Source organism: Triturus cristatus, chromosome 7 (assembly GCF_964204655.1).
Source record: "Triturus cristatus chromosome 7, aTriCri1.1, whole genome shotgun sequence".
In the NCBI taxonomy this organism is placed as follows: domain Eukaryota; kingdom Metazoa; phylum Chordata; class Amphibia; order Caudata; family Salamandridae; genus Triturus; species Triturus cristatus.
Genome location: NC_140590.1, coordinates 904,434,182 through 904,578,360, shown reverse-complemented (window position 1 = coordinate 904,578,360; position 144,179 = coordinate 904,434,182).

Sequence of the window (144,179 nt, the reverse complement as noted above, 5' to 3'; positions counted from 1 at the left end):
GCATCAACAAGAACCTCTCCCCACAACTGGACTCCAATTATAGGCCACCTTAGGTCATGGGCCATACCACTGCATGCTGGCCCATAGACAGGGATAATCCCAAACTCTCCCACAGCCCAAACCTACTAGAATCCATACTTTACAATCCTCCTAAAAATACCCCCCCCCCAAAAAAAAAACTGACACCCTTTCAAACTAGTTCCAGACCTCAGGACTGGCTGTACTTTACAGATTCATTAGACCATAAAGTCTTGTTACTTGATGGATACCTTTGGATAGGCCCGAAGATGATATTGAGGAAGCTGTCTGCCATTAAATAGTCACTTGGCCTGGGCATGAAATTTCGCTCAGGGAGTTTGCGGAATGTTTCCCACTCCGCACTCCGCATAGTGCGCAGAGTTCTGAAAAACGAGCTGAGTTTTTTCCTTGCTTGCGCTTGCCAATGTTAAGTTGGTAAGCACAAGTGAGGAAAATCGTACTCTAGACAACCTCTCAGCGAAATATCCTAACTATTGTGGTTGCGGATGGGCACAAAAGCTCACATAGGGAAACATTCTGTTTGCGTTCAGGAAGCTGCCGCTTGAGTAGAGCATATGCTCCAGCAGTAGAAAGAAGCTGCGCCCTATTGCCATGCACATGGTGCCATTTGCACTGATTTTCCAGTGTGGGGCAAACATCCGACACTGAAAATCAGCGCAAACTGCTCCACCTAATGCACTCTGCCGCTTGTGGAACTCCACATAGCGTGGCAGAGTTTTTTGGTCACTTTCGCAAGCTCTACCCAGGCGTAATACTGACAACAGCTGATCAATCTCACTTTCAAGTCTTCTTTCAGCCAGTGCCGGTATCTGCTCACCTAAAACAACCACCTTAGATAGGGCCATCACATCGATGGCTACCAGGAGTCGGGAACCCAAGCTGCACTACCAGGCCCAGGTTCTCTGCTGATGCTGTAGAGCTCTCAGACACATATGGAGAAGGGTTATCCTACAAACTTCTTAAATATAGAAACATTCTGGGTAACTCTCTCACGGCCTCGACAGGCCTTGACCATGGTGGCATGGACCTAGACAAATTTCCAAGGCTCTGGCCTTAAAAGAAGTCCAAACTTACTCCCTGCTTTGTGATACCAGACCTTTACCCAGTCTCCAACTCTCAGGTAGACAGTTTTGGCTCACCAGTCTCGGCTCATTGCATCATTTTGCTGCTTCCGCTGGTAAGGCACAGATTCCTCATCCATGGGCTCTGGAGACCACATAGGATGATAGAAGGCTATGGGGCATATTTTCAATATTTTGGCATAGGACAGCGCCACAAGCCTTCTAGCTGTGCTGCCCTATGGCATAAGAAAAGGGCAGGAATGTGCTGTATCTACAAGACATGGAACATACCTGTCATCTCAGCCAGTGCCGGCACACAAAATGCAGCCGAGCACTCACGAAGGCACCCTTGCACCATGGTGCAAGGGTGTCTCTGTTGTTGGCGATATTGTTTTTGTGGACAAAGGGACACCTTCATGCACAAAAACAATCAAAGGAGGTACTTTTCTTGTTCTATGTGTGCTGCAGAATGCAGCACACCGGGAAAGAGAAAGTAATGAGGAGAAATGTAAACATTACTCCTCGTTATGCGTGCTTTGGATAGGCATTAATTTTGGCGCTGCCCCAGATTTAGGCTATGTCAAAAACCATGGGTGTTGCTTGGGAATTCTCATAGCAAAACCCATGGAACCCCCTTCCATGCAGAGTAAGGCATTGCCTTACTCCACATATGCAAGGCCATGAAAAGCCACGCAGGGTGGCTTTGCATGGACTTGTAAATATGAACCACCACACTGCACCTCTGGAGAATCACAAAAGTCACGCTCCGGCGGCGTAAAAGTGATGTAGGGGCATTGTAGACATGCCCCATGTCTTCTACTGGTACCCCCATGCACAAATGACTTGGAGTCTGTCCAGTGGAAGCATATAGAGGCTACAGATACTCCCTCAGGAAAGAGTGCAATGCCGATTCCAGACGATAATGTTAAGTACGAGCAATTCGAATTACCTTTGAAATAGTCCTCAGGAAATTTTCAATTTCCCATTTGCTTGGGGCCAGTGGATTGTGACCCTCAAATGTCTGACTACTAGGAAGCACAGGTTCTCTGCGGTTTCATGACCCTGAAATGGTGAATCATTGTCGAGACACAGCTCTTGCACTAGGCCATGAATTGCTAGGATCTTTTCCAGCTCAGATTTCTCTTTGTTGGCGGCGCTGCTAGCTACCAGTTCAAATTTAGGATGCTTTGAGAAATCATCTATGACTACTAGCATATATCACCAATCTGAAAGACTTCTACAATATGTATTGGCCCTCATCCATTGTCATTGGGGTCTGTCGTGCGTGACCACAGAAGCAGATGGATTGGCTGCTTCCACCGATTGGCAGATCATACTTTCTACCTCTTCATCTAGCAGAGGAAACCACACCTTGTTGTGCAAAAGACATTTGCTTCACCTCATCCCCTGGGGATTGCATTGGGCCAGTTGGATGACTTGAATTCTTAAACTCTGTAGAATGGCCAACCAGTGCCTAACTGGAAACACTCATCTTGTGCAGGGGCACTTATGGTGTCCTCCAGAGTTACTAGAAGAGGTCTGTACCTTTCAATGACTATCCTTACATTTTTCTAAGTCTAATGTTCCTCACTAAATCCCTGAGAGTTGTGGCTCGAGATGGCAGAAACAGATAATTGGTTAGAGTTTGAGCTATCAGTTTGCACACTATGTCAAAGGTGTATTCTTTCAGCTGTAATGTTCATTTGACAATGTGAGGGGGGGTTTGAGGCTGACCATTTAAACAGTTGAATCAAAGGTTTGTTATGAGCGGGCACTATGAAAGGATGGCCATACATATCGAGATGAAAATGTCGGCATCCCCAGTCCACATGAATAGCCTACCTTTCAATCTACAAATAGTCCTGCACCATCAGGATGAAGGCCCTGCTTGCATATGCTACCAGAACTCTCTACCCCCACTTTTGTAGCTGAGACAGTACTGCACCTAACCCAGCTGGTAAACTCACACTTGGCCCTGAGAAGAGTTAGACCACTGCCTTGGGGTCTCTGCAGAACATATCTCAACCTTGTATAATGTACCACCAGCATGAATGCATGTATCAACACTGACAGACCTTCTGTGAGTATGTTCTGAAAAACCTCGCCTGGACTGACTACCCTAAAGTTCAACCACTTATAGGGGCATAGTCTCACAACTGTTGAAAAAGTAGTGATGTTTCTCTTTTCAGGGATCAAAAAACCTTGTGTGTAGCCAGAAACCATAAGTCTTTCTACATTCTGGGAGAGATGGAATGCCACATGCTGATGTTTAGATGCTATTAGTTGGATTCTGGGGTCATTTGAAGTCAAACTTGTTTCACTTGAAGACATCTGATACCCCAGAACAGACTATGGAACTTCTCAAGGAGCCTTTCAAGTTCTGTGGTGTGGATCTGAAAGGCAAAAGGAACAGTTTTGTAGTTATTTGCCCATCTGGCAGCTCATCAGCATCCATTGGTCACCTTGCATCATGCATATTTTTGCCTGGGTTGTCAGGTCAGAGTATTGGATGTTTTTTTTGGACAATCCTGCAGAGAGTGCTGCAGAGGGTTTGGGTGTCCATAGACACATATTTTCACCTTGGCGGGCTGCAAGCGTGTCTGTTTCACCAAAATATCAAACAGCTGTTGAGTCATCACGTTAATCAAGCCCCCAGTATGAAAAATCTCCATTACTGTGTTTCTTTTCGATTAAAACTTGGCACTTTGGAGCTGACCAAGACTTGGGCAGGTCTGCTCCAAAATGTTCATGTCTTGCCTCTAGTTAGCCCTGAGCCCAAGGAGAAAGTTTAGTCTGGAGGCGGCCGACCCCGACAAACCACTGCCCCAAGAGAAGTTGGAATGTTAATTAGAAGACCCCGAGCGCCAGACGCCGGAGAGTTGAAGGCATGTTGTGCCACTGACCTTTAAACCACTAGCTTATAAGGAGGGCTGCTTTTATTTCAGGTCAAATACTTATTTTTTACAAGCTGCCGAGCTGTCAATACCATTAAATTTGGTATCAAGGTGGAACATTTTTCAAGGCCACACACAGACTCTATATATAGTCCTGAAGAAGACCCCCCTCAGACGATCACACAATCGTGTTAATGTCCAGGGGTCGAAACGTTGACACATAATTATCAAGTGTTAATGTTCACCCAGAACAATCAGGAATAACTAGACCATTGCTAGTTGTGTTGAAACATATTTTCACTTACCTCACACTGTGTTTAAATGTGTCTTGAATATATGTTCAATTGTGATGTATATATTGTGCTGTGATTTGCAAATTCTTTGTTTTCACTTCATGTCACCAATTTGTTGATAAGTGTAATTGTATATCATATATTTGTGTGTGCATACATATGCTTTGGTCTCATTTATGAGTGCACAACTTTCACCTAATTTGTTATAAAAACAAATTGGACATATTTCATCAAATGATAGTCTCATCTTAGTAGAGTGATCAAGTATACAAATAATTTAGATGATCTCACAGACTCCATATGTGGCACACAAGCTTTGGACTACTTTTTTAATCTGCCTAAAGTGGGGATATCTGGATAGGACTTTCCCCGCTCTTGCTGGATTTGTTCATGTAGCTGAGGCACACCCTTGAAATATTTGCACCCTTACCTCTTCATTTTCACCTCTGAAGGTGCAGGTATTCACTAGTCATTTCAGTTGGGTGCAGCATGCATCAATGGATTCATCCGGTTCTTGCCTGGCTTGCCACAGGAAAAAACTATCATAATCAGGATTAGCCATAGACTCCAAATGAGTGTTGAGCACCTCTATAAATGTATTATATGTGTAATGAGGGTCAGCCCCAGGTAGAGTCTGTGATAGTTTGCAGACATTGGCCCCTTCTTGGTGGAGGAGCAGTGGGCGCTTTCAATGATTGTCCACAACAGTCTCTGAGAAGTGTAAATTGAGGTGTTCCACCCACAACTTGAATGTTGGGGCCTCTGCCGATGACGGGCCTGAAATTACATGTTTGCCATACATTTGGCATGTGATTATTCCTTCCATTGTGGACCGTCTATCTGTTTAAGTTTTTACAAGGCTTCTGAAGTCCTTCTGCTTGATTTTGACAGTGGTCCAACAGTTGTAGGCCTGATGCCTTTGGAATCACATCTTTTTTGTTCCCCTTACTCTTTGTATCTATTCTATTTATATCCCAACAGTCATGTGTGGAACTTCATTCCCCTACTGGTCCTTCCAGCCACTTTTGCACTTTTGTGCACCTGTGGCTTGTGTACCTGTAGGACCTAAAGGAGGGAGTCTCCCACTGTCTCAAGCAGCTTCACGTGGCATTTCAAACACCCTCTGCTGGGCACAGTCTGACAACGCTTTGTGGTGGGCTCAATCGCCACTCTTCTTAATGTGTGCTGCCTGAGGTGGCAGCCTGCATTAGCACCATTTCGGGCACTGCCATGAGACCCTGACTGGGCCACATAGCTCCACCTCCCCAGGCGCCACCTCTGGTTGGCATGGTTATGAGCAGTGTTGTCGTAAATTATATGGGATCTGGGATAGACATGTGCTGCTTCAGGGTGCAGAAGTCTGTCCCTCATTCCCCATCACCACAAATGTTATATTGAAGGCTGGCACACTCTTGGCAGCATATTAAACCTTGGATAGCTTCACTAAAACTTTAATAATGGAAAATATGTATCTTAACACAAAAAATGATTCACATGATGTATCAAAAATCTACAAAAAGAAAATCATATAGGGGATTCATTCTTAGGTTTTCAGTACTTCATAACTTCAGGGAAGGTCATAGCATTGTAGCAAGAAGAAATAAGTAAGGTTAATTATTTGAAAATTCAGCTCCGGAGGCTTCAGTGGAATGGCAAAGAGGGTGGACTCCTAAGAGCTCCCTGCAGAAGTTCCCCATCCCAACAACCTCCAGCGCCGGTGTGGCCCCTATCCCTCATGGCTGTGAAGCCACAGGAAGCCTTGTGAGCAGTGTGGGTACACTTGTGAGGACGATGGCCGCAATGGGAGCTGAAAGGCAGTTTCCTGTGGCTGGGCATGACTGCTGCCTCTGGCCTGCTGCGTTGCACAGTATCATCATTTTGGTGATCACTGACTGCAGGACTGCCCTGACAAACTGGCTGTGGCTCCCTCCCAATGTATTTCTGTCTGACTTCTCCAGGGCATGGCCCTGTGGAGCCTGAGGGGGCTCCATCTGCTCACCGCTTAATTGAAGGAAACTTTGGGGGTCAGTGAGACTTGACCCTATGGGAGTTGGCCTTATCCAGCAAGTTGGACATAGTTGGCTGTCTCTCCTGCGCCTGGTTGCAGACTGATGGAATTGGCCTCTGACTTAAGGTGGTCCATCTTTGGGGTACAGTGTGTGCTGCTGGGCCCTGACGTACAGAAGGGGCCCCCCACCTTGCAGATTTGTACATTGTATACCGAGAGGGTCCTACAGGGGAACTTCCAAACAGGGCACATGGCACCCGTTAGACTTTTGAACTGCCTGGGGAGACACACGGTCAAAAGTAGACCATGTTAGAGGAGTGCACACACCCATTCACCCATTCTGGATGCTCCCTCCCATCTGTGGCCACACACTTGGCATGCATGCTGCTCTGGCAGCCCAGTGGGTAAAGAAGGACTCCACTTTGAAAGACATGCTCACAAAGGTGGCGTCGAAGAAGACCAATCCTAGTGCTGAGGAACCCGGCGTTGCAGCCCTGCACCACCAAAGATAGGAACCAGCACAGAAGATCTCATGGCCCCTTCACCCAGCCATTCATGGACGCCCTCTTTGCAAAACTCCACGAGGACATAGCGTGCTCCGGGACAATGTGTCACCATACCTCAAGGGGATCAGAAATGATGTGATCGAACTTGACAACTGTGTGGTGGAGCTGAAGACTGATGGGGATGCTTGGGAGGAGGAACTGGAGAACCATAGATGGGAGCTTGTGGAACTTTGAGAGCTGAATCTGGACCTGCAGCTCCACGTGGAGGACTGGGAAAATAGGTCATGAAGAATGAACATTTGGATTAGAGTGGTTCCTCTACAAGCTGATTGGGTTGCCTGGAGGCCTATATCATTCACCTATTTTTCCATGTACACTCAGAATTGGCAAACAAACAGGTAGTGCTGAACCGCACACAAAGAGTTGCAGCCCTACTGAATGACCGGGACAATCCACGGAATATCCTAACTTATGTCTAGTTTCTACAATCTGAAAAAAGCCATAATGGCAACGGTAAGTAACCAAAGCCCTGTGATGTTCAATGGCATGAAGATATGGCTTTATCAAAAATTGTCTCCTGCCACTTTATAGTGTCACTGCCTCTTTCATCCCATCTCTGCCTACCTAGGAGACCACAAAGTACAAGCGGGGGCACATCTTCAATCAGTAATTGTTTGGGAAAAATGAAACTCACATGGTCTGCACGGTGGAGGAGAATAAAGAGGTCCGTGAGCTGCCAGTGGACTTGGGTGCCCCACCCCAAGAATCATGGGTGGCCCCTGTTAAGTCATCTCTCTCGAAACCCAGACAAGCCACCTCCAAGCCCACACACGAAGAATGCCAGCTGAATGCAGCGTATTGCTTTAGAAGCTCAGTGACCACGACGCCAACCAAGAGCCTAGATCAGCTTGACCCCGGATTGTTGGCAATTAGTTTTTTTCTCTTGTATGCAGCCCCCCTGAAGCTGGAATTTGATCTGCCCCATTTGAATTCAGGGTGACTGGCCATCACTGTAACATTCACTATCTACAAACCACCTCAGGCTGGGGAAGGACCCAACTTGCCTAGCTCACCTTTAAAGCTTCAACGTAGTTCCGACCGTAACTCAGAATTCTAGATAATGGGAACTCCCATGGAGGGAGTGGTGAGTTGTTTTGTTGCTTCACCCCAGTTTGTCATTCTCACCGACCTGGAAGGTCATTATGCAGCCACCCTCGCTTCCTGGGAGAGACTCCATAGCTGTCCTAACATCCATGAGACATTTGTACCTGGGGCAGATTTATCTCACCACACCGTCTTTGTTTGCAGATTGTCAAGATCCTAAGCTAAAATGTCTAGGGCCTCAAAGTCCCCTCTGAGTGACTGGCCCTCCTTGCCTTTCTTAAAGACTCTCATGGTGACATCACCTTACTGCAAGAGATATACTTCCTCGAAATGGACTGGGGAAGGTGCCGCTCCCACTGGTTTGAGAGACACTACTTCTCTTTCAGCCTCAGTAAGGCAGCTGGGGTTGCTATTCTCAATCACTTCCTGATCTAGTAGTACAAACCCAAGTGGAGTTCCCTGAGAGGTTCCTCTCTATCAGCCTCACTGTAAGAGCTGCAACACTGTACAACCCGAATGACCACAAGGAACAGTTTGTGCAGATGGCCTTAGGACTGGTGACAGCTACTCCCGATCCATATGTCGTAGTGGGGGTTGACTTTGTAAGAATTTGGCCTGGTATATGCTGACGACTAATTAAAGTGAGCACCTTGTACCAGTCCAAACAACCCAATTGATGATTAGGTTAAAGACAACCTTTATAGAAAGCTATCCTAGTCTCAAATGAATGTAAAGCAGCTTGTTTTACCAGATCAAAACCTCCTGATTGACCGAATTAAAGGAGAACCACACAATAAATATATAAAATATATGTGTTTATTACTAAACACTCTCTACTAACCTCTTTATGAGATGAGAGCACAAAGCACACAATATTAAATCATTAGAACAACAGTAAATAGCACAATACACATTGGGCTCCAGGGGGAGACCGAACCATATACTAAGAAAGTGGTATAACAACCACGACTTAACTAGACACAGTGCCTAGAGCACGTAGAATCACTGGGACTCCAAGGAACCACCCAAAGTAGTGACACAGGGGACCCATGGAGGACGGGTGCAGTGTGTGAACACAGGCGCAAGCTCCGTACAATCCTATGGGAAAGTTGCAGTTGGAATTTTAGAGTTTAAGGACACCTTGGAGAGGACTTTAAGCAAACCCCTTTGAATATAGAAGGTTCTAAGGCCAGCACCCTTGAGAGTACTGAGATACCTGTGTTACCAATCCCAGACGAGCTGGGTGCATAGGGTTCAAGTGGTGTCGGAAACCTTCGTCGTTTTCAATGCCATGATGCTAAGAAGTGCTGCTGCCGGGAAGATGAAAAGTTTCCGGTGGAATCCAAGCCTGGATCCAAGGTGAGAAGAACCTGAAAGCAGAGGGGACAGAGTCTGAGTCACTTCAGGGTGACCAGGGGCTCTATAGACGAGTGCCCACCGATGTCGGGTGCTTCAGGTGAGAAGATAGGATGCTTGACTCTGCAGCCACGGGGACCAGGAGACATCGATGATGACCAAAGTCCAGAGGTGAACTGTCCCACGAAGGATGTTGTGTGCTGGGAGGGGGGGGGGTCAGTGTCCAGATCGAACACCAACAAGCCTTGGCAACTGGAAGCCACGCGGGCAGAGGAAACAAGCTACGGTGAGGACCAGCAAGGTCCTGGGAACCCTCCAAGCAATGGAGAGTCAGGGCACGTCTGGAGAAACCAGGAAAGCTCAAGGAAAGTCAAAGTTACCTTCACAGGGACCCACAGGCCAATGGACCGGGGATCGTGAAGGGACCTCGAGCTGAATCACAAAATATCAGCCCACAGAACACTTGTGGAGTACAGGCCGGAACTCTTTTGTGGAAATACTGCTCGGGGTCAGGACTACACATAGCCCAAAGCACAGCCTCAAGGATTGCCAAAAAGCACATGCTGCTGCAAAAGTACACAGTGGACAGGGGTTCAGGTTGCACGGTCCCCACGAGGGATACGGGTCTCAGGATTGCTGAGAGAACTGATCGACCTCAGGGACACTTGGGAACCCACCTCCTGTGTTGTAGAAATCTTCGGAGTCCTCAGGAGCTCGGGAGATGAAAACCGGTCAGATGTGTTAAAGGTGCCTGCCTTGCAGGGGAGTAACTCCTTTACTCCAAGGGAGATTCTTCAGTCATCCAGCGTAGTGTAGATCGTCAAACTACTTGGTTTCTGTAGCAGAGTTTAGTCCAGGTAAAATCTAAAGTCCTGTAGTCAGGGGTTCCATTCTTTATACCCAAGGAAGGGGTGGGACAAACTCTGGGGACCCACCTATAGGAGGGTCAGGACAGAGGGGTGGCTACACCCATGTCCTTTGTCCAGCTCTGCGCCAGAGCAGGAGCAAATGGATCCTGCAACCGGTTTGAACTGGACTAATCACAGGGACATCAAATGTGCCCCCAGTGCAGACTTTCAAACACTCTCAGAGTGCACCCACCCAGCCCCAGTACACTATATCCTGTCTGGGAGGTGGTCACACCTCCCTGTGACAGGAAGCCTATTGTCAAGCCTTCCCCTGCTCGAGCTTGGCTCAGCAGCAGGAGGGCAGACTTGTGTCTGTGGCTGGCAGCATCCATTTTATGATGCCCAGGTCGAGAAAGCTGGTATCGGTGTTTCACATAAGTCCCTCTAGAAGGGTAGAATCATACCTCCCCCACAAGTTACTGGCGGGGAGGTACGATTCCGAGGTGTTTGACACCAAACACAACATGTTTCTAAGCAGCTGTTTTAAAGTTAGCATTTACCGCAAGGTTATAATTAGGGCTCCCGGTTTTCCGTTTAAACGGATTTATACACATAAATGCAGGCGGAAAACATTTTTTCCTTTGTCTGTATTTATAAATAGACACGGAAAAATACTGACAAACCGGCGATGTGTCAATCGGTGTCTGAGGTTCACAGGGGCTGCATGAAGAAATTTGAAACCGTTGCCAGATTCTCCTGCACACTATTCTTCCATCTAAATCACCCTAAGCACTCCCCTGCTGAGTGAGACTGATTTGTTTCCAGGGAGCCTCTACCGCCCTGACAGCAGCAGGCCAGGAGCACTTATCAGCTTTTTTGAATGCACACTCTCGGCTGTTTAGGCTGGAATTAGCTGCCTCTTTCTCTGGACATGGTGCCTGTGTGGATCGCTAGAAAGGAAAAGGAGGGAGCACCATGGGTAAGTGGGGAGGGGACCCCAGGACACTCTAAAATCACAGCGTGGGTGTGGGCCATCACAGTGTCTGGCTTAGTGATGTCACGGCCAAGTAAAGGACACTAAGGAAACTTTCAACCTGGACAATTCGCAAAGTCGAGTGCAGGGGGCACGGAGAGATACCAGGAGGGCAAAGGTCATTATATCACCTCGAGTGCCTGTGCCAACATTCATAACGCAGGGTCCTGTCCCGACCCACTCAAAAATTGTTTAAGCAATAGGGTTTATCTGCAACACCTCTCTAGCATCACCACAAAAAAATCCCCTCTGGCTTCGAGTCCTACACAGTGTCGTTCCTCTACTGGAGTTCTTAATAACTTCAAACTGTTGCCAATAAGGGACAGCTTAAGGGCATAGGCAAGTAGGGCTCTCTCATTTGGTTAAGCCCTTTAGACTGGGCCTTCACGGGGAACACTTTTATTTATCTTGAAGTGAGTAACCAGGCCCAAATCTCGGCGTCTGCTCACCATCCTGTGATCCTGGGCAAATAACTTGATTTACCAGTGCCTATAGAAATTAGAGTGATCTTGTGTAATCAGACTGGTGCTCATGTCAAGCGCTTCAATGCCTCTGGTGCACACTATACAAAACAGGCAAAAATGCACAACGATGTAAAACATTCAAGATGAGCATGATAAACATGAAGAAACATGAAGAAATGGGAGGAATTAAAGTACAATTTGAGTCTTGGTGTTTATTTACCCATCCCGTGATTCTGGGCAAATCACTTAAAGTGAAATGCCGGCTCATGTAACAGGTACAAGCAGCAAGAGGCCATTTGCACGCTGTTCCCTGGACTACTTTTGCTATGAAGTGAAGGGTGTTTACAGTTGATAAAGTTGTAGATCAGAAGTCCTAACCAGGGTTAAGCTGTACAGACCATATGGATAACTAGGACTTAGGGACTCCCTCAGTCTGTACTCTGAAAAGTTTGTACTAATGTCCGGGGACCAGACGGCATATAGGCAAAAAACAACCAGAAAGAGCCTCAATGTCGTCAAAGTCTCTTGAAATACACATGTTCTTGTCCTACAATGGCAAAGTTTTCAAGTGAATGTATTATGTTTATTTAATTTGACATATATATATATAAGTGCACCGGACCTTGGGAGTACCATGAACTCCTTGTTTTTGCTATATATATATATATATATATATATATATATATATATACATATACCTATAAAAACCGAGTTCAAGTGTGCATTGTCTAATTAAATAAATGTGGAAAAATACTAGCTGCAGCGTCTTCTTTTGCTTGCAACACAAATAAATGTGGATAAATACAGAAAAATTGACCAGAAAATAAATATGGATAAATACAGACAGAAATGTTAAGAAAATAAATACCATAAAACCGGGAGCCAAAGTTATAATGCACTTAAATATATATGGTTGGCTGCATCACAAACAACCCCAGAAAATAGGTTCCGAAGGCTGCAGAGGGGTTCTGCTCACCTTCTCACATAAAACCCAGCACCCTACCTTCAGGATTGATAAGGCCTGCCATAGGGCTGACTGATAGGTGTATATGTCCAGTGATTTAGAATAGATATAGTGAACCTATATCTAAGTAAGGAGTGCATGCACCACCTTACACAGGCTGCAGTAGCAGACCTGTGGTGTCAGTTTAAATGGTCTCTCAGGGGTGGTATAATACATGCTGCAGCCCCTGCCTGGGAGGTCTCTGGGGTACCTATGTCCTGGGTACATGGTGTACCATATGCTAGGAATTGATAAGGGTACCCCAGTATCCAATCTGCAGTGTACCTAAAGTACATGCACAACCCATTTAGGGAGAAAGCAGATACACTGGGGTCCTGATTAGCAGGATCCCAGTCAGACTAGTCAAAAACCAGCAAAACACCAGAAAAAAGTGGAGGTAACCATGCAGTCAGATTCCACCTTCCTACAGACTTCAATCTAGTCCAAGACAACTCCCATTAGAGATCTGCACAGAGAGTCGGACAGGCCAGTGCCTTCACAGATGCTGCGCTTGCCTGGCTCACAGATGTGGGCCTAGTTGATGCCTGGCGCACTAAGCAACCCGATTTACAGGATACACATTCTTCTCCACAGCCCAGCAGAATTAAACCAGCCTAGACTATTTCTTAGTCTCTCCGCGTGTCTTGGCAATCCTGAGGCAGACTGACATTGAAGTGGCGGCATTGTCTGATCACTGCCCATTCATGGTTACATTCACTATCCCCTTCAGATGGGTTCACAACCACCATTGGTGGTTCAATGCCAAAATGCTTACATACGACACCACCCAAAAAGAAATACAGGCTATCATTAAACACTTCCTTGAAGATAATAACACGCCCGGCATGCTTATCTCCCTTTTCTCATGATCTCCATGCAGCTCATTCAAGAGCAACGGGAGAAAAAACATGAATTGGAGGCCTGGGTTCATGACCTAGAAGACACACACAAGCACGGGTGTGCACTGGATACGTAGATAGTTGACTCTGGCCAGGGCACAGCTTAAGGCACTAGACTGGAATAGGGGCGTCTTTTTGCTGATAAACTGAGGGCCCAGACACAGACACATCGGATCTCTGAGATTAGCTTGGCAGATGAAAGTAGAGCCCGCCAGGATGGGGATGTCACTCAGGCCTTTAAATGCTTCACTATACATAGCAGAAGAGCTGACCATGGTGGATTGTCAGGGAATGCTGCCTGTGGAGCCTCTTACATGCATGCCCGGCAGTGATGCCCTCAAGCTTGAGGCAGATATCCTCATGTATGAGGTTCTCACTGTCATATCCAGACTACAGCCAGGGAAGGCCCTTGTGTCCGATGGCATCACTCCTAGTTTTTCAAACTATTTAGGCCTCAACTGCCCCCCTGCTGGTCAAGCTTTACAATTCCATAGGAGACTGGGTCATGCTCCCCCTTCAATGAGAGCAGCAGTTGTTACAGTCATACCTATGTATGTGCATTATACTGCCCCATTTCCCTCCTAAATGTGTCTGCTAAACTCTTCACATGGGCTTGGTGCACAGTTGAACCCCTACATGCAGGGATTAGTTGACCTGAACCAGACAGGCGTTATCGCTGAAAGGTTCTGCAGTGATAACACCAGGCGTCTTAATTCACCTCACGGACAAGGTGGCCTGCTTGCGTGAACCAGCCCTGCCATTGATACCAAGAAGGTGTTCAATAGGGTGAACTGGCCATTCCTCTGGCTGGTACTGGAGAGGGCAAGCCTTGAGCCATGATTCGTTATGTGGGTAATGACATTGTGTCCCGGCCCTTCGGGATCACCAGGGGGGGCGAGGCAGGCTTGCCCCCTGTCCCTGATTCTTTTTGTGATCTCTATGGAGCCCTTGGCGGACCAGATATAACTGAATGCATTGATTAGGGACAAACCCTTTGGGTCACAGGAGCATAAACTGGCCCTTTATCCGATGATGTGATGTTCGCACTGACTCAACCCCTAACATCCTTGCCACATCTTATCGAGGAACCTTGGGCCTTCAAAGAGGCCTCAGGCTTTATAATTAATGCACATAATTCCCAGATCCTTAATCTAACTGTTTCTGGAACAGAGGTTCCCCTTCCAATGGGCAAGTAACCGGGTGCTGTATCTGGGTCCCCCCATATACTCCTCCATTGGTGAGATAGAGGAGCATAACTATCGTGCACTCCTAACCGTGGCCTACAAGAATCTGCAGAGTTGGACATTGGGGGCCTGTCTTGGATAGGAAGACTCACTGTCATTAAAATAACCTTGATTCCAGGGCCCCTATACCCTATGCAGACACTTCCCTTGGCCCCACCACCACACACGCTCACACATTGTCACCAAGCGATAAAGACCTATGTATCGGGTGTGAGGAAACCCCGGGTGGCTAGGTGGCAAACATACCTTGCAGTCATAGAGGGGGGCCTTGGAATACCACAGATCACGCACTATTATCTGGCCGCCCAACTCTGATATATGGTTGAATGAAACAGAACCCTCACTGAAAAGCACTGGTGCTTCATGGGCCAAGCTGTAGCTGGGATCCATGTATGGAAGGTACCAGGACTCCGCAAAAAACACCGCCACATCGGGCTTTACATCACCCCTGTTACCAGATCAACCATGATGGCATGGTACAAAAGGATGGTGGCAAAGGGGCTGTCATTCCGTATTTCCCTGCTACCCCCTCGTAGGGATCCCGGAATTTCCACCTGGCACATAGGGACAGACTGTCAGGAATGGCAAGCGGCCAACTGCAATCGGGTGGGTGACTTATTTGATTACTTAGGAGCATTTGACTTTCCAGAGCTCGAAGAGCATTACGCCTTCCAAACAATGAATATTGGCACTATGTAGCCTCTAGGGACTGTGTGTCACACCCATTGGCCTAAGCACAAGTCAGTAGGCCTCTTGCTAAATTTAAGAAATGGTTGCTCAATAAAATGGATGATAATCATTCAGTCTTCAACATCTACACTATCCTGAACTCTCCTACCAATGACAGCAAGTCCACAGCACAGAAAAGATGGGAGGCCGAATTAGATCACACTTTTATGCCTCAGGAAGGTGTTGATATCTTACACAGAGTGTGCACCTCCTGTATCAGTGCAATGGTGAAAGAATCCTTACTGAAAATGCCCATTACTGGAACTATACCTCAGCCAGGGTGGTGAGTTAGAAAGCCAGCACTACGGGCCTCTGATGGCACCACTGTGGGCAGCTGGGCACTCTTACTCACCTCCTCTAGCATTGCTCAAAGTTTCAAAGATATTGGGAGGAGGTCCTCACGGACATGGATGAGATGTCCTCAACTGAAATCCCCCGTGTTCCAAGCTGCGCATTGCTGGGACTTCCTAATCCCTTGAAATATCCCATGAGGTCTGCCAGGAGCAAGGTGATTACTCTGGCTCTCTGGGCAGTGTGCCAAACTCTCCTGTGGAACTGTGATAAAGATGTAGTGCCTACACACTTGCACTTGCTGTGTAGATTGTGGGACATGCTAGCTATGGAAAAGATCACTGCATCAATGGAAGGAACATTACCTAGGTTTGATAAAATGTGGGGTCCTTGCCTTCAGTTTCTGGCTAGTGCCTTCCAGGAACTCACTTGTTCAAGATATCTCTGAGTGCTTTGCTTGGCTGCTGATATGCCTCAAGGACAGTGAAGATCTCAATGTTTCTCCTGATGTTTGTGCTCTCAGTGGCCTTCCCTGTCACTTCCAGGGGTGGCATGTACTACTTTCTAGTCTACTCATTCCTCCTCTGCCCTAGTCCCCTCCCCTCTCACATCTCATTCCTCTCCTCCTTCCTCCTCTAACGGACCCCCCTTCCCACTTGTTTTGCTCCACCATGCTACTGTTCTGGTTTTCTACCCCTCACCGGCCATTGGTTGTAGGTGAGTGTATGTGTTATCTTTCAAACTAATTAAGAGCTTTGAACTATAAAAATGCACCTCCAGTTAAAAGGACTGGACATGTACATGATGGTGGGAAAATATGAACACTTATTAACGATGGGGGTGGCTTCCCAACCCAAAATAAATATATGGCTTTTAAGGAAAAAGAAAGGAGAGTAGGGTTTTGGAGGCTTTCTCCAGTGCAAAGTAATATACATAATAGGGAATAAATCAAAGAACATCACTAAAACTCCACAACTCTGTCTTTTCTGATGAAACGTGGAAACTGCTTTGGTGGTGGAGATAGACTGGTAAAGTCACTCAAAGTAGGGGGCACCAGAGAACTGACTATTAAGATTGACATATGGTAAGGCAGCTCTGATAGTCAGAGAAGCTCATCATTTAATATCTGTAGCTTCTGAGCTATGTACTTGTCCAAGCAGCTTGATGTGGCTGAAGCAGAGCAGTGAGGATGCACCTGTAGCCCTGGTGTCACTAGTGTGACAGAAATCTGCTTGTTTGTGGTGCTGTCAGTGGTGCCCGGGCCATGGTCTAAGATGAAGGTTGGATGGCCCTCTGGGCACTATTGTCGGGGACTGCTGCTGTGTTGGGTTGGGCCCAGCACAGACAGAGGACTATCAGGCATTGTCAAAAGATGGGTAGCAGACATTGCTGCTGGGATGCCCATCCCTCTTCTTTAGGCCAAGGTGAAAGGTGCGGAGCAGCACTGTGGTGAGCCTTGTGTCTCTGGTGTGTGCCCCGGCTCATGCCACATATAGGGCTGGCCTTTCATGGGGAATCTTGATAATAGATTCCCGTCCCCCCTGATCTCTGTCAACTATGTAGTGGTGCCTACATGATGGAAAACACCTGGTGAAGTGGAAAATGCCTGGTGAAGAACCCTCGGCTGATCTGCAGTAAAGGCCCTAACAGACACAATGTCTGTAGATCTTAACCATACTGCCACTTACAGGGTCTGCTCATGCCCCCATACTAATGGATATTTGGCACAACTCCGATGAACTTTTGGTGCCTGACCTCAGAAGCCACATGATATCAAACACCTTTGCACAGATCGAACATCCACATCTCCAGAGCGGCCACACGGCCAACTGCACAATCAAGAGCAGGCCTCCTGCAGTGGAGACGGCCCACACTTGCTTGAGCATTTGATCATGTTTGTAGACAAAGATTGATCGATCAACTTGGTATCCAAAGTAAAGCATGATTCTGACTTTGGCTAAATCAGTCAAAGTCAAATTGGCACTTATAAAGAGCACATCTAAACAATAGAGCGTCCTGGCGCTAACGCTACCCTGACCCCAGGTCTCACAAATGTGGAGTGCAAATCAACGAACATGGTTAAACTCCCATATTTTCAGGCTGCTTTGGAAGGGCCTGCATGTTCAGTGGCAAGCAGATGCAAATAAAGGGCATTCCACCCTGTATCGTCCAATGTTGAGAAGGAGGTTCCTCTCCATTTCTTCTGGTTGATCTTGGGTACCACCATCAACAGAGCATCTGAGGAGCATAGGGTTCTCAAGGGATGATAACATGTGAGTCTCCTGGTAGGATAGCTGGGACCTAGGCCATTGAAAGCTGCATGGGCCAGTATCAAGCTCTTAAACATCACTGTCTTCCACACTTGCAGCCAGTGCAAATCCTTGAGATGGGAATAAACTGAAGTGTTTCTCAAGATATTAAGTAAGAGTTGTGCTGCAGCATTCTGTACCAACTGCAGACATTTGTGTAGGTACAATGGGAGACCCCAGTATAGGGCATTGACGCAGTCCAGTCAAGATATTGTGAGGGTATGGACTACTGTCTTCTGACACAAAAAGAAAGCAGGAAAAACATTTCCTCAGAATTCAGAGACTACCAAAACAGGTCCTAGCTACAGTCTCCGCCTGTGATTTAAAACACACATTTTTGTCAAACTTCACCCCAAGATTATGAACCACTGTGGCAGGGGCTGGAGGGGAAGGGGCAGAGTTGGGCACACATTTGCTATTCCAAGAAGGGGGATGGAATACAAAAAACAAGACCTCTGCTTTACTGGTGTTGCATTGGAGATTACTCCAGCGCATCCAAGGAAACGCCGCTGACAGGCAGGCTCCAAATCTATTTTGGCCATAGAGATGTTCCCATCCCAGGTTAAAACACTATGAGTGTCATCGGCGTAAGAAATCACCTGCACTCCAAAGGATTCCACCAAGGCATCCAAAGGAGCCTTATATACATTAAACAATGTAGGGCTCAAGGCATATCCCTGGGGCTGCCAAACTTTATAGGTTTTGGAATCAGAGGCAAAGGGAGGCATCCAAACAGATTGATATCTGTTTGACAGAAAGGAACCCAGCAAAGCCAAAGCAGTCCCCCCATCCCGATGTCCCACAAGCGTTGCAACAGGATAGGATAGGCGACTGTATCAAATGCAGCCGAGAGATCAAATACCATTAGGGCAGCTTTCTTCCCCATATCTACATCCGACTTAATGGTGTCAGAGACCTCAACCAGAGTGGACCGTATCTCAGGTGGAAGCCAGATTGAGATGGATGCAGCAGCTGATTGGAATCAAGGTACCTAGATAGTTTTTCAAGAATCTTTTAATCTTTGAAAAAGCAGGTAACAAAGAAATATGTCGGTAATTGGCCAAGATAGAATTATCCGCTGAAGAGATTTTAACTGTGGAATCAACTTGGCCTTCGTCCAAGAACTAGAGACAATAGCCTGGCACAGTGAGTTCTTTAAGAACCCTTTCAAAGTGGGGTTGATGGCCTGGGAGTTGGCAACCATGATTTGAGGGAAACTGATTTACATGCTCAAAGAGCTTTCTCAGAGTCCTCTAACGAAATAATGATAAACTTTGTCAAGGAGCATGGGAGTACAGCCAAAGCTGGTAAAGACTGTCTCCCCAACCCAGAGGGCTCAGCACGGATTTTTGCTGTAGATATTTTTAGAATCCATGACTTGGTAGGGTGCAAGATGTTATTGTCTCCGGCTACATATAGAGTCTCAACAATAGCCATGATCTTGTTCTAAAAATAATTCGAACCTCTAGGGCTGTGTGAGGACAGAAGGGCTGATGAACTTCATAATTTGAAAGATCTCTTTGGGCTTTTTGCTGGATTTGGACATTTCATTTGTGAAATACTTCTGTTGAGCTGTCTTTCTTCCTCGCTAATAACTACGCAGCTCTGTTTCATAGCGAGCTTTGTCTTCAGGTAAGTAGAACTTATGCCAAGATCTTTCTCAACCTTTGAAATGCTGTTGCATGAGTCTAAGTTCCTCATCAAACCACAGGGCCGAGGGGTGTCTCAGGCCCCCTAACCCTGACTAGATAGGGGCCACCCGGTCAGCGATATCACCTAGCCAGGCAATAACTGCCAACTTGTCTGCCTCAATCTTGCCAGATATTGCAGGAGCACTATTGTTAAGAATGGATTTTCTTTTCCTCAAGTTAGCATTAGACAATGTACGATGGGATAAACAAGGAGTGAGTCTTCTGTAACTCGGTCCTTGCTCAAGTGACAAATTAAAGAATGATGTTGAATGTTCCGACCAGGTATTGTTTAAAATCTCAGCCACCTGGATACAACTAATTAAAAAAAACAGATCAAGCAAGTGACCTGCAGAATGGGTGGGGGTATCCACAAACTGCCTCAACTTCCAAGCGAGGGGGTGAGCCTGATAATCATCTGCCTTGTCCACATGTAAATTCAGATCACTCATGACCAACAAATTGGAATAATTTAAAGGGACAGAAATTCAGTGGAATCGCCGGGAGGGCATTAGATTAACACTTCAGCCTGAGACTTATTAGCTGTGAGGGAGGGACAAAAACCCAATGATTCACCCCCATGGGGTTCTAGGATCTCAAAAAAGAAAATTTCAAGGAGTGTTTGGTGATCATAGCCACCCCCCTCCCCTTACCAACTCTGTCATGATGGACAATAGTGTAGCCTGCTGAAATAGCTAATGCACAGTGTCTGGTGCTGAGCTATCACTCTTCCATGTTTCTGTGAGAAAAAGGATATCCAAAACAGTGATCCCTAAGGAGCTTAAAGATGTGCAAAGCATTCCTGTAAAGAGGTCGAACATTTATCAACGCCACCTGGATCACCAGAGTATTGGCAGAGCTGTGACTAGTATTGAGGGAACCTGGAAGGTATTAGTCAGTATACTTCCAGGTAAGTAGCACAGAGGGCAGGTCAACAGCAAGGGGTAAACTGATAAGTCACACTGACCTCTGCAAATGCATCCAGATTTAAAGCACATATCTCCATAAAGAAGTAATTTGGACCCAGACCCTGCTGAGAGGAGATTTAGGCGGCATGGCTGGCGCAGAACACAGGCTGAGAGCCATTGGCAGACCAGCGGCACATCCACGCACTGGCCTCTATTTTGGCTCCCAATGACATCCCCCAGTGGAAAACAAGACCCCACACTGCCCAAAATGGAGGTAAAAAAGAGAAGTCTCAGCACATCACACTAAACGTGGCGTTGCAGTGCCAACAAAAGGTAATGAGAGCAAGGGCTCAGAATGCACAAAGTATTTAGAAATGAACAAACTTCATTTTAAAATGCCCCCTAAACAGTAACACCAGGGTCGACTGACCGAACCAGACTTCCATGCACCGGCCCCTCTTATAGCTCCCAATGACCACACACTCCTCAAAATGGTGGCAGAAATGGGTACAGTGTCAGCACAACGCACTAAACATGGCATCACAGTGCCAACAAAAAGGAATGAGAGCAAAGGCTAAAAATGTGTAAAGTATTTAAAATGGACAAACTTCTTTTTAATATGCCTCCAGACAGTAACACCTGGGTCATTTAACTTCACCAGACGTCCGCACACCGCCGCCCCTTATGTCTCCCAATGATGTCCCCCATGGCAAACTAGACCGCACACTCCTCAAAATGGTGGCAGAAATGGGAACATTTTTGGCACAGTGCACTAATCATGGCATTGCAGCGCCAACAAAAGGGAATGAGATCAAAGGCTCAAAATACATAAAGTATTTAAAAATACACAAAAAATGTTTTAAATGCCCCCTAAATAGCAACATCTGGGTCAACTAACCTAACCAGAAATCTGCACACCAGCCTTTCTTATGGCTCTCAATGACATCCCCCCATTGGCAAACTATACTACACACTTCCCAAAATGGTGGCAGAAAAGGGAACAGTCCAGGCACAACACACTAAACATGGTGTTGCAGTGCCAACAAAAGGGAATGAGTCCAGAGGATCATTAGGTATTTAAAGTATTTAAAAATGCACAAACATCTTTTTAAAATGCCCCCCATGAGTAACACCTGGGTCGACTGACCTAAAGTGGTGTCAATTTAATCAGTATAGTGCCTTAGTCACTACATGTTTCATCCCACGGTAGGAAGGAGGAGGCCTACCTGGATATGTTGGTCTGCTGCATTGAGAATCAATTGGCATACATCACACAGTGACAATGGGCACAGCAGAGGAACAAAAAGGTGAAAATACCATTTGAAACAAAAAGTACCACAAAAGCGAAAGGCATGACATGTGCAGCGATCTATGGAAAATATGTCTCAAGTACTACATATGAAAGAAATGGATGTAAAATAACTACTCAAAGATATTCAGAAAGTTTGAGATCTACAGATGCAAGATTGCCACGGTGAACCACAGGATTGACTGCATGCCACTAAAATTGTCAAATATATGAGGAGCATATTTAAGCTACTGAGGATTACCTGAGACTGCACCATGATAAACCTCTAGATTTGTATAATGTGCTTTAATTGATTAAAGCTAATTACCAAGACCTTGAAGCATGACCAAGAAACACCAATATATGCATCTTGGGCATGCCAGAGTATGTGGACAGAGGCAAAGTGTGACAATACTTGAAAACCCCACTATTTGGAGCAAAACATTAATTTTGACTGTTTGAGGTGGAGGTGTCCCTGCTAACTAGTTCACAAGCCTCCTTTGGGGGCACCAGTTTCACCAATCATCACAAGGCTGATGAATTATTGGGACAGAGGCGCAGGTACGAATATAAAGAAGGGCTTAAACTATAATGGTTATAGTGTAGTGCCCAGACTTCACACATGCAGTGCAGGCAGCCCAGAATAAATATAAATCAGTGAGAAAGATGTTGCAAGCAGAGTTAAATATGCTATTATGAAGGGAAACAACACATTTTCAATAATCTTCAACAGGCCACATCCTATTTAAAAGCACTTCAGGCCCCTAGTCAAAGGCAATGAAAGAAGGATGATGCAGTGTCCTAGGCTTCCAACCACAGTGATTCCAAATGACAGGCCCTTATCAGGTTTCTAGTTTTGTTATTTTCTGCATCAGCTTCATTACATCATTTGCATGATGAACATACATACAGACAAGTTATTCACCAACATAGGAAAGAACACATCTCATAGGAATATGGGTTGTAGTGTGGGCTGGTTGTGATACAGGAAAGTAACAACCTGATTTAAGAGGTGGGTGCCTTCATACACCTGTAAAAGTAATTTGAGGGCACTGGAAGAATTGTTCCAAGATTCCTAAAGTGTTCAGAAAAGCTTTTCTCTGGCCATGCAAGAAACCTGAAGGGTTCAGGCCAGCACTAATGTTTTTCCGAAGGTAAATATCCTGCTAACATGTTGGTATATGGTTAATTTCTACTAGGTTACTTGTAGCAGTTCACAGAATCTACACGTGAGGGAGATTGAAAGCAAGTTTGTTGTCACTGACATGATTGGAGTGCAAGTATTGGTGGAAGGAGAACATGGAAGGTCACCAAGTGTTTTGAACCAAATGTTTCTTAACCCCTTCGATGCTCATGACGGAGCGGTTCCGTCATGAGCATTGGTTGGGCCGTGCTCATGACGGAACCGCTCCGTCATGAGCACAGCCCCTGGGGGAAGCGCTGGCGCTCCCCCCCTGGGGCATCGATCGTGCCCCCACAGAGAGGGATGGCAGCGGAAGAGTTTCCGCTGCCACCCCCGAGCCCCCCCACGCTTCCCCATGACGTCAGCGCGCACAGCGCGCGCCAACGTCATCAGGAAGCGTTGGACGTGCTGGAATACATCCTCCGTCCAAGGGAGCAGAGGTACGTTTCCTTGTCCGGTGGGGGCCGCGGGGGTGATTTCTTTAGTATTGAGGCATCGGGTGAGAGGAAAGAGTATTTCCTCTCCCCTGATGTCTCAATACAGGGCATTCCTGCTCCACGATCGCGCACAGCGTCGCGATCGTGGAACAGGGATGCCCCACTAGACACCAGGGATGTGTGTTTTGTTATTTGGGAAGCGACCCCTTGGGCAAGGGTCGCTTCCTAGGCGTGCAAAATTATTCGAAGACTTTTCTGCCCCCCCTGGGGGCAGATCGGTCGTCTTTCTGCCCGTTTCTGCCCCCAGGGGGGGCAGAAAAGCCCACTAGACACCAGGGATATCTTTTTCATTATTTTGTTTATGTAGGCAGCGACCCCTTGGGCAAGGGTCGCTTCCTTTGGGGCCTAATTATTTAGAAGACTTTTCTGCCCCCCCTGGGGCAGATCGGTCATCTTTCTGCCCGTTTCTGCCCCCAGGGGGGGCAGAAAAGCCCACTAGACACCAGGGATGTCTTTTTCGTTATTTAGGAAGCGACCCCTTGGGCAAGGGTCGCTTCCTTGGCGGCCTAATTTATTTGAAGACTTTTCTGCCCCCCCCTGGGGGCAGATCGGTCGTCTTTCTGCCCCTAGGGGGGGCAGAAAAGCCCACTAGACACCAGGGATGTATTTTTTCTGCATGAGGAAGCGACCCCTTGGGCAAGGGTCGCTTCCTTTGGGGCATAAATAATAGGAAGACATTTCTGCCCCCCGGGGAGGCAGATCGGTCATCTTTCTGTCCGTTTCTGCTCCCAGGGGGGGCAGAAAAGCCCACTAGACACCAGGGATGTATTTTTCTGCATGAGGAAGCGACCCCTTGGCAAAAACTGTTTGCATTTGTGCTCGATGTGTATTTTGTTGTCTTGTGAGTAATTTTTTTTTTTTCTTCTTCTTTCTAGTTGGATATCGTTGGTTTTTGCTGTGTCACTGCAAAGTAGGTTCTGGTGAGTGTTGCTGTGTCTTGTAATTGAATTCTACAGTTTTTGAGTACATTGATCATTGTGATAAAGGTACACATTTCTTTACTTACTTGGTTTGCACATTGTTGGTTGTTGTTGACTTGTTTGTGCAGTCTTCAATCTTAATAAGTATAATGGCTAGCCGCAGGATTACTTCTCAGCAGGTTGTTGGTTTGCTGTTTGATTCTTCCTCTGATATTGGTTCAGAGACTGACTCTGCATCTGAGGGAGAGGAGGCAGGGGACGATTCTGGCAGTGAGTTTTCTCTCCGTATGGAGTCATCGGATGATGAAGATACTCTTAGTGCGGATGAAGTGCCTGTGTTAGAGGAGGAGACTGATGTGCTGATAGTGCGGCAAGAGGCATCTGGGCTGCAGCCTGGGGCTGCAAGGCTTCCCGTTGGTGTAGTGCGGCAAGAGGCTTCTGGGCTGCAGCCTGCAGCTGCAAGGCTTCCCATTGGTGTAGTGCAGCAAGAGGCATCTGGGCTGCAGGCTGGGGCTGCAAGGCTTCCCTTTGAAAGTGATGACCTCTGGGTTGCCCCTGGCATGGTGCAGCCGGCATTGCCAGAGTTTACTGGTGTTCCAGGGTCTAGAGTGAATACTGAAAACTTTTTGCCGGTAAATTTTTTTCAGTTGTTTATGGACGATGTGTTTTTGGCAGAGATTGTTGAGCAGACTAATTTGTATGCCAAACAGTTTTTGAGGGACAACAGTGCCAGTCTTAAGCCACACTCTAGAGCTACCCGGTGGACTTCCACAAATGTTGAAGAGATGAAGAAGTTCTTGGGTTTAACTTTTTTGATGGGCTTGCTAAGGAAGCCATCAATGTCTTCATATTGGTCTAGCACTCCCTTGATGGCAACGTCTATTTTTCCGGCAGTCATGAGTCGTGACAGGTATTTGCTTCTGCTTCGGATGATGCATTTTGTTGATAATGGTTTAGCGTTGCCACGAGATCACCCTGATTGTGACCGTCTTTTTAAGATTAGGCCTGTCCTTGATCACTTTGTTGATCGATTTTCTGAGATTTATGCCCTGGGAAAGAAATTGCAGTGGATGAGTCTTTGGTGTTGTTCAAGGGCCGCTTGGTTTTTAGGCAATACATTCCTAGTAAGAGGGCACGCTATGGAATAAAGCTGTATATGCTGTGTGACAGTAGGACTGGATATGTGTCTAATTTCAGGGTGTACACCGGTAAGGAATCTAGGATGAACCTCCCTGGTTGTCCGTCCACTTTTGGAGTGACTGAGAAAATTGTTTGGGAACTTGGGAGAGGATTTTTTAACAAAGGCCACCATTTATATGTAGATCACTTCTACACTGGTGTGCGGTTGTTCAGGGAATTGGCCAAAGTGGACACTGTTGCTTGTGGCACAATCCGCTCTAACCGTAAAGGTTTCCCGAAAGAACTTGTTTGTCAAAAGCTTGTGCGGGGACAGTGCAGTGCATTGCATTGCCAGGAGCTTCTTGCTGTGAAGTTTTCAGACAGGAGAGATGTCTACATGATGACTACCATCCATGATGAAAGCACTGCACCTGTGACTGTTTGGGGTCAGGTCGCTGAAGCGCGCAAACCTGTGTGCATTTTAGACTATAATAGGCACATGGGTGGTGTTGACAGAGTAGATCAGAGGTTGGAACCTTACACTGCTCTTCGTAAGGCTTACATTTGGTACAAGAAGTTGGCTATCCATCTTTTCCACTTGGCAATGTTTAATGCTTTTGTTGTGTTCCAGGATTCTTGCCCTGAGTCAAAGATGACTTTTGCTAAGTTTCAGGAGTCTGTAATATGCAGCCTTGTTGTAGTGGAACAGGCAAGTGTTCCTAGAGTTGGAGTGGTGGAGGATGTTGCTAGATTGAAAGATCGCCACTTTCCAGATCACATTCCTCCCACACCCTCAAAAGATTTTCCCAGTAGGAGATGTAGAGTCTGTTGGCGAAGAGGTTCGCGGAAGGAGAGTCGTATGTACTGTCCTTCTCATCCTGCACTGTGTCTCCCTGCTTGTTTTAGAGCATACCACACACGAAAGAATTATTGGGAGCATTCATGAGTGGTAAAGTGAACTGCCTGGTCTGTATTCTTTGGATAATTTGATTCTGTTTCAAGGTTGGTGTTAGTGCACTGTATTTAGTTGCTGATTTTCTGTTAGAAGATTTGTATCTATTTGCGATTTGTTTGTGTTTTTATTTTTTTCTAAAAAAATCCTAAATGTGATGGCGGTGTGTGTAGGCTTGCGCTTGGCTGTTGGTGTGTGTGGACTGGCACTTGGTTGGTGGTGTGCGTGGAATGGTGCTTGGCTGGCGGTGAGCGTGGACTGGCAGTGTGCATGGACTGAGGGTGTGCGTGGACTGGTGCGTGGCTGGTGGTGTGTGTGGACTGGAGCTTGGCTGTCAGTGTGTGTGGAATGGTGCTTGGCTGGCGGTGTGTGTGGACTGGTACTTGGCTGGCGGTGTGCGTGGACTGGTGGTGTGTGCGGACTGGTGCTTGGCTGGTGGTGTCCGTGGACTGGAGCTTGGCTGGTGGTGTGCGTGGACTGGAGCTTGGCAGGCGGTGTGCGTGGAATGGTGCTTGGCTGGCGATGTGCGTGGACTGGTACTTGGCTGGCAGTGTGCGTGGACTGGTGGTGTGTGCGGACTGGTGCTTGGCTGGAGGTGTCCGTGGACTGGAGCTTGGCTGGCGGTGTGCGTGGATTGGCGATTGGCTGGTGGTGTGCCTGGACTGGCGCTTGGCTGGTGGTGTGCCTGGACTGGCGCTTGGCTAGCGGTGTGCGTGGACTGGCGCTCTGCTAGCGGTGTGTGTGGACTGGCGCTCTGCTAGCAGTGTGTGTAGACTGGAGCTCGGCTGGCTGTGTGTGAGTAGTGACTTTCTGCTGGTCACTACACACACTGCTAGCTGAGTGCCACTCCACGCAATCCATCAGCATGTGTAGTTGCTGTGTCTCGATTGTGGGCGTGTGAAAGTGATGGGCCCTTGAATGGCGCTGTGTGCTGGTGTGAGTTTTTTTATGTGATGGGCCCGCGGCTGGCGGTGTGAATGGTTTTGTATGTCTCACACGTATGAAAGGTGTATGAATGGCCTGTAAAGAGGTTGGTGTCTTGTCGTGGCTTTACAGCTCACGAGCTGTGAGTCAATGGTTCAGTTTCTCGCCCTTTCAATTATTACCAGTGCATTTCATGTTTTGTGAAATCACTTGCTAATACAATTGTATCTACGAAACCATCACTCACCCTTGTGCCAAATCCAACCAGTATGTGTGTGTGCTTGCGGATTAGATGGCTGTGCAGTAATATTTGTCTTTCTGAAGCAGGGTGTACCTTGTCCCTTTTTGGTGAATTTTGTACTGTGTTGCTTTTGTACCTGGTTGTGCGAATGGTCTTGTTTGTATCACGTATGAAAGGTGTGTGAATGGCCTGTAAAGTGGTTGGTGCCTTGACGTGGCTTTACAGCTCACGAGCTGCGAGTCATTGGTTTGGTTTTTTGTGAACTTAATTATTGACAGTGCATTTCATTTTTGTGAAATCTCTAGTTAATAAATTTAATACACTGAACCATGACTCGCCCTCGTGCCAAATCCAACCAGTATGTGTGTGTGTTTGAGGAATAGATGGTTGTGCAGCAATCTTTGTCTTTAGTTTCTCTGCCAAGGTACACTTTCCATGTAAGAATAACCCACCAACTGTAGATATTGTCGAAAACCCATGGGAGTTCATGGTGATGTCTCTCTTGTGAATTCAAAAAGTTTTTTATCCCCAATGTCCTGCAAACCTCAAAGTGTCTGCCACATTTTCTTTGCAATTTTACTCCAAAATTCTCACGCTGTAGGAACAATAGTTAATCTGGTTTTGCAAGGGGGGTCACTTTGGTTTTTGGCCCGGTGCTCGGCGGCCATCTACCAAACCCACACATTTCTGAAAACTAGACACCCGGCGGCTTCCAGGGAGGTATGGCTTGCGTGGATCCCCCAACGTTCCCTTACCCAGAATCCCCTGCAAACCTCAATTTTAGCTGAAAAAATCACTTTTTTCACACATTTTGGGGTGGGAAAGCTGTGGCATCACGGGGCTCACACAAATATACCACCACCCAGCGTTCCCCTAGGTCTCCCGGTAAAAATGGTGCCTCACTTGTGTGGGAGGCCCAAGTACCCGCAGCAGGCAAGGGCCCAAAACGTAGTGAGGTGACATCAAAATGGCCTATCGCAAAACCACCTGGTTTTGCAAGGGGGGTCACTTTGGCTTTTGACCCGGTGCTCGGCGGCCATCTAGGGAAACCTACCAAACCCACACATTTCTGAAAACTAGACACCCGGCGGCTTCCAGGGAGGTATGGCTTGCGTGGATCCCCCAACGTTTCCTTACCCAGAATCCCCTGCAAACCTCAACTTTAGCTGAAAAAATCACTTTTTTTCACACATTTTGGGGTGGGAAAGTTGTGGCATCACCGGGCTCACACAAATTTACCACCACCCAGCGTTCCCCCAGGTCTCCCGGTAAAAATGGTGCCTCACTTGTGTGGGAGGCCCAAGTACCCGCGGCAGGCAAGGGCCCAAAACGTAGTGAGGTGACATCAAAATGGCCTATCACAAAACCACCTGGTTTTGCAAGGGGGTTCACTCTGGTTTTTGACTCGGTGCTCGGCGGCCATCTAGGGAAACCTACCAAACCCACACATTTCTGAAAACTAGACACCCGGCAGCTTCCAGGGAGGTATGGCTTGCGTGGATCCCCCAACGTTTCCTTACCCAGAATCCCCTGCAAACCTGAATGTTAGCTAAAAAAATCACTTTTTTCACACATTTTGGGGTGGGAAAGTTGTGGCATCACCGGGCTCACACAAATTTACCACCACCCAGCGTACCCCAGGTCTCCCGGTAAAAATGGTGCCTCACTTGTGTGGGAGGCCCAAGTACCCGCGGCAGGCAAGGGCCCAAAACGTAGTGGGGCGACATTTGGGATAGGCAATGTTGATGTTGATTAAAATGGATGCAGAAGGCCTCATTAGATTGAATGATTAGATATCATACACAGCGGTTACAAATGGATATTGTCAATTGATGTAAAACAAGTAATAAGAAAAAGCCTTGATGAAGTTCAGTAGAAGTTGAACGAACCACGTTGGCTGGATGCTTTAATTTTTGAATCTCACAATTATAAAGTTGGATTTGAATAAAGGAAGAAGTTTTCTAACAAATGGACTTGAAAACTTTGTGACCTGTTTTCCTGTGGGTGTACCATTCCACTCTTTCTTTCTAAGTATTACTCTCCTCAGCAGGAATATCTCACAAAAGCTGATATTGGAAATTGAAGTGCACCAAATTATACTAACTGGAACTATGTGTTAGGTGCGGTTGAGAGGTACACCGTTGATGTGTGTTCCCCTCTCAATCAATAAGAGAACTGCCTGCTAGCAGAACACCTGGCCCAGATAAACGTAAGGAGGAATTCTTTAAAGAGTTTGCTGACTTGCTGGCCCTTCACCTCCTTGACCTGTTTAAACAATTGACCTATAACCACTTCAAAGCTCACTCTGTCTATTGCTGGAATCCTGATCAAGCCTGCTAACCCGGCTCACACACATTAGTCATATAGGCCCCTTTCTCTAATTGATTGTGACACAAAAATATACAGAAAATTGATTGAAAATAGGATACTCTCAAATCAACTTGTGACCTGAATAAGACTTCGGTGGACAGGTTACTCCGTCACAGCGGTGGTGGATATCCTGTCCACCAAAATATAAATCCCATTATATCCTATTGGATTTATATTTAGGCGGACGGGATATCTTTCATTTTGGGGACGGAGTAAACCATCAGCCAGGATCTAATCAGGCCCTTGGTCTTGCCAGACCCAACCAGATTCATTCCAAGCTGTTCCACAGCACATAATCTGTGCATGGTATTAGCTATGATTCACCAAATCAACCACGTCAAGGAGATGGCAGCAATATTCGTTATTATTCTTAGATTCCACAAAGGTTTTTGACTCACTGGAGTGGATCTATTTTTTCAATAGTTTTCAGCAAATGGGAATGGTGAAGCCCTTTGTCAACAGGATTAGGCTGTTATGCACTAAACCAGCTGTGCGGCTTAGTATTAATGTTCCCATGTCAGCACCAATAAACATCTCACGAGGTACTAGACGGGGTATCTGATATACCCCATACTATTTGCACTGGTGCTAGAACCATTCACCACCAAATTGAAGCAGCATCATGCAACATCCTCCTTATAATTTGCATTGCATAACAGCATTATCTCCCTTTTGCTGACAATATGACACTATTTTGAAGAGACCCACAGTCTAAAGAAAACTCTAAGAGACTTTATAACCTTCAACATGTATCCAGGCATCACAATTATATGGAGTAAATCTGTATCGTTGCCCATTACAACTAACAAGAGGAGATTCATGCCTGACGTCTGTTTGACATAAAGTACCCACGGATAAGGATTACTATTGGTAGAAACACTACAGTAGCAGAGAATTATGACTTTAAACTTATTAAAGCAGAGCCAAAATAAATAAATTGATTGCGCTGCTGCTTCCATGGCTGGATGCATAACGCACATGAAAATGGTCGTACTGCCCAAATGACTATATTACTTTATTAACATTCCTATTCCCCTAACCAGGTCTTTCTTCCAACATCTAAAGTCACTTCGGTTGAATTGGTAGGGGCAGGTACTCAGCCTCACCTTCAGTGGGAGACTCTAACACTCCTTTACCAAAGGGGTAAATTTGCTGCCCCCAACTTTATGCTTTTTACCTCTTTGCACATGCATCTTTTGCACATGTCTGGTTTTACCCACAATCATACATGCCACACATAGCAGAGAAAACAGCACCTGCACATCCTTAGCTCTTGCACACTCTACACTGCAAACGTAGCTATGTGAAACAGTACAGAAGAATGCACCCTCATGACATGAGAACATTTGCAATCCAGGCAGGATTGGGTATGTAGTGCTCCTCAACCATTCCATTCTCAAAGAAACACAGAACGATATCTCAAATCACAATACTAAAATTCACTAAATGGTGAACTGTGTACATAGAAGGATACTTCCATGGATTTTCTGCAATCACCAACATTACGGACCACACAGCATTAGACATTTTCCTGTACTACTGAACCTGCACAACTAACAACATGCTCAAACGTATGTTTCGTCTGGAACTCCTCAGTTTTAACCCTCATAGTCTACTGATTGCTGCAAAAATACCCAGACACTTGATAAATACTTTTGCACCAATTGGCATCAGCCATCATGGTCAAAAGACTGGCCATCTTAATCTTAAAGAGCAGAGCCGATGGTGTCCCCGGCCCAAATGGCGTTCCCACTTCAGTTTATAAACAGGACATTGAGCTTTGGTCACAACTGACAGAAAGTGTCTCACCACTGACAACGTTCCACCATCCTGGCAACGAGCAATTGTGCACCCCATTTACAAAAAAGGCCCAGTGGTAAACCTTGACAGCTACTGCCTCATAGCCCTCTTAGACATTGAATCCAAAATACTTTGCCTCCTTATTACTGGAAGATCTGGAAGCATGGGCAAGCTAAAAACAATCTGAACCCATTCAACCAAACTGGCTTCAGTCCCATGCTAGTTACCACTGACAAATTATTGGCAAAACAGGTTCAGAAAAAACAAATCCTTTATAGCTGTTTTGTAGACAATAGCAAGGCCTTCCATCACGTCCATCGGGATCTCCTTTCGGTCAAAACTTAAAGCCCGGACCATCCCCGAACCACTGCTCTGAGGTATACAAACTACTGTACTCCAAAACATGGGCAAGAGTAAAACTCATCAGTCTCTGTTAAGATCACTATAGAGCGAGGGGTTAAACAAGGGTGAGTTTTAGCCCCAGCCCTTTTAGTTTATTAATTAGCGACTTGGCCCCTGTGTTGGACGCTGTAGTCGGGGACATAGCAAAATTGGAAAAATAATCAATCACTTCTCTGCTCTATGCTGACAACTTTGTCCTTTTAAGCCAAAACAGCAAGGGGGCTACAAAGGTTAGAAAGGCTGATCGATGAACCACATGAACATAGCACCACAAATGTTCAACACTCCGTCCATCATTTCCTTTGGTTTTTGCTTTGTTCGCCATAAGTTGGCAGGGTATGCTCAAACGTGAGTCCCTTGCTCACTTTGCCACTGGATTCAAGCAAGCCTGGCTGAAGACGGCTGAAATGCCAGAAACCGGTCCTAGGAAGCTTTTTTCCGGTCCAGGGAAGACATGGCTTGGCAGTTCGGGCTGGACTGGTCCCATGAGGCACAGGGTCAGACTGATTTGCATATGGCCATGTCTGAACTGGGGTGGCAGAGTGGGCTAAAGAACGGTGATGGATTAAACCCAGATCAGTTGACTGGGGGTGAGTGCTTGCAATGTTCAACACTCCGTCCATCATTTCCTTTGGTTTTTGCATAGCACCACAAATGGCATAACCTTGAACTTTGAAAAGCCCAGTGTTGTGCTCTTTGTGCGAAAATGGAACAAACCCTGAAACATGGCACTTTCACATAAGCCGCTTGACCAGAGTGCCCAGATACAAGTACCTCGGATGCTGGCTAAATAGCAAGATGGGGTACTTAACCCATGGGAACTCCTTAAAGCCTAAGGCTGCATTACTACAATTCACTTTCCAAACCATCTTTAAACAAATAAAACAGCCTACTTTAGAACCTTTATTGAAGATAATAAAAACCAAACTCATCCCCACACTGGGATATGGCTCAGAAGCTTTCCAGAGAAACTGGGTACGTTCCTGAACAAATCCCAGAGCCTGGTTTTGAGATCACTGATTAAACTCCCACACCATTCTGCCACAGCCCAGATTTGATTGGAATTCATGCTGTGCAATCAAGTTCTGGCACACAAAGCCTGCTCTCTTAAATCCCAACATTCAACTCGCGCTGCAAAAGCAGGCAAAAGCAGGCACAGTAAAAAAGTTAATTTGGCTGGAAGTAACTTCAAAGAATATGCTAGATCGTCAAAATCCCTGGAATCTTGTCTTTCAAGAAGCACTGAAACTCAAAACTGCTACAGCTCTCTGGAATTAAAACTACCCTCATCAGCATTTCAAAATATTGTTAAACAAAGCACTTCATGAAGAATCATTTGAACAGGATCGTCGGGCCCTCAAGTCCAGACAACATGCACACCTCATACTGAGAAGTTAAAAGAAAAGAGAGGTGCAAAGATATCTCACAGATATTTTCTCTGTGAACTGCAAAATCAAGTATTGCCTCATCAGGAGTGGAAATTTCACATTATTAGACCTTCTTCCACCCCGGTCGACTCGCCCTTCCACCAGCGAGTGCCACCTCTGTGGTCAATTTCAGGAGTGTTTACCCCATCCTCTCTGCACCTGCCCAGCACTAATTGACGATCACAGAAAACTCCTTCATCAATCATTGATCAACAAGGAACCCAAACAATTCAGGCAGCGGTTGGCTTACTCCTGAATGACTCTTATCCTCAGGCAATCTGTGGGCTGGTCAAATTCTTGACCAAAGCCAGTAAAATGCTAAGATCTTTAAATTCACCATTAACCTCTCCTGGGTTGTAAGCTGCAATACACAGTATTTCTTACAACATACTTTTTGACTTTGCAAATTAGTGTGTGGAAATATACTCTACCTCTGATGCACTCCTGACCAAGATCAAATGCATGCAGCTCCCTTCTTACCGACTTTTTGGAACTGACCTACAGATTTCTTACCGGTACATTGGTATCACTTTATCACTTCCCACCTGCAGTTCGCCCGGCTTATGTATCTATTTCCTCTCCCCAATGAGCATTCTTTTTACGCACCAACCTCATTATTATGAATCTTACCAATCTTAAACAGTGATTTACTCTGTTAGCGCTAAAACTGCACAAATCAGGTACCGCCAAAATTTAACTTAACTCTAACAGACCATATTCTCTGGGCCATTGCACATCCCCTTTCCAACTTCCCCTGCGTTCTTTACAAACCTGTCCCTTTTAACCATTTGGGTCAAACGCCAGGCTTAGTATGGTAGACTGGGCTCAAAACGCACACTGTACACTTTCATAGGATTTCCCGGCGTCTTAACCAGCATTAACATTAACCCTGCATGCCCCTTAATACTAACGACTGAGCCCCGCTCTCCAACCAGAACTGCTCCATCTTGCATGGGTGCATGGGTCACACACGCACAGAACTTCTATCCTATACCACACGATAAGGGGCAGGGGCGATAAAAATATTCAACCATTATGTTTTTAAGAAAAAAACACTGTTTTAACACTTGTCTGAAAGGGATTTACTCCTAACTGAGTCAAACGAAGCATGTTAGGAACCAACCTGTCACTAATCGCACTTACACACAGAAGAAGAAATGAGCGATCTTGTTACCTGTGTATTGAACTTTATTTTTTTACAATGAGGCACTGACATTTTAAATCACACTGTAACCGGTGCTATATTAGCGTTTTGGCACTGTACTAAGTCACGTTGCTTTATATGTTTTAATTGTTTGCAATGGCTTTAATTAGCCACGCCATAAAAAATAAATTTGAATACTCTTTATTGCTCAGTCCTTGAAGAGGTGTCAATATACTCATACGGACAATATTGTAACCGTCCGATTACTAGTTTGCGTGGGGAAAACCAATTGTTTTTTTAAAACCAACCCTCAACCACAAACCTAGTTGGTGGCATGCTTCATCATCGGGTTCCCACCCAGGATGCCGAGTGTGCTGCGATGCCTGAATTACTGCGGAGCTGGTGTTTTTGTTCTGCCAAGTGAGGTGATTTGTGAGTTAAAACTATCTATAGGGTCCCCCTATGAAGGAAAACTTTGAATACCGGGCCCTATGACAAGATTAAAAAGAAGAAGGGGCGGATATTTATAGAGGTTAAAATTTGACACTTATATCCTATAATTGGTCTACATGTTTCAGCCAGATGCTTAGATATGCTGGATTTCGTCAGGACCAAAAAGGTGAAAAAAAGGGCTACTAATTCAATATTGTGTGAATCTAATGCGCACACGCTAAGGTGCGCACAGTGAGAGAAAACAAATTTGCTTTTTCGTAACTTTAAGAGCTACGTTACTGTTGTTTTATTAGTACTTGTAATCTGTGAAAAGAAAAACACCTCAAGTAATCATAGACAGACATATAAAAACATTGCATCACTTTGGTGAGGACAGCTATGGACCCATGTGTGCATCACTCATTGTCACAAGCTAAGTCTAGGCTTTTTCAACGTGTTTCTAATAGTTCATCATGGTCGGGTAACCCCCATTAGTTTGGCTAATCCCCGTGGTTAGAAAATACACGGTCATGAAGAAACCACAGATTTTTTGTTTAAGTAGTGACACTGTTGACATGGTTACGGTCTAACTTAAATCGTGATTTGAAGTCTTACTTAGGTTGCTCTAGATTAAGGCGACATGGATCCCGCGAGGGGGGCAGTGCCTGTAGTCACACTCTGTTAAAAAGAAAAGGTATCAGTAAATGGAACAGGGTAGGTGGAGTTCCAATTGTTTGAGAGGAGAAAGTTACTCACTTCATCAAGGTCCACTGCCCACCGTCATCACCTATTTGGGCCTTTGTGCGGGATCCCGAAGATGCGCAAGTGCACGGCATCCCGGTTTCTAAGTAGTGGATAACTTCCGAGTACGCGTATGGGGCACCGGGCTGACGTCGTACGTCATCGTTAGGAAGCGTCACACGCCTCGTTGGTACATGTGCTGTGCTTCCTGTTTGTGTAAAGACAAAAATCAGGACAGCAGAATGGAACCTGACAGTCTTTTGCAATTACAGGAGCATTCACAAGTGATCACGCATTGAAATACAGCCTGTGAGTGTTATGTCTAAAAAGACAGGACTGGGGGCACAAATGAGCACGCATTGAAATACAGCCTGTGAGCGTATGTATAAAATACATGACTGCAGGCGGCTTAGAGTGGAGTCTGTCAGTCTCATTGAAAGTAAAGAGGTATGTGCAAAAGGACACATTAGTAAAAAAAAAATATTAATTATTAGAAGGAGAGGCTTTATCTTTGGATAGAGGACACCCATAGTGTCCATAGTGTTATTAGAGATGGGTGTGCTCATAGTTGCGTTTTTACAAATTATGGTGTAGATGATAAATACTTTTTTGAAGCATACCGTTATTGTTATTTTGATGGTATTTCTTATTTGACTTTTAGAATTTTGATCTTTGCACACCTTGAGAATTTCTCTCTGATTAAGGAACTTACTACATGTTTGGCGGTCCAACAGCCCAACCACCATGGCTGCCTGGAGACCACAGCACCAGCAGTCTTCCCACCGCCATATTACGAGTTGACTGCGGTGCCCGCGGTGTGGTTGCAGAGATTTTGCAGTGGTGGTGATTACTTTTCCACAGTTATTGATGCCTATGCGAGCATTTTGACTGCATATGGGTCAGATGCACACATATGCATGAAACTTGTGGAAAAACACCACCTACCCATTGCCGGGGTCTGGCCCATATGTGAACAGTCCAGGCAATGGGTATATGGTACAAAAAGGACTCACCTGTACATCGCCACAAAAAGGGTTGTAATCCTTGGGGTGAAGATGCTGCTGTGAAGGTGGGACCTGAAGAAAGGGATCCACGTCGAACTCTGAACAAAATCACAGGAAAAGGGTGAGTACGCACCCCAAATCCTTTGTTTCCACCGACTTAAAACTGGTGGTCTCACTGCTATGATCAGCTCATGGAAAAGTCAACTCAATATACAGATGGCGGTAAAACTCCCCTGTATTGCCCCATGGCAGCTGGTTTTCACCGATCATTGCCCCTGATTGTCTGCGTTGCGCTGGCAGTGTCGGCGGTTCAGCCCTGGTTTTTCCAAATGCAATCTGCACATCTGGAGAGCTTAATTGTACACACACATATTTCTTTGTATCCTCGCTACTCTAACGTTGCCATGAAAATGTCCTACAGTAACATTTAACCCAAAACAATGGCCCTATGAAAACATTAAATACACATTATATATTTAAATATCAGTAAACTCTTAAAAGATAATACTAAAAAAAATGGACGAATTGCAAATAAACAAATTCTATAAATACCGCAAACAATAAATTCAATAAATGTTGATTCACCATAAAATATACAAGTTATTCTTCAACAATCTAGATCTGGATCAGATGAATGAACTCCCCTAATTCTTATTCACAAAAATCTGGATTTTTTTTTCACACTTTTAGTCCATCTTGCAATTAACTACGAATGAACCAAAAAACAAAACGCTCCCTTCTTGCAAACGATACCAAAATGCTTGTCAGGCATGCAATTAACATGTCAAACACTGTCAACAACCTCAACACAATTAGGACAGAAATGTAGTCATGGTTGCAAGCCATCTGACTAAAGCTCAGTCCACTGCAGTCTGGGAGTCAGCACAGATTCCAGAGACAGCCGTGTCAATTAGCGCCTAGTTCAGAGGGTGCATATGTTAATCTCTCATTAGAGAATATTCAGATATGCAACCACTATGTTTGTGACTTTTACTATAGGATATTCGATAACGTGCCTGTTCTTGGTGTTTAACTTTCAAGATGTATGCAATCCAGTACAGAAACCCCTTACCTCGAACAAGAAGATTCATACATGCATAATATTCAATAAGCTAAAGACAGTTAGTGACATACTCCTAAGTGGTAAAAAGGTGGAAAGCTTTTACCCTTCTTGTAGTACAATGTCAGAGGGAACAAGTTTGGTGATTTTTATTACTGCATCAAAAGAGACATGATGTGAATTAGTAGGTGCCATAAATGCTCAATGTAAAGAGCTCATTTTGCAGTAAAGTGTCAGAACAGCGTTCCGAACACATATTTAAGCTAACATTTTACAGCCTGCATTATATTCCCAGCATACTATAAAAGTACAGAGCTTTAGTGTCACATTGTAGTAAGTGTTTAAAGATTCATGAGAAAGCTGAACATACTGTACATTGGTCTAAATTGATACCTGAGCATTTCTGCGTATGGATATTGTAGAAGCACATTTAAATCCTGCTCGTGTAGATACGCCTCACTGTTTTTCACCAACTCTGGCAATACTTCAGTGCTCATAAGCACAGTGTGTGTCCATTGATTCCGCGCCGTATAAAAATATGGGTATTTGAGTTATTCAGCCTGAAGCAAACTAAAGAGTTGACAAGCTAGCTGGGCGTCCCTCTTTTCTGTGATTTTATACAATTCTTCTTGATTTGGTTCTGGCTGTGATGAATGCATATGAATAAAGCAATCCAATTTAATGTTAACTCGCTGTTAGCCAAGTGATAGAAACAGCTACGGGAAAAACAACTTGTATTCTTTTTAATGGGATGCCACTACTAGACTGGGGCTAAGGGCAGAAGGGAGAAGATGAGACAAAGACATGTAAGGATTTTAGGGCATATTTAAAAAAGACTTGTGTTGCCCTTCGCCACGCAATGGGGTGCAAGAGCGACGCAACACTTAAATTAGATTTATCAAGCTACACAAGGTCACCTTGCGTGGCTTGATAAATCTAGAGTAACGCAATATAGCACACATCACTGTATCGTGTTATTGTGACCCAGGAAGGCGTTCCGTGGGTGGGGCATGGGTGTTCCTATGCATCCATCCATGGATTTTGGCAAATTCTCAATTTACCAGTAGTGGTAGACTTGGGAATGGATCAAAATGCTATGCATCCCCAGCTGAAGCGTAATGAGGAGAAATATCTTTATTTCTCCTGTTTACCTCCTCTTTCTATGTGTGCCTCTGCAGCACACATAGAAGGAGGAAAATGCCTCAGTGGATTATTTTGCCTCTTCCTGCACAAAACCATCCTGCTTATAACACAGGCAGCCAGTGGCATAGCAAAACTTGAAAGCCCCCCAACCTGCAATGTTCAGGGAGGGCCCTCCTCCGGACTCAGTCAAGAGATCTCAGGACAGGGTACTGTGCTGAGGGGCCCCCTGGGGATTGGGACCTCCCCATGCTGTGGGGGCCTATGTTAAGCCACTGCAGGCAGCCATCCACCATGGTGCAATGGTGCCTGCATTGGCGCAAGGATGCACATTGTGCACCAGCTCAGGACAAAAACCGGAATGCCTAAAATGTTTCAGAAGGAGCTTGTGCAAGAAGTGTGAAAATTGTATATTGTAATCAGGGGCGGAACAGATCTAATTACAGGTGGATAGGAAATCAAAAAAGTCCTCAAAAACGATTCTTTTGTTTAACTGAATACGGTGTATTATTGCTTTTGGGGCAGTTGAACTTAGTCGTCGCTTAAAAATGGAAAACTCCAGATCGACTGGAGTTCGGGGTCAGATTGGCCATCTATTCCCTCAGGGTTGGTGGCACTGTAGGCCATTTTCTGAAAGATCAGGGCCCACTACTGGCACCTCCATCCTTTCTCCAGCTATCGGAGGTTAATTACAGCAAGCACAGCAAGGGCCGCAAGACAAAGAGAGCGAGAAATGGTGAGCAAATGGAGAAAAATATTAAAGGATGGACGTAAGAAAATAGAAAGAGTGGAGGACGAATGTTTAGATGGTTTGAATAGTCTTGCCAGGGCATTGTTTGGTTCCATATATTGTCAACCCTAATTTAGCTCTAGGCATTTAGTTTTTGTTCTTGGTGAATTTTTTTATTTTTTTTATTTTCAGATTTGTGAATGCGTTACAGATAACCGAACCGTTACTTCATCAGCAGGATAGTGTTGAAATGTTTGAAGTAAAGCAGCATCAGCATTGCTGAACACCGTGGAAGGGGTGAGTTTTAAAGACATGCATTTTTATTTGGTATTTCCCAAAATACAGGATTGACTGCTGCCATTGCCTTAGTTAACAAAATGTTGCTGGAATGCATATAACTGAACCTGGGCCCATTTAGCAACAAAAGACAGCAGTTCCACTGCAGGTACATTTTGCACAATAATTTCTTTTTATAGTCTCAATTGCCTGATTAGTTGCATGTCCCAGTTCACTTTATGGTATGAAAAAGTTTACTCATTTTAAATCCAGTACAGGCCTGAACTGTCCATTGTGTTTGGCTATCAAAAATAAGACTTAATATGTTCCTTCTCCTTTCTATTGTGCTGTAACTTTCACAATTGCTTTTTTTCCTTAGGACCACCACCTCCCCGGTGCAAATGTGAACCACTGCCACCACCCCCAGGGCCAGCTCCAGCAATGTCTCAGGGTGCCCACCCACAGGACACTGCAGTTTGCTATGGCAAGAAGGGATCGCAGGTGAAGCAAGCACTCACTGCTTCTGTTGTTGCTTGGCAGCAGGTGTGGACTGTCTGGAGCTTCCTCCTCGTCCTCTACCAGGACGATGCTGATTTGAACGGGATCTTTCCTGATGTTGCTGGGAAGACCACTGAGGGGTTTGGTCCCTCTGTTGGTATTGTCGTCAGTCAGAGGGATGGTAGCGTCATCTGAAGTCTTTCCTCTTCTCCAGACCAACCGCCTTTAAGGTGTATAGTTCGGTCTTCATTCTAGACATTTCGTCATCAGCATGAGCGCTGAAGAGCGATGTCCCATTGAAGGGGAGATTGACGATTTGATGTTTGGCTTCTGGCTTCAAACCTGTCAGTCTCAGCCAGGAAGACCGGCGGGCACAGATCCCATGTGAATACCCATGGGCAGCAATATCAGAGGCATCCGCTGCTGCACTTATGACCTGATTGGCCATTATACCCCATTCCTGGAGTATCTCCTGGAAATACAGCCTATCTTCCTTTGGTAGCTTCTCTGTGAAGCGTGAGAGAGAGTACCACAGAGAACGATCATATCGACCCAGTAATGCTGAGGCGCCGGTTAATTTCATATAGGATGCTGATGTATTATACATCCTCTTGCCGATGGAGTCCATGGCCTTACTGTCTTTATCCGGAGGTACCACAGATGATGCTGTCCCTGTCTGGTTCTTCCGTGCTGCTGACACGATGACCGAGTCAGGAGGAGGATCAGCTCTCAGAAAAAGTGAGTCCTGCTCAAGAGCCTTGTACTTCTTGGTGATCCGCGACAGAGCTGCTCCCACCGACGCTGGAGTCAGGAATTTCTGAAGAGCAGGCTCTAGCAGTCCCAGCACTCGGAAAGCAGAGGCCTAGATATAGACCTGTGATGAAGGGTCTCGAAGATGATCGATGTGGACGGGGCAGAGACAGGCATCTCGATATTACGTTTTGTAGCCCCCCTACACAAGACCTCTTTGAAGGTCACAATGTCATCAATGGGTGATACCCTTCTCTGTGGTGAAGAAGAGAGAGTTGGAGAGTAGTCTGCTTTTGAAGGTCTGGAGTCTGAGGATCACGAAGAAGATATGTGGTTTCATCTTCTAGGAGAGCAGTGGCAAGTTCTTGAAGACCGACTCCTAGGAGATCTTGACCTGCGCCTTCTGAAAGTCGATGAACTTTGAGGCATGGCACGTCGCTCGAGTCCCACAGACAAGTGAACCAATTGTATGATCCGAGACCTGGACCTGCTAGGAGTATGAGCCGGCCTTGATATTCTCCGAATCTTCCACTCTCTTATGTTCTCCAGCCATCTCGGAGAAATGTTACTTGAAGGGGCTGGAGCCTGTAGGGAGGTTTCAGGAGTGACTTGCACTATCAGGAGCTCTGGGAGAGAAGAAATACATCTGGAGGTTACCACTTGGACGTCCTTTGGCATTGATTTGTCCCTCAACGTTGCCCTAGGTCTCTTGGCAGGAGGAGACCTGTGACCGGACTGTGACTTCCTCAACGTCGACCTCCTCGACATCGATCTGGACCGCGATGTTCTCCGCGCTGACCATCTAGGCCCGAGGGCGATCTGCGTGGTCTCGACGTCTATCTCCTCGTGATGGATGCTTCGACGCCGAGTGCCACGGTGGCGACTTTCTCGTAAGTGACGTCGACCTCCTCAACGGCGATCGCCTGCTATGACGCACAGTCGAAGAATGACTGCATCTTACCGGCGTCGAGCCCCTCGGTGTCTGGCTCAACGGCGATGTTTGTGCCACTCTCGACTTCGGTGGTGTCTTCGATGTCGCCATCAGTTCTCTCGGAGGCGGGCTGTTCTGTCGACATTGGTATGTCGACGTAGAGCGACTGCCTCCCGCCGTCGTAGGCAAGCCAGAACTGGACCACCCACGAGATGGAGTCCGACGTCGCCCTATGATGGGACTTCATACTTGAAGTCGTTTGCTTCTTCGGCGAATGGGGCCTCGACATCGTCTTCGATGCTGAAGGAGAGCACAAGGGTACTTTCGACGTCGATCTGTTCCCTGAACGCGTATAAGACCGGTATTCTCTCTTCTCACCCTTGTCTTTGCACTCCAACCTTTTATGAGAGGAGGGCTTCTTCGAGCGATGTTCTTCTCAGCCACTTGCAGATTCCTTTTCTCTCTCCTGCATAGCATGCAGTTTGATTTTCTCACTTTCTCTAGAAAAATGTCTGCAGTGGTAGCACTCATCTGGTCTGTGAGATGAAGGTAGCCAAGCAATACAGACCGAGTGCGGATCTGAATTAGACATCTTTTTTCCACAGGCCGGGCACCTATTAAATAAGGCTGGCATTTTGACAGGAAAAAATTGACCAAAGTCAGAAAAACAGAATGATTTAGTACCCCAAGTACTAAAGACGTCGAGTGAAAGTCAAAAGTTTTACTTTAGACTAACTGAAAGCAGTTTTTTTCTCTGTATCATGAAAATATCAATAATGGCATATTTGAAGCTAGTAATATGGTTTTAGGCTGCATATGTATATAGGCATATTACCTATATAGGTGGGTATTTATATATATATATATATGTAGGTATATGCATACAATTTGTTATTGCTCCGGGGTCCCCACACGTGGATGGGACTATTCAGTGCTTATGACTATTGATGAGTATCCCCTGGAAGAGAACTGATAGATTCAGAATGATTTTCTTTTTAATAAATGGAGAATGAAAGCAATCTTCCACTGCCTAGGGAAATATCCTTTCTTGAACATGGCGTTAAAGATGCTCGTCAGGTGAGGGGCAATTGTTTACAGTGGGAGGACAAGGATGGAGAGAAGATCCTAATTTCTCCCCTTGAATCAGCATCAAAACCTGATTGATAGTCACTGCTCAGACTTCAGAGAAAGTGCTTTGAAATACATCGCTAATCCACTGATTGTTTATTTCCAGGGTGGGAATTTTATTGTGCTCAAACTCATTATAAATCTCTTGGACGTTGTTAAGAAAGAAGTTAGCAAGGGTATTACAGAAATTCTGACTACTAATTATTTGACTATTGCTTAGCGGGGTAGATAGTTTAGAAGCAATCTGGAATAGTTATTTTGCAGAGATTTTTGTTGACTTTTTTTTGTGAAGTAGATAGATTTTTCATTGAAAAGTAGTGTTTTGTAGTCTTTGATACATTGTTTGCAGTTATCTTTTTCCACACCGCTTTATTCCTTACTCCCTGTCTGTTCTTGCCATCTACAGCCCTGTCTCTGTATTCTGAGAAGGTCAGAGAATCATGGCGGTGAGGGTTTACCCCTATGATAACAAAAAGTCTTAAGTGGAGCTAAGTGGACAGTTGCTGACACCAGCCAGTTTGCCTAGGAGGTAGTTGCTAGATCCAAATCTTCTGCGACGGAAGGCTGCTCCTGTGCTAGAGTCAGATTAAGTTGGTCCACCTGAAAATTTGTTCTAAGCCCAGGAATGAATAGAGTTCTGGGCAGGTTTTTCCAGCGGTGAGCTATTTTTCAGTTTAATCTCAAATATGACCGCATGATGGTGTGTTCATGTCAACAGCCTACAATCTATCAATGCTAGAGAAGGATTGTATGGCCATCTAATAATTGAGATAAACCAAAGGTAGCCAGTGTATTAGCAAGGTCCTCTGTTTCTCTATCTTCCAGGCTTCAAGATGATAGTTAAAATCTTACAAAATCATGAGATTGTTCGCATGCAGGCTGGCTTCCAGTATAGTGCCAACTAACTGTGAAATTTGTTTTCCTATTGCCCAGTGGGCGATATATTAGTATTCCAGAAAAGGACTGAGAATATAAAAATCAGAACCTCGCATTCCGGCCTATAGACTGGTTCAAAAATGGCCTTTAAAAAGTTTCTATAAATGACTGCTAAACCGCCTCCTCTTTTATGAGGTCTATCCAGATGATAAATAGAATATTGAGGGGGTAGTGCTGCCACCAGGTCCGGACCAGAGAATTGGTCCGCCCAGGTTTCAGTAACAAACATTATGTCCAGCTGTTTACTGTCTACAAAATCGGCAAATTCTGTAGAATGTTTAAGCAGGGATCTAGCATTCAAAAGAGCACAACCCATTTTGTTACTAAATGTTTTGTATTCTGAGTGAGTGATAGTCATAATGTCTATCACCTGATTGTTATCAATTAATTTCTCTTTTTTATGATTGGAGTATAGGTTAACTATGGCGAGTTGCAGTCTTGGCAGGCTGTGGCAAGTTTAGCTCTTACCTTTCTGGTTTAACACGCAGAGTATTTCAGCTTAATAGGTAATACAAGGGTACAGTATGGAATAATGGGACAATGTAATATATTGTGGGTACTGTGGTGTGTGAATTCACGGAGGGCAAATCATTGACAATAACCAAAGTCATTCGAAGTCTATCTTCAGTGTGTATGTGCCTTAAGGTTAAAAAGCTGCCCCTAGAAAGATCCGGTCAAAGTTCTGTACTTAAAGACTGGACAATATTTGTAGGGCTAAATTGCGGTTTGGAGGGAGCAACAGGTGTCAAGTGACAGAAAAAAAGCCCATTGCCTCGCAATCTCGCATAGCATGAACAACCCTGCAGTGCACTATGGAGGCTCTAACTATGGGTGAAAAATATCATTCCAAACCCACATGCATTGAAGACGTAGATGTGTGGTCAGTGTTTAAAGAGAGGAGATCGTATTTATTATATTTCTGAATGCAGTCACAGTCCTTTCAGGATACCTGCAGCCCTATTCTTTTGGTTAGATTGGAAGATAAAAACAAAATTAGTGAAAAAAAAGGATTCATATTGAGGTGCAAAGTTTGCTTGAACACGCTTACAGTGCTAAACCTTTCAAAACGAACAAGGGGCACCTGTGCACATGGAAATGGGCAACCTGATTTTTGCACTTGCACTTTGTTATTTTTATTTATTTATTTGAAGTTACAAAATTACATAAGTTACAAGTTACATCGGTTACTAGAAAAATATTTCACGAACGTAGAAAATGAGATAAGTGGAGCTTAGAAGGGAAATGGAGTAGGGTAGAGGGGTAGGAGGGAAATGGGATTGAAAGACGAATGGAGAGTCTGCCCAGAGTCCGGCTGGGTATGTGACGGCCGAGCGGGAAGTCCACAGCCCATCTCCTATATAGCTATCAGGTAGCTCAGCCAGTCATCTGTCAAATAGCTAGGTCACAACAGGAAAACATTTAGAGAGCATAGTGGACAAGATAAATGGAGCATGGCGGGGGGAAGGGGGTAGGGTAAATGGGTAGGAGGGAGAATGCGACGGAGAGACAAAGGCATTGGTCAGAAAGCTAGGTCTCCACGGTCGGAGGTGAGTTCATCGAGTAAGTATCCTGATGGGTAGGCTGGATGGGGGAAGGATAGGGAGTAGCCATTCCGCAGTGCCTGGTCACTCCTTTCTGTTCTGTTTTTTTTTTTCTTTCAACTCTTAAAAACACGATTCTCCCCTCTCGTCATGTGTGACATGGCGGCCATCTTAAGGTCAGGCACTGGGTGTGATCTTGTATAGCATATCTCTGCAGGCCGTAGGCATGCTATGAATTGTGAGGATCTCTCCTCTTGGCCCCCGAAAAGACCCTGTGTGTCATCAAGCTGTGTCCCCATTCCTTACAGGCTTTGTACGTGTGGGCGTCATCACAGTCGGGCCACTAAGTTCATCCCCCCTGAAGCTCCCGGCTGCACCGTCTGCATGAGCGCTTACTGGGGGCGGCCTCCTTGGCCATTCCCACTGCCGCGTTTAATCGATCCTCCTCACCTCCTCTGTCCTCAAGGCGTCGGATTTATGTGACTCGGGGTAGTTACGGAAGTGACTGGCTCCACTGCCCATGTGCGATCGGCAATTCACGGGGCCATGAATTTCATCCTGCTGCGGTGACCGGGAGTGCACCGATGATTCCGCTCACCATCCCGGGGCTCGTGGGTGTGCCTCAGAACACATTCATCTTTCCCGGGAGCTTCGATGCTACCGCCATCTTGTAGCCGCGGGCGGCCCTCGACCTCTGGGTTTGCGCCCAAATAGCGGGGATCTCGACGGAATCACTGCAGATGCAGCCTCTCTACTTGCTCCCGCGATGTTTCTGGACCTGGTTGTTACATTTGGAACAGCGAGTGGCGGCTGTATGTCACTCCGAGCATAGCGAGGCTCCGGAGCTGAAGTGGATTACGACCACTCAGCGGAACCGAGAACTCTTGATTCGGGGCCAAATATTCAGGTTAGGGCAGGGATGTTATGCCCAAGCGCCTCCAACCATATTCTGGCGCCGGAACCTGCCTTTTGTTCCGGAGTGGAGTGCTGGAAAGTTTATTTCTGCAGCCTGGAGTGCGGGGTCGACACGGAGCTTCAGCTCCAAGCGGCGTATTCTTACTTGTAGTGTAACCTAGCTAGTGAATGCAAAGTAAACAGAGCGATGTCCTAATAAATTATGCAGACATCTGTATTCTGCTACTGTGTGCCGAGCAAAACCTAGTCACCCTCTGATATTAAGAGATCACAAGTTAATATCCTATTAAGGCAGCTTAGTCTTTCAACTGTCCCAGGTGTTGTAACACTGAGTTATTATAATCTGTTATTTAAAGTGTCTAATGCCAGGGAGATACATCCAATGTGAATCTCTGTTATACTACAAATACTGCAGCGTTAATTAAATACAACCCTATGCAGTTTGTTAATCATTTGATGGGTCTCAGTCTGCTAGAGGACGACCAGGTGATTTAATGGGATAGCTTGGGGCAATTGTTGTGATCTAATGAGAGATAGCCTCTGGGCACTTTCCATTGAATATAATCTGTCTGATCATGACCTATGGTTAATGGATTGATTTTGCTCATGCAGCGGCAGGTTTTCATGTCAACGTTATAGGAACAAAGAAGCAGACCTAAAAACGCGTGACTTATTTTATCCTTAAAATATTTTGGAATATAAATGATCTATGCCTCTGGAGTTGGTTCAGAACGATTTTGCATCCGCTGATTTGCTCATTTCAAATAATTGATGCTCTCTTACCGCAAGATGAATATTCCTTGTTCATTTTTATTGGTAACATTCCTACACTAGGAGCTTTTCTGTCAATACATAAACTCACTTTATGGGTTTCGCTCCCAATACATTTTTTGGATATTAGACACCTTCACTATCAGTCGTTCTGTAGTTTGAAATAATTTAATGAAAGTGCTATAAAGGATGCCCTAGGTGCAGGAATTTGTGAACATCTAAACCTTGTGCTTGTTTAATTTGATCGAATGAAAAGCTCACAAAGGTTTACTGTCTTATGAGTTTTGCCTGCGTTGTCAGTGTCAGGTCCATAGCATTATCCTTAATCATTCTGGATTTCCTATACTATAACAATCTTGTTTCATTATTTAAAGGTAATTTCTTTTTTAAAGCAAATCGTCCTGTTGGAATTCAGTGTTTAAGATAATGAAGTTAATCTCTTGTACAGTTGGGAGTCTAACAGTTATTCTTCTAAAATAAAGTGAAATTGGTAAGAAAGTGACACCGACACGGTGGTTCATCCAGAATTAAATTTGCATGTGTTTGAGAAGTGACATCAAGTTAACACAAGGTGAAATCCGCTACATTAAATATCCTTTACGTGCCATAGTGGCATTATTATTAATATCTCAGTTCAGTTCAACAAGCTTCATTCGGTTTGTACAGCAACCAAAAAAATAATTACAAATTTAAAATAAGTTCTAAAAACAGTGTCGGTCATACAAGAGACAATCCAATTAGTTACATAAAAGTCAATTAACAGGCACAATGCTTTTTCTTACATCTATTGCTTTTTGAATAAATGATGCAACATAAAAACATATCCCTGGGTCTTTAAGAGCAACGTTCAAAGCAGCATGGGTTGTTCTCACATTGTGTTTTTTAAAAAGAGGTTTCAGGTAAAAATGTCTAAAATACGGATAAAAATTGCAAAATAGCAAAAAGTGCATGGTGCATTCTTTAGATTTCTCATCGCATGGGCACGGGATAGTGGGACGCATTTTCATTGTAGGGAAAGCAACTAAATGATGTGCTATTTCTATTCTCAGCCTAATCAGAATAAAGCGATGTGAGGTCTTAGTAACTAAAGACAAATAATCTTTAAAATCCCTTCTATGTTCAATTGTTTGATAAAAATACAAATGTATATTGCTTCCCTACTTCTCTCATACGGATCTCGTTTTTATGGGTCAAAAAAATATCCTTTATCTCCTATTTTGGTAGAGTTTCACCTGTCCTGGGTTTACATAAATTTGGAACTTGAACAAATTACTATATGTGTCAATATTATATTTTAACCAGGGGATATGAGAGCTTTTATCCAGGAGTAGAGAATCCTTGATAATGGTATGGATTAATTTAGTTCTGTCTTTGGCCCAAATTGATATCCATAACAGTATTGGTCGCATAGCAATCAGATCTCATAGATGATTTAATCCAAGTTCTTGATGTATTATTTCAGTAGAGGCTGAAGAAAGTAAATTTAAAAGGTATTTTGGAAAGGACATTTCTTGTTGTTGTACAGTTTGACTACAGTTGTGGACCCCCACCGCTGCACCATACAAGGCAATGGCAACACATCTGGCCTTATATATATCTACCATGTCCTTTACACGGCGTCCGCCTAACTTTGATGCAAATCTAAAAATCCCATGTGAACTCTTAATCCTCTTTAAACGGACGTTAGTTAATTCATGCGTCCGGTTCCCGTTTCCTGAGTAATTTACTCCCAAGTAACAAAAATTATCAACACTTTCCACTGGGCTATTATCAATATAAAAGGTTTTGCATTCCTTGGGTTTAGGGCCACACACCATAGTAAAAGTTTTAGTTTTATTAATTAACAATTTCCTACTGGTAATAAAAGTCCCAAACTTGTCCATTAGTCGTTGTAGGCCAACTCGGGTTCTGGAGAGCAACACAGCATCATCTGCATAAAGATTAATCTCTCAAAGTTTTGATCCGCAAATGTATGACAACTGCATGACCAAAATCCCTAGGTTTTAAAATACAGCTATACTAATTACCTGAGCTGATTCTCTCCCATGCTGCTCTCATTAGCAGGACAGCATGTCCTAATACAAGCAAAATCATGAATTTTCAAGTTTAGTATAGCCTCTTTCCCGGGCAATTGCAAAACACATCCTTTGACCCATGCCATACGGCTGCGGTGTATTCCTGTACCACTGGGGCCTAGATGCTGTAGTTAAATGGCTCTTTGTTCTTTGCATACCCAGTGCTTCATTTGTGCCGGTGCTTAGCACCGGCACTTAAATATCAGGGCCGGGTCAACATGCATTGCTGCACGACAACTGATTTAATAGTAATTTACCTCACTAGGCCGCTAGTGGACTGGGCAGTGGCACAGAGTGTTACAGTTTTGTGTTGAACCAAGTGTTTGACGCTTCAAGTTCGTTCTTCTCAATCCATTCCATTCTAAAATTCTGGCGGCCCAGCGACTGCAGCGCAGCCTTTAGCTAAGTGTTGCTGGCCCAGTGTGCGGGACACTGTGAGTTGGGCTGGATTTTGGTCTTCTGCGGGGGCTGGGGCTGTGCGCAGCAGCAGGCAGCGTGCGCAGATTCATTGCAAACGCATTCGCTGCATTGCCACGCCCCAGCATAACCGCACGAGGTGCGCGAGCGTACCCTACTGCACCACACTGAGTCATTGTGGTTCACAGCTGTTCCACTAAGGTCAGTGAGGGTGACCTGGACCTTGCCCTTGAGGAGTAGGCAGTAGCCAGTACTGGCAACAGCACCAGGTAAGGCAGGGCCTGGCACTGCCGCCTAATCAGATAATAAAGCTGTGCAGTAGTGGCCTAAGGCAGTGAGTCAGTCCCACACTCAACTTACTGGTCCGGGACCCGGGTCCCACACTCCCAGTCCCAGCAAAGTGTGTGTTGCCGGTGCATCTGTTGTGTGAGCCAGGCCTGCCCAAGAGGTGAATCGACCGTCATGAATCATCGATGAATGAATTAATCTCAATATCTCTCACAGTCACATTCGACTGATATGTTGATGGCTTGGCGGTGGCGGCCGGGCCCTTAGTTTGATGTTGCCGGCCCTTGCTGGAGTTTGGTTTTCTGTTGCAATCAATTCAAATCTGCAGGGTTGTGGCTGTGCCTGGCAGCAGGCAGCGTGCGCAGATTTTTTCATATTCATGGTGCACGCATTTGCTGCATTGCCACGCCCCAGCATGCCCGCGCGACCGCACCTCACCACACACTGAGTCATCGCGGGTGGTTCAGTGCGGCCGGCGTTCAATGGTTCAAGAACCGAACCGTTCGGTTCTTCACACTAAGTGAAAGTCTCAGAAACAGGCGGCAAGCAAGCACGATCGGCCCGGCCGGACAACGTCATTGTGGTTCCATTATTTCATTTGTGTGGCGTTGAGGAGTAGGCGCACGCCCGCCGCTGCCAGTGAGACAGACACTGAGTACTAGTTTATACTGTCTGGCCAGTAACAGCACCCGGTGAGGGCGAGGCAGGCCCCGGCTGGCAGCGCAGGCCCAATCAGTTAACTTAAAAGCTGCGCTGCACATGCAGCAGCCTAAGGCAGTGGCTGGCAGTGCACTGTGCACTGCAGTCAGTGTGTGTCCCGGGCAGTGCCGGCCGACCGGCCGAAGTGATAAAGTTTCACTTGACAGTTACTGTAACTGTAAAAAACAAAGTAACACAGTAGTTAAGCAGCAGTAGTATGGAAGAAGTTACGTTAATTAAAGTAACTACTAGTAGCGTAGCCGCTGCCATGCCACCTTCCATCACCATGCATGGTCATGAATAATTATGCCACCCGTGGGTGGTGGTGCCATGGCATGGCCCACATGCCAAACCAACAAATGTAAATTTGTGTCTGGGTGCGTGCCTCCGATCCCTCGGAATCCATCAGAGATCAGACTGTTCAGACTAAACAGTAAACACAGACCTTGAACAAACTACTGTAAGTAGAACACGGCGGATTTAATCTGATGGGGGGGGGTTGTTTGGACAAGATGCCTGACTGCAGTGCAGTTACATTTCTCTGGGTTGCTTCATGTGACTGACTGCCTGGAATCAACGCGTCCTTGAATAATAAGGTCATAAGAAAGAAAGAGCTTCTCTCTCGTAACTGAAGAGAACAGATTGTGTGTTTATTTTAGAAGGAAATGAAGCAAAGTCATAGGTGCCAAGGTTTCAGGTTGCTTATGTGTGACATTTTCATGATTTCAGTGTAATTATAAGTGACATTTTTCAACTATGAGTGACACTTTCTTGTGAGCAAAATCAAGCATGAAGAGGATGGAAACCCATAAATATCAGAAATTACACCCATTTGAGCAATGAGGCTCTTTAAGAATTTCTTTAAACTGCTGCAAAGCACCGGAAATAGAAGGGTACTAACCTAGTGCCCAGTTTACAAGGCTTATTATGATGACGCTCTAAAAGTAAATTAAATAAGACTGGAGAAGCTAGAGTGATAGAGATCCAGGGCTAGCCCCCACACGCACGATTGGGCAATGGATCCATCAAGTGTGCTCACTTTCTCTGTTAAGAGGAAGAGGATAACTCCAGCTTCAAGTGTACCAACAATCTAGGGGTGCTCTGTCCCAGCCTCAGGTGTTCTTTCATGGGATCTTTTAGGAGGAGGGCTTTTTGTCAGCCTGTAGTGCCCGCACCTCCGAGAAGGAGTGTGACAGCCTCAAGTGTTGCAGAGTCCCATGCTCAACACATTACAGCCTGACCCCTTACTCAGGATGCATCCAAGTTCAGCTGAAGCAGCACGAACAGTCTTGCTTCCTGGTTAAAGGGCCAGTCCCACATTCCGGCAGAAACAACTTTCTGCACAGAACGCCCACTGACACTATTAGGCAGCCTGCAATTTCGTTGTCTTCAAAGATTTTGTTTCATGTGATGTGACCTAGAGTTGCAAAGTCGCATTTATATTGGGTGTGCGGGAATAGAAGTAACCTTTTGCGAAGGCATAATGTGCAGTGTGGTGTTGGCGTGAGTGACGGTCACAGCAGGTCACATCACCCACCATGTGTTAGTAGCATGAATGAGAAGCACTGCCCAGCGGCCGCCTAGTACTAGCCACCGCCGGCCATACACAGGCACACTGACTTCACTATAGGCTCCTATCAAAACCTTACTATGAGTAAGGCTCCCTTGCTGAAATTCAGATCAGGTATTACATCTGACTTTTAGCAGTTGAAGATGTGGGTGGAGCTAATATAGTAAGGGGGTGGGGCCAGTGGAGGAAGTGGGTGGAGACAGAAAAAAGTAGGTGTGGCCTCTGACAAACTTTTCAGCACCTGCACTACATATTTTACAAATTAAGCACTCTGCATACCCCAGGTAAACCAAAAAATTTCTAGTTTCTGATGCTTTTCATGTTGTACTTCAATTTGCAAAACTATTCAATTTTTCGTTTGTAAGATTGGTCTTGTGCACCTACTCCCACAGACCAAACGAGGCTCTGACAATTGCATCACTTTCCCATTGGTCGTACAATAGTATGACTGTTCCTTTTGAGCTGTTCATAATGATATCAACTAGAAAGTCAGGTATGATGCGATGAGTAATGTCACAGTTTAGTTTACGGACCACTGCCTGCCTTTAGAAAATGAAAAAAATACTTTTCTTTTAAAAGCATCCCATTTTCATTTAAGGAAAATGGTCTGCATTCGCAAAAAAAGTTGCTATATTTGAAAAGTAAACACAAACATGGTTGTCTGCTGTCTCCTACAGGCCACCATCCTTGTGATATGTGAGATTCCTATGGGTTCACAAATTGTGACCTACCTCATTAATATTAATGAGATAGGTCATTAGCAACCCCATTAGGAATTTCCAAACAGTGTCTGAGACACTGTTGTACATTTCATTTCACGACTTGCAAATTGCAAGTCACAAAACGTCTCAATTTGTGACTCGCAAAATGGAATTGGTATACATTTGGCCCTTTGAGTATTATTCTCATACCCTTGAAGACCAGTTACTTGATTTAAACATAGACAAATAAATCTTAGTGAGAAAGAGTCTTTCACTGTAGCTTGTGTTTGGGATTTCAAGACAAGGGAAAATATCCTTAGCCTAGGTTCTTCAAGACAGGAGTTAGTTTCCTGCAGGCGCAAGAGATCGACCATCCATCAGGACAATACTTCCTATTCGACTGATTCCCTTCCTCATGTCTGGTAAAGATTTGAGAAACTGAGGGGCCCCCGTTGTCAACATCTATTCCAACCCCAGTGAATGTTGTTCGCATTGGAGGATCTAAGCCTCATGCCCTTTAAAAGAATGCCACACCCTTTCTACCTTGCACAGAAGATATGTAGCAGAATCAGCATCTTGACCACGTTTTAACTGCGGCAGTCGACTCTCCAGAGGTGGTGACCCCATCTCACAATAAGTAATGGTTCTGCACCTGCTACTGAGGATAGCCTATGATAGCATTGCTACTGTGTGCAACATGCACAATTGTTTGCACTTCAGGATCCCCTCATTTGAACCTTTTCCTAGATAAGTTCTTGGATCGAGGACATAATACCAACTTGGAGGTTTGTTTTATGGAAGGCATAGAATTTTTCTGTACATCTTTCCAATCCCTGGCTTCCCTGTTGCCTTTCTTACTGAACTTGATTCTTCCCTCTATATTTCCTTCTCCTTCATTAGTCCACTGTGTTTTTTTTTCATATTCTGACGTTCCTTTTATAAGGATATGGTAATTAGGCTTGGGCGGTGAACATCGCTCCGTTCGCTGAGTTTGCAGAGTTCGCGATGTGCAGCGGAATTTTTTACCCGCTCGCGATCGCGAACAGTAAGTTCACGATCGCGAGCGGTAAGTTTGCGAGCGAGAGCTGCCGCTCGGGTAGAATTTCTACACGAGCGGCAGGTATACCAGTACAAAGTGCGGTTTGCACTGCACTCCGCCACTCGCGGAACTTCGCAGAGTTTTTTTGTAACTTTGGGGAGTTCACGTCGCAAAACTCCGCGAACTATGCCCAGGCGTATCATATGAGCAAAATAGGCCACTGCTTACACTTAGCGGTTTTCCCTGTGATAGGTTGGTGAATTGTAATTATATTTTAAATTTAACTCTTTAAGTTGTTTTTTTACTATTCCAAACTCTGTGATACCTATTCCCAATGTCAACTGCCAAAGGCAGTGTGCATTAAGGTTTGGCCTTAGGGTCTTGCCCATGAGGAGGCCTTTCACCCTTCCACTGTGTGATCAATCTCTGCTGTGTATGGCCAACAAGGCAGTATATCATGAAGACTGACTGTAGAGCTTAGCCCAAAGAACCAAAGAAAGAAAGGCAAATAATGAAACACATTTTCTTTTAACAGAAAGACAGTTCTAAGAGAAGCTTTTTTGCGTTGGTTGTTGGAGGAACATTTGATTGTTGTTGTATTAATTTATTGCTTTCTTTCAGCCAAGAACTTTAGTAGCAAGCAACCGCTTTAAAATGATAGCAAAAATGAGAATACATACAGTTCGGACACAAATATATATTGTAGGGCTATCTGTTGGGTTTTCTCTGCTCTTTGATCTGTTCCAGTAATATGACTGTGGGATATCTCAAGTACAGCGTGTCTATGGGCAGCTGCTTTGCTAGTTGTTGGTCGCATATGCTAGGGATCCAAGAAGGTACCCCTCACCAATGATGGCAGTACATGTGTGTCCCACCCCCACCTGTTGGAATGTACCTTGGAGAAGGGCAATTGATGTTGTTAAGAGGCACGCAGGTGCTGCTAGGTCCTGCACCTGGTACCTAATTACCCTACTGAACATTGCGGGTGGAATGGAAGGTGTTATTTTTCATAATGGTTGACATGTGCAAATCCAAACTTCTTTTCCTTTGGTGCAATACTTGTAAGGTTATAGTAATTGCCTTATGGCATTGGGATTTATGAACTATGCCTTAGTGTGACTATGGCCTAACTGGCAGAGTGATTATGATTTATGTATGACCTAAACCTATATCTGGATGCCCTAATGTTATGAGGAATGACATGTATACCCTTCTCACGAACTGCATCATATGTAAAGGGATGGTGTAAGGTGTTGTGATGCCTAAAGCCTTCATGATCTTTTGCAATCTATGCCACTTACTATAGCTCAGTGCACTACATGTGATATGATGACATGGTCACTATATATGTCCTTATATTAGTGCACAAACTGTTATGTTTATGACAATTGCCTTAACGGCAAAAGTGACTCATGACCTATGCAACATCGTGGCTAGTGCCTAGTGGCACAATGGTTTATGTGGTCTATGTGGCTAATGTGTTTTGTGTATAAATACAAAGGACATTTTGATATAACCTTGTGTGGAGTTTCTGTTTGTGGTGTGCCTGACTAGAGTGGTGGGTTCTGCCTGGCTTAGGTGCATACCCTAGCCAACCAGAAACCCCATTTCAAACAGTGATTTATCTGTAGTGAACACTAACATTGTGAACATGTGCCAAGTCTTCGGGTCCAAAATAAATCCTCAAGCCTGCCAGATCTACCAGGGTAGATCTTCGCTAATGTCTGCAGGCTTGTAACAGATTGCACAGACATTAAAAAAATATAAAGGTGTTCTTTGGTTCTAATTGAAAGTTTTACATCCCATGGCCTTAACAAAAAGTGCCTTTTTGCTGTCAACACCATTTTTCGAAGAACAAGACACCTCTGCAATATAAGTATGACATTCAACAACTGAGTCATGGCTGACACAACAGATAAGAGTTTTCTGAAGCTTCATTTACATTTTGTTGTGGAAAGATAACTGAAGTAGAGAGACTGGCAAAGGATTTCAATGTATTAGAGTTTTTCACACATCCCACTAGAGAGAGAAGAATGTAAACAGGGTAAGGTGCAAGCTTATCAGCCAGAAATGTATTGAGCTGTTGACTTTAAAACTGAGGACCCTAGTTCAAATCATGGTGCTGGCTAACCAATCTGTAATTGTAAAAAGTCACTCAATCTCCCTGTACAAAAAAAAACTGACCTTGTGTAATGTAATCTAGTGCAAAGCACTCTAATGCCCTTCCTATATAACACTGCAAAAAATAAAATAAAGAGGTGTTTACTCCTTTGGAAATTTGATGAACATGTCACTCTAATGTCCTTGCTTTATGAAACTGCAAAAAAACTAATAGATAGGTATTTACTCCTTTGGAAATTAGATGAACATGTTGAAACATGTAAAGAAAAATCTGAAGCTCCAGCAGGAATAGAGGTAAAATAAACTCTACACACCAGCTTGAGTCTTTCAGGAAATTTCAATTTTTTAAACATATGCTACATCCTGTTTCTTTGAAAGTGCATTCTACCTTGCTGTACAGAGTCTTTGTTCACTCACAATGGGAGTTGGACAGAAAGGCTGGGCTATGGCCAGGCACTATACCAAATCTGCTGTGATCAGTGACCCCCACTATACACAGGCTTTGGTTAGCCCAGGGGAGCCTAATCTCCTTATTAATTATTTGGATTTGGTGGATGAGGGTTTGTGAACCCTAGTTTGGGTTCACAAACCCACACAGGCTCCTGGGCTCATTTTAAACATCCCCAGGGTTGGGGGACATAGTACTGTATCTGCGAAGCATTAAGAAGATCTAACGGGGGATCCCAAGCCCTTTCCTGGGTTTAACTGTTTTCAAGGTAGGGTTTGCAGTCATTTGAGCCATGCTGTGGTCCGTTAACTCTGACTCATGGTCCACGAACTCTACAATTAAATTGACAGTTTCCTGTTTAATTTGGAATTTATAATCCCAATGAAATTCCCAAATCACACTGGGCCTTATTTATGAGGCCCTCACACTGCAGTTGCGTCACTTTTTGTGAAGCTGTAGTGGCGTAAAAAATGTGCCACACTGTGCAATATTTACAAAGTGAAAACATCTAAATCCAGGTGCTACATTATACCTGCGAGAGGTAAAATATATACAGGGTGGGCATTCCGGTGCAGAAAAGGCTCGTAGAAGTGTTGAAGTGAAATCTATGAGATGTCAGTGCCACACTTCTACAGCCCTACAGCGTCAAATCCTTATGCCTGCTTGATGCACGCGTAAGGGGTGACGAAGGCCTATTTACATGAGGCTTGCCCTATGTGAAATGACACATTGCTGGAGTTGCGTCTGTTTCCATACACACTACAGCAATATGACATTTTTGCGTCAACAGATACGTCAGGACTCCTGACGTATCTGTCAATCCATGTGACATGGAGCGCCGTACAGTAAATATGGCGCATCCATGGTGTCGCAAGGAGGGGGCACTGAAAAGTGTTGAATCAATGTTTTACCGCAGCGATGCAACACTTTTCATAAATGAGGCCCTCTGAGTTTTAACATTGTTATGGCTCCAAGGATTATATAGCAAGGAGGATCATATTAAATGGTAAAGTTATTTAAATTATCCAGGAAAAATGCAAACATATATGGAACATTTTCTGGCAATATAATTTTATCCATTTTAGCTAGAAACAATGTTTTTACGAATTCTGCTTATTATCAGGCACATTATATGGCATATTTGATATAGTCATGATTATGCAGTAAACTGTGCAGCCATGGACTTGCATAAATCCAGCTGGCCCCCACCATTATTTATTGTATTCTCAATAATTTATTGAATGAAAAAATAATCCGTCTGACACGTCCTTGTACATTGAGGCAATAAACGTAACAATATCCGTTTCAACTGGGCCACAAGCTTCAACATCCTACAATGAACACATCGCAAAATAAGCCTTTCAACACAGCTCTTATTCATTCCTTAAATTAACACACTTGTCAGGCATGCAGAGCTTCAGCAAACAAGTATTTGGAAAATACATCTATTGCGGCAAATCAACCACTGACTGGAGCGTACCAAGTTAATGGTAACTGTCTTTTTGACTCCCACAACCTACATAGGCCTTTGAAGAAAGCTCACAGACTGCAAAGGCCACAAACCTAAGAGCCTGAGCCGTACTGGTCCAGAGCTGTGCCAGGCCTGTATGTTTGCATCAGAGGTGTGTAAAGTGGGAGCGTGGTCTTGGCGCTGGTCCAAGATGGCCGCCTGAGTCTCGATCTCCGCCGTGCCGGAGCAACTAGCGGACCGTAAGTGCACTAATTCGCGCTATTTCCACGCGGTTTTTGCTTATTGCAAAATCAGAAGATGCGGTGAAGCTTATGGATATATTTACGGTTTAGTACGCGTCGCGCGTACCGCTTTTCCAACTATCCGCAAATTCCACTCAGTATCGCGGCCGCCATTTTCTTTGCCGCGTCATCGCAACTGCGTATGGATTTCTTCAGAGGATTCTGCTTCATCCAGGTACTTTCTTTGCTGTGGAATTTTCTGAACTATAGTTTATTATTCCTAATCTTCAAACGCCCATTTCTCACAGCTGACTTGTTCAACACATTCACTTCAGTGACTTATCAGCTGCCATCTATAAAGGACATTACCTGTTGTGCATTCACATTGGAACAGTTTATACTGTTATAGAATGGTTTGAAGTATGGAATGTTCCTCCTCCTTGTTACTACATCTCTCTGGAATGTTTTTCAATGCACTGTTCCCTGACTGACCACTATTAGCTTCAGTTATGAGCATATTCTTTATCACCTGCTCTCTATTGTCTTCATAGCCCTTGTAAATTCAATGCACTGGTTTACTATGGAGTGGTGTTATTGTCCAGGTTTTCACTGGATTAACCACCTCTTTTGTGAGACTTTTTGACTGCCCAACAATTTTTTTTCTGGAACTAGATTGTCACTTGCTTATGGGCAGAATACGTAAGGCACACTTTCTTTTTGTCCCTAAGGTTTCTTCCAGGACGTTATCCGCACCTTCTTTGCCTTCTCCAACAATTACTCCCTCTTCCACTCCAGACATGGCCAGTCTACCTTCTGCTCGTACTCAGGCAACACATTCAATAACAACCAAAACTTCTCCGCCTGTGTCCACTCCTAAACGTCTGAAACAAGACCTTCCAACGCCTACCCAGCCATCACCTACTATCTCTATGGAACTGTTATTAGAGGAAATTCATGCTTTACACCCATTTGTGGAAGAAACAAATAATAAAATGCAATTTCTAGAGGATAAATGGTCGTCAATGGAGAATAGAGTCTCTGCAATGGAACAACAGCTCTCAACAGTTCAAAGTGACTCCCATAGACTCTCTTCACTAGAGGAACAGATTCGGAAGCTTCAACAACACACTGAAGATTTGAAAACCGGAATAGATGGAACAACCTACGCATCTATGGCTTGCCGGAATCTTTGGAAAGAGAAGATCCTTTCACCTTCTTCTCATCTTTTTTACCGAAATTACTGGACATGCCTCCTTCAACTTCACTCAGCATCCAAAGGGCTCATAGACTTGGTCCACGTCCTTCGCTCTCTTCATCTCCAGTCAGACCCTGAGATGTTATCATCCTCTTCCTCAAATTTACTGATCTTCCTTCTGTTCTATCTGCTGCCAGAGCTAAACTTCAAATCTCTTGGCTAGGTCAGAAAGTTTATCTTTCTCAGGATGTTTCCAATGCTCCAGCAGCCAGGCGGAAGGAATTCCTCAACCTTCTTCCATCCCTTCGCAAAATGGGAGCTTGACATGGACTCTTTCACCTCTGTATCTTCAAGGTTACCTACCAAAATCGTACTCAGTCCTTTGAAGACCCTGCAGAACTTAATAAATTCATCCATTCTCACGCTTCAACTAATATGGACACTGCTGCTCCTCCTACGGGTTGACTGGTGACATCCTAATTTGTTAATTTCACATCTCTCATGTTCATGTTGCTGCCATGTTGTTAATTCAGAATTCTCTTCTGTATTTATGTATTACTCTACCTATTTCGTTCTATGATCATTTATGTATTTAATTATTTGTCTAAACTCCTTTCTTTTAATATTGTTCTTCTTATCTCTTATGTACCTCTTTTATCATCTTATTTACGTTCTTCCTCCTTTCTTTATTTATTTCTTTTTCGCTGTTTTTTTTCTCTCTCTTCAATTGTTTTCATATCTCTCGTCCTCACTACTTACTCTTTTATCTCTAAATTTGTTTGCATCTATTTTATATTCATTTTTTTCTTTTTTTACTTACCTCCTTTTTACACCTATACAGGATCTGTTTGTCATCATACAGTGTTTGGTCCTTTTACATACTTCCCTATTTCTCGTCCTGGTGTGCTGGTATTCGTGGTTCGGGCATATCGTCTTCCGTTTGTCGCCACTAACCCATCCTTATTTTGTTTTCATTCCCTTCAGGTATGTTTCCTCACTCGTCCTTTGAATTTGTGCTGTCTTTCCTTGTAGTTCTCCTTTCCCCTCACTCCCTCCTATCCTTTTCCCTCACGATCTCCCTTTTTTCTGTTATATTTTCAGTGCTATGTATTGTAAACCTCTAACCTGCTTTCTCTCCTGTTTTTTCCTTTTACCTTCTCTATCTCTCTTCCTTATTTATCCATTGATTTCTAACTTTTTTTTACATATTATCGCATACTTGATTTTGTATTTTCAATTTTCAATGTTTTTACATTCAGAGTTATTTCCTGGAATGTAAAGGGTTTCATCAATCCGATTAAAAGACAGAGAATCCTTTCCCACCTTGCTTCGTATAACCCTGACATGGTTCTCTTACAGGAGACTCATCTTACAGACACTGAATCACTTAAATTAAAAAGAAGCTGGGTCGGTACGGTCTTATTCTCTCCATCTACTAATAAAAAAATGGTGTTATCATTCTCTGTCATAATAAATTGAAATGTAAAATGTTATCGCAAGAAAATGACACGGAAGGTAGATGGGTTCTAGCAAAGTTGTTAATCGATTCTGTTCCCTTAACTGTTTTCAATATTTATGGTCCTACACAAACTGATTGTTCTTTTTGGCCTTTGATTACTCAAAAATGTATTCAATTTTGAGATGACCTCTTCATTTTAGGTGGTGACTGCAACCAAATTGTAGACTCGTTCCTTGACCGCAAGTCCACAGTCGGTTTCACTCCACATACGACTCACAAACAATTTCTGGATACCATTTCTCAGACACATCTCATGGACTCATGGAGGCTTTCTCACCCTGGCACTCTTGATTACTCTTTCTTCTCTCCTCCTCATGCTTCTCTCTCTCGCCTAGACTATATCTTTCTTTCTCAATCCATGTGTCAAAATTTACTGTCCTCCTCCAATGAACCCATAGTTATTTCTGATCATGCTCCAATTGTTACAGACCTTGACTTACTTCCTCCCCGTCCAAAGTTCTCTCGATGGCGTTTTAATAATTCCCTCCTTACTGACCCTCTTTTCTCCTCCTCCTTTCACTCTTTTGCTAAGGAATTCTTCGAGCTTAATTGCGATTCTAGTTCCTCCCCCCATATCATCTGGGATTCTTATAAAGCTACCGCAAGTGGATTCATCATAGACTTTGTCTCTAAGAAAAAGAAGCGTTTTCTTCAGAAGCAGAAATCTATTTTAGCACATATTAAGCTCTTGGAGCATACATTTTATACTTCTTCAAAAAATTCTATCTCATCAGGATTGATAAAAGCAAAACTGAGTTCAACAAATCTACTACTGACAATGCATCATCAGTGCTCCTTCGCAGTAGCGCCTGTTACTATGGCGGTCGTAACAAGGCAGGGAAACTCTTAGCAAATGATCTCAAATCTCGTAAAGAACGTACACTTATAGACTCTATTTAATCTTCTAATAATTCCCTACTGCATAAAGACCAGGAAATACTTAATGAATTTAAAATTTTTTATCAAAATCTATACACACCAGAATCTCCTCCTTCTTCTACTCTCATTCAGACCTATCTTGATAAACTCCCTGCTCCTTCTACTTCCCATCTTAATCTTCTTGATCTTGAAAAAGATCTTTCTCTTAAAGAACTTTTCACTGCTTCAAGTACCCCTACTAAAGGGATCATTTTTCTGATCTATTACTCCCTAAACTTTTAATAGTTTTCCATTCATTTTATTTAACTGGTAAGACAGAAGGTACTTTTCAGGAAGCCACCATTTGCCTCATTCCTAAAGATGGTTGTGATCCTCAATTTTGTAAAAATTATCGACCAATCTCTCTTGTTAATGTTGATTATAAACTATTTGCTTGCATTACGTTTAGACCCTTTCATGTCCCATCTAATTTGTAAAGAGCAATGTGGTTTTGTTAAGGGTAGATTAACTTCCGATAATTCTCGTCTTTTTCTCAATGTCTTAAATCAAGCTCCTTTCCTCTCTACTTTTCTGGCCGCTATCTCAGTCGACGCAGAGAAGGCTTTTGACAGAGTAGATGGGTCTTTTTTGTTCGCATCATTACACTGACACGGTTTTGCTCCTAATTTCATATCACTTATTTCCTTTCTATACTCTGCTCCAAAAGCCTCGGTTTTGGTTAATGGTCGTGTCTCCTCTTATTTTCCTCTTCAACGTGACGTTCGACAAGGTTGTCCTTTATCCCCTCTTCTTTTTGTCCTTGCCCTTGAGCCCTTTTTGATTTCTATTCATAACAATGATTCCATTTCTGGCTTTCCTTAGGGTGAACATCAACTGAAACTCTCTGCATATGCGGACAATATTCTTTTATTTATTTCTTCTCCTGAAACTTCTATTCCCCCTTTACTATCTGAATTCAAATCCTTTTCACAGGTATCCGGTTATAAAATAAATTCAGACAAAACTGAAATTCTTCCTCTCACAAAATTCGGTCTTCCCCATTCCTTCTCTCCCACTGGATTTACTTGGAATAGTTAAAAAATAAAATACCTAGGTATTTGGTTTTCCAACTATGGTTGTTTCTTCTATATATTGCTGATATGTTTGTAATTTATTAAATGCTAATAAAGCTTTTCAAACATAAAACAAGAGGTGTGTAAAGTCCATACATATAACTCAACATTTCTCCAAGTTAATGCATTAGCTTTAACCAGGACAAGACAGAAACAGAGAGAGGCATTTTTTGCTCACTGTTTCTGTCTTGTGCTGCCTGCATTTGATGAATTAGCTCGAAGAAATCTCTTTTATTATATGTCTGAGGTTTAGACACCTCAAGCGCCAAAAACAAGCTCTGTACATGGCATGGCATGGCCCAAGGCGGCTTATAATGCCCGCAAATCGAGTGCGTAGAAGCACTCTGTAGTCAGTGATCGTAAGGCAACATAACTGCACTTTATAAAACCCCTCAGTAAATAAATGAGTAAAAAAAGTTAATGCATTGGTCACGAGGTCTGCAAATCGCTTTCATTCTTCGCCCATATGAAATTGCATTACCAATATAAAATGTAGAAATGTTAACTTCCAACCCAGTGCATGGTAAGAGCGCCATTGTCCTATATTGACTCCTAAATAATACAACTATATGAACGTTAAGCCTCTTTTCAAATAGTGCCTTTCACCACTGGAACGATGCTATACAAAGTCTGTTATATGATGCAGCTGGTATTATGTTGTTGCCCATGCTGATATGATAACATACTAGAATGCTAAGCGTTTAATGATTTCCTCTTGGGAAGAATGTCATTCGGCATGTTAAACCCTTTTGTTGCTTTATGCCATGTGATCTGTTTTCGTAGCTGAAGCAGTAAACGTTGAAGAGATAATTAAATTGTTTAATGTTTAACACCTGCTGCCTCAACGCACCAAAAACACATGCTGCAAATGTGTTTCGAACACGCGAGAGAACCTGACAGCAATTATGTGAGCACCAGCAAACCACTTCGTACATTTCATCCTATGGGTAAATGTTTGAACCTGAGAAAGTTTGGGAACTGCAAGCCAAGCAGAGGGGAAAGCAACCACAATGTATCTAGTCATCCGCTTTGTACAGGGTCAATTGATGGTTGTTACTACACACACAGTTAGTTGTTGCTTATCCTCTCATTCCAAATTCAACATCATTGAGAGAAACACAATCTTCAAAGTCTTCAAAATAATCTGAAATATCTCTCCATGAAAAATACACAGTCTTGTAAGCAAGAAATTTATTCATACTGGATGTATCCGACAAGCAATATGTTATGAGTATGACATTGACAAACCCATGCTTTCCAGTGGATTGTAACTTCTGATAACTTTAATAGGAATAGGAGCATCTTTAGAATTGGAGAGCAGCTATCGTACATGTGCAAACAATGCATCCAAAATTAAGAAAGATGCACTTGATATGGGGTGAGTACATTCGCTATTTACTCGAGTCTTGCCACTTCTTTCCTATCCAAACAATTCTGGAGCATATCATGCAGGCCTCCCAGCATGAATCCTATTTGGTAGAGGTGAGCATAGCTGTGTTGTCTTTTTTATGCATCTCTGTTGATTGCGTGATTTAGACGTGCCAAAGCAAGCAAATACCCCGGAAACATTACGTTGGCCACTACTTATTTCGGAGTAAGCATGTTGAGCAGGCAGTCATACTGATGAAACAGCCAGAATATGCATTTATCTATCCATGAAGACATCCAACATCAAAAGCTGCCCTCAGCAACAACTGAGGATGTGCAGTCAACTGTGCCAATCCAGGAATACAGGAGCAATTTGGTATGGCCACCCGGTCAAACATACCAAAAACAATTTCACAACTCATGAAAACTAACACACCCACACTTTGACCAGGTTGCTACAAAATTTCATCAAAGCTCTGAAGCAACAAAACATGTGGACTTTTACCGGTACGAACGAAAACTACTACGGAGCTGTACTTATGACATACTGAACAAACGCCATTAATTTTAACCCCTTCGGTGCCACGCCCTTTCCCCCTCCTGTGCCGGGCGTTTCCCACGCGGGTGGGTTTCATGACGAGATAGTCTCGTCATGGGCACAGCGCGACCGTGCTCCATGACGAGACTATCTCGCCATGGGCACAGAAGAGGTTAAGAATGTCACCAATACCAAACAACAAATCCGTAAATTGTTATCCAATTAACACCAGAGCCTCTTTACTAGACAAGAGGGTGGTATGAAGCCTTTACATATCTGATGTAATCATATTACTCCCGCGCATTGATCTAAACTTTAGTGCCTGATGTACAAGAATGTTCTCACCAATATTTACAAAATTAATACTAACTATCAGTGCCCTACTGAGCAAGAAGAAGCAGTACACAATTAGCATAATGCCAAAATACTTGAGTATTTTAGTAGTTTTTCCTTGACTCTAATGGTTTATTATCTTTTAGCAAAATATCACCTAATTTCTAGGCCTTGATGGAATTTTTATTATGCTGGAGAAATCTGAGACATTATGTTACTCTTCTGGCGCAAAATTACACAATTATGCCTGTTCGCGTAATTAGCACTGGAAAAATGAATTTAGCAAGCAGCAAGCACAATCAACTGCTGCTGTTCATGTTCTGTTGCATTTTGCGCTATTTTCTAAGTGCAAAATGCAACCACCGGTCCATTTTGAATGCAAGGGTGTATTTTGTGCTAAGACAATAGAGTGAATGCTAGGTTACACTCCTTGAGTAATTTTGCCGTAAATTCGTGGAACTGCACAACTCCATATTACACAAGTTATGCCCAGCCCATTTCACCTCAAAACTAAGCCTGGGCAAAGCACTACGCTACGCTCGCGTAGTTTGCGCAGTTTGCGATACTACGCACTACGCGAATTGCACGTAGCACAGTGCAAACATGCGTAGCGTAGCGTTGCGTAGTGCAGCGGACATTTTTTGCTTGCTCGCGGTCCTCAACATCAAGTTGGCGACCGCGAGCAAGCAAAATGACATCCCGGCGAGACTTTTTCCTTGTTCGCTATCAGCAACATCAAGTTGCCGATCGCGATCGTGGAAAATAAACATCCCAGCGAGATTCTCAATGCGAGGAGGTCAGGTTTCTCATTGCGAGTGGTCGCGTATGCTCGCGACCGCTCACGATGAGAAACTACCCGTCCGCGTTGAGAAAGCTGCCACTCGAGTAAAAATCTACTCGAGCGGCAGAAGACTACAGCTCGCACTGTGCAAGATGACGTTTTCAATGATTGCACAGTGCCGGATGCTTGTCCGCCCTGTTCAATCATTGAAAAAGACATCTTGCACAGTGCGGACAGGGTACTGCGCAGTTCGCGAAGTGCTACGCGCAGCTTGCGTAGTGCGAAGTGCACTTTGTGTAGCTTCACGTAGTGCTACTACGCCAAGGGTTACTCAAAACACATTGTTGCTAATAGTTAACACTTGTGCAGTACCTTGGCCCAGCCATTAAATGTTTATCTCTTCCCTGTTTTTCACTGTACTTGTTCCACCATCACTCAGTATCACTTGCAGGTCTCCTGAGCAATTCTGCTGAGGGGAGAGCCTCTGTTCCTCAACAACTGTGTTTTGGTGTTCCAGCAAGCCTAGTTATTAGAAATGGGGGTCTCTAGTTGGAAATGGTTTGCATCTTTGTCAAGTAGGGACCTTTCTTCCCCTAAGGGTAAGGGGGATACACTTCTAAAATAACCCTTGCTCAGCCCCTTGGTAGTTATAAAGATACAATAATACACTACAAATGGACACCACACCAGTTTAGAAAATTACATAATCTTTATCTAAACCAAACCAAAACAGCAAAAATCCACAATATAGTACATAAAATATGACATTTAAAGGGTAGAAACAGTTCTGTCCACAGCAAACTATAGATGCAACACTTTCAACACAAAGTACCTTGGATGCATCAAAATCATAAACAAAAAGGGTAGGAAGGAAGTGTTGCGTCGGTTCCTTACATGCAGGCAAGGTAATGCGATGGTTCCTTGCTCCAGGGGAAGTGATGCATCGGTTCCTTACTGCTGTGCAGGGAAGGTGATGCGTCGGTTGCTTACCGGAGAGGAGGTGGTGTGTCGTTTTCTTAATGTGTGGGGAGGTGATGTGTCAGTTTCTTACTGCATCCCCAAACAATGGATTAGACCTGGTGACTCAATGCAATGCGTGACGATTCGGGATGATGCATGGGTTGCTTCAGCCACACAGCAGGGCTTGCGTCGGAATCAGTGCAGTGATCTCAGACTTCGGAGATCGGTGCACTCTATGCCATGAGTGGTGATTTCTAGAGCAGCGGGCAGGCGGTGTGTCGGTTTCTTAAGTTATGCGTCGTAAGCAGGTATGGATGCGTTGTGCTACTCGTCGTTATGTTCCTTTTCGAGCTCCCAACAGCCAGAACATCTTGCAGAGGCCCAGAACAGTGGCAGGTCAGAACTCCTAGCCAGGAAGTTCAGGGGAGCTGGGGGTGAAGTCTTTGTGTTCCTGAGACTTTGGAACAGAGGGCAAGCTCTATTTCAAGCCCTTGGAGATCTTCCTCAAGCAGGGGACACAGCACACAGCAAGGTCCTTGTCCTTTACTTTGTAGAAACAGCCACTGCAGGCAAAACACAGACAGAATACAGCAAAGGGGCAGTACTTCTCCTCAGTCTCTCCAGCTCTTCTCCTTGGCAAAGGTTCCTCTTGACTTCCAGAAGTAATCTAAAGTTAAGGAGTCTGGGCACCAACATTTGTAGTCCATTTTTCTTTGCTCTCTGGTGCCAGAGAGGCTCTGTGCTCAGTCTAAACCAGCTGTGTCCTCTTTGGTGCAGCTTCCTGGCAGGAGGTGGAGACAGCATTGTGTAAGGCACACAAGGCCCATTCAGGTGGAAGAAAATCTCCTCCCCCTACTCTAAATGCAGCCCAGGTCTACTCAGCCTGACTCATCCAGGAAAGGCAGAACACAACTCACCCCCCCCAGTGGCTGTCTACAGTGAATGCACATACCCCGCCCTGTGTCACTCCAAAGCCAGACAGTCAATCCACAAACCAGCAGCAGCATAGAGGATGGCTAAGCAAGAAAATACTTGCTTTCCAAAAGTGGTATTTTCAAACACAGAATGTAAAAATCATCCTTAGTAAAAGATGCATCTTTAGATTCTGAGTTCAGGCATACTAAACTTTATCCTCCCATCTGGTCCCATTGGGAAGTTATATTTATAAGATGTTATAAATAAACTCCCATTCTATCCTGTGGGACAGATAGCCTTTCAATATTGAAAAACGAAATTGCCAGTATTTCACTATCGGAACATTCCACACACATCAGGACATGTCCTACTATTTCACAACCACTGAAACCTGCCCACAGGGGTACCTTGGGTCTACCTTAATGGTGTCCCATATGTAAGAAAACTGAAGGTTAGGGCCTGGCAAGTGGGTGCACTGGCAAGGTTGAAGTGGCAGTAGAAACTGCACACAGCAGTGCTTAACCCCTTCGCCGCGGCGCGAATTCTGCCGCGGCGCTGGGGGGGTTCGGGGTGAGCGCGGCGCCGCCATGCTCGTGACGGAACCACTCCGTCATGAGTCACGGGCGAGCTGTGCTCATGACGGAGTGGTTCCGTCACGACTCTGCCCACTCGTTAATTCGCCCGCACAGGCGGGGAATCAGCGACGCGTGGGCGGAGCGGCCGCAGCATGACGGAACCACTCCGTCATGAGCACACGCCGCCCGTGGCTCATGACGGAGTGGTTCCGTCATGAGCACGCAAGGGGTTAATTTGTACCGGTGCTTTCTTAGGGCTGGGTTTATACACGATAACAGTCTCTCCAGTGAAGAGATGATATTGCATGCCATGGTAAGGGGTAAATCCATGCCTGCCCGGATTCGGTTTGTGGTGTTTGATCGAGTGCTGTGCTGTAAAATATTTAAATTTGGATGCAGTGGCCTCCCGCCTTCTCATGAGGCAGATGAACAGCACACACAGACAGACAGAAACTGCCCTGGCATGGTGATGTCAGCCCCATCCTCCGTCCTTAGCGTTGTATGGACAAATGCAGGTCAGGGTCTCCACTTTTCGCACGCCCCAGTGTACTGCGCAGCTGCGGCGCTAGTCATCAAAGGAAGCAAGCAGGAGGCCTATAAATAAAACTGAAAAAAGGCAGTAAGTAATTATTTCATTTTTGTTTTTTAACATAAGCTACTGATGCAAGTATGTCTTGATAAATGGTTTAGATGCGTGCTTGGAAAACTGCAAACCCTAATTTCATTTTAGCGCTTGTTTTTATGCAAAAGTAGCGACATTACATGCAGTGGCAGAAGTCTCACATTTGAGCGCAGGTTGAGGTCAGTACCAGAGTCTGCCCGGATCTTAATCTCATCGGCTATGCCAGAGTGGGGGTTCTTGAGTCACAATCAGGTTTGGGGGCATCTGCCAAGTGTGTTAAATGTCTTAACCATTGTCAGGCTTGCTTTTGCGGTTTTAGGCAGCCTTCGGTGCAACTGCTGTCACCCACGCCAAACCTAGGACCAGTAGCGGTCTGTGGAGGGAGTTCGGTGGGGCAGTGAGGCGGGGCGGGGGAGGGGCAGCGTGTGGAAATGTAAACACCGGAATATGGATGAACGGAGGTAAGTACACATTTAAGTACATGAAATGAATTTTGTTGCGCGCGCTGCATCGCATTTTGCGATGCAGCGCGCGCAAAGGAATTCGTTTTATGAAATGGGACTTGCCATGTGAAATGACCCATTGATGGAGTTGCATCACTTTTGTGACACACTCCAGCAATGATTCATTTTTGCGCCTACAGATATGTCAGAAATACTGACGTATCCGTAACTCCTTGCTAATGATGCGTCATACTGTAAATATGACGCATCCAGCATGTTGCAGGGAGGGTGCAATGAAAAGTGATGCATCGCTGTTTTCATGCAGCAATTCATCACTTTTCATAAATAAGGCCCTTAGATTTTATGTCTTCTTACCTTAGAAACTCTAACAATCTTATATATAACCTTACTGACTCTGACCTAAACAGTGACCCGATGCAGGTCTTTAATGTTTCTGTAGTTGCCCATTTTATTCCGGCCATTAACCATTTGTGGTTCTGTCTCCTGCCCATAGGATTGTACAATTCTAGGTATGTAGAATTGGTTATTTCACGCTATAATTTACTTCTACCACAAATGTTCTAGCATTATCTATAAAAATATGGATAACCTTTTAATATTTTAGATACTAAAAATGCTTTATTAATGACTAAGGAGATTGGTTGAATCGAGGAATCAGGACTCGAGCAGTTCTACAAAGTTGGTGATTGTTTGGAAGCAAGAGCAGCATCAAGCTATGACTTCAGAACTTAAAGGAAATTAGCTTCAAAACCTAAGTTATCTTGAAGACATAAAACAAGGAATGATCTAACCCTTCAGTATGACTTTCCATGCAAGATGACCTCTGGGAAGCATTAGTCAGTAAAATGCAGAAAGTAGAGGTACTTTTGTCTATTCATGTCATGTTAGATTTTCAGATTACCAATATAATATATATTTTACATACAGTGAATCTAAAGAGGTCAGTGACCTTATGTAGGAATGAGGATTATTATTCATATTATAAGGCTACCATTTGCTGGACATCACACAAATTGAATACATTAAACCTGTGGTCAAACCTGGTAATGTAGCAGACAGACGTCAAGCTTAAATCAAATGCAATGTGTAATGTATTTAAGCAATGCATGCACAGTAAAAGTCACACAAACACATTACAATTCCACAATCAACTTTAAAATCAAGAGAGCAATTATATTAATAAAATAAGACCAAAACAACTCAAATACAAGGGTAACTTGAGATATGAATTTTTTATTAGAAACAGCACCAAATAGTGCAAAGCACCAATGATAGTCAATGGTCGCAGTAGACCAGGATCTATGTGCGAAAATGAGGACAACCACAATGAAGCTGTGGTTAGATACACCATGTAGATTGAGCCTAGGGAGAAATTTGAAGGTGAAAATTTTTTTTTTTTAAATGTAAGTCCCAATGCAGAAATGGACTTTGTCACTTTTATCAGAAGGAAAATCCTCCTTGAGTGGGCTGCCAATGGGCACCAAAATTATAGCTACCACCAGAAGGCAAGTTTGTTGAAACAGGATTTATCCCACAGAAGCATTCTTCCTGAACATTTTCCCAATGCAGAATGGTGTTGGTAGCCTTGACTGGGATGAAGCTGAAATTCAGTCTGACACTGTGGAACTGTTGCTTGTATAATTTTCCCACAGTCCCCTCTGGAGCTCTGGAGGAAACATTTTCAAAAAATTGCAAATGTTCTTCTAGGTTCCAAACAATCACAGGGATGCACTTTTAAGGACTGGAAGGCCTCAGGTGATGGCACAAACAGATTTTCTGCATGTCAGGCATAGGCTAACTTCAAAGTCCAGTCCAGATCACTTGCTATTTGTCAGCTGGGTGTATCCAGGAAAAGGCATCTTGCAGCTTTCTGTGTCCCCCTGAAGTCACACATCAAGAGAGCTAAATAACCTTTGAAGTCCACCTCTTTGCGCTGGGTACAACAGGAAGCAGGTCCATTCCTTCAGGGCTCATTTCAGGTCACATAGAGCCGGCCCAGTGGTCCAGTCCTCTGCAGATGTTTTGCTGGCCCAGAAAGTGATCTGAGGAGGTTTCTGGGATGCCACATTTATGTCTGGCACCAGCTAGTGGGTGGGGTGCAAATCTGAATTCAGCATTAGATTGGAATCTCATTAAATATAAAAATAAGCATTTGAATGGGGTCTGTAGCTCGAACAGGTCAAAAGTTAAAGATTAACGTTTATTATCTATTCTTTGACTCTGCCCATGTGTTGTGCGAGCCTAGTTGTGGGAGAAACTGCCATTTCTAATGTCACAAATGTTCTACTCTTAAATACTATGCACCATACCTTGTGGTCAATAAGGGTTATTTGGAGTGGCTTTTAACATTTCCTTTCCTATTTGCCCAAAGGGTAATTTTGAAAGGTCTGTGAAGAAGGGTTTTTGTTGATTTCAGACTCAAGGCATGTTTTTACTGCAAATTTAGTGGATGTGGCAATAGGTGCTGCAGTCCACAATGGTCATTTAACTTGTCATGCCATGGGTGTATTTCTGCACCATTCAGTATTATTATATAGGAAAGTTAAATGAGCCAATCAGGTTTTGAGCACATTGCAACATGTTTTAGGGATCAGAAAACACATACTGGGAACTGAATGGCAGTCTTTCAGTGTTAGAATTCAGGAATTCCTGCAGGTGAGTCCCCCACCAAAAACGTTTGAAAACAAGGTGTGAACACCAAAAAGAGGTCAGTTTGCTATGCTATCCTTCATAGCTGACGAGTTAAGTAGATTTCTGAAACCTAGACAACATTTTTAATTCAGCAAGGGCTATTTGTGGGTAAACACTCATGGTTTATACAAAGAAATTCATAGTCCAAATCAAACAATGAAAGCAAGTGGGGGAGAAATGGAAATAGACAATGGGGTTTTATATGTACACATTTTTAGCTGAATACTGATCTACAAAAGTAATATATCATAACATCTGCAACACACTTCAGGTCACAAACATATATAATATTTTTAGATTGCCAAAAAACTGTTGATACTCAGGTCCTTTAACCAAGCCATGACTTGCAATGATTTTTCCTTGCGTCTTAGACCCTTCATCACTTCATAATGAAATGTATGATGAATCAAAAAATAGTATAAAGGAAAGCTATGCATTTTTGTCTTGTACCCACAAGTCTGAGTTAAGCAACAAGGCTGATGGGTTACCAATCTGAATTACCCATAGTGCCACATGTTTATGAGGGCATTTTATAAAGTGTGTCTTTTTAATGGGCATTGAATTCCAGGCTGAAGCAAAAATATAGAGCAATTCAATACATAACAAACAAATGCCCTACCATCCTTTGCTCTTACTCTTTTCTTTCCCATATATAAGATACACTTTTGTGGTGGTGGTTGCCAGTTGCATTTATCCATGGGATTTGAAAAAATGAAATGTGAAAGGATCCATGAAAGCTCGCCATTCTAAATTCACCTAGGTCTGTAGTTGTCAAAAATACATTGGGTTATTGGGGTCCTCTGTGTGCCAAATACTGCAGTTACCCAGAGTTGAAATTGAGTGGCATAATGGTGATGTTTGCAGACCAGTCTGGGTATGAAAACATGCCTTGATTAATATATTTTCCTGGTTCTGCAGATGCCACTCTCCTGGGGTTGGTAGGGTTCCATGGGTGGCAGCTGACCACAGGCCAAAATAATGCAATGGTTCCTATGGAAAGTGACAGGACTTTTTAAACATACCTTTGATGTTTATAGGACATTTTCATAATTTACTCCAGACAGTGATGCAGAAAAATGACTGCGTCACTTAAGAGGAGGTGTGAGGCATGATGTCAGGAAGGGTAACTCCACAGACATGAATACAAATAGTCTTTGTTCTGCTGGTTGCCTTTGTGCTCCTCTAGAGTGGACATATCTGCAACAAATACCACAATCTGACCACCTCAGGGGGCAGAAATATGGTGTGTGCTACGGGGTGAAGTATTGACATACTCGATAACAGTATGGGCTCCGAGAACTCATTCAAAGAAAAATGTTCCTGGTGTTCTGGTGGGCATTCCCATGTAGTTAATATACAGTTAATATACTGGCATAAAGACTGTGTGCACATCTCTTATGGAAGTGTGTGGCTTTTCAACTCATTCATAAAAAGGAAGCTTGAGCAAAATGTAAATTATGCTGGCAAGACGCACATAACTTGTGGGATTGTACATTACACTTGTTCCTCAAAATTATGCCATTATGCCACCTCGCCTTAATATTCTGCCATTCTTAGAAACATTTATGGCATGGGAGTGAGAGATGAATGCAAATGACCAGAACATGAATTGCTATTCTTTGTAGCACTTGTGCCTTTTTATATTATTTTAGCACAAAAAGTATTTTCCTGAAATTGTGAGCAATTGTTCAAAAGCAAATGATGGGAATTTTACACTCCCCTAATGAAAGATGCCTGATGCTCTAGTGAGCTTTATGCTTCCCCAGGATAGGGGGAATAGTTGTTTAACAAGTAATCTAAGAGGGCAGAAAGACTGTGTGTCCCTAGAGTAGGGAAGGTGGTGGAGCCCAACGTTAGGGTGGCCTTCCACCCCATACATAAAAGGCCTTTTATCTCCCTCCTCTCCCATAAATTTGAATAAACTTCCAGTCTTCCCTAATATGGCAGCAGAATTACTAATAGTGCCTCTGGGTTGGGGGTGCAGACCCTGTGCCCGGATAACCGGGCTATCCACCTAATTCAAATAAGAAAATATTCACTGGTGCTTTGTGTGATATTACTGTTTCTTATCTATATTAATGACCTAGAATACTGTTTGGCAAAATAGCAAAAGATCAACCCAAAATGAAGCCTAGAGTTATACCCGTCTTCCAGTACGTGAATGACGTTGTGCTGATCTCAACACCTGCAAATCAACTGCAACTCCTCATAGATGCTTTTTATAGCTTTATTCGGGGGTTGGACATTAAAGCTAATCTCAGCAAATCTTTTGTGCTGAGTATTGGTCCCATAAATGTTAAATCAAGAGCATTTTATTTGGGTGGGTCAGAAAATCTTAAGGTTAAAACTTTTACCTAGCTTGGCTTTCCATTGGACTACAATTTAAATTGACACAGTTTATAAGCCTTATATAATATTAGGGCTATTCAATGCCAAAGATCAGTGGAGTTGATTTTTACCTTGATTTTTACCTTTGCTCGCCGGCTTAGTCACAAGTGGGTTCATGAAATGATCAACATTTATAAAAATGGATTTTTCTGACGATCTATGGAGAAGGTGTTTTGGGGTACAAAGGCCCGGGGGCACTGTAGTAGGTTGAGACCAAATTTTGTAAAGACTATTGGAAGTCCCTAAATCTACTCCATCTTTCATGTGCCATTCTGAGATGGGTCTGACCCCTTGGAGGATAAATAATGTTGGAATCCCTACTTGTTTTGCTCAGAATTTGGGAAAATCCGGGAGCACGCTTTTAAAGGGAAGTGTTGGAAGATTGTCTCTCCCTGGACAATGCTATGTTAATACACTGAATCCTGGACATTAAATAAAGGGTTCCCAAACCAAGGCCTTACGGAGCTCTTTTTGAAACCTGAGAATATCAAAACATCGGCAGTGTTACAGTTGAAAGTGATGTTTAAGGAAAGACAAGGTAGATTTTGTCAGATGAATTTTGATAAACTCAGTTCCGTTAACTATAATGTGATCAAAACATCACGGGCTGTGAATTTTAATTGTTAGCAGTTTACAATGTGAATTCTAGATTTTACCATACATGATTTTATTTTAATAATTTGCATATTTTAGTGGCTTTTCATAGGAAAGTTGATTGCAGCCAAACACTGGCAAGATGCCCATGTAATATTAATTCCATACAAAGCACCATGCACTTTATTATATTTTGTCAGTTATATATTTATGCACACAAACATTTTTGATCCCAATTCGTCACACATCTAATATTTGATCTCTAAGGATGCCTTAGCTTTCTTGCAACAATTGTGTAATATGGATATGTGCATCACTGTGGCAAATTTTGTTTATTGTGTCATGGGGATCAGAAACAGACATGGGTCTGTGTAAATGATGTGTATTTTTGATTTTCTGGTAATTTACATTGTGTGCTGCTGAATTGTTAAGATAGTTTTTTAGTCTTTTTACATGAATGTGAAGTTTTATGACCTATGCTAAGATTAGATTTTATCATTTATGTGTGTTTTTATGGTTTTTAATAAGTCAAATAAATTTACTTGACTGCCTGACTGATCAGAAATTCCATTGTAGTTACAGACCAGAAGCATCAAGAGTTGCTGAGCAGGTCAATGGTATGCTGAAATCCAGAACTGCAGAAGTGAGTGCCTCCAATTCCAGCAACTGGCTTGATGCACTTCCACTTGTCTTGATGAGTCTCAGATGCACGATATATAAAATAACTGGTCTCTCTCCCCAGGTATTGATGGGGAGAGCTATGAGAATCCTTTCCTGTTAGACCTCTCATCCTTAGGGTGGTCTTTCCCCAACGTTTTGCCTTTTGCCTCCCATTTTTGCTGATACTTTTTGATTGTCTTAGGACTCAGAGCACTGTACCACTGCTATCAGCGCTAAAGTGCTTCTCCCCTAAACATGACATTGGTGTATACCTGATTGGCATATTTGTTGGACTGGTAGGTCCCTTGTAGAGTGGTATACCATATACCCGGTTCTGTACTTCACACAACCTTGCCGGACCCCTATTGTGATTTAATTATAGGGGAAAGTTCACTATCTGTGCCATATCTGACCCTGACTATGGTATCCCAATACATCCTTTGGACCAATCCAATCATAGTCTGATCGATCTCGATTGTTGCCATAATGTCCCAGAGCTGCACTCTGTTAATCAAGTCAAAGGCACAGGAGAGGTCCATAAACACAAGGTGAACAAAACTAGGGGTGGGCGGAATTTGCGTAATCGCGTTACGCAAATCTCCGCGAAACGGTAAAAAATCTCCGCGAACACGCAGAAATTCCACGAACACGCGGAATTGCTTGTTCGCGATGCTTTTTTCCTGTTCACAATCAATGTTTGCGTGCTCGGGGAGAAATATCTCGCGAACACGCATTTTGAGAACGCGAACAAGCAAAAACTTTCGCGGAATCGCGGAAAGCAGACTTTTGGGCAATTTCGCGTTCTCCGCGGGACGCGAAATTACGCAAATTCCGCAAATTCCACGAGCGGAACGGAATTTACCGCCCAGCCCTAAACAAAACCCCTTCTGGACCTGACATACTTGCCAACAATCAGCTGGAGATTTAAGCACTGTTCTAAAATGCCTATACTTGGGCGAAACCTGTACTGAACTTTCGATAGCCCCTGACTTTCGTCCAATCACACACCCAGTGTGGCTGCAAGGATCCTACTCAATATTTTGAGTCAACTGTTCAGAAGGGAAATTGGGAGATAAAACAATGGAGATAGTCAATCCTCTTTTTTAAAACTGGGGCCAACTACCGCTTCCTTCTAGGATGCAACGAGTTCCCACTTTATAGCAGCCATAAAAACATTTGTTAAGTTTGGAGCCCAAACTGCAATTGTATGCTTAAAAAGGTCCAATGGGACTCCATCAGGACTGGGAGCTTTTTCTGCAGGATTCTGATTGATAGTAGTGATAACATCCCCCCATTAGATACACCTCTGCAGCCACCTAGAAGTCCCTATCTAGTCCATGCAGCATTTTTAGCCAACGACCAAGGGCATTTTCACTGGGAGGTTGCAAAAACCCATATGCAAGAAACAGACATTCCTTTGCCACACTGAATATTACAATAGAAGTGCAAGGGGAGTATTGTAGCAATCTTGCGTGAACTAGCTTCCTAAAAGCAACCTGAATAGGAGAATTGGACAGAGTTATAATAGATGACATTCAACAGCCTTAAAAAGGCATTGTGTACAACTTGAGTGCATAAGGCGCCTGAATTTGTTAAAGATTTAATACTGAAGCCAGACAGTTGACCAAAGATGTACACGATCAGTCTCTGGCACCAACGGTAAACCTTTGCTAACCAGGGAATTGTGATAGACCACTGCTGAGGATTTTTGTGCTTCATAACTATGTGCCTCATTAACAACATGCAGAATGCAGTTCTATTCTCAATACCACATGCATGCACTGATATTGTGTTAATATTTTTAACAAATCACCTATGACATGTAGAAGAGCATTTTCCTATACTTTGTTGATTAGGCCTCAATTTAGGCCTGGCAGCCAGAATCAATGTCTTCCCCCTGCGCATTTCACTATTCATTATTTCTGCAGCAAGCAGTCGAGCACAGCCATGTTTGCTTATTTCCACTGTCGTTCTTGCTGCTTTTCTCAAAGAAACCGTCATAGCTTGGTCATAAAACTGTATCTTATGCGAAGGTGTTCTAGTTCACTGTGCCGTGTTTTTTTATAATAGTTTGCTTCTATTCATGTATCTATTTTATTCTACTATCCCTAAATGACAATTGCAAAGAGTGGGCAGAATCAATGTACATGTAGTGGAATAGTGTTTAGGTGCTAAGGAAATATGTTATTTAATAAAACTGTGTTCTGATTTGCTAATAATATGATACATTTGCTCACACCATGATGAATCTGCACTTTCTATTCTGTTCTAAGAGAAGAGTTCCTGTTAAAACCATCAATTTTGGAAGTGAGCATGAACTTACCAGAGAACTTGCCCAAGCCACTAGTGATGCTGTCCATTTGAGACTTAGGTTATTGCTAACTTCGTACATACCTATATTTCTCTTTTTGCTGAGAGTCTTTATAGCAATATTTCTGTACCACATCTTTTGAATTTTGAAATAAAAACTTAAATAATATTCAGTTGAACTCCATAATTGTTCCAGTAGTCTATCTTCCTGTTCAAATGTTGTTGGTGAAACTTGATGGTATAAGCAAGTCAGTGCATATGGATTGTTCATATTTGTTTTTTCCTAGACAATGAACATCTCCTTCATGTGGAGTTATTGTTTAGTTTACATTCAAATAGTGGGATTGTGAATAAATATGTTTAATAGTATGATTCGCCTGTTTTTTGCTCTCACCACCTGGTGTTTTGATTTCTATACTTGCAGAGTTTTGATTAGTTCCAGCTATGTGAGCACTGTTCAAAAGTGCATACTTTGTTTTCTTTAAATTGAATACACCACACACACACACCCACACATATTGAAATGTATGCCGGCCATAAACAATACTCATTATCAGAGCTGAAATGCATCATGTCTTCTTGTCACTTATTTTTTAAATAAAAACATTATCACAGGCAAACGGGATCATGTGGTCGTTACAAAGCGGGGGTGGCTGTTTTAAGTGATCATGAGTCAGCCAAACTACCTGACTCTGCTACTGTGAATTCCACTACACAATACGGGGCTTATTTACAAGCCTGTTGCGCTACTTTTGCGTCATTTTTAACATGGGAAAATGTATGAAAAAGTGGGCCAAGGGGCTTGTAAATCTGCCCCTACGTATTTATGTCTGTTCGCCTCCTCTTCCTCCACTTCCCAGGGCTTTCACACAATACAGTGGAAAAGAAGGAGTTGCCACTGGGACGCAGACATTTGTTAATCAATACAACCTGTAACCACCCTTCTTCTGGATTCCTTTCTTCAGAGGATGCAGAGGACAACTATTGCCTGGGGAAGAGGTTTTTGCTTAGCAGCTCAGGGTACTGACGTGGCTGGGTCATGGCTGGAGCTGCGAACAGAGAAATAAGAAGACACGCTCCTAGAACAAGGAAATTCTGCTGAAAATATGTGAGTGGGAAGCGCAAACGTTTTCCTGATACTTATGGTTGGCGGCCCTTACTAAATAGGGTGATATTTTCAAACCCTCAGGTAGAGCTACTACCATACTCAATCATCTTTCTCAAACTCTATACTTGAGATCCTCCCTGGTCCTCTTCTAGACTCTGGTTGTTGGTTGTCAGTTCCACTGCATGTGTGGGTCAGTGCTATTGTGATTATGTGCAGTCAGAGAGAATTTGCCATTACTGTCACTTAAAAAAACATTTCCTTGGACAATGGGGACACCGATGTTGATGGTGGTATTATTGGAGGAAGAAGCAGAAATAAAGGCAATTTTTAGAGGTGTATGCCTCCAATGTTCTGATTGCCCAAAATCCTTTCAATAGCATCAGCTGACATCCTCTCGAAGGTGAGTGAGGCTTCGGCTGTGACCGCCTCTGCATCTGCTGGGACTACTTTGGAGCTTTGTGGAATCGAACATTTGAAAGAGTTCTTTTTTTCTTTTTTCTTTTTAGTTTAGAAAGCTTTATTAAGCAAAGAGAGAAAACAAGGTACAAATATATAATACTATGAATAATAACAAATCCACCAGGTGACATGTAAAACTACTTATGAAGGAAAAGGAGAATAAACTAATACATCATAAATTACTAGAAGATATTAATTATAAAAGGAAAACATAATCACAATGTACAATACTTAAAATAGCATTTTCGATTTTGCTTTTTTTGTGGGATGGGGAAAAAAGAGAAAGAAAAGAAAGAAAAGAGAGGAAAAGAAGGAAAAAGAAGAAGAAAGAAAAGGAAAGAGGCAATAGAGAAGAGAGGAAAAGAAGAGAAGAGAGTAGAAGATGGGTACCGTCAATCACATACTATATAATTGATAAAGCTTTCCAATGACTTGTAATATGTAGAATACAACAACGCAATAATGAATACAGAATACTTAAATATACAAAGCATATAAAGGAATAAACAGAGCTACTCATGGTGGATGAAAAACAACATTACTAGCATTGGCACGTAAAGCAGAAGAGGAAACATAATTAGTGAGGGGAGACCAAAAAGTCTCTCTGCGGATAAACTGCTGAGATGTGGTTACAAAGTCTCTATCTAGCCTGTGATGCTGACAGAGTAAGTTACACCAAGCTGCAAAAGAAACTTTGGAGGTACCCTTCCAATTCAAGATTATAACCTGAAAAGCAATTGCAATTGCTAAATCTATGAAAGTGCCAATTTTACGGGCCACCTACCCAAAGTGTGGAGGAACTACCCAAAAAAATTGAAGAAATATCAAAGGGAAAAGTTAGAGAACAAATTAAGGTAATAGAACGGCAAACATTTGTCTAAAAAGTGGAGATGTTAGGGCAAAGGAAAAAAGCATGCAAGTAAGTCTCTGATAAAATATTAAAGTGTTTGAGTAGTACTGGCGTTGCAGAAGTGTGATATATCCGAGTTCAGATAGAGTCCCAAGTGTGAGTAGGAAAAGTATGTTGTAGATCTGTTTCCCATAAAGGTTCAGTCTTACTTTTAGGACGAGGAGATAGAGGGAAGAAAATACATTTATAAATGTGAGAAGCCCTAACAGCAGGGGAAAAGGATAACGCTTGAGTAGAAGAATCAGAAGCGGAAGAGGAAGAATCCGAAAGAAGAGAGAGTTGCTGGGCTACAATCTGTCTCAGAGATTCAAATTTTGAAGGAGAAGTGACCGATACATTGTATTTAGACTGAAGTTCCTGAAGAAATAGAAACTGCTCATTAAGTAATAAGTGTTTGACCTGTAACACACCTTTGGTAATCCAATATTTCCAGAAAATGGTACGATTGGAAAGCTTAATAGATGTGTTGTGCCAGATAGAAGAGTCTAAAAACAACTGAAACGGGGAACGTGATTTACTTCGTATCAGATGAAGAATAGATATAAGATGTGAAATAGTAGGGGATTTAAAGGAACGGGGAGGATGAACAAAATTAGCTAACGAGAAGGGGAAAGGATAAATGATGGATTCCTCTAATTTGTGCCAAACTGACAGGGGAGGATTTTCGGTAGATGAGAAAAAGGGCATAACTTGACGAAGTAAAAATGAGGAATGGTATTGGCGAAAATTAGGAAAATTAACTCCACCTCTATCTTTAGGGGCGGAGAGAACAAAAAGAGAGATACGAGCTTTCAGATTGTTCCAAAGGAATTACTCATAATACTGTTAAGATTTTTAAAGAATTTTAAGGGGGGAGTCTAACCGGCAACATAGAAAGATAAAAATTAATTACCAGCAACATCATCATCTTAGAGGTATCTAACCTACCCCACCAAGGCAGAAATAAAGGAGACCATTTCTCCGTCATCCGGGAAATTTGAGATAAGACGTCATCCAAGTTCAATTGAACAGTATTAGCTATATAAGCAGAGTATTTAATTCCTAAACAAATGATGCAGTTAGTATTCCATTTAAAGTCCATCCCCTCGAACATACTTCTGTGACAATATTTATTCAGTGGAAGAATCTCAGATTTGGACAAATGTTACTTATATCCAGAGATGGTGGCATAAGAGGATAGAAGATCAACAAAGGAGGGCAAAGATGTAGATGGTTTTGATACATATAAAAGAATGTCGTCTGCATAGGCAGTAAACATTATTTCAATAGATTTATGAGTAAAGCCACGGAAAGTAGGTGACTACCTAAGAGAATGAAGGAATGTTCCAGAGATAAAATAAAGAGCAAAGGAGACAAGGGGCAACATTGACGGGTACCACGTTGAAGAGTAAAGTATGAAGATTGAGAGCCGTTAACAAAAACTGAAGTGGTAGGCGAAGAATACAACTAACTAATAAGAGAGAGAATAGCAGGACCAAATCCATGCCATTTAAGAGCATGCATCATAAAAAGTCAGTGAACACGGTCAAAAGCTTTCTCCGCATCTAGAGTAATGGCTGCATAAGGAGTAGAGCTTTTGGAGGCAAGATGTATGATGTTTAAAAAAGTTCTGGAATTGTCTGCTATAGTTCTACCTTTAACAAAGCCTGTTTGTTCATATCCCACTAACTCAGGAATGACCTTGTTGATGCGAAGAGCAAGAACTTTAGCAAAAAGCTTACAATCTAGATTCATCAAAGAAATAGGACGATAGTTAGCACAAGAAGAGGGGTCCTTACCTTTCTTGGGAATTAAACATATCATTGCATCCAGGAAATAGCCGCAGGCTTCCTTACATGACAAAAGGTATTGGGATAGAGACAAAAGATGAGGGAGTAAAGACTGCGAAAAACAAGAGTTAAATTCAGCAGTAAAGCCGTCTGGACCAGGAGATTTGTCCTTTGGCAATAGGAGTAGAGGGGACTTGAGATCAGAGAGAGAGATATCTGCCTCTAAAAAGGAGGAACTAGGAGGAAGAATTTTGAAGAAAGAGTCCAACTCTGCCTCAGATGGGGAGGATTCTGGAGTGTATAATGTCTTATAAAAATCTGTGAAGCAGGTTAAAATGTTGTCGTCTTTAAAATGATCTATTTTGCTAGAATCCGTAATTTTAACAACCTTGGATCGTTGGGACTTAACCTTTAAATAATTAGCTAGTAGCTTACCAGCCTTATTTCGACCTCCATAGAATTTAGAATTGATTTTGAGTAGTGTACCAGAAGCTTCCTCAGTAGATATTTTAGTAAAAGACAACTTAGCTTGAACTAACTTTTTTAAGTTATCTTCGCTATTGGATGTAAAGTAAGCATGTTCCAAACGTTTATTAGAAACTAATAAAGCAGCAGAGTCTTTAGAAAGTTGCTTCTTTTTAGCCGCCACATAATCTATAATAAACCCTCTGGCTGTAGCCTTGAAGACATCCCAGGTAGTGGAAAAAGGGATATTTGGTAAGGTATTTCTAAGAAAGAAGTCCGGTAAGAAAACTTTAAAACGCTCTAGGAAAATATTATCTTTAAGTAGATAATTATTGAAGCACCATCTGTGTGACCGAGAGGATTCAAAGGGGAGATCTAGATTAATCAAAACTGGAGCATGATCAGAAATGAGGATGGACCCAATATCTGCATGAGTCAAATTGGTAGAGAGGGGAGTTCTCAGGAAAATGTAGTCTATTCTAGATGAGGATTTGTGAGTAGGGGAATAAGAAGTGTACTCTAATGTATCCGGATGTGTAATTCTCCATGCATCTACCAAGCCCCTTGAGTGAATTGTAGTTAAAAAGGCTTTTTGCAATTTGTTGGGAGTGTATCTAGCGTTGGATTTCCTATCTATGAAAGAATCCAATACCTGGTTGCAGTCCCCACCCACCAAGAAATAGCCTTTCAGGCCTGCCACTGCAGTGCCTATGTGTGCAGTTTACTGCCATTTTGACTTGACATTTAAAATTACTTGCCAAGCTTTAAACAACCCTTGTATTACCCCTAAGGTAGGCCCTAAGTAACCCTAAGGGCAGGGTGTTACGATGTAAAAGGTAGGTCACATACCTTTAACATCCTATTTCTTTTTTCACTGCCGTGCGGCCTACCCCTCTCATAGGCCAGCATTGGGAATTCCTTAATGTACCTTTAAGCTGTAATTCTAGATCAGGGAGGAATAGCTTTTTCATGTTTGATATGCTTGGAATGGTAATGATAAATACTCCTTACTGGTGAATTTGAATATAACCTTCTTGTTTTAGAAATGCCACTTTTAGAAAGTGGACATTCCTCTGTACTTACTACTCATTGTGCATGACAGCCTGTCTGCAATACACGTCTGAGTTGGGTGATAGCTAAAGTTTGAGCATTCCCTCTAGACATCCTCAAACACAGGTAGGTGAGGCTAATCTGCATTCTGGGCACTCATCTGCATTAATATACAATGTGATGGGTCTTCCAGGGCAGGGAGGTACTGACGTTTACACTTTAATAGGTAGTGTCCTGTCCATACACAGAGCTCTGATTTACCCCCCAGGGTTAACCTGGCAGACAGGGCTGGGTTGAAAGGGATCATTGTGCACTTCAGAGTGTTCGTTTGAAGGCACCTCTGCATCAAAGGCACTTTTGGACAAGTACTGGGTCTCTGACCCCCCCTTCCAAAATTAGACACTACTGGATCTTGAATTGAACCTTGTCAGAAGAACTGTTGTGCTGCTTTAGGGATTCAACTAGACTGTTTCCTGGAAGGACTGCTTTTATGCTTGTTTCCCTCCTACCCGCTATTCCCCGACTCTGCATAAGGAGAGCCGGACTCTGTCTTCCCCCTAAGTGCTCTCCAACGGTTTGCTGGCTTGCCTCCTGTTTTCTGAAGTCTCAGGGACACAAAAGACTTCCTGCAATTATGCGGGTTGCACTGGACTCTGCCATCTGTGTGCGCAACCCTTGCCTGAGGTTCCCTCTCCACGTTTTGAGCCTCAGAAGTGGATTCTTGCAGCTTCTTCCACATCGGTGTTGATGCAGCTCTAAATTTACGCCAATTGGAACTGACGCATTCCCAGTTACATTTTAAGGCATGGGCAAAGTGGGCTCTGGCCCAGGCCCCAGCCTTTCAGGGGGCCCCTGATAGAGCCAGCTATGTTCTGTAGAGAGTCTTGCCCTGATAACCTTAAATAATTTTTTAACAAACTGTTGTAAATAGTGTTTTTCTATCATTTCTTTTTCAATGTGTGAGAGTCTATTACAGACATTTTGCAGGCAAAATGTGTTTCATGCAACATCCATATAAAATGTTTTTTAGAACATTACAGGACCTCACATATGAGAAATGGGAGGGTGTCACAGATTATTTGCAGTAATATTAGTGAGCTGCTGCTGTCTTACAATATTGAAAACACGTCACTGTCCTTGAATATGAAATGTACACAAATTTAGAATTTAGCCAAAGAGGGCATGGAAGAGCTGAAATTGGATTATAAAATCAAAGCTGTTCCGAACAGGGGTCCCCAAAAAACATTTGGCCCAGGGCCCTCAAAATCCTTAAAATGTCCCTACACATCCCCTTCAATGCCGAAGCAGCAGCCGCTGGCAACAGTAATCCTACAGCAGGCGCAGATCGAAGCCAATGGACAGTGTGGCTAGACATCGATGCAGTGCCTGCAGCGCAAAAGGGTTCAACACCAAAGCTTCTATCAACACCGCGGATCGGCGGCGATGCTCACTTCCATCCATGGATTTGACGTTGACACAGTGCCTTCTCTACTTCTTGCCTTGTGTCATCGATGTTGACACTTTGCTCCATCCAAGGTACTTTGTTAGTGGGACCTGTCTGAGCCCTGTTGCTGGCATGCCCTTGATCGCTATCAGTCTAAACTTTGGATTTCCCCGGGTCTAGCATGACCTCAGATACTCTTTTAGTGTTTTTGACTTTTGAGCACTGTTTTGTATTTAATCTTTAAAAATCCATATCTCGAATTCTATTTATTTGATTTTTGACATTTTTATCTTGTTTTACTCAGATAAATATTCTCTATTTTTCTAAACCTGTGTTGAGTCATTTTATGGTGTGTTCGTTGTGTTACTGTGTGTCTGTTGCACAAATACTTTACACATTGCCTTTCGAGATAAGCCTGACTGCTCTGTGCCAAGCTACCAGAGGGTGGGCACAGGTGATCTTTTGGTTTATCTAACTTACCCTGACTAGAGTGGTGGTTCCTGCATGAGTGCATGCCACAGGCAAACGGGAATCCCATTTCTAACACTTCTGTACCTGCAGCCATACTTTTAAACATCACAAATGACACTGTTCTTGAGTATTGCAAAGAGTTGGCTGATGTGGTGTCTTCTATCATTTGTCAAATTAACTTGGCAACCCAACCAGTGGGACAGGAACAGTGCTATAACTTCAACCTTGACATTGGATCTTTGTGAAAACAAGCCCACAAAACTTGCTTGAAAGCTTGTTGGATGGGCCCTTACCAGGTGATCCTTATGACCTGTGCTTTAAAGGGGCTGACCAGTCTGGGTCTCATTCTCAGTAGTAATTAAAAACGGGCATTGAAATAGGTCCCTATTGGGCCCTATATTAATGTCCTGAACTTTAGAGGCAAGTGGTTTCTGAATACCGAATGAGAAATTCATAAAGTGATTTAATTCCTGTTTATGTTTCACATGAGTTTTCAAATATTAACCTTAGTCTTGCACTCCATAGGAGTATTTGCTATTTCCATGATGATGTCTTTCTGTGTTTATTTTCATCTAGCCTATTAATTTTGTAGAGCTGAACTGAGTCACCTCCAGGTGTTTACAATGATTCCATGATTGAGAGCTCTAGAGTTGAGGCTGAAGGAAGTAACATGTTAAACACTATGTCCGACAGTGGGTCAGAAAGGTGTTCAGAATAGATGGTCATCCAATTCTTGGCCTCTCTGCAGATGGCGTGGACAGAGACCAGGAACCCAGCAGACTGAAATTGGACACAGAAGGGGAGAGGATGTAGCCTTATGACTGAAGCAGTCAATTTCGGAGCTATGGAACCGGGTTCGAGTCTTGGCAACGACGCTCAACATCCTGTGATTCTGGGCAAATCACTTAATCTCCCCTTGCCTAACAAAAATGAATGTGTCCATCTGTAACAAAACTGGTGCTCATGTAAAGCGCTCTTATACCCGATTTTTCGGCTCCAGTTTGCGCTATATAAAACTCAAAAAAAAGAAAAGAAGCAGCATCACTAGATGCACAAGCCATAAGAGACACCTCCCACAGTATTGATGGCACCAACTGGAGAGAGGAAGAATCCGGCAGGAAAACAGACACTGCCTAACTGGAAGTTTTATAAGAATGAGTAATAACACGAGCGTGAAAACACACCTACAGGAGTAAAGAAGTGTTGCAATGCAATGAGAAAAGAATTCCCACTCCTTATATACCCTAAAACAGGAAATTATTATATCAGAAATGATGGAGCCATCATGGATTGACAGGGCACTTCAACAAGCAATGAGTGAGCCGCCATGATGGATTGGGTTTTAGAAAACTGTTTCCCAGGAATTCTCAGAAGGAGAACTATAGGGACTGGGAGAAGAACACCAAATACTGCATAGGGCCAACTGCCTTGAAGATGCACCACTAAATAGCTGCGGCGGCCCACCAGCACAACCATCACCACTCAAGTAAGGATACAGCACATCCCGCTACATAGAGAAGGAAGTGAGGGAAGCCTTTGGATAGGACATGGGCTGCATCGAGGCCCATGGTATAACAACCAGGTATAGAAACGTTTGCATGCTACTGGCTTAAAGAATATTGATCGATTTATGCAATGGAATGTCATCCGGTAGAGAACACATTTTCTACACTAAAATGGTATGCCTTTCTGCTTCACAATTTGATAAACAACAAATATAAGAATGCTCCTTGAATAAATATTTTGGAACCACAATCAAGCTGATATTTCTACTTACAAATCAATATTTTCTGTAATTTTCCCATGTTTAAAAAACATTATGAAACAGAATTAGTCTCTTTCATAATCTACATATGGTGTAGTACCTGGCAATTTGAATGGTCCGGACAACCAAAAACTACTGTCCTTGGGCATCTCTATGTAAACTAAACATTTTGCCTTTAACACACTCCTATGCAGCTGGCCAACTGAAATAATGTACATAAATACACATAGGCATAGACAAACACATAAATATAGTAAAAACAACGGGGCATATTAGCAACGAACTGCGATAAAGATCGCAGGGCGCGCTAAGTACGATTTAGCTTAACGCCGGCTATCGCCGGATCAGATCACCGAGATATGGCGTTATTTACAACACTTATCTCCACAGCGATGTAAATATTGCTATGGGTGTCCTGGGCCGTATTGTTAATCCCCGAGAAGGACAGTTAGAGATCACTTTCAATCTGTTTTCGCAGGGAACGCCTACTTTGCATCTCATTAGAGATGCAAAACGAGGCGTGAACAAAACTGGAGCTGAATCAAGGAAACACACGCTAGCGTGTCCTTGTAAATAATGTGATATAATTATCACTGTTTTTCGCACGAAAACGGACGCTAAAGCGGTGACAATTATATCGCCAGTCCTTGATGATATGTCCCAATGAGTTTAAAAAGAACTCTGAAGCCTTATTGTTTGTTCTTTTTTATGAAAAGGAACTGTTAAGCCTAAACCTAAACCGGTCTTTAATTCATTCATGGCACTAGAGTGTAAAATGCATCACTAATCTGTGGTTAGAAAAACACAGGGATCTGCGCTTCCCAATAGTGAGGAAAACCTCAAATGCTCTTCATGGTTAATTTGTTGTCAGAGTAGAGCAAGGTGAAGACATTTTGGTTTAATCTAGTAGAGTCGTTCTTCCTGATCACGGTTAATAGCAATTTGGATTCAACTTAATTACTAATTATAACTTTCTACATGGCAATTAAAATGTACTTTCCTGAGTAGGCTTAGTTCATTTTACATTTCGTTTGTTTAGCATTCATTATTTTCAAAGGTAGGTATTTTTTTTAAACAATTATCTTGTTAGTGTTGGGGACTGCACATCTGTACATAAACGCGGATCTAATCGCTGGCATATTGCCGTTTGTGTGTGTGTGTGTGTGTGTGTGCTGTATGTAAAATAGTCTGATTAGAAAGGGACAATTTAGATGGAACATGCCGACAAAAAAGCAAACTGTAGCGATATTGCAATGTAAGATGCACTGTTCCATTCTAAAACAACAAAAAGCTATATTAATACAAATATTTCAATTAAATAAAAAACGTGCTATTTAAGTGAATGAATCACGTGCGTTTATTGTATCTAACTTTTTGAGTTAGAACATTTGGCAAAGAAAATGAGTGGTGGGTTCCTATTGTTGATTATTGTATTTCAGGAAATTGGACCTATGGACAATATTTTTTGTAAATTGTGAAATGCAAAGTACCTCATATTGACTTGTAATATGTAGAATACAACAACGCAATAATGAATACAGAATACTTAAATATACAAAGCATATAAAGGAATAAACAGAGCTACTCATGGTGGATGAAAAACAACATTACTAGCATTGGCACGTAAAGCAGAAGAGGAAACATAATTAGTGAGGGGAGACTAAAAAGTCTCTCTGCGGATAAACTGCTGAGATGTGGTTACAAAGTCTCTATCTAGCCTGTGATGCTGACAGAGTAAGTTACACCAAGCTGCAAAAGAAACTTTGGAGGTACCCTTCCAATTCAAGATTATAACCTGAAAAGCAATTGCAATTGCTAAATCTATGAAAGTGCCAATTTTACGGGCCACCTACCCAAAGTGTGGAGGAACTACCCAAAAAAATTGAAGAAATATCAAAGGGAAAAGTTAGAGAACAAATTAAGGTAATAGAACGGCAAACTTTTGTCTAAAAAGTGGAGATGTTAGGGCAAAGGAAAAAAGCATGCAAGTAAGTCTCTGATAAAATATTAAAGTGTTTGAGTAGTACTGGCGTTGCAGAAGTGTGATATATCCGAGTTCAGATAGAGTCCCAAGTGTGAGTAGGAAAAGTATGTTGTAGATCTGTTTCCCATAAAGGTTCAGTCTTACTTTTAGGACGAGGAGATAGAGGGAAGAAAATACATTTATAAATGTGAGAAGCCCTAACAGCAGGGGAAAAGGATAACGCTTGAGTAGAAGAATCAGAAGCGGAAGAGGAAGAATCCGAAAGAAGAGAGAGTTGCTGGGCTACAATCTGTCTCAGAGATTCAAATTTTGAAGGAGAAGTGACCGATACATTGTATTTAGACTGAAGTTCCTGAAGAAATAGAAACTGCTCATTAAGTAATAAGTGTTTGACCTGTAACACACCTTTGGTAATCCAATATTTCCAGAAAATGGTACGATTGGAAAGCTTAATAGATGTGTTGTGCCAGATAGAAGAGTCTAAAAACAACTGAAACGGGGAACGTGATTTACTTCGTATCAGATGAAGAATAGATATAAGATGTGAAATAGTAGGGGATTTAAAGGAACGGGGAGGATGAACAAAATTAGCTAACGAGAAGGGGAAAGGATAAATGATGGATTCCTCTAATTTGTGCCAAACTGACAGGGGAGGATTTTCGGTAGATGAGAAAAAGGGCATAACTTGACGAAGTAAAAATGGGGAATGGTATTGGCGAAAATTAGGAAAATTAACTCCACCTCTATCTTTAGGGGCGGAGAGAACAAAAAGAGAGATACGAGCTTTCAGATTGTTCCAAAGGAATTTACTCATAATACTGTTAAGATTTTTAAAGAATTTTAAGGGGGGAGTCTAACCGGCAACATAGAAACATAAAAATTAATTACCAGCAACATCATCATCTTAGAGGTATCTAACCTACCCCACCAAGGCAGAAATAAAGGAGACCATTTCTCCGTCATCCGGGAAATTTGAGATAAGACGTCATCCAAGTTCAATTGAACAGTATTAGCTATATAAGCAGAGTATTTAATTCCTAAACAAATGATGCAGTTAGTATTCCATTTAAAGTCCATCCCCTCGAACATACTTCTGTGACAATATTTATTCAGTGGAAGAATCTCAGATTTGGACAAATGTTACTTATATCCAGAGATGGCGGCATAAGAGGATAGAAGATCAACAAAGGAGGGCAAAGATGTAGATGGTTTTGATACATATAAAAGAATGTCGTCTGCATAGGCAGTAAACATTATTTCAATAGATTTATGAGTAAAGCCACGGAAAGTAGGTGACTACCTAAGAGAATGAAGGAATGTTCCAGAGATAAAATAAAGAGCAAAGGAGACAAGGGGCAACATTGACGGGTACCACGTTGAAGAGTAAAGTATGAAGATTGAGAGCCGTTAACAAAAACTGAATTGGTAGGCGAAGAATACAACTAACTAATAAGAGAGAGAATAGCAGGACCAAATCCATGCCATTTAAGAGCATGCATCATAAAAAGTCAGTGAACACGGTCAAAAGCTTTCTCCGCATCTAGAGTAATGGCTGCATAAGGAGTAGAGCTTTTGGAGGCAAGATGTATGATGTTTAAAAAAGTTCTGGAATTGTCTGCTATAGTTCTACCTTTAACAAAGCCTGTTTGTTCATATCCCACTAACTCAGGAATGACCTTGTTGATGCGAAGAGCAAGAACTTTAGCAAAAAGCTTACAATCTAGATTCATCAAAGAAATAGGACGATAGTTAGCACAAGAAGAGGGGTCCTTACCTTTCTTGGGAATTAAACATATCATTGCATCCAGGAAATAGCCGCAGGCTTCCTTACATGACAAAAGGTATTGGGATAGAGACAAAAGATGAGGGAGTAAAGACTGTGAAAAACAAGAGTTAAATTCAGCAGTAAAGCCGTCTGGACCAGGAGATTTGTCCTTTGGCAATAGGAGTAGAGGGGACTTGAGATCAGAGAGAGAGATATCTGCCTCTAAAAAGGAGCAATTGGGAAGATCAGAGGAACTAGGAGGAAGAATTTTGAAGAAAGAGTCCAACTCTGCCTCAGATGGGGAGGATTCTGGAGTGTATAATGTCTTATAAAAATCTGTGAAGCAGGTTAAAATGTTGTCGTCTTTAAAATGATCTATTTCGCTAGAATCCGTAATTTTAACAACCTTGGATCGTTGGGACTTAACCTTTAAATAATTAGCTAGTAGCTTACCAGCCTTATTTCGACCTCCATAGAATTTAGAATTGATTTTGAGTAGTGTACCAGAAGCTTCCTCAGTAGATATTTTAGTAAAAGACAACTTAGCTTGAACTAACTTTTTTAAGTTATCTTCGCTATTGGATGTAAAGTAAGCATGTTCCAAACGTTTATTAGAAACTAATAAAGCAGCAGAGTCTTTAGAAAGTTGCTTCTTTTTAGCCGCCACATAATCTAAACCCTCTGGCTGTAGCCTTGAAGACATCCCAGGTGGTGGAAAAAGGGATATTTGGTAAGGTATTTCTAAGAAAGAAGTCCGGTAAGAACACTTTAAAACGCTCTAGGAAAATATTATCTTTAAGTAGATAATTATTGAAGCACCATCTGTGTGACCGAGAGGATTCAAAGGGGAGATCTAGATTAATCAAAACTGGAGCATGATCAGAAATGAGGATGGACCCAATATCTGCATGAGTCAAATTGGTAGAGAGGGGAGTGCTCAGGAAAATGTAGTCTATTCTAGATGAGGATTTGTGAGTAGGGGAATAAGAAGTGTACTCTAATGTATCCGGATGTGTAATTCTCCATGCATCTACCAAGCCCCTTGAGTGAATTGTAGTTAAAAAGGCTTTTTGCAATTTGTTGGGAGTGTATCTAGCGTTGGATTTCCTATCTATGAAAGAATCCAATACCTGGTTGCAGTCCCCACCCACCAAGAAATTAATATCAGGACAGGAGTGAAGAGACCGTGACAAATCCTTCCAAGATAGGACATCCACACCAATAGGGCCATATATATTTAGCAAGGAAATGGGGGAACCATTAATAAGGAGATGTAATAAGAGCCATCGACCATCCCCATCCTTCTCCTCCTTCTTCACAACAAGAGTAAGTGATTCATGAACCAAAGTAATAACACAATTTTTCCTATCCTTAGACGGGGAGCAAAAGACATAGCCGACCCATTGCTTTTTAAGGGAATTAATCACAAGTTCATTAAGATGTCTCCTGAAGCAAAGCTATTTTACAAATGAGCCTGGATAAATGAGTGAGAACTCTCTGTTTTTTAGCACGATTACGTAAACTCTTCACATTCCATGAAATAATATGAACATTTTCAGTCATGACATTCAGAAAAAAACATAATCAAGCAACAAAATAAGCAATTCATATTTGTAAACAATAACCGTAATAGAAGATAAAGCTGCAAATAAATAGGATTATAAGAGAAATATGAAAGATAAAAAAGTGAAGAAAATACCAGAAAAAGCAGAGAGCAGGATAACTAGAAAAATTATAGCAAAAGGAAGCAATAAAGGAAGATAGTGATGATATAAATTGCATTGCACATTGTGTAAAATCTAGTGTCGAATTACAGTAAGGAAAAAAAATAGAATAGAAAAACCTAAAGAGAAAAAGAAGAAAGAAAAGAAAAGGAAGAGAAAAGTGATACGCATGAAAAAGTTAACAAAAAGCCGAGAGACTTTAGTCAAGAATAACAGGGTACGAATGAAGAAAAATGAGAAATAAGCACGAGGAAGCAGGAAACCGCAAGAAAGAGGAAGACGGCCAATCTAGCCAGAGCAACGAGAACCGTCAGAACCAATAAGTTAAAACAGAAGAGCTAAAACAGTATATAACAAAAAGACTGTGAAAATTTTTTGACACCATATACAACCAAAGAACATATTTAAGCAATATAACACGGAACAGTCATACAAGAAAATCAAAAATGAGAGAACATTACTTAACACTTACGAACATAAGGGCAAGCGAAGACAACTAGGGATAAGGTGGAAACGTAGGGAGGGAAGGAACATCTGGGGTAAAGATATGTACAGGAAAAAACACATCTGTGGGAAGAAACGGGAAGAAAAAGAAACAGTGGTGAGAAAAGACCAGTCTATAGGAACATGAACCTACATAGGGCAAGATAACAATAGCAACAAACCAAAAGAGACCGCCAAATGACAAGCAAAAGGCATCGAGTTAGAGAGCCAGCAACTTAAATCTTAAGAACAGTTCAGGCCCCTCCATATTACATCTCTTCCCCTTTATGAAGAGAAATAAAATGGCGGAGATCTTCAGGACGATCAAAGGAGTAGGACCTCTCCTTATAAGTAACTTTGAAGAAACAAGGATGAGCCAGACCATATCTTGCGTTCATGGAGCGAAGAGCCGGTCGAAGAGACAAAAATTCCTTGCAACGAGCAGCAGTAGTGCGGGTGACAGCCTGAGAGAAGAAAACCTTATGACCAGACCATAGTATCTGATTTCTTTGTTTTGCTGCCGAAAGTACCAGTAACAAGTCAGTGTATTCCAAAAACTGTACAATGATCCCTCTGGGATGAGTAGAAGATGCCGAAGCAACCGCACCATCAGACTTGGAACCAATGCGATGAGCACGTTGCTGATTTAGAGTAGTACCGTCTTTAAAACCAACCATTTTAGGGATGTGAAATTTTAAGAAGGTCAGCATTTCTGACCCTTCCTCGCCCACAGGAATGCCAAAAATGCGGAGATTATTGCAACAATTTTGATTTTCTAAAACCTCTGTTTGTGACTTAAGGAGAGCGATCTCTTTAGACATTGCCGCAACCTGAGGTAAAACATCTTGAACGTCGCTAACCTTCTGTTCCACCTCAGACATTCTAGTTTTTGAAGAGTGGCGTTGGTGTCAATGACAAAGGGTTTCATCAACTTTATCTCCTCCATAAGATCCTCTAACGTGATAGGTAAAGGAGATTTGGTGGGGGAGTTTGGCTCTTTCTTGTGGTGCTTAAGAGAGTAGTAGAGTTAGAGTCTTTGCGAACGGACGACATATTGATGTTGCTTTTCTGCCCAAAGGGTGAAACAGGATCCAAGTGAGTGAAGGAATTATATTTTGAGCAGCAGTGAGCAAAACAATCACCGCGCACTTCACCAACTCATACAAATTGAGAGAGGGGTCAGAACCAGAGCTGAAGTAGAGCGTCCCCGCAATAAATAATGGCCACAGTTAGGAGGGAAGGTTAACTTACCATAATATATCAAGTGCAGAAGAGCAGTCTTATAGAGGTAGTCGCCAAACACCTCATAAGCAGGAGAAGTTGTTAAGAAAGAAGTCAAAAATAGATATAATCAGGCTCCTGTGCTTGAAAATGCATGAGAATAAAACAAAACTCTTCAGGCAGTGTATATATCTTGTGTACCACAAAAAAGGGAGAAATAAGTCATTTCCATCCCATTGAGGGAAAAAATGTTGCCACAGAGCTCCGCGCCGCTGCTCAAGCGACGCAGGAAAAGCAGAGATGAAAAGCAGCGCTTCGCCGAGACAAAATGGCGGGCGCCGCCGGTGGCATTGAGGGAGACGGAGCACGACGGGGACAGAGCGAAAGGCAGCATGGAAAAGGAAAATTAAAACTGCTACCTGACCCCCCGCGTCCGCTCCTCATGTGATGGTAATTTCCAGGCTCATATCTTCTGGTGAGAGCTGATGTGCGTCCCGAAGCTCCTACCAAGTCGCGGAGCTCTAACCAGATGTGGCCATCTTGGTGGTGGCTTAAGCCACGCCCCCTTTAAAGAGTCCTTTGAAAATGGACTGCACTGCTGGGAGAAACAACTTCAACACAGCAGGCATCCGCCTGAATTTTTTTTTTTCTAATAAGATAGACGCAGTACTACAGATACCAATAAGTGTGTTTTTTTTAGGAGGTGTGTTCCACTAACAGCAGAAGAAAACAAAACCAGAATAATAACAACACTCATTGAGTACATGCATATCCCCAGAACTACTGCTGAGGGCTCCTTCAAGCTTCTGACACAAAATTAACATATACTAGACCGCCGCCCTCTTCATACCATAAAAGTAGATTCACGCCCTTCAAAGCAAATTTCATGCCCAAAATGCATTGAATTCTTCAAGGCAGAAGAGAAGGAAAGCATCCCTTTATTCTCAGTATGATAGTTTACTCACTCCTACCAAACACCTGACTCACATTTTTAACAATAGCAATATGCCTGTGGATGACCTTTATAAAGTGCCTGAAAAGATATATGTAAAATGTTGCTTTCAAGTTTTTGATCCTATTTCATTCTTCCATCTAGTACCTAGGTCAATATTAAAATCATACAATGCCAAATTTAATCACAAAAAGATACCAGACTGCTTTTCACAACCTTCCATGTTGCATATGTTTAACTCTCACTTTTCCCAGTGCTAGAAATATGGAAATGCATTCGCCAAGTAAGACACGGTAGGGTCGCCGTTCATCCATTCAGGCGTGGTAGCATGACTATTCTGGAGCAATGAGTGAGCAAACTCTCCTAAGCACTCCGTCCTATTATTCCATTAGTGCAGCCTGGTTTGCCTCAGATTTGATTTGTTCTCCGCCTATCCCCGGTTCTGAAATCAGTGTTTCAATCAGCAGCAAATCAGCCAGCATTATGACAGTTAAACAGCAGCAGTACAGCTTAATGTGGCAGTGCTTCAGCACCGCACGCCAGCGAGAGACTCTGCCCTCATCTACTGATTATGTCTGCTGATGGACCCACTCGAGTGGATTGCTTGACATTCGCCTTGCACGCAGGTGGCTGTGCTCTTAATTACATGATGTGCAGCTTCCCCGAGGGGGCGAGCCTAGGGGGTGGGATAAATCGGATTATCCGGTAGTTCACTACACCAGTCACAGGGTTTCGTTGTTGTTTTTATTGCGAGAGCGTCCTAGGATGCTGACCGCGCGGGAGGTTGCAGCTGCACATTATCTGATGTTCTACAAACAAAAAGCGTTCCAAACAATGTTCCGTCTGAGAAGATTAGGCAGGTATATTGCCAGAACAGCGTACAGTGCGTGTGGCTGGGCTTGTTTGTCTCTTCATGCATGAGGCAGATGGCCTTACAATATGAGGATTCAGCATGTTACAACAAACCTGACCGTGCCACCTTCGGAACATGTGCATATAGACCCAAGCAAAAAAAATTATCTAAAAAATCTAAGACTACTGATTAAGTTAAACATATATTTAACTTGAAGAAATAGGATCTGATTCCCACAGCAATTTGATTACCTATGTTTCAATCTTAGTATGCAATTAAGTTAATTTAGGAGTACAAATCAACGTGCCTGATTCATAGAATGTGATTTTTGCACTTCTAACTGAATGTGCTCACAGAAACCTCTGCCAGTATGGTGTATTTTCCACGGTATCATCTGCTCGAAAGTACAGGTTTGCGGGCATTGCAGAATGGGGACGCCTGCGAACGGAGGTGAACCCCCAGAAGTTTGTGAGTACTCACAAATATTTTCCATTTGTCCAGTAAAAGAGATTTGCTCCTGCTAAAGGCTGTAATTACCGTTTTTTAATTGTCTGTGTAATTAGGCACAACAAATCAAGCACAAACACTTATAATGGGTCGTTTAATGACTGGAAATATCAGCAAGGCCTGTCACGAAAGGTGTGATCATAGATGTTGTTTACAGCAAAAAAGATTCTGGGCAATGGAACGTTTGTGGATTTTCGGGAACTCCTCTCTTGAAACTTCGTCCAATCCTTGAAATAATTGATGGTTTACACCAGTCGGGGGTTGTTCTAAAACCCTGTCCAGTGTGATCAGGGAAATGGAAGAGCTTCGAACTTTGAAAGGAGTGTAGGAAAAGACGTTTATCCATGGGGAAAAATATTATTTCCCCCCCTTTGGAGAAGAATAAGAGAGAAATTGTGAAATATCACAGCAGCACTGCTATTCCACAATATAGGACTGTACAAGTGTGTGCAGTTCCACACTGGCGGAATGCCAACACTCCTATATTACATTCCCAGGAGTATGTCTTGAAGCAGCACCTGACAACTAGCTCAGCTGTGCAGACATACTGCCAGGATGTTTTGTTATTGGCAGAAAGTTGGAAATTGCAGCTATCCTTTGGAACACATGTACACATGTATATATGGACCAAATAATTAGAAAAGTACAAAATTACTTGAGAACGACTTTGTCGCGTGTACAATTCTAGGAGCACAATTGTTTTTGAATTTTAAAGTTAGAAAAAAATGCACAAAATAAAAACGTAAGCACACGTGTAATATTCAGATTTTTCTTTGCTAATCAACCACAGATCTTTTTTACAGGTAGATTTTTAGGTTTGTCTAGAGTCCCCTTAAACTGAAGCCAAAAGCCAGAACATGGGTGGTTGCAGCAAAGAGATTGTACAAATGAGAATTCAGTGTTGATTTGAGCAATTATACATTTTACATTATTTCTTGCCTTGGTTGGGGGAGGCTAACAAGTTGTTTCTTTCATCAATGGTACCAATGAGTCCCTAAGACTCAAATGCTGTGCCTTTTGCTCTCCATGATGACAGCAGTTTGGACTTTGGCACCAATCACATCCCTCAATACCACAGAGACCACAGCACCATTAACAGCTTTAACTATAGCTGAGACAACAGTTTCTGCCAACAGTGACACACCTGTAACAGTGCAGTGATACCACCTGAAACAACGGATTTTAGACAGCATGGACCATAGTAGCGATGACATCTGTCACATTTGGACAAAAGCAGCAACAGTGTGAGTGCACAGGCCAAGATTATGAAACTAAGCCAACTCTAACTTTTATTACTCCCATGAGCACATTGATGCAGCACTTACACATACATAGGCAACAATGACTAACAATTAAAAGGGCCTTTTTGCAGAGCTCAGCTACTGGTGGCATGGGAATTTGTGGCAGTTTTTGCAAGGTGAATTATTAGTACGTGTAAGTATGCACCTACCACTAGCAATAAGGCCCCAATGCAGTATAAGGTCCAGACAAGGCCTCAATAATTTAGTACCTGGCTCAACCCTTGGTAGCTGGCAATGAGAAGACAATACAAATTTATTAAAAAATTATAAAAATAGGAAATATTTTTATGCTTAAAATGACACCAGAATGATACAAATATAAATTTTTAAAGGATAAAGACTTTCTAGTGCTTAAAAACATACAGGACCAACTTGGGTCAGCTGATCGTGCTTGACCAGTACAAAGTCCAAGTTTGAGTTCGACCGCGATGGAGCCCTGCTCAGATACACTAAGCAGGAAGCCTTGGTCAAAATTTAACCATCGTACTTTCCTGGAGGATTTTCTCTTGACATTAAGTGGGCTCTTCAGCAGGCCAGATTAGCAGTGGCTTCATCAGCTTGGCTTTAGTGGGATCCCCCGGTCAACTCCTGGAAGTCTTGAGCTCCGGAGCTTTTACTGGGATGAACCTGAAATCCAGGCCTGTTATATGGCCCTTAGGGACATTGTCGACATTGCTAAGTTAGCATGAGCTTTGCTGCCATGATGCTGCTTTTGCGCACGTTACTACATGACTTTGTTTTTGCAAGACTCTGTTTGTGCCTTTCACATGAGAACGGACTGCTTTTTGCGTTCTCCTCTAAGTTCCTGGGGGCCGATTCATAGAACTATTCTGAGATAAAATCCTAAACTTACTACTTTTGGTATTCACAGAAGGCATTTAGTAGTAGTAAAGTTGGGACACCTAACTTTACTACTACTAAACTGAGATAAAATTCTAAACTTACTACTTTTTGCATTCAAAGAAGGCATTTAGTAGTAGTAAAGTTAGGACTCTTAACTTTACTACTAAATGCCATTTGTGAATATCGAAAGTCGTAAAGTTAGGATTTTATCTTAGTTTAGTAGTAGTAAATTTAGGAGTCCTAACTTTACTACTACTAAATGCCTTCTATGAATACCAAAAGTAGTAAGTTTAGGATTTTGTCTCAGATTGGTTCTGTGAATCGGCCCCCTGGAGTTTAGTCTGAACATGATGTGCAAGGTCAATAAACAATGCTCCTTGTTATTCTGTTCTGGTCAGTCCCTAGCACCTAGACGTAACATGCTAAACACAGCTGCAATGCTGGAGACTCGTGCTTTGATATTACGGATGCATGTTGTTTTAACACACACTTGGAGAGAGCCCTTTCCATGGAGCAGAGCTATGCTGTTCCTATGATGTAAGCCTTACATCTAGGTTTTAAGATATGGGGTCTGATGTCAAACGCCAGAGATCTTCTTTTATATAAATAAACTTCTTCCAGTCAAGGGGAGGGTGGTTAGGCCTTATAGTCCTTTTCCACTGTCCTTATATAATGCCTTCCCCCTGTGTACTCTATGGATGTGTAACAATGCTAATTGTTTTGAGTTTATGCATTTTGCTGCTGGTAGTGGCTCGTATACTGTATTTTAGAGCACAATAGTTAAAACAAACATTTTAAACTATTACAGTGACTCTGCCAAATCTTATTGTGGACAAGTACGAGTGAGTGAGCGAAAGAGTATGTCTTGCTCCCGTGATTCCGGAGAGAGTCGGGAGTGTTGTGTTCTGGGTTGTCTAATTATTTGTAGCTTCGTGATTTTTGGAGGAGAACAAATGAGACACTATAGCTAGTCGGTTTTGGGATTTTGGGTACTAAGGTGATAGATTGGTACACCCCCATACACTGAGGTCCTGTTTTCCTGCACCTAATTCTGTGTAGGTGCAGAATCCCTGCAACATGGCACTGACAACGTTTGGTCTGGTTCTTATTTGGGAGACTCTTGAGTAGTGCTTGTGCTTGTCCACAAAACCCTCACTTCTGATTCCGGAGACAGCTGTGAAGTTGTAACGTCCTATATGATATTTTATAGGTTCTTTAAAGCTTGAAGTTTTAAAAGGTTTTTTGCCTTTGTTCTTAACCCATTATTGCGCTGCGACGCTTTAGGTTGTCATTCTTTTTTTTTCATTATGGTGGTTGATATCACACCTCATAGCCGCCCGCTGCTCAGGACATATTTGACTCAGTATGGTGTACCTGATGTGGGTGTCGCGCTTACATTTACTCTGGAGGCGGATCCAGGTTTCCGCTTTGAGGTGTTTCATTCTTGGGTCACCTTCCCTGCAGTGGATGGGACAATTTGTTTCACGAGTATAGCCACTGCGATTCCGTGGGACTGTAGACCATACAGTACTCTTGAGGTTCCACTCACAGCTTGGCAACACCAAATTTGGTTTAATGGTGCCCTTCCTCACCCAATAACACCAGTCCGTGTAGACCCTTTATCGATAGATGGGGCCACGTGGCCTGTTTTGGCTGGGTATACCCCACACCCACGTTGTCTGTCAACAGGGATGCTTGCAGAACTCCGTTTGTTACATACATCTTTAATACGTGTACTTAGAGCTGTTATACAGTTCATGTTGCGCAACTTCCACGTGAGACCACCTGGCGTTGCTGCGCAACCTGCTGGACCTGGTGGCCTGACCATCAGTCCCTTTATGGTCAATTCAGTGATGGGCAAGCATCCACAGAATAAGAATGAGTTCCCTTATTGGCTTGCTGAACAATATGGATAACTAGAGGCTCTTTTTCCAAATACCTCTCCTGTGGAGAAACACAGGATCTTAACTATAAGTTTTCCTAAAGACTTACTTCTGGATTTAGCTGATTCTAACACATGGGGCAAGGTGTTTCCAGCTGTATATTCGAAGTGTTTCGGCACTCCCTCCATGACTGTACTCCCCTCGAACTATAAAGCGTGTTCAAGATGAACATGGAGCCGAAGCGGCTGTAGAGTTGGGAATGAGACTGGTGGGGATGTTTGACGTGGTTGCTGACTAGATCCTTGCTAATGTCAAGGGAGATGCGGTGAGCTTTCAAGTGGCAAACCACTTGGATGCTGTCCCAGATGCAGACAAGCATTGCGAATTACCAAAGATTATTGCAAAATCTCGACAGTTTGACGTTAATGCCAAACAAGTGTATCTGCCTCGTTTTTGACCCCCGTTTCAAAAGAAAATAGTTGCAGCTTTAACTGCGAGATATACCTCAGACGGTGAGAACACGACTCCTGGACTGGACATGGGCAGTGACTCTGCTCAACAGCGCGGCAGAGGTTACCATAGTGCGGGAGGCTCTGTGTCCCTGTCTGGAGGCGACAGCAACTGATACATTAATTACAGTTGAAACAGCAGATACCCGGTTTGTCCCACCGGATAGGCTTTATGAGATTATTTTCTAAATTGAAGGTGATATACCATGTACAATCAAGGAGGTTTTCTGGGAGAATCTAACCTCCTTTTATGACATTTTGTTAGCGGAGGCAGATTGACCTCCACCCTTTGTGTTAGCCGCTTCTAGAGGGGAGAACGTGATACTTCCTAGTTTTTTTCGCGTTACATCCCTGAGGCGCATGCAAAGGCTTTCGCAGCTGATTGGGGTTTGGCCCTTGCCCCGGCAGTGTACCATAATCAGGTGGGTTGGGATGTTGATTTACCAGCTCATGAGATACCTTTATGATCTATGCCACAGCCACAACCGCAATATCCAATCAGACGTGAAGCTAAGGCTCACATTTGTGACATTCTAACACAGTTAGAGTATCAAGGAGTGATTGAATCATGTATATCACTGATGAATAATCCTCTCTTTACGGTATCAAAACCTGATGGTTCATATGGGATTGTATTGGATTACCGAAATTTGAATAGTCCTTGTCGCACTTTTGCAGTATAGAACACGCACAGCTATGCGCTGGTGAACTATCTTGTTCGTAAAAAATACAAAACTACACTAGAAATTTCCAATGGTTTCTATAGTATAATCTCACTCCTGTGAGCCGTGACTTGACAGCATTTACCGCCGTCTGAAATCAGAAAAAATGTACGTATTTGCCTATGGAGTATAAGAATAGCCCCGGGGCATTTGCGGCACGTGTTGTGTCTTTGCTACATGATACAGACCCAGATGCATTCTCATACATTGATTACATTTATCTGACAGACGACGAACTTATGCTGCATCTTGTCCGAGTCGACAGAATTATTTTATCCTTTGCCGACTTTGGATACAAGTTCAATTTTGCAACCTCGCACATCACTCATTTGGCAGTACTCTTTTTGGGCTACAATCTCAATAATGAAGGAAAGGGGCTTGCCCCCCACTTCTTGGAGAAATGTGCACTATTGCAACCCCTTTCTACACTGAAGAAACTTCACTCCTTGCTGGGATTTTTGAATTTCGGGAGGAAATAGATTCCTGATTATGCCCAGTGTATCAAACCGCTTTATGCATTGATACAATGCACATATTCTTCTGCCAGCTAGCTTCCGGAACATACCTCTATCCTACATTCTTTGCAATCTGACATGCTTCCAACTAACTACTTGTTGACGCGTGATAACACCACGAACCTGGTGATACGTATAGTTCTAGGGGTGGTGGGTTTCACTTACTTGACATTCAATGAGGGAGACACAGTACCTATTGCATACAAATCACATATATACACTGCAGCTGAAATGCTTTTTTCAGATGTTGAAATTTTTTGACGGTGGTACAGATGGTTGTTCGGAAAGAACGCTCACTGGCGCAAGGTAAACGCATTCTTGTGGTCATGCCCTTCCCTGCTTTGGAAGCCATGACTAATGCAAGTGTACCCAACTCGAAGGCGCTATATCCCCATTGGATACAATAGGCTACGTCTTTGACATCCTCTGATGTCACGTTTATCTTTGACGCTGCACTTCAGACACGGCGGTTTTTACAGTAGGAACACGTTCATCCTCCTCCGTTGTCGTTGCTTCCTCTACATGAGTACGAATGCATCATTTATACAGATGGCTCATTTCAACCGGCCACCAGCTCCAAAAACGCTTATTCATTTCCTTGCGCAATTGTTGCTGCCTCAATAGTCCATGGAGAGTTTAAGTCTTCCATTGTGCATACTCAGGCACTTGGGGACGGTACGGTACAATTGGCAGAGCTCTGTGCTCTTTTTCTTGCTCTTGAGTTTGCTGATCCTAAGGTGAATACTCTTATTGTCTGCAATTCTTACTACTGTGTCCAGTCCTTTAATGACAACTTATTCTTTTGGTCTCAAAATGACTATCAAGACTCTAAAGGCAGCGCAATTAAGCATAAAACACTTTGGGTTCAAGTGGCAAACCTAAAACAATGTCTGCCCCTCACATATGTTATACATACTCTTGGCCATCAGCGTGTGGGAGCACATGCTATTGGTAATTCTTTGGCTGATGAAGCAGCCAAATGTGCAGTAGGCACATATTCCATAGCAGCAGTTACATGGCCCATGACTAAAATAGATAATGATATTCTGGCAGCGGTAGCTGCTACGAGGGAGGGAACTGCTTATCCTCAGGGTTTTCTTTCGAAATAATCTTAACACATAACTCCCGAACAGGTTCCTTATGCTATGATTCCTTCAGTTGGGGATCGGCTGATTCCCAACTTGGTCAATAGACTTGCTCTGATCAAAGCTGCACACGAGGGCATAGTGTCAGCACATGCCGGTGTGTCGGCGACAGTCTCTATTTTACAGCAACGTTACTTGGTGGCATGGTTTAAATAAACAGATCCGTAATTTTGTACTTTCTTGTGACATTTGTCAACAAATTAAACCGTCTACAGTCACAAGCCCACCTCAAACACAGCTGTGTATTTCTAATCAACCTTTTGGCTGTATGTATCTTGATCACTGCAGTCCCTTCTCTTCTGATACTGCGTATAAATATATATTTGTTGCAGTTGATTTATTCACTAGATTCCTTTGGGTTTGGCCACAACGTAGTGCTGACGCTCGAAATGTCATCAGGGATTTGCATGTATTTGTCGGGATGTTTGCCTCTGGCACCTTGAATTCTGACCAAGTTCCACATTCGCCTCTAAGGAGTACAAGGATGTGAGGAAGTCAAGGGGGGTGCGGTTGCAGTTTCCGTGACTTAAAGCAATCCATGACAGCTGGAGTCTTAGGTACTGACAGGAACTGGCTGGCCCATTTGTATTGTTTTCAACGTGCACTTAATAATCTCCCTAGAAGATCTCTGGGTGGGCAGACCCCATACGAAATGCTCTATGGAATTTAAATGTTTGTGCCAGACCTTGATGGTCTAGACGTTGTGACGGCTGCTGCAACTTTTGATGTAGATAATCATTCTACTCTGTTATAGGATCTACAAAAGACCAGTGACATCTATGCAACTGACCATTTACCCTCTTCCACTAATGCAGCACTGCTGATTCCAGTTGCCGGCTGGCTTCCCAAAATCGAAGATCTGGTACGAGAAAAGCTGGAGAACAAAAAGGAATTTGGTACCTCTTATCGTGCAAGGGTTCTAGTGCTTGGACTGAAGGGTACTCGTACAGTCATTTTACCACCTTTACCTGGTAGCAAAGACAACAGATACAACTCAGTGGACAATGTCAAGTTACACCTTGTGGCCAAATCTGAATAGTGTCACACCTGCTGTTTCGTGCAATGCAATTTCATTGAATCCGCTGACTTCGTCCTCTTCCACTGATGCTTGTGTGGCTAAGGAAGTGATGGACACTGCTATTGACCTTTCACCCGTCCTGCCTCAATCTTCCAATACAGACGTTGAGTACACATATCCTACAGATGAGTCCATTAGTGAGGTGCTGGCCAGTCCTCGAGCATATGAGGCGGACCCGGCACTACCACCTCTGATTAACAGAACTGCATTATTTGCCAGAACTCTCTGCTGTGAACTTGGTCGATGGAATTCTGTCCCCTCACACATCATCCCATATCATGAAACGTGATCAGACACTTGTGAATATTTCAGCATTCCCGGTTGCAGATGGCATAGTTTGGGACAAAGTAGCCTTCAAAATTCACGGTCCGACCAAGGTGCTCAGGGTGCCATATGTGTTTCACATCTCATTGGGAGATGTGGTAACAAGGGACATACATTCTGACGATTGGGATGTGCAAGCAGTACATTAATTGCTTTCAGATTTAAAATACTATGCTGCATTTGATGCCGTATATTTGTATTTAAATTCTGCCAATTATGTTGATCTCTTTCGTTATCAACATTATGGGCATCATTTTTGCACAAAACAAACACGTTACGACATGTTTTTAATTACATTCCGGGGTCGATTCCGATCTGGGTCGGACAGCTCTCCGAGAGCTGTTCATAGCCTTACCTTGCGACTGACACGTTTCGGGAGCCGGTCCGGCCGTGCAATGAAGTACGATGCGCATAACTGACACAAATCTGACCGACACGTAGGCTGTGATTCAAGCTTCATTTTCCGTGTGAGCCGTACCTCCGATCGCTGAACCGAGTCGCCCGGAAGCAGTTCCCACAGCAGTTTCCGGCCGGACAAGTACGATGCGCAAATCATACGTGCCAGACGGGTCGCCACGTACAGCACGTCACAGCATCAGGAAAGCAGCATATCAGGTACGATTCGCACGAGTACACAATCCACAGCTACAAGACGGACAAGCTAGTAATGGGTACGAGACGGAGCAACAAGCAGCGTGTACGAGACAAATACATCATGAATCCGATCGCGCAGGTCATACAAGTACTGTACATCTATGACCGGATCATGAACAGACGCAGACGGCGCAGACGGTAAGTCAGACACCCACCACACAAACAAACGACACGTACCCGCCAAATGTCAAACACACCCAGAGGATCCATATCCTGTCCACTAGCAACAGGCCACCATAGGGGTTGCATGGCCATCACCTCTACAAGCCCCACTCATAGGGGACTTGTTGCCCATCACTCCTGCCACCCCCACTCTTTGGGTTTATGTTGCCCATCACTCCTGCCACCCCCACTCAGAGGGGTTATGTTGCCCATCACTCCTGCCTCCCCCAACCATAGGGGTCATGTTGCCCATCACTCCTGCCACCCCCACTCTTAGGGGTTATGTTGCCCATCACTACTGCCACCCCCACTCATAGGGAATATGTTGCTCATCACTCCTGCCACCCCCAAACATAGGGGTCATGTTGCCCATCACTCCTGCCACCCCACTCATAGGGGTTATGTTGCCCATCACTCCTGCCACCCCCACTCATAGGGGTAATGTTGCCCAGCACTACTACCACACCCACTCATAGGGGTTATGTTGCCCATCACTCCTGCCACCCCCACTCATAGGGGTTATGTTGAACCTCATTCCTGCCACCCCAACCATAGGGGTCATGTTGCCCATCACTACTGCCACCCCCACTCATAGGGGTAATTTTGCCCATCACTACTGCCACCCCCACTCATAGGGGTCATATATATTGCCTATCACTCCTGCCACCCCCACTCATAGGGGTTATGTTGCCCATCACTCCTGCCACCCCCACCCATAGTGGTTGTGTTGCCCATCACTCCTGCCACCCCCGCTCATAGGGGACCTGTTGCCCATCATTCCTGACACCCCCACCCATAGGGGTTATGTTGCCCATCACTACTGCCACCCCCACTCATAGCGGACCTGTTGCCCATCACTCCTGCCACCCCCACTCATAGGGGACCTCTTGCCCATCACTCCTGCCACCCCCACCCATAGGGGTTATGTTGCCCATCACTACTGCCACCCCCACTCATAGGGGACCTGTTGCCCATCACTCCTGCCACCCCCACCCATAGGGGTTATGTTGCCATCACTCCTGCCACCTCCACTCATAGGGGTTATGTTGCCCCTCACTACTGCCACCCCCCCATAGGGGCTATGTTGCCCATCACTCCTTCCACCCCCACTCATAGGGGTTATGTTTCCCAGCACTACTGCCACCCCCGCTCATAGGGTACTGTGTGACTATCAATATCAACACCCCCACCCATAGGATGGGTGATGCGCAACACATCCATCATACACCAACATTAGGTATGTCAGCAAAATACATCCCCCTATCATGACAACAGTGTGTAGTCTGTGACAAATGCCCACAACAGTGAATATGACTTCGAACATACAATGTCACTACCATCACATGTGTGACCAAAAACTGAGTGTGGCCTACACAAGGCAAGCATCACAATAGCACTGTGTCAATGTGTACTAACACCCTCTCACTAAGTTAAGTGTGGGGTTCCAAACTGCAGCAAATGTTGAGCGTTGTGGTGATGGGGTCTAAAACCCCCCTCATCACAGTGACCAACAGGTTTGTGTCATCATGGTCAAAGCTGCAAATACCAAACAGCATGTATGATTCCTGGTCCCAACACGTGAAACACTTTTGTGGCAAAGTAGTGGTTGTGTCCCATACCCACAGAGATGTGATGAGTCTAACAGTGCTGTGAAAAACTAACATACTCTCGGCCATGTGCAGACAAACACCACCCATGGGGGCTGACATTGCATACAGTGTACAACAATGATACAAAAGCAGAAGTGACCATAACAATGCATACACACATCTCGAAAATAGACACACAAATCAATACATCCTGTGTGGACTGTAGGTGTCAGATCACAAACTCCCATTCCATGGCAGCAATGGGACCTAACAACCAGGATAAATGTGCAGAATGATGTGATATGACTCACAGGGTCAGCAGGGAAAATCACCCAAACAACATCCAGACAATGGCCCACAACAGCAATACTAATGCACTGGTGCAGATGCACAAATACAAACAGGCAACCTCACACTGCACATCTGACACACCATGTGTGTGTGTGTCTCAGTATCCCCAGGCAACTACACAACACATGAGGGGGGCTGAACCACAGTGAGACAGATGTGGACACAGTGCCATACAAAAGGAACCCATCACTGGGACCCCCTTAGTGGGCAATCAGGCATTTTGAGATGAGAGGGAGCACAAAAGACACATGTGACACAAGCTGGAATGAGCAGCAACTAAAACAACAAGAGACTGACACACAACAGCACTACCCCCAGGGACCATAAATTGGGGTGACACAAGCATGCATGATAAGTCCACTGTGATGACAAAGGTAGATGTCGTACAAACTGTGAAACCCAGACATGTGTCCTGTGCCACAAACGTACATCACACCTACACAAACACAAAACACTCAGCATAGCCCGTCATCCATGGACAAACGGGAGGAAGGGGCCGATCCATGCAAACATTCACATCTGTCCACCTTCAACACCACACACCCTAAACTGCACGAATGTGCATCTGTGAAGCCCACATGGACATGTGACATTGCACATGCACCCATAACAAACACAGGATTGTTGGGAGGAACTAAGGTGCACAGACTCATCACACAAGGACAGTCTACAACCCTGGTGAATGACAGACATACTGCACAGTATGTGGTACATGGCCATGACGTCAAAGCTCCCGTAACCTTCGGAATCCCTGCCACAGTCCCAGGCCAATGCAGAAGCCAAGAAGAACCACAAGGCACACATGCTGACACCTGCCAACATTGCAGCCCTGGACCTGACGAGTGGGAGCAGTCACACACACATATACATGTCTCAATCACCGAAAGTTACCACCTAGGGACAACTACACGATATTGTGAACAAACAAGTGCCTTGGGACCCCTGACTGTGTCCCATTCGCGTCTGACCACATCATCACCACTCAGAACTGACAAATCCCAATGATGAAACACCAATTAACAGTAGTGTGTCATGCACCCACACATCTGGTAGCCCAGGACAAAGATGTGGGATGAACACAGTACAACTCAGCAAGCATCAACAACAGGAACATATCAAGGGAACACTGCCTGTGTATAAAAAGGGATGTGGACACACACACACATGCTCACACAACACACACCATGGGCCCAGGCAATGTCACGGAACAACACACTTACTTGAGGGGACTCAACTCCTGTGGAAGCTCAGCTGTGCCAAACATAGTCCCAGCAGGTCTCAGTCATGTCAGCAGAACACTTGGTCAGTCAGCCATCAGTTACCACCCAATGAAGGCTCTGGTCACAACAGCCTGGGTACGGGAGTGTCCCTTAAGTCATCTGCACATACTCAATACATATGTCCAGCAAGTTGCACAGAAGACCCAGTTGCTCCTACACCAATGATGCCCACACCTGCAGGTCCAGTGGAGATGCGCCCACAGTCAGGGATTAGACAAATTGGACAATGGGAAGCACATCATATGTGCATGTGTGGAAGCCACAGATGTGACCATGCAAATGAAATGTTTACAGAGATGTTCACAAATTGTTAATCATGACACACCCAGTTAGCTGCAAAGGATGACATGGATATCGGCCAGAATAGGATACAAATCTCATGGACTACTTGGAGTACATCACATCAACACTTCAGTATTCAACATTGGAAATCCAGCATTATAACTGCAAGGTCATGGTAAACATCATCAACATAATGTACAGCTAAATCAAATTCACAAGGATAAATACAAATGCTTTATTCGGCAAATTTGAAATGCAAATGCAAAGTCCTTTCAAAACAAAGGCCAATGACCAGTCCATATCCAAATGTCAACAATGTGATTTGAGTGACAACTGTCACACGTTGCTTGCCTGCACCGGAGGGGCATACATGGGGGCAGGCCAGGCACCGCAGGGACAGGATCAGGGCTCAGCAGAAGGAGGCAGTGAAGGGGTGGTGGATGCAGGAGAGTCACTGGCAACAGCAGTGGAGGTGTCTGACATAGTGGGTGCAGTCACAACTGTGGGGCACAAGTCAGATGGGGTGGGTGCCGGCACAACTGCAGTGGGCAGGTCAGATGGAGTGGACTGGTTCCCCACTGCAGTCCCCAAGTCAGACAGGGTGGTCGTGGACTCCACTGCAGTGCCCAACTCATGGGAGCGGAATGGGGTTCAGGTGAGATCGGCAGGACAGAGGGGGGGCCCCGGTCCCCACAACAGTGGCACAAACAGTCTGACCGGGGGGGGTGGGGTTGGAAGAGCAAGTGGTGGGGGAGGGCCTGAGCATTTTGGGGATGGTGTATCTGTGGGTGAGGGAACCCCGGGGCAGGGTGTGGCGGGGAAACCTGTGGAGTGGTGGCCTGGGGGATGGAGGACAGAGACTGTGTCGTGGAGTTGCAGGCGGGGGTGGGGTCTTGCTCTTCCGGCTCCAGGGGGACTTGCGGGTGGGGACCTCCATCTGACTGCACCTGGGGAGGGTGTACAGGTGTGAGGCACTCCCCACTGTGTGTGGGAACTTCCTCTTCCCCTTGTAAGCTGGATCTGCTGGATCGGAGGGGATGAGGCCAAGGTCACAGAGGAAGAGCTTCTTGGGAGATGGGGTTGCAAGTGAGGCAAGCGAAGGAGTCTTGTAGGGAGAGGTATCGGAGGACTGCGGAGTGGTTGTGGATGCCTGTGTGTGTATGTTTGCAAACCATCCCCTGTGAGTAGGTTATCAGTCCCCTGAGGTTGCTTGTGTGCACGTCTAGACCTTGGTTTGGGTGTTTGTGAGCTGCTCGTGTCTGTGGGTTTGGGTGAATGTGCTGGTGTGTGTGTGCTTGGGACAGGTAAGGTGCTAGGAATCGTGGATGGGGCAGGGGTAGGAGGGGTGAGGGACTGTTGGAGGAGGGACACTGCTGCCGTCAGGGAGGAGGCCAGGGACTGATTGGTCCTCTGTAGGGCAGACATTCCCGATGAAATGCCCTCCATGAACGGCACCAGTTGTGTTAACAGACTGCTGTGTGCATGGAGGACACTCAGCATTGATGTCTGCCCTACAAGGATCTGTTGAAGCAAGTCCACAGACTCCACACTCAGGGCAGCAGGGAATCACAGGGGCAGGGGGTGGGGTGCCTGGCACAAAGGAGACTTGCTCCCGAACACGGGAGCCTCCACGGACCTCTGGGATGGAAGCCGGTGGGAGGGTGGTGATGGTGGTGGTGGTGGCGGTTGCGGGGACAGCCTCACTAGCTGGGGTTTGGTGGCTGCTGACACCCGCCTCCACAAGGCGGATCAGATATCAGGCATTGTGTAAACAATTGACCCACCCATGAAACACACAACAGAGTCACGGTGACAGATGCTGTCCGGAACCTGAAGCATAGCTGACTGCAGGGACACAGTGCCCTAGTGACACAAGCCACAGACTGTAGGGTCCACACCTGTGGATCAGATGAGGAGGGTGCATCACACAATTGAGGGACATGAGTCCTGGACTAAAAGACCTACGTAATGTGGAAGTGTGACCAGGCTAAAAGACTGCAAATAGCATGTCAGACATAGTACACAAATTAGGCATGTACTTACCCCCTCCTTGCTGCTGTCTGGCCTTCAGCTGCCCATCCAGGTCCGGGAAGACCCCTGCCAGAATCCTGAGCATGTGGGGGTCAGGGTGCAGTGTCTGCCACTCCTGCGAGGAGGCGATAGCTTCAGCTGGACCCTTGCGATCCTCCGTGTCCAGCCCCGAAGGTCTTGCCACCTCTTCTGGCAGTTGCAGATCCGGCGCTTGTAGACCCCCACTGATCTAACTGCCCGGGCGATGGTCAGCCAGATCTCCTGCTTCTGGTGGGCATCAACCTGTGAGGATGACAAAGTTAAAAATCCTTTAACAGACATGCCCCATATTTGTGCTGCACACAGTTGGATATACATGTCGTAATCACAAAGGAAAATGAGGTACACAGGTAGTGCACCCATGAAAATGGACAAATGCCCTGCATGTTTGACATGTTAACATTGCCTGAGAAGTTGAAGCTTGCACAAATGCACTTTTACTGCATAACACCTGTTCACCACATGTACCTACACACTTTGGGGGTTGAAAGTACTAAGTGAGTACGCTTGACACTGGCGTACACACTGCTAGTACTGCTAGTCAGACAACATGTACAATTAGGAAGGCAGTGGACTGCACACTCACCTGCTCCCCTGGTTTCCCATACAGCTTGCAGTACTGTGGAAGGAGCCTGTCCAGCAGGGCCTCGTTCTCCTCAGTGAAGGCTGGGGCCCTCTACACAGTACGTGCCATAGCAGTAGCCAGAGGATGCAGAGACAGCAGCAGTGGTAGCAGAGATGTGGTCCAGTAGCATGTAGTGCAGGCAAGTGAGCTCCCTGGGGGCCAGCCAGCCTTATATCTGTGCTGCAGAGGCAGAATCTGTGCCATGTGTCCCAAGTGATAGGTCCAACACGGTTGCATTCTATGAATCTGGCCAATCCATGGAATTGTACGACTCGTACACATCTTCCGCATCGTTGAAATCTTCACCTTCATGACACCTTAGAAATTGCAACATTGTTATAGGCATCCAACTGAATTTCCAGCGCACGACTCGTACAAGTTTTGAATCCGCGTCCATCTCCATAACAGTCCAGAGCCAATGGATGCGCACGGCTCGGTCAACTGACTGTACATTGTGTAGTTTGAAAATCCACACACACCCATCTACATACGATTCAATGGCCAAGGCGTGCGCAGGGCTCAGTCCATGCCTGCACGACGTGTATGCATGATAGTCACCCGCATCGGTTCACATTGCAGTCAATAGCCAAGGCGTGCGCAGGGCTCAGTCCATGCCTACAAGACGCGTATGCATGATAGTCACCCGCATCAGTTCTCAATGCAGTCAATGGCTAAGCGTACGCATGGCTCAGTCCATGCCTGCACGACGCATATGCATGATAGTCACCCGCATCGGTTCTCATTGCAGTCAATGGCTAAGCATACACACGGCTCGGTCCAGAACTGTGCAATGCGTATGAATGATAGTCAACCGCATCGGTTCACATTGCAGTCAATGGCCAAGGCATGCGCAGGACTCGGTCCATGCCTGCACGATGCGTATGCATGATAGTCACACGCATCGGTTCTCATTGCAGTCAATGGTTAAGCGTGGGCACAGCTCGGTCTAGAAATGTGCAATGCATGCGCATGATAGTCACCCGCATCGGTTCACATTGCAGTCAATGGCCAAGGCATGTGCAGGGCTCAGTCCATGCCTGCACGACGTGTATGCATGATAGTCACACGCATCGGTTCTCATTGCAGTCAATGCCTAAGCATGCGCACGGCTCGGTCCAGAACTGTGTAATGCGTACTAATGATAGTCACCCGCATCGGTTCACATTGCAGTTAATGGCCAAGTCATGCATAGGGCTCAATCCATGACTGCACGAGGCGTATGCATGATAGTCACCTGCATCGGTTCTCATTGCAGTCAATGGCTAAGCATTCGCACGGCTCTGTCCTGAACTGTGCAATGCGTCTCTGTAGAAGTCACCCGCGTCAGTTGACATTGGTGTGATTTTTTGACAGCTTCCACACACAATTAATTGCCAGGGACTCAGGTGCACACCTACCACACTACAGCATGTGCCACACTGTGTCCCATGGCATTTAAGGCTGCATTAGCTGTGTGTGTAGGGGGGGCAACATTTGGTTTGTTGGGTGGCACTTTGGTGCAGCCACTTCCAGGCTGTGCACGTGTTCATGGGGACAGAATCCTTTGTGTGTTGTGCACATTACCACTGTGATGTGCAACTGTACAGTTATGGGCATGAGTCATGGACACAGTTGCAGGTTGGATATTTTAGGACATGTCACATACACCCTGAGTCCTGGGTGGGATGGTATGAACGTCACAGTGAGACCCATAGCCACAATTCTGATGTGCATCCACAGTCTGTGTGCATGTTGTGTCTCAGATGTGTCTGATTAAATGTGCCCAATGGGAGACAGTCTCCACATCCATGTGATTTGTGCATCAACATTGATGTTGTGTGTGTGTCTACGAGAAGTCCATGTAGGGCCTGCATAGACAATAGTGGCCACTACCTGTGAGACTCATGGTTGTTTTGTGGCGTGTACATGATACTCCATGTCATGCCAGTGTCCATTTGGCAATACAGGGACCCTGGGTATCCGCCTGTCAAAGAGCTGTGATGGCTGGGAGACATCAGGCCTCACTTGTCACTGTGGTGTATGTTTGGAACGTGACAACAGTACATAGGTACTGTGACACAGCCCAATGATTGGCCATTGCACTACATGGAACTTATGTAAACATGTGGACTTGAGATGTGAGGTGATGGCCATGTAGGTGACATATGTGTCCATACCCAACAGGACACACCTCAGTACATTGTGTATTGTCATGATGTATCATGTGATATTTTGCTTGGTCATAGCCACATGGGTGGATGAATCGACAATCTTCCTTTGTTCATCTCTGTACTGCAGGGCACCAGCTGTCCATAGACCATTCCCAGACCTTGAAGCCATGCAGGAGCGCAACTGCATCAGACAGTACCTATTCACCAGGCCACTGATTGAGGAGTTGGCAGAGCAGTTGGCACCACATCCGCTACCTGGCCGGACATACCCTACAGCACTGACCCCAGAGGTGAAGGTGATGGCCGCCCTGCACTTCATTGCTACTGGTACCTTCCAGTACACTGTGGCTACTGCTGGTGGTATGTCGCAAACTGTGTTCAGTCATGTGCTACGCGATGTCTTGGAGGGGATGTTGCATTTCCTTGACCTGTTCATCAAGTTTCCTAGCCCAGGTCAACTCACTGACATAAAGGATGCTTTTTATACACTGGGGAGGATGCCGAACGTCATCGGATCTATTGATGGTACACACGTGGCCCTGGTACCACCACGGGCACATGAGCAGGCACACCGGAACAGGAAACATTTCCACTCCATCAATGCTCTGGTGGTACGTCTTGCAGACATGTGTATCACACATGTGTGTGCACGTTTCCCCAGTTCTGCGCACGATGCCTACATCATGAGGAGTAGTCGCATTGCAACGCTGATATCACAGATGCCAAACCAGTGTGCCTGGCTTGTCGGTGTGTACTGACTGTTTACCATTGTGTGTGTTTGGCAATGTTGTATTCCACCCTCTTTCAAAACTCAGCTAAATCTTCAATTGTTTGTATGTAGGTGACTCCGGATACCCCAACATGCCGTGGATGCTGACACCCCTCAAGAACCCTGTAACACCAGCCGAGATGTGCTACAATGAGGCACATGGTCGAACCAGGAGGGTGATCGAGTGGACATTTGGTCTCCTGAAAAGCCGCTTCCGCTGCCTGGACAAGACCAGAGGGGTCCTCTCCTACGACCCTGCAAAGGTGTGCAAAATTATCCTTGTATGCTGCATGCTACACAACATGGCAGTGCGGAAGAAGTTGCCTCTCATCCAGGATGACGATGACCTACATCCGCCACCTGTGGAGGATCCAGGCCTGGGCCACAATGCCAGTGATGATGATGATGAGGGTGACGTCCATACACAGCTCATCAACAACTTCTTCACCTGAATGTGAGATTACAGGGTTGTTATGTCAATGTATTGAGTTAGCCTGAAATGTTTTGGGGCTTCTCTGTTGCTGTTTGAGTGTGTCTGTGTGCTACTTGACTGGATGTGTGCAGTGATGTGTCCTTTCAGGTGGTCTGTACTCCACAATAGTGTTGAACTGCTAACTTGTTTCTGTGTAGGTTTCTTTTGACATGTTTTGTGCATGTGTATTGCATTTCTCTCCTGTTCTGCTGTGCTTTTGACTGTGTCTTATGTCTGTCCTTCCCAGGGTACTTTGCCTGTTGTTTGGTCAACACTGACCCCCAACACCCAGAATCCAACCCCAGGGTGGAAGTTGTCGATTTCCATCAAGTGATGTACCACACACCCCTGGACTTTAATTCTCCAACACTTTGTGACCGTGTGTCCACTGTCACATAGAATTACCTTGCAACTGTTGTGGAATAAACATGTTGCTGATGTGTAATGAACCTGTGCTACGCTTTGTTATGTGCATTGTTTGTCTTCCCACATCTGACTGACATTTGCTTACCTCTCCTGTGGGCTTGTTACCACTGACTGTGGATGGTGAGAATGTGCTGTGGTGCCATAGTGGTGTGTCTCCCTCACATGTGTCACATCACCATGACTCACATAACGGTGATCACATTGATGTAGTATTTGGCATGCACTGTGTTCTTTAGCAGATCAACATCTCCATGACACATAACAAGTTGGAATCACAACAGAGGCAAGTATAGTGTACTGGTGAGTTTATTTACAAACATGTGTGAGGATAGTGCACAGGATGGTGGGTGCTGTACATTGGGTTTTGAATCCAAAGTTCACATAAGAGTTGGAAGTGTTGGTAGCTGAAATGTCCAGAGTAAAGTCCACAGTCATCTGCTACATTAGACCAACATGAACCCTCCATGTCATGTAGGCGAGTTGGGTTAGATACGACAAGGTGAACGGTTTGCGCACAAAGAACATTTTACAGAACAGGTTTTGAGGCCCTGGGGGATGTACATGGCCATCTACGTCTCACTTGTCCTTCTTTGGATGACCCCTCTTCTTCTTCGGGGGGGAATCCTCAGGTGCAGGCATTTGCGGTGTAGAGGACTCTCCGCCAGAGTCATCCTCTCTCCCTGTGGCACTGGCAGATCTTGCCGCCACAGATGTTGTGGCCACACAGGGAGGTGTGGACATGTTGGTGCTTATCTGGCAGAGGCATGTGAGTATGTCCCTATGCACCGCACTTGGAATCCATGCGAGCATGATGTGCAGCCTGCTCCTGCTCATTTTGAATGTCCTTAAGGATTCCCACTACCTGGCCGAATCCTCCGGTGCTATCCTGGTACGCATATATGATGCGTGCTAGTTGGGGATCATCATGCAGTCCAGACCCCTCTGCAAGCTGCAACCGCTGCCTACCACCCCTCCCACCACCCCTAGCTACACAGGCAGGACCTGCGGCGGCATGCACAGGTGACACTGGGCCCCCTTGGGTGTTGTTACTGGTGGTGTTGTCCGTAGCTTCCTGGGGGGCCTGTAGTCCCTGTGCTGTCGGTATTCTGTGTCCTTGGTCTGTCTGTGTTGGCAGGGGTGCCCTGTTTGTTGCCAAATGTTGGAGGCGTGGTTACAGGGGGTGCAGATGTTTGTACTGCTGGCGCTGCATGATGACTCACACCGGAGGTGCCAGGTTGTTCTTCGTCATCCGAAGAGCACAGAGACTGATCCACACCAGAGAGCTGAGGGTCCACCGGAGTCTGGGACAAGGACTCCTCTTCATTTGCTGCTGTGTCCCCAGCACCACCTGTGTTTGGAAGAGACACAGAATGTAAGTTATGTTTCTACAGGTTTCAATGGTTCACATACATGACATTTGCTATTGTAAGTCAGGATGCGTGCCTGTACAATGCTTTGTCCAAAGTTGTCACGGACAGAGATTGATATTGTTGTAGCACATTGTCCAGCCAACATGAAGCATTTCAATGTACATGTCGAAGTGTGTGCATGACCAGCTCATGTATAGTTTTGACTGTACATGGCTATTACTACTCAAGGGCCATCACATTGCTGACACAGGTGTGTCATCCCCTGTACACATTTGGGACCTTTAACAAGGATATACATGCAATTCCACTGAGGATATGTTGTAAGATTGGGGCATGTGTGGTAGCAGATTTTGCTAGTCTTTGTGTGTCACATTGGTGTATTGGTACAACATGGTCACAGTCTGGTATGCCTGTGATCTCTTGGGAGAAAGTGTTTTTTTACTGTGTTCCTAGTTCCCATCTCATTTCATACAAGTGATGATGTCACCATCGTTAATGAGTCTGGTGCTGAGTTTGTACGTGCATATGTGATTTGACTTGTCAATGTTCTCCATGGTTACATGGATTGGGCAAGGAAGCTCTCTGGCTTTTCAATGCTCATGACAGTGAGAGCCGGTGTTGTGTGTGTTGCGGTTTGGCTGCTGTGAGTAGCATGTCTCCTCCAATGCAGTCCAGGTTTGACCTTGTGTCTACAGTGTCTATGACAGTGAGTGGTGTGTTGTGTGAAGGATGCATATGTTGCAGCACGATGTAGGAGTGGAATGCAGCTCACAACACCACCGAGTGTGAATGAGACCATGCTACGGTGTCGGCTATATTGGTGTGTCCATTCCATTCACTGTCAGATGTCTCCTGTCAGTGATGTATATGTGAGTTCCTGTGTGTTTTGTGAAATGTACTATATATGGATCTCCACACTTGTCATCTGCAAGACACACCTCCACAGCCAGGCCAGGGGGCAGCCCTGGACACTGCGTCCCCAGACAGTGAGTTTGAATATATGGTTGCAATGGCTGTGTGTGCGACCATGTTTGATTTGGCCAGTGCATATGTATGATATTCAGCCACATCATTTATCAGGCCCATGTGTCAGACATCTTGCCCGGGCATTATCTTTGTGAGTGACTGGTACCACGTGTGCAATGTGTTTTAGCATAGAAGGTGTGTGTACGGCCAGCATCGGTGTTATTTGTTTTTTAAGTCAGGACCTCTTTCGCCAGTTATCCCATCATGAAGCTTGCCACCATTGCAGTGGGTACAGGTTAACTTTCAAGATGTCAGTCAGTGCAGTCCTTGTGTTTGTTGGTGCCCAGTTCCCAGCAGGGCCTTGTGCTCCCCACAACAGAGCCCAGTATCAGACATCTTGTCAGTTCATTTCCACTCCCTGTGAGGTGAGCATGGTTCAGTGTGAGCTTGCTAGGCCATGTGGGTGGGTGGGGATTGTCTGTGACTGCAACTCCCATCATGCTTTTGGCTACACCCCCCTTCCCAGCATGCACATACTTCCTTCCTTTTGAGTCTGCTTCCCTGTGAGGGAGTGTGACAGCAATGGTAAGATGGCTGACTGTGCAGTCATGTTGTTTGTTGGTGCCCAGTTCCCAGCAGGGCCTTGTGCTCCCTACAACAGTGCCTAGTGTCAGACATCTTGTCAGTACATTTCCACTCCCTGTGAGGTGAGCATGGTTCAGTGTGAGCTTGCTGGGCCATGGGAGTGGGTGGGGATTGTCTGTGACTGCAACTCCCATCATGCTTTTGGCTACACCCCCCTTCCCAGCATGCCCAAACTTCCTTCCTTTTGACTCTGCTTCCCTGTGAGGGAGTGTGACAACAATGGCAAGATGGCTAACTATGCAGTCCTGGTGTTTGTTGGTGCCCAGTTCCCAGCAGGGCCTTGTGCTCCCTACAACAGAGCCCAGTGTCAGACATCTTGTCAGTCCATTTCCACTCCCTGTGAGGTGAGCATGGTTCAGTGTGAGCTTGCTGGGCCATGGCGGTGGGTGGGGATTGTCTGTGACTGTAACTCCCATCATGCTTTTGGCTACACCCCCCTTCCCAGCATGCCCATACTTCCTTCCTTTTGACTCTGCTTCCCTGTGAGGGAGTGTGACAGCAATGGCAAGATGGCTGACTGTGCAGTCCTGGTGTTTGTTTGGCTACAAGTCCAAAGAGAGCCCTTGTGCTTCACACAGCAGAACCCAGTGTGGTGTATCTTTGGGTGATATTTCACTACAGTGTGAGTCAATGCATTATACCCGGTGAGTTGTGTGGAGTTTGTGTTGAGGGGTGTGTGTGTCTACACATGCTGGTAAGTATGGTCAGAGCTGTCAGTCCTCCTTCCCACCCGGCCAGGCATCCCACCATGAAACGTGCTTCCATTGGAGGGTGTGCAAGTTGGCTTTCGGGATGTCAGGCAGTGGTGTCCTGCTTCTGATTTGCGCACAATCCCTACCAGGGCCTTGTGCTCCCCACAGCAGGACCCAGTGTCAGCCATCTTGTCAGCCATTTTCCACTCCCTGTGATGTGGGCATGGTTCAGAGAGGTCTCGATGGGCCAATTGGGAGGGGGAGCATTATCTGTGAGTACAAACCCCATCATGCTTTTGGATACACTCACTTCACCTGCATACCCACTCTTCCTTCCTGTCAGTCAGCTGCACTGTGAGGTAGTGTGTTTGTGGTGGCAAACTGTTTTGCCACATAATATTGAGTATATTGGTTGTGTACTCACCAGGCTCTGGTATGTCTGATAGACCATGGACGCTCTCTGGTGGTAGGATGTCCCGCACCTTCTCTTCCCAGGACCTGAAGTATACTGGTTTTGCAGGAGGGCCACCACCAGTGTGCTGACTCAAGGCTTGATCCTTCTCAATGAGTTTCTTGACCCTCCTGTGCACGTCATACCACCTGTTCTGGATATCATCCTTTGTGCACAACATTGGTGCTTGTGCGTTCTCCTTGTCCACAATCCTCGCCCACATCTTTGTTTTCTGGAACATGGGGGTCCTTTGGACCAATGTACCAAACAAATGTGGCTCTACTCTGATGATTTCATCTACCAGCACTTCTAACTCACTATCTGTGAACTTTGGATTCTTCTTTGGGGGCATGGTGATGGGTGGTGGTGGTGAGTGATGTGTGTGAGGGTGCAAGTGAGGGTGGGTGAGTGTCAGTTTTGCCAGGTGTATGTGTGAGTGCTTTTGGTGAGGTGCTAATGGTGTGAAAGTTGTGTGATGGGTGAGTTGTGAGTGTGTCTGTGGTTGCTGTCTGATGGTGTTCTCTGCTGGCTGTTCTCTTGAATTTGCAAAGGATCATGGTAGTGATTAGTGTCCTTTATTTAGGTGGAGTTGTGGGTGTGTCTTTGTTCCAAGTTTTTTTTTTATATTTATTGACTTTGTCATTGCTTGTTTGTTCCTTTTTTTGTATTTTTTCCTTTGGGTTTTCTAGGCATGAAGGATACGTTCTTCTGACCGAGACGGATGCTGATGACTCGTGCGGGCTTCTCCGGGTCTTTCACGCTGACTTTGTTCTTGGTTTCATACGCGTCGGTCGCGGAAATCTCTATTGCTTCAGGTCCCTGTTTTCTGTGCGTGTCGGTCTTGCGGCTTGGGCTCCGTGCGAGTCGGTCTGGTTTTACACGCATTGCATCACACTGCGCGGATCGGACATCGCGGGTACGTGTCGGTCGGGTTCATTCCGGTTGCGTGTCGGTCGGTGCGAATCGCATCCGGTTTCCGGGCGAATCACTGGTTTCCCTACGGCTAGGTCGTACGGCTTGTATTCCATACGTGTCGGTTGTAATTCACACGTGTTGCATCGTACTGCACGGGTCGTACAGTGCCAATCTGTGTCGGTCGCTCTCCGTTCCCGGTCCGTGTCGGTCAGTACGTTTTGCGGCCGGAATCGGCCCCTCAATGGGAACATTGTCCTACTCTGGTAAAAGGGAGTTCTAAAACTCTTAGGGATAAGTTCACATATTTTACTGATTATGACCTGTCTAATCTGGATTCCTATTACTTTAAACTTCAATTGTCATCTCAATCCAAAGTTTTATTGACCCACACTAAATTGTTTCATGCCAACTCATTTAGGACTAAATTGGCTACACAGGGTTATGATCACTGGAAAGAGACCGTTGATTTCAAATCAATCTGGGGCACGAAGCCTTGGCAGCTTCAGGGAACTGAGGCTTTGCATCGTGCCTGGCTGATCCCAACTCAACTTTTGTTTTTAAATGATACAGTGTACCAAACCACTTGTTTCGGCCTAGCCACAGTAACAAATTTAAATATCCCATCTATTCGGTCTTTAGCGACAATTGGCGCACTCATACAAATTATACTATTGAAGCATTGCAAGCGTTGCTTCGAAATGAGACCTTCAATGCCTCTGAAATTGATGCATCTGGGTGGTTGGTGTGACAAACCAATACAAATGCATGCCAAATGTGTTTTTATAATGTAACATCTGGTTTCACTCAGACTAGACCTGATCCTCGTTATCCACTTACACATTCGGTCACCACATACTCGGTGGGTAAATTGTGCCAGCAATGGTTGGAACATTCTACCTTAGCATCAGTGAAACAACACCTTACACTCTTGTCGAATGATATCAATCTGGCTGATTTCATCTTAGGACCCAGAACCCCTAGGTCTAAGAGATTTATTCATGCCGCTTACAATGAAATTTTGACACTTTCGCAGATTGAGACAGCTCTTTGACTGCGCCGAATTGATCAAGCCAATTTAGAAAAAGTTCTTGTCGTGGTAGCAGTAGCATCAATACACTTTCATCACACATTTATATGTTGGATAATATTGTTTCATCTGTTATTGATATTGTGCAAAGTGATGTATCTATGTTGTATCATGGTCAAAATCAGTTAAGATCCGTTATGTAGTTTGCATGGACGTTACAGACTCTCAAAATGGGTAAAGTCCCTTATTATTTGAATGCTTCTCCTTTGTTTTTACCACTTAATCTGACTGATAAATGGAGGTTTATGTCCATGAAAGATGCTGCATACACACTGTTGCATATTGAACAATTGGAGCCCTTGCTGTTCTCGGTACTGAAACTGATTCTGCTGTTTGGTTAATTCATGGGGTTATCTCTCTCCTTTTTTCGCTGTTTCAATTTAAATCGTGCATGCAACGTTTTCCGATTGGCCATTTTGAACCACTGGGTAGTGCATTACTCCATGAATGATGATCCCTGCCTTTCACACACAGATGTCAGCGGGAGGATAAGGAAGTTTTTCTAATAGCGGAGGACTGCGATTCCACAGTGGGACATTCCCTAGTTTGCAAACACGTTAAATTGCACGGCGCTTGTATTGTACCAGTGCCAAATCTGGCTTGTTTTTTAATAGGAACACCAGTGCCATCAATAATTCCCGCTTTTACCTTGCTTACTAACTGTAGTTATCTTATTTTGAACAACCAAGACTGCTGTGGTTTACGGGCAGGAATCCCATATTTGGTAACAGTTTCACAGCGAGTAACTTGTTGTAGCAATATGCTTTTTCTGCCCACGCATGGGAGTCTAGATAGTTCCATTTGGCCTTCCATTCTGACTTTGAAAACAGATTTCAACAAACTGAGCAGACTCAAAGCGCTATTATTCCAATAAGAAGTGCCTTTCACTTTAGCTCGAGAGACCTTTGAGTTACAGGTGGCTAGGACATCTAGCGAGATTCAGTCCCTTCTGAATACTAATCTCCCACTTTGGGGAGCTTATACATCAAATATTTAATGTGTCTGACACTAAAGGCCTTGCACATTGTTTTAAACGAGTGGGATCCGGCCTTGTGACTTCTTTTCAGACTATGTTTGGTGTAATACCGGCTTTTATTCATTCAATTTTTTCCAGCGTCTTCGGAGGATTCCCTTATCACTAGCGTTAGCAGGTTGAATTCTGCTTCTTCTGGTCCTGCTGTGCAATGGCTGCTCATCTTGTGGTAATGCACAGACCTGGCCAATTGCACCTGTACCGTGATTGGATTCAACAGGTTTTTGTATGCTTGCCATTAGCATCGCTTGGCGTGAGTTATGGATTAACCTTTCGCTTTGCCTACTTTACTTGCGCGCAACCAGTGTTCTACTGTCGATGATGTCCTTTCTCTTGGGCTATAGATTTATGCCTCTCCAACACGTCATGTCCAGTCCCGGATTTTAAACAGTTGATGGGTCCCTTAGAGACTCATGACCCGGCTTGTTCGGGGGATGGCCGTATGGCACGTGCTGCAGCACTTGGAATATTGGCTCAATGGGATATTTGCGGCTGCACTGAACTTCCTGCATCAGAGTTTTATCGAATATCATGCAAGTTGTCCAGTTATGCTTTTGGAAGCATCTGATTATGAGGAGCTCGTTTGTTCCTTCGACCTACTAAATTGGAATGCATCCCTTTTTTCAACCAACGATAGGGATGATCTTTTGGAGGGAATTGCATTCTTGGGTTCACATACTTTGATGGGTTCACCACCTCCTTCATAATAGCTTTATTATCCCAGAGACAGCACTCTTTCAATAGCCGTGTTAAGAATATTGAATATTATTTATTTTTTTACTTTCGATTTTTTCCCACTTCGTTTTTTTTTAAATGCTTTGAACTCTGCTTGGCTTTTGAACTCTGTTTTGATCTTTTGTCCATGTCCTGTGACCTTACTAAGGGGAGGGTGTTATATGGGCCTTAGGGTCATTGTCGACTTTGCTAAGCTAGCATGAACTTTGCTGCCATGATGCTGCTTTTTGCACATTACTACATGATTTTGTTTTTGCAAGACTATCTTTGTGCCCTTCACATGAAAAAGGACTGCTTTTTGCATTCTCTGTTAAGTTCCTCGAGTTTAGTCTGAACGTGTTTTGCAAGGTCGATAAACAATGCCCCTTGTTATTCTGTTCTGGTCAGTCCCTAGCACCTAGGCACAACATGCTAAACACAGCTGCAATGCTGGAGAGTCATGCTTTGATATTATGGGGATACATGTTGTTTTAACACACACTTGGAGAGAGCCCTTTCTATGGAGAAGAGCTATGCTGTTCCTATGATGTAACCCTTACATCCAGGCTTTAAGATATGGGGTCTGCTGTCAAAGCCCAGAGATCTTCTTTTATATAAATAAACTTTTTCCAGTTAAGGGGAGGGTGGTTAGGCCTTATAGTCTTTTTTCCACTGTCTTTGTATAATGACTTCCCCCTTTGTACTTTATGGAATTGTAACATTGCTAATTGTTTTGAGTTTATGCATTTTGCTGCTGGTAGTGACTCATATACTGTATTGTAGAGCATGATAGTTAAAATAGTCAGTCAGTCAAAGTGGCTTTATTTCGATAAGAAAATATCTTTAAAACTTTACAGAAGTAAAAAACACAACAAAGTTAAAATCTATAAAAAACATAGACAATAAATAGCTAAAAAGGTCTAAACACAGAGACCATAATTAAACAATTAGTAGAAGCCATTTTGTCCTAATGAGCCATGCCCAGCTTAAGTATTTGGCTAAGCCGCAAACAAACAGCAGCCGAGTGTCTGAACTCAGAATTCGCAAGGCCACGCTGCATTGTCGAGTACCCAGCTCCCTATACAGTGGCTTTAGCCACCTGGAACGGGATGCTTTGTAGGCAGGGCATACAAACAGAAAATGGGGGATCGATTCTATCTCCTGTGGACAAAAGGGACAGTAGGGTATAGTTTGGGCCGGAGGTTTCCACCGGGCGGTCAATGATCTTACCGGCAACACACCCACTCTAAATTTAAAAAACAAAGCTCTATCCCTGGGAATTGTAATGAGGTCCAAGTAATGTTCCTGAAGTGCTACGTCTTTTACAAACAAAAAATCCCTAGAGGCATGGCACAGACTAGAATCAGTATTTCTTTTATTTGTTACCCATGACCAGTATAGGTTCTTCAAGACTGATTTGGGAGGAGCAGACCGAGAATGCCAAGCCCCCTCAAGACCAAGCTCAGTCAACAAGCTTTTCACGTCCCTCAACCACCTTATTTTTGCCCATCCTGACAAGCCTAGAATCTCCTTTAGGCCCTCGGCATAACTGGCCAGTTCCGGGACCCTCCACAGGCGAGCCCACAGTAAAAGAGCCTGATCCTGGATGGGACGACATCCCATATCCAACAGGAGGGGGAGAGGGGGAGTGCTCTTGGGAAGGGACATCAGGTCCCTCAAAAAGTTGTTCTCTGAGCACACCAACTGGCTCATATTCTGGGCGCCCCATAACTCTGCTCCATAAAGTGCCGCGCTAACGGCTCTGGCAGCATAAATGTCGAGCACCGGGGCGATAGGTTTCATAGAGGATGCCTTCTGCTCCTTCAGAAGAGCCCCCACCACCCTTTTATGGCTTAAGATCATTTTAAGGAGGTGGCTGTCCCCCTTCATGATATCAAGGAGGCGTATGCCCAAATAATCAAATTCCTTGACCCTTTCCAAGGGAGCCATATTAAGCAATGGGGGCCGACCAAGTTTTTTAGGAGGGTTCAAGACAAGGAACTTGGTTTTATCAGTATTTATCTTTAAACCTGTTAACCTGCAGAATTGATCAAAACCATCCAAGAGACTCTGTAGGCCAACCGGGGTCTTAGAGATTAGCAGGGTGTCATCGGCAAATAATAGAGTTGGGATCTTCCTCCCTGCCAAGGATGGTGAGTCAGCTGGAATTTTAAGGAGGTGGTCCACAACTCCGTTTATATAAAGTGAAAAGAGTGTGGGAGCGAGGAAGCACCCCTGGCGCACACCTCTGCTAACTTTAATGCGAGCAGTCCTTTGTCCCTGGGTTCCCCACCTCACCTGCGCATAATTGTTCTCATGAAGTTTTATTATTAGGCACAGTAGGTACGCGGGCATACCTAACTTTACCAGGACCCGCCACAGGCGCTCCCGGGGTACTAGGTCAAAGGCAGTCCGCAAATACAGGCAGCCTTTGCCTATGACTACCACCTTCCAGTAAATCATCAGCAGTCGAAATGACTGTTCGATGGTCCCAGTACCAGCCCTGAAGCCTGCTTGGAAGTCAGATAATATTTTATTCTCTTCTGCCCATTGGAGAACCCTACTCAAAATTACTTTCCCTGCCACTTTTTGGGCCGAGTCTATCAAACTTATGGGGCGATAGTTAGATGGGTCATCCCGAGACCCTTTCTTAAAGATCGGGACGACCTCTGCACCCATCCACAACTCTGGGAGTGGAGCTCCTTGCCCAGATGCGTGAAGCAAGGAAGCAATAAGAACACCCCACTCTCCTGGATTAAGGCGGAAAAGGTCCCCAGGCAACCCGTCAGGCCCTGCTGCTTTCAGCGGGACAAGGGATTTAATAGAGTGTTCAACCTCCCTAGCTGTGAAAGGGACATCCACTCCTGAGTCATGACAACCAGAAGTGGGTGGGAAGTAGTCTAGTTCATCCTCCATATTCACGGTATAAAGGGAAGAAAAATGCTCAAACCAGGACTCCTCAGGAATGTTACAGGTAATGAGCGAGTCTATGGGCCTATGTTTAGCTCTAATTAAGTGCCAAAATCTCCTCGGATTTTTCTCTGCACTAGCTGATTTCAAGTCACTCCAAAATTTGTCCTCCCAGTCTCTCTTAGCGGCCTGTTGAGCTAACCTGTACTTCTTCCGCGCAACCGCCACTAACCCTCCATCCCCTAACTTCACTGCCATAATTAATTTTCGCTTTGCTTTCCGACAGGGAGCGAAGTACCAGCCAGGATTACCCTTTGGACGCGGCTCCCTTCGATCACCATCAGCTCGAATAGGTATAGAAAAAAGGTCCCCTATTGATCTAGTGGTACTACTAAACAAGGAGGAAACCTCATTAGCATTTAATGTAGCGGCTGATAGCCTTGGGATAATATTTGACATAATTGCCCTTATGCCCATGACCTTCTCCTCATTGAGGACAAACTTGTCCCATTTTAACCGCCTCCCACAATTAGAAGGGCAGACTTCTCCGGTCATCCTTATGGCAGGAGGGATTACACGGCTAGTATTCTTGCCCCATAAAGAGGTTAAACTCAGAGAGAGCGGATTGTGGTCGCTATCCGTAGATGCAACGACCTCCATATCTACCAAATGGGACCAAAGGCGAAAATCTAAGAGGATATAATCTATCCTAGATGTATGTCCAACCCTATTATAGGTATGTGCCCCTTTCTGGTCAGAGATGGATCTCCCATTGGTCGCCCTTAGGCCGAACTCCAGAGTGAGTGCATTCAATTGAATTGCACGTTGGGACCATCTCTTAATTGGGCTCAAATTAAGAGGCGGAATACCTCTTCGGGTGTCCTCGCCTTGGATGTCTAGGGCATCGTCCCCTGCGAGTGGTTCGTACGTGAATTAAAATCACCCATGACTAGAGTGTATGAATTCGGGTTGCACTCCCTAAGCCCGTCCTCCAGGGCCCCTAGTGTCGGGGAAGGCAAACCTCCTTTTGGACCTCTAGTGTAGATGTTGAAAATCTCCAAAGGGCTATCACTGCGAGAGCCCCTCATGGACAGTCTCATTAGGTCAGGGGAATTAGTCTTAAGCTGCTTCACCTGCAAGCCCGAGGAAAGTCTCACCCAGATAAGTAACCCACCTGACGGGCGCCCCTTCCCGCAGTAGGAATACTTGCGGCAACACAAAAGGTCATATAACCCACTTTGTAGCGGGGTTCTACGGACCAAGTCTCCTGAAAAGCACAAATGTCAAAGGATTCAATAAAAGAATTCCAGTTAGCCAGCTCTAAATTACGGCTTATGCCCGCCACATTCCAGCTGATCACCCTAAGGTTCTCAATGCTGGGGGCTTGCACTTCATGGAGTAGAAGAGGGTCAGGAGTTAGGCTGGAGGAAGTGAGGTTACTTCCAGCATCAGCTGTTGCAGACTCAATTCCGTTTGCAACAATGCTGGATCCAATAGGGGCTATCCCGATCTTGCAGCTATGCAAAGGGGTCAAAAAGGGAGGCGAAGAAGGATAGCTGGCACAAAGGGGCTCAATATATACTGTTACACTCAGGTCGCTGTGTGTAGCCCCAGCGGTCCCCAGAGAACCCAGATTGGCCACTCCAAGAGCATCACGTCAGCAGTTCTGCCACGATAGGTATGGGCGAGGGCCAGGATTCTGAGACATGAGGATGGGGTCAAGAGTATCATAACGGGGGTACCAACAACCCCTCTCCTCTCTATATGTCTGCCTACCAGGCCAGTGAGATAGTGGAGGCCGATAAAAGTAGCCAAGGTCGCAAGTACTAATGGCAGATAGGGTGCGGTCAGACTCCTGGCTACAGATATGCCTAGCTACTCTCAGGTCCCTAAAGTTAACTAGGATGCAATCTCCTTTTTGGTTCTTTGGCCTGTTGCCCACCCAACCAACCCATCTCACATGAATAACCTGGCCATCGATATCATCAGGTAGAGGTCTATTTTCTCGGAGCCAGAACACTGTTTTATTTCTTAGCTCAGTATAAGACTCTTTACTGCCTGGGTTTAATGGGGGGACCCCAGTGAGGACCACCACAAATGGTTGACAACCAGGGGGAAGACTCGGATATGGTGCAGTTAAAGTCTCCTTCTCTCTTATTTCCTGAACCTTAGGTACTGGGGTGATAGAAGAGATTGGGGGTGTGGGACATGACCCGCCAACAGGAGCGCTGCAAGGAGTATTGGTTTTCTTGGCCAAGGCTATAGCTCCCAGTTTTGAATGATCTGTGGGCTTGATGACAGATTTAGTAGGTTTTTTTAAATTACCAAAGGTTTTAAGCTGTGTTTTTTTAACCATAGTTGAAGTTGAAGTTCCTGGTACCTCCCCCCCCCCCCTTCCCTGGATGCAAAGTGGGTTCACACAGCAGGCTTTCCCTGGTTACAACCTGTGCCTTCCCAGCTATGGGTGATGTTGGACCCGGACTCTTTGCAGGGGGCACAGGTAACAAGTGGGAGGATGGCCCGTCCTCTCTGTATTTAGAGTTGAATTTAATCAGGGATTTTACCGAGAAAAAATTGTCGAGGATGGTTTGTTCAAAGGCATCCACCCGCTCTGACAATTTCTTTAACTGCTCTGTAACTGGGAGTAACAGAGATTTCATTAAGCATTCAAACTTAGGGAGCAAGAAGCTCTCGAGAGACACACCCAGATGTGAGGCCAAATTTGATTCTATAGTCGGCTGTTGAGGGAGAATATCCGCTCCTACTACTACTTGCTGGTTATTTAAGGGATCTGACCCCACCCCTGGGCTCTTCCCCAATACAACCCCCTTGTGGGGATTGTGGGGTTTAGTCAAATACCCCCTGCGAGGGCTAGTAACACGTTTTCTTTTGACTGTGGCAGCTCCCCCCACTACCTTTACCTGTACCTGTACTTGGGGGTCAAGCTGAGGGGAGGGAATATCAGGGGCCTGGGACACAGGAGAAGTCATAACTACTGGGCAGGGTTGCTGGAGTGTTGGAGGGCTATCTGATTCAGTTGGATTAACACCACTCTGAGCAATTAGAGACAGCCTGTCCAGGCTTGCTCTAATTCTATTAACTTGTTGCTCATTATAAGGTGAAGGATCAATAATCAGGGGAGCAGGAGAATAGACGGGAGATGGAACTAGTGCCAAGTTGCCCAGGGATGAGCGTTTGTTGGTAAGAGATTCCCGAGAGAGTTCACGCTCCGTCCGGACAATCTCCTTCTCTACGATAGAAAAGGCACGTGTTATAAATTGGTCCATGGAGCCACTCACACAGTCACCCCCTCCTTTTCGCAATTTATGCGAGCGAGTTGCCATCGGCATTTAAAGATGCACAAGTGACTCAGAATTACAGCAACGCGCTACCTGAAGGGGTAAAGTGGTAACCTCAATGTATCACACAAAGAGTAGAGCAAAGGGCACCTAATATCAAAAGCCACGACCCTGGTCCTTACCCGGGCAACTTAGGGAGCTAGCCCAGCCCAGCCTCCTCCGGCCCCGGACGGCCACAGACGGTCCCGCCCTTGTCCCGGGTTTCTCGCGGCGCGTCCCGCGAAGCGTCCCGCGAAGCGTGACGCAGGACCAATTAAATATAAAATATGCAGGTTTGGGGGCGGGGCTCACAGGGTGCGCAGGCCAGGTGTCAGGGGCCGTGCAGGGACTCCTGGATGATTGAGTCCCTGCAGCGCGATGCTCCTCCCCTGTCCCAAACTGCCAGCCGCCCCGCAGCGTCACCACGAGCTGCAAGAAGCGGCACCCGCGAAGCGGGTGCGGCGAGATGTAAAGATGGCAGCGGGTGCAAGTGCAGGTCCACAACACCAAGTCCAGGACCCCAGGGCAAGGAAAATGAGCAGCGTCCTCAGGTACGGGTCCAAACAGTCAGAGCAATCCACAAAAGTCACAGGAGGCTGTACCTTATAACAGGGTGCTGATCTGGGGGCGCGGCTCACAGGGTGCGCAGGCCAGGTGTCAGGGGCAGTGCAGGGACTCCTGGGTGATTGAGTCCCTGCAGCGCGATGCTCCTCCCCTGTCCTAAACTGCCAGCCGCCCGCAGCGTCACCACGAGCTGCACGAAGCGGCACCCGTGAAGCGGGTGCGGCGAGATGTAAAGATGGCAGCGGGTGCAAGTGCAGGTCCACAACACCAAGTCCAGGACCCCAGGGCAAGGAAAATGAGCAGCGTCCTCAGGTACGGGTCCAAACAGTCAGAGCAATCCACAAAAGTCACAGGCGGCTGTACCTTTTAACAGGGTGCTGATCTGGGGGCGGGGCTCACAGGGTGCGCAGGCCAGGTGTCAGGGGCCGTGCAGGGACTCCTGGGTGATTGAGTCCCTGCAGCGCGATGCTCCTCCCCTGTCCCAAACTGCCAGCCACCCCGCAGCGTCACCACGAGCTGCACGAAGCGGCACCCGCGAAGCGGGTGCGGCGAGATGTAAAGATGGCAGCTGGTGCAAGTGCAGGTCCACAACACCAAGTCCAGGACCCCAGGGCAAGGAAAATGAGCAGCGTCCTCAGGTACGGGTCCAAACAGTCAGAGCAATGCACAAAAGTCACAGGAGGCTGTACCTTTTAACAGGGTGCTGATCTGGGGGCGGGGCTCACAGGGTGCGCAGGCCAGGTGTCAGGGGCCGTACAGGGACTCCTGGGTGATTGAGTCCCTGCAGCGCGATGCTCCTCCCCTGTCCCAAACTGCCAGCCGCCCCGCAGCGTCACCACGAGCTGCACGAAGCGGCACCCGCGAAGCGGGTGCGGCGAGATGTAAAGATGGCAGCGGGTGCAAGTGCAGGTCCACAACACCAAGTCCAGGACCCCAGGGCAAGGAAAATGAGCAGCGTCCTCAGGTACGGGTCCAAACAGTCAGAGCATTTAAACTATTACAGTGACTCTGCCGAATCCTATTGTGGGCAAGTACGAGTGAGTGAGCGAAAGAGTATGCCTTGCTTTCGCGATTCCTGAGAGAGTCGGGAGTGTTGTGTTGTGGGTTGTCTTAACATTTGTAGCTTCATGATTTTTGTAGGAGAACGAATGAGACACTATAGCTAGTCGGTTTGGGGATTTTGGGTACTAAGGTGATAGGTTGGTACACTCCTAAACACTGAGGTCCTGTTTGCCTGCGCATAGTTCTGTGTAGGTGCAGAATCCCTGCAACAGGCCGAGTTGCGTTGCGAGGTGGTCAGCTTTACTCTTGATGTCGGGTCAGGCACCCCATGGAGCATTTTTCAAAAGTTGCTCCAAACTTCTAGAACTTCTTCCTGAAGTTCCTCTTGAGGGTTCAAAGTTTGCTCCTCAGAAGTTGGGACTACAGTTCCCACAATGCAACTGGCCAAATCTTTAAAAGTCCACTGGATGCACTCCAGGCTGGAGACTTCTTTGGGAGATGGTGCAGCTGAGGTCTGTTAACATGTTGCTTTCAGGAAGTCTATCCCTTAATCCTTTTTGAAGCAATGCTGTAGTTCCAAGTGTGCAGCAGGAGCAGAGTGCAGATCAGGATTCCAGCAGGGCAGTCCTTCTCCTAATAGTTTCAGGTAGCAGATCTGAGTTGCCATGTGGCTCTCAGATATTTATTCAATTTACTGGGGCAACAAGCAGGGGGAGGGGCGCCCCTGACTAATGAGGTAGATGGTACCACCCAAAAGCATGACATCTTCCTTCAAAGTGTGGCATTTTCTTGTCCTACAAAGCACTGCATTTTAAAATTAAAGATGGAGATGGGAGAAAGACCTGGCTAAGTCAAACCACTTGTGAGGCTCATTTCCCTTAACACTCGCTTTCCAAACCTCCTGTAAATTTAAGTCTTGAGGCTGCCATCTGGCTGGGGGGTAAAGGAAGAGGGGGTAGGCCTAGCTGGCATTCCTTACTGTCCTGCTTCCTTTAAGCACAATTTGATTGACCCATCCTGGACAGTTTGCTGCATCTGCAGAGCTCCCCCCATCCGAAAACCTCTGTCTCTGTCCTTGCCATTTATCACCTCATCAAAGCAGTTTGGCTAAGCCTGTTAAGGGCTGGCTAATCAGGAGAGGCTCCTAGAATTCAGGATTTTGGCTCACAGGAAAGAAAATCATATATCCCCTTTTCTGTATTAGTTATGATGAATTCAACAGTGGCATGTCGTTGGATTTATCATTACCAATCTTTCAAGACCTTGAAGTATTCTGTTAGCACACTCCTATCAATAGTTACACCATATTACAGTATCCCAATGTTAGCCTTTGGAGCTAAAGTGCTACAATGGAGTAATACAATTGGTAGTTTATAACACACCTTTTAAAATGTCCCTGCTTATGTTTACATGCCACTCTACTCTAAAGGCACCTAGGGTAGACCTTAGGGGTGACTTAAATATAAAAATAAGGTAGTTTAAAACTTTGGAAATACCAAAAATTCTAAAGTCGAATTTGCATATAATTTCAGTTTAAAAGCAGCTTGAAAAACAGGGCTGACCTTTAAAATGATAGCAGGCAAGACAGCAGTGCACACCGGGCCTCTAAATCTGCACGCCCTACCATATACCAGGGGCTTACTGGTAGGTTATCAGTACCAATTGCAATTACACCTAATTACCATATACCGTTTTAATCAGAGCACTAGCTTTGTTCCAGCTAGCAGATACCAGGGGACAGTAAGAGTCAGTCAAGACCAGTATCAGTAAAAAGTGTTGGTGATCAGGGTTAAAAAATGACTTTCTCACAGCATTGAAATGTGATGCTCATGTTCCAGACTTGGCAAATATTTCTCAAGGTTGTACCTGCAGTGGTAAGGGTTCAATGTTTTCTAATCTTATTGATTATACTAATATAATTAAACTTATACTATTTCAATGAATGCTCAGCTGTGTTCTTTGCCTGAGAACCAAACTGATGGATACATTTCCATTGATAAGGGAGGGTATATTTATCTGTGGTAAGAGTCTGTGTGTCAGGAATTGTATGAGCATCAGCTCAGTGTGTCACTCAGCTGAATACATTTCACACTTAAAGTACAATCTTGCTAATTAATTTTATTTAAGAATTTTGCTTTGACACTTTGGTGTAGAAACATGGGCATGCTGTTGATACTTATCGTTGTATTGGAAGATCCTCAGCAGTCAACTTGTGGTGATCCCAGGAGACAATAAAGTTGCACTAAGCGTCCCTTGAACCTTGCAGTCAGGGCCTATGTCGTCGTCAACTCTGCACTGCGTCGGTATTGGAGGGCATGGTGGCAGGTCACATCGGCACAAAGGGGTCACTGCATCGATTTTTGCAGAAAACAGCTGGAGAACCCACTTCTTAGACCCACAACTAGAGGAGGCACCCCAGGCAAGGGTAGGGCTCACAGATGGCAGAGTCCAGTAGCACCAGCAGACTTGCAAGAAGTCTTTTGTGACCCTGAGACTTCAGAGAAGAGGAGGCAAGTCAACAAGCCCTTCTGGAAACTTGGGTTCAAGGATGTAGAGAACCGTTCCATCCATCTCACTCCCACACAAGAAGCAGCAGACCAACAAAGCAGAGCAGGTAGCAAAGTGGCAGTTCCTCCTATAGCGCAGCAATCAGCAGACAGTAGGCCAACACAGCAATGCAGTCAGCAAAGTAACATTCCGTCCTACAGCACAGCAGTTCTTCTATGCAGAATGTCCTTGGTTGCAGTAACATTCTGATTTGGTGGTGTCAGCGGTCCAGTACTTATGCCTAAATGTGCCTTTGAAGTGGGGAAGACATCAAGGAGACTTTTGAAGATGACAAGATCCCTGGCTTTTCTGCCCTGGCTCCAGACTCATTTAAGGGGGGCATTCAGCTCTTTGTGTAGGGATAGGGCAGAGCACTATTGAGGTACAAGTGTCAGCTCCTCCCTCCCATTTCACCTCAGGAATGCCCATCAGCCCAGTGATCGGCCCTCAGGATGCAGAGGTCACACTCCTTCTCCCTTTGTGTGGCTGTCTAGAGAGAATGTACAAAGCTCAGCTGTCACCCAACCCACATGAGTATTCAGAGACATGCAAAGGCCCAGAGTTGTTAAAGTAAGAAAATGCCAGCTTTCCAAACGTGGGATTTTCAGTCTCACAGTTTAAAAGTCCAGAGATGCCAAACTCCAAATCTTTATCTATTTCCAATTGGACATTACACTTAAAAGATGTTTTAAGGCAATCCCAATGTTAACCTATGGGAAAGTGCATGTCCTACCTTTTAAACCCACTGCACTCTACCCATAGAGCTGCCTCGGACCTATCTTAGGGGTGACTTATATGTAATAAAAGGGAAGATTTGGGCCTGGCAAATAGGTTAACATGTCAGGTTGAAATTGTAGTTTAAAACTGCACACACAGGCTCTGCAGTGGCAGGCTTGAGCCATGTTTAAATGGCTACTGAGTGAACGTCACAATCAGTGCTGCAGGCACACTAGTAGTATTTAATTTACAGACCCTGGGCACACTTTACTAGTAAATTCAATATGCAAATTGTGGATAAGCCAATTGTTGCATCTTACATTCATTATATTGCTATGTTTCTTTCCTTTTTTTTACTTTTAGAATGTTCTTCATGTGTATTCCTCTGAGTGAATGCCAGTTGCATCTGGACTTCAACTCAACAGGATGCTGTAGCCGTGCTTTCAATAAATTCACATGGAACTGCTCAAGAAGATTTCTCTTAATTTTAATACTGGCGACGAGTTAGCCAGCAACTCTACCTACTTTACTGCACGGGAGTAGAGCGACTGGTTATCGAACCACACCAGATTATTTTATATTTATGCTAATTTCACTTTCTGCAACTACGGAGTTTTCAGCTTACTCATATTGCTTCCTTTTATTACTGCGGATGACATGTGAGTAGCGACAACTACTTTGGATTGGTAAACCTTCGTATTATTCTCCGTTTTGTTTGTTTTGTGTGCAAGTCTCAAAACAACAAAGTCAGTGTAGTGTCTACAAGGCACTTACCATCCAAAAGGCACGGGTCTCCAGAGTCGGGACCTTCCCAAAACGTTATAGGGAGGAACACAGACCTTGGGAGGTAATACAGATTAAGTATGAAAGCCCTCACTCGCCAACCTGGTTGGTGACATGCTTCATCATCGGGCTCCACTGGGTATGGCCGAGTGCCATCCCAGTGTGCTACAACGCCAGGTTACTGCGGAGCGGGATTTTGTGAGGTGACAGTGAATTTGGAATTAAAAATACCCAATTAAGTCAAAAAATATATAATTTAATAGTTTTGCTAATTGGGAGAAATTAAAAAGGAGTGAGGGTCAAAAAATAACAGACCGGATTCACTCCATGGCGGTCAACATGTTTCTGCCTTGGGTGTGTTTCACAGGCTTTCATCAGGACCAGAGTGGGAGTGTGAGAGCCCCGGAGGTATAAACGCACTAAGGTTCACCCTACCGTGGGCTATTATGTGAAAAAATGTAAATAAACAATTCAAAATCCGCCAAGTGGTATCGAGGTGGAGAGAAACGAGTTTACTTCTAAAATGAAAAAAAAGACAAACAAACACAAGACAAAACATAAAAGAATTGTAAATGTGCATGGTCAATTCATTATGAGTCGCCGTAGCTACAGGCACAAAACATAGTGCATGGATGGGACTGTGCCAATAATCAGTACCTCAAGTGCCAAAAGTTGTGCTATCCGTGCTATACGCTTATCCAGGTACTAGTGTCAGGGGAGTACACCGGACTTCACCTGAATAACGTGACTAGTACTTTATATCGAAACAACCGTGGAGCCTACACGCTGCGTGAGGATCTAGATCAAAAGAGGGCCGGGAACTCATTGGACATGGCCCGTGCATCATTTCTAGGAGGCAAAGATGCATGAGTATGGAGAAAGATTCTTACTATGAGGCCAGACCGTTCGTCGCCTCAGGGATCCCGGGGTGCGAACAAAATGGCACACCCTAAAGATAGAAAAGAAAGAACAAGGCCACGAGCGGCTAGGTAACCAGAACTGTGGCTCTAGAGAACATAAAATAATGAGTAAAGAAGCAGGTTAAGGGAAGTCCACTTACGCCCTCGCTGTTCGGCACACGTTAGAAACCTGTACAGCCTCGAGCCGCCGGGTCCAGGAAGTAAAGAGACCTGGAGCGAGGCAGATATAAACAGAAAAGATGTGGGAGTAAGCCCGATTGTGATAGGGCAAATTCCCCGAAGCTGTGTAATGATTGGCTGGGCCCCAGCCAATAGAGTGAGGGGAGAAAAAGTTCGTCAAGGAGGCTCGGCCGCTGATTCCCTAGACGCTGTCATCCGGGAAAACTTTATGCGGTGTTGAGCAAACGAACATAGTTAGTGCAGGCATCATTTAAGGATTTGAGCCTGGGAAAAATGGTAAAATGCAGAATCCACACTCGAAGACGGGGAGGTAATCGAGCATAAGCTAAGTGCTCCAGTATTATAGAGGGTCAATTCAAGAAATGGGAGACCGACTATTCGAGAAACGACACATGTATTTTACAAGGAAGCCCAAACAAAGGTATTGAGAAAAGGAATGACTAATCGTGTAAGGGGGTCCAACATGGTGAGGGCCAAAGAGGAACTATGTACTTGATAAGTATGTAGTGGGACCACCAGAGAAGAGACCGACTAAGATCAAGTAGTATTCATAAAGCAGGGGGTGGGTCTACACGGACTGGCAATACATAGTGAGTAATGAAATCATAAGTCCATGCTTAGAGTATGTTAACCCAAGGTATATTATCGTTAAGACCCACAAGATTAGTGCCCAGACGATACACCCATCTTTGTTCCTTCTCAAAAAGGATTTTCTGAGTATTACTGCGTGTCGTGATCTCTTCAATTATTGTCCAGTGTAGGTCATTAGTGGTATGGTTAGCAGACAGAAAGTGTTCACTTAGTTTCGTAGTGACTCGCTTACATCTAATGTTGCTCCGATGTTCACCGATACGGAGTTTCACTTTCCTAGTGGTCATCCCTACATAGCGTAGACCACAGGGACAAGTAATCAGGTAGACGACGTTGGGTGTATTGCAATTGGTATGTCCTGTCTGGGTCCAGACCTTGCCGGGTTCCAAGTTCAGACAGGTAGTGTGGGAGGTCAGGTGACATATACTGCAGTCCGAGCACGGGAAATGGCCAGTAATCTTAGGAAGACCCCAAGCTTCTGTGATGGATCTTAGAGCAGTGTTTGTTTGGGTGATAGGGCGTGTATGTACCAGGCTATTCCGCAGGCTTTGTGCTCGTTTGAATGAGAATAGAGGTTTTTCCCATCTCCGGTTGTTGCTATTAATAATTCGCCAGTGTTTCATGACGACTTTCTTCATAGCATTGGACAGGGTACTGTAAGTAGTGACGCATGTGAGTGGTATGGACATGACGTCTTTTACAGAGTCCTCTAAAAGAACTTCTCTAGGTTGGTTTCTGGCCCGTTTGTAACTTTTGGAGAGAAGAGGGACGGGATACCCTCTGGCTGTCATTTTAGAAGTTAGATCACTGGATTGGGCCTTAAAATCTCCCAAAGAGGTACAATTCCGCCGGAGGCGGAGGAATTGCCCATAAGGCAAATTCTCCCTCAAAGCACGAGGATGGAAGCTCGTAAAATCGAGAAGGTTATTTCTGGATGTAGGTTTATAGTGTGTCTTCGTGTGAAGAGATCCAAATTTCTTAGTGATCACAACATCGAGAAATACGACTTCCTGAAGGTCATAGGTGTACGTAAATCTTAAGTTGGGATCCAAGGTGTTGACCCACTGGAAAAAGGTTTTGAGGGCGTTGATATCGCCGTGCCAGATGAGAAGCACGTCATCTATATAGCGTCTCCATAGGCCTATGGAGGATAGATGAGGATTGGTATCAGGGAGAATAAATTTTCGTTCGAAATCATACACATACAATCCCGCTACACTAGGAGCGAAGGTACTCCCCATGGAAGTACCCGTGGATTGCAGGTACAGATGTCCCTGATATTCAAAAAAGTTCCTTTTCAAGGCTAGGGTTGCACATTGGATAATGAAGTTCTTAGATGTCCTGTGTTCCCAAGGATGGGAATTGAGAGATTCCCCCAGGACCCGGATGGTCTAATCCTGGGGGATACTGGTGTACAAGCTCTCGATGTCCAATGTGACCAAGACCGTGTCCTCAGAACATTGAATGTTGTTTAGTAGTTTAAGCAGGTCCTTGGTATCCTTAAGATACGTGGATGATTGCTGGACCAGAGGCTTGAGGAAATGGTCACAGAACCGTGATAATGGTTCCAGGAGAGAGCCAATCCCTGACACAATAGGGCGTCCAGGGGGAGGTAGTCTACCCTTGTGAATTTTGGGGAGTGTGTAGAAATAGGGAATAGTACCCTGGCTCTCGGTGAGGAATCGTGCTTCTGGTCTGGTGATGATGTCTCCTGTGAGTGCTTCTTCGACTATCCTCTCGATCTGGTTTTTAAGATCATTAGAGGGGTCGCTAGGAAGAGGTGTATAATTCTTGCGATCACTGAGGAGTCTACGGCACTCATGATCGTAATCAGCAGTATTCATCAGGACCACTGCTACGCGCTTGTCAGCCGGTTTGATGGTAAGATTAGGGTCCTGGCGTAAAGAATTGATTGCTCTGAATTCATCGGCTCTAAGATTCTTGAAAATAGGGGGGATATCCATATTCTCAATCTCAGTAAAAACCGCACGTTCGAAAGTTACAATTTCCACTGGTATGGTATGTGGGGGAGGTATGAACGTTGATTTTGGTCGCAGTGGTGTGTCACCTACATCAGAATCAGCTGACTCTGAGGTGTGTTCCTCAAAAAAGGCTTTCAATTTTAATTTTCTAAAGAAAGCCGAGAGTTCGCAATGGAGGCGAAATTTGTCGGGACGGGCAGATGGAACAAAACCCAATCCCTTTTCCAGTATAGCCGTCTCATGGGTAGTTAGGATCTTGTCAGATAGATTGACAATTAGGCTGTTGAGGTGCTCGGACCTGCGATCGTCTGATCCTGTGGTTGTTTGCTCCTGGTGTGATTGCCCACCGGGTCGTCTTGTATCCAATGGACCCTTTGGTTGGATCCTCTCCGCCGTCCCTTGCCTCTTTGGCCTCTCTCTAAAAAAGGAGGTCGTGTAAAGTGGTTTTGTGGATACATTGGAGCCGTGTACGCGGGGTTCCAGCCCATTTGTGGGTTGAATGGGTAGTGGAACTGCATTGGATGTGTCCCCATGATACCTTGTTGGGGAGGGAAATTCATCCAGGGTGATTGATTGAAGGGGGGGGCGTGTTCTACCCCTTTGTCTGCCTCTCTTCGCCTGTCTGAAACTGTTATTGCTCGAGCCGCTACTGTTCGATGAATCATCGTCAGAGCCATAGGTGTAGGTCTCGGTTTTACGCACTGCCACAAAGGAGGGGTCTGCGTAAGGATAGGTTTTGTTAAATTCGAACTTTTTCAGATCTTTTTGAAATTGGTTCACCTTACTTTGGGTCAGATTCTCCTTATATTCATTAATGTCTTTATTGAGTTCATCTAGCCGTTTTTTGAACCCCGTTAAAGTGGCCTTAAATTGTGTCTCTGTTTGGGTGATTTCAATCATGATTGCCTCTGATAGTCTGCCTGCATCATTTGAAAGTAATCTCTCAACATACCTCACACGGCTATCTCCTTTCTTCCCGGTCACCTTGGAGATTGTCAGAGTTCGAGGTTGAAGATTCTCCAAACACGCATTGACTAGATGATGTCACAAGCGTACTGACGTCATCACGTGCGTGCAATGCAAGGTCAGCCATTTTGGTTACCTAGGTAACCAGTTATTTTCTTTTTCACTATTGCCGATTCACCGTGCTGACATTACATTTGTCTACAGTACGATCAACGCGCGGACAAGTTACATTGCTCAAGGTGAATTTTAAACAGAATTTTAGTGACTACTTACTTATATTTATCTACATTAATATATTTTCAGACATTTTATATTTGGAAATTCTCATATCCATATATATGGATAACGAATGGATGCTATTTTTATTGCAACACTGTGCCATTTTATATTTATTTAACTACTAATTTTTCTAAAACATTATACAACCTTTATATCAGCAAAATGCAATTTGATCCACCAGCAAAATTTCTCCAAAATAAAGGAGATCCTCCTTTACCTTGGACAAGGTGGAAGGAGGAGTTAATTTATTACATGAAGGCAATAGATCGTGAGCGCATGGGCGCTGAGAGGAAGAAAAGTATTTTCCTACATTGTCTGGGATCTGAAGGACAGATGGTTTTAAGAGCCTTGCCCCAAATTACCTCACAGACAAGAGGAGGTGAGGGTGATGGGAATGGTATGAATGTTTACGTGGAAGCATTGGCCAGAATAGAGAAAAGATTCAAACCAGTCACTAGTATTGCACTCAATAGATTTAAATTTTACACTCAAGCTCAAAAAGAGGATGAATTATTTGATGACTTTGTAACGGCTTTACGTGCCTTAAGTATTCATTGCAACTTTGGCAACATCACGGATGAGATGAATCGTGATCAAATAATCGTCCATGTTAAGAACAACAAAATTCAAGAAAGACTTTGGTTCATGGGAAATCCAGATTTGGCTGAAGCCATCGCAACAGCTAAATCTATGGAAATGTTGGAAAAGTGGATGGAAACGGTCAAACGTAGTAATGATAAAACCTGTGTTGAGAAAAACTCAATTGAAGAGGCAATATGTGCATTAAAACCCAAAAATGACCACAAAAATGAAATGCAACAAGGAAAATCAGTTCCAAGATATAATAATTCCTTTTACAAGAGAAATGACAATTCCACTGTACGTAACTGGTGCTATAGATGTGGAAGCAAATTTCATGTTACCTCTTTTCAAGGATGTCCTGCTATTAAGAGAGAATGTAAAATTTGCAGAAGAATAGGTCATTTTGGAAGTGTTTGTAACGACAAACGATACAATCAGTCCAGGAGTGCAATTGTGTGTACCTCGGAAACTAGTAAAGTTACTTCCATCAAAGAAATTCCTGATCATAACAGAGGTTATGTGGTATCCATCACACACATTGCCCAAGTGGATGAAGTGCATTTATTCTCTCCCAAGACCAGTTTTCAAATTGGCGACAAAGACATTGAACTCATGATTGATTCTGGTTCTCCGTGGACAATCATTACTTTACAATATTTCAATGAAAAATTAAGCACTGTGTACTGTTATGAAAATTTGCAACCATCTGATATTATTGCTGAAAGTTTTGAAGGTTCTAAAATTGATATTGAAGGTTTTTTCCACGTTCCGCTAAAATTTGAAGGAAGATGTGCTTATATAAAGCTATACATTACTATAAAAGGAGTTAATGTCCTGGGTTGGCGTGACCAGTTGAGACTAGGGATAGTGTTAAATCCACGTTAAAAAAAAACTGTGTCTTTATGCTCAGAACAAGAGATGCAAAGCATTGCTGTTGTTAATGACAATGTGAAGAAGGATAAAGATATTAAGCTTATTAAAACTTATGTCAAAGTGTTTTGCGACAACTTAGGAAAACTTAAAAATTTTGCAGATAGAATTGTTTTAAAAGAGAATTCCATGCCTGTCAAACAAAAGTTAAGCGGCGTACCCATTAATGTGAGAGATGAATTGAAACAAATGCTTAATGAATTATCTGAGGAAGGGATAATTGAGCCCATAGAGTCTTCTGAGTGGGTTTCGCCCACTGTTTTGGTGCGCAAACCAGATAAAAAATGTTGTGTGAGTGTTGACCTAAGAGCTCTTAATTCAAACATTGTGATTGACTGTCACCCATTACCAAATATCAATGAGCTAGTCTCAATGTTATATGGAGCACAAATATTCTCCACATTAGATCTAAGGTCTGCATATCATCAAATAGAACTAACTGAAGAGTCTAAAAAATATTCCGCTTTTATAACACCACAAGGTCTGTTTCAATACACCAGGATGCCTTTTGGTTTAGCGTCAGCAGCGTCAGTGTTTCAAAGGATTATGTTCCATATATTTAGGGATGTAGACACATTTGTTAAATGTTTTCAGGACGACATTTTGGTCTTTTCAAAAAACATTACAGAACATGAAACTCATTTAAAGGAGGTTTGTAAGAGGTTGGAGTGTTCTGGGCTTACCCTCAAGGCACACAAATGCAAACTATTTAAACATTCTGTCGAGAATTTAGGCCACACACTTTCTGGTGAAGGTGTTTTTCCCAAAAAATCTACTGTTGATGCCATTCAAAATGCACCTTCACCTACTAACAAAGATCAATTATTATCGTTCTTAGGAATATGTGAGTATTATAGTAAATTTGTGGAAAATTTTGCTACCAAAATGGAACCATTAAGGAAGTTACTTAGGAAAAATGTGGTGTATGAATGGAATGCTGAACAAGAAAAAGCTTTTGAATGTGTAAAAAAAGATATCATTAATGCTCCCACCTTGAAACCTTTCCGTATGGGGGTGGATGCTAGCATGTATGGCCTCGGTAGTGTGTTGTCTCAGAAAGTAGTTATCAGTGAATACAATGTTGCTTTTGCCTCAAGAACCATTAACGAAGCTGAACGCAAGTATTCTGTAATAGAAACGGAGTTATTAGCTTGTGTTTGGGCTGTAGAACACTACAGAATTTA